The sequence below is a fragment of the Semicossyphus pulcher genome, unplaced genomic scaffold (genome assembly GCF_022749685.1).
Source record: "Semicossyphus pulcher isolate SPU_LCO1_2020_fin unplaced genomic scaffold, fSemPul1.0.p SCAF_23, whole genome shotgun sequence".
NCBI classification, from domain to species: domain Eukaryota; kingdom Metazoa; phylum Chordata; class Actinopteri; order Labriformes; family Labridae; genus Semicossyphus; species Semicossyphus pulcher.
In genome coordinates, this window is record NW_027211697.1 from 6,061,122 (window position 1) to 6,181,937 (window position 120,816).

At 39.8% G+C, this 120,816-nt stretch overlaps 4 protein-coding genes across 5 annotated transcripts; 3 read left to right on the forward strand and 1 right to left on the reverse strand.

Moving 5' to 3' along the window:
* Positions 1–480: 480 nt before the first annotated feature.
* LOC138602534 (voltage-gated potassium channel KCNC1-like) lies at positions 481–65,777 on the forward strand. 2 transcript variants are annotated; one of them, XM_069674021.1, is made up of 5 exons: positions 481–1,129; positions 40,198–40,329; positions 41,612–42,473; positions 45,196–45,402; positions 65,626–65,777. In XM_069674021.1, the coding sequence occupies exons 1-5, from the start codon at positions 587–589 to the stop codon at positions 65,775–65,777; spliced, it is 1,896 nt and encodes a 631-aa protein (XP_069530122.1). In that variant the 5' UTR covers positions 481–586. The 2 variants fall into 2 exon arrangements, with proteins under 2 accessions (XP_069530122.1, XP_069530123.1); XM_069674022.1 differs by lacking the exon at positions 65,626–65,777 and adding an exon at positions 48,545–48,652 and having other exon boundaries at positions 45,196–45,410.
* A 20,026-nt stretch (positions 65,778–85,803) lies between these two features.
* LOC138602908 (apoptosis regulator BAX-like) lies at positions 85,804–93,699 on the reverse strand. Its single transcript, XM_069674531.1, has 6 exons — positions 93,417–93,699; positions 92,849–92,879; positions 89,720–89,884; positions 89,475–89,613; positions 87,829–87,933; positions 85,804–87,079 (listed from the first exon to the last, which is right to left on the reverse strand). Exons 1-6 carry the CDS (start codon positions 93,442–93,444, stop codon positions 86,936–86,938), a joined length of 612 nt encoding a protein of 203 aa, XP_069530632.1. The 5' UTR covers positions 93,445–93,699; the 3' UTR covers positions 85,804–86,935.
* A 14,733-nt stretch (positions 93,700–108,432) lies between these two features.
* On the forward strand, positions 108,433–112,933 carry LOC138603211 (amine oxidase [copper-containing] 3-like). The gene is made up of 5 exons (XM_069674913.1): positions 108,433–110,002; positions 110,168–110,286; positions 112,100–112,266; positions 112,387–112,519; positions 112,637–112,933. The coding sequence occupies exons 1-5, from the start codon at positions 108,433–108,435 to the stop codon at positions 112,931–112,933; spliced, it is 2,286 nt and encodes a 761-aa protein (XP_069531014.1).
* A 1,251-nt stretch (positions 112,934–114,184) lies between these two features.
* On the forward strand, positions 114,185–119,476 carry LOC138602806 (amine oxidase [copper-containing] 3-like). The gene is made up of 5 exons (XM_069674381.1): positions 114,185–115,630; positions 115,811–115,929; positions 118,385–118,551; positions 118,706–118,838; positions 118,940–119,476. The coding sequence occupies exons 1-5, from the start codon at positions 114,277–114,279 to the stop codon at positions 119,201–119,203; spliced, it is 2,037 nt and encodes a 678-aa protein (XP_069530482.1). The 5' UTR covers positions 114,185–114,276; the 3' UTR covers positions 119,204–119,476.
* Positions 119,477–120,816: the final 1,340 nt, after the last annotated feature.

Sequence of the window (120,816 nt, forward strand, 5' to 3'; positions counted from 1 at the left end):
ATGCTGAGGTATTCATAATTTAAAGCCATATAGTCTGGCTTTCCCAATGCATTCGAATTTTCAGTGAAAAAACGGAAGCACCAAGTATCTGTCTGTCTCTTCGCTTCTCAGTTCCATAAATCTTCGTTCTTGGCAGTTCAAGCCAAGAATGCAGCAAATTCAACAGAACCAGAGAGACAACGAGCGAATGTTCAATTGATTTGTTCAGCAGAAAAAGCAGTATTAACCTTTATAACATCAAATTATCCACTAATGTGAATTCAGTCAGTAAGTAAATAAGGTAGTCAGTCATTCAACGGGAAAATCTATTGATTCATAAAATCCGCATCCCACATATTCCCTGTACGCTTCTCCGTCATACACACACTTGCAGATATACTCTATCTCCTTCTCTCTCTCACATACATACGCAGACTCCTCCTTCCTCTCTCCTCCTCCTCCTCCTCCTCATCAGTTGGTCCTGTGACTCCTTGCCGGGACGGTATAACAGTAGCCTACAGAGCGTGGACCGGCGGTGGAAGGGGACGGACAGTAGCCGCAGCAGCAGCAGTCGGGCGCACCGACCGAAGCATGCTCCAGCGCAGCCATGACTTGCTCGGCGTCAGATAGCGAGAAGATCGTGATCAACTGCGGTGGGATCCGACACGAGACCTACCGGAGCACCCTAAAGACGCTGCCGGGGACGCGCTTGTCTTGGCTAACCGAGCCCGACGCATACAGCAACTTCGACTACGACCCCAAGTCCGACGAGTTCTTTTTCGATCGCCACCCGGCCACCTTCGCCTTCATCCTCAACTACTACCGCACCGGCAAGCTCCACTGCCCCAACGATGTTTGCGGGCCGCTCTTCGAGGAGGAGCTTGCTTTCTGGGGCATCGATGAGACGGACGTGGAGGCGTGCTGCTGGATGAACTACCGACAGCATCGCGACGCCGAGGAAGCCCTGGACAGCTTCGAAACCCCCGAGCCGGACGCACCAGAAGATGACCCAGCTCTCACCGGCGGGGCGGACGGTGACCTGAAGCGGCTGTGCATGCAGGAGGATGGCCGCAGGGCGACGTGGTGGGAGGTGTGGCAGCCCAATATGTGGGCGCTATTCGAGGACCCCTACTCCTCCAAATACGCACGGGTGAGTGGCCAGATAAGTGCGAGCTATTTAAAAGTTGTTTTTTCTACTCTTTCTTTTTTTCCTTTCTTTCTTTCTTTTTGTCTGCATTTCTTTCTCTGGCGCGCGCTCACATACACCGGTTTGGCACGGTTTTGGCCACTATACGCATTGTTGTGCGTAAAGTTGTGAATGTCCTGGAAGAGTGGGGGGTGTAAAAATCCACTGCAGTGTTTTTCAACAAGTATCCCTTAATTACACGAGTTAGATAGATAGATAGATAGATAGATAGAGTAAGTGCGTCAGTATGTAGCTCATTTCTTTCTTTTTTCTTTCTTTCTATGATTTACATTCTGCACATCACTTTTCTCCTCTTCTCTCTGTTTCCTCTCCTGCACTTACTTACCCCGCCACTGCTCATTTTCTATTAATCAGTCACTTTGATATTGTGTGAAGTTCTGCCCACTGCTGATGCCCATTTTTCTTTCTCTCCCTCTTGTTCTGTCTTTCTCATCAGTATCTAAATATGTGCACCAAATTATCTCTATGGCGAATTACTGAACATGATTTAATTAGGAATCACCCTCCTTTAGAATCAAGTTCTCTCCACTATCAGTCCACATTTGTTGTAAATTGTTCTAAAGTCCACTAATCAACTTTATCATCAAATAACTGCTGCTGACAATGTTGGCGGACCGTCCAGCCTCCATTCATCTGTTCTCTATTATCTAATATGTTCCTGATGAATCAAAACTACACTCCCAGAAGCAGAAGCCACCATACCCTTTATCAGAAATGTTGCTGGATTTTTGTGTGTGTGTCTCTGTGCAGCGGCACACATGCACATTAATGCACTATGCTCGCAGGTCATGGTGAACATGTTTCTGTTTGTTCTTGAGTGTATGTTTGTGTGTTTCAGAACTGGTTGACTGGTTTCTGTCATTTTTTTTTGTTTGACTTTGCTGGTAAACACATCCTTCTGGTTCAGACTTAAGCACACCCTGCATGAAATTTTATAACAGGTTTACATTTTGCAGAAATACTTTCCCTACCTAAAAGTACAACGGTGAATTCTTTATGGCTCAAAAAAGAGAAGACGGAGAAAGAAAGGTTCTCTCAGCACAAAGAGCTTGGTGCAGTATCCTGAAGGCAACACGGGGAAAAGCTCTTTGGAAGAATGTCTTAAAGGATCCAATAAAGCAAAAACCTTAAGTGTACAGACCTGGGCTTTGAACACAACCATACCCCAAGAACGTATACACTTATATTTGACTATTCTGCGGACACAGTTTGCTGTTCATGTCGCAAAATGAAGAAAAGGCTGAGGAGGAGTTTGTGGATTTTAATGTGGTGCATACAACTTTCATGAAGAGACTAAATGCTGTATCCCATGGTCGTGTAATAATGAAAAAATTTGCAAAACTCTGATTTTTTTTATTTTTTTTTAAGAATTTTTATTTGTCTAAAAGATTAAACAAATGTGATAAGGATGGTGGGGGCGGGGAGTCCCTTCCAGTCTGACTTTAATCAGCCCAATTGGGTTTTGTAAGGTAGGCCAGCTGTCGTACCTGAATCAGGTTTTTATATAAAGATACAATAATGGATATTTTTGATTTCAATTTATACCTTGCAAAGCACATTTTGAGTGTTTGCCTGTGTTTGTGACCATGTTTTCTAATGTGTCTGTGACCATGTTAGCGATTCATTAAGCGGAGAGTGACATTTCAACATTTCACATTTTTAAACGTGTTATGGAATCACTTTGCCCAGCTACACTTGATAAGTTCAAGCGTAATTGTAGGTTTTTAAATTCGGTGAATCTATTTTTGGTAACTGAAATCAGCCTGCACGATCGCGCCTTATTAGCTTTTGTTTGAATCTGCAATAAATTTGCCTATTCATTGCCGAACTTTTCTTTTGCTTTGATCAACCATTGGAAATGTACATGAAATCGGTGCGTAATTTACTGCATTTCTTTATTTAAATCACGTTGAAACAGTGATAATTTGACAGCCTCTCTCTGTCCATGGTGCTGAAATACATGGCCCACCTTGGCTCTTGCTGCCTGCTGAGATCCAAGACCATGGCTGTCCTTGTAGTTCCAAGGTCCATGGAGGTCCAAGAGAAGATGAGGGATGTCAGTGAAAAGCTAATGTTAGCTAATGAAGGAGTTCCTAAGCTAAGCTGAATATAGAGAATTAGTCACCTAACCTGGTCAGAACATTGTGGGACTAGCTTCCTTGATAATTCTCACATTAATCTGTGGAAAAGAGAGAGTCAGCCAGCACTTGGTTTTTTAGACTTGCAGCTACCTTCGTTGTGGAAGTCAACAAAAGGGGTGTACCTGATAATGGCTTTAGGAGGGGTCACAAGCTTAAAAGGGATTCAGTCTCTCTTTGCTTTCCCATCTTTTCTCTCTTATCTCCACCTGTGAACTCAGGGTTCCTCTCTTTACCCTCTTCCTCTCCCCACTTTCATTACTCTTCTCCCCCTGTGCAGTCAGTCTTCCATCTCTCACCCATGTCTCCCTTTCCCTTCCTCTGCTTAATTGTCTCCGAAAATCCATGGCCATTTGCAGAGCCAGCGCTGACCTGGATCATTGCGAGTTAGGTGTATTTTTTTTTGTGGACTCTGCCATATGCAAAGAGACAGTTTATTGACTTGGTCAGTGTCTATGACTTAGAATGGAGACACACAATCAGAGGCAAATGTACTGCACACACTCAAACGCCCGCCCACACACACACTGACATGCCTGAAGTGCACATGTACTATAGGACGGCATGATTTCAGACAGATCACAGATCCCTTGTGCCTGTGCAGCAAGTCAATTTGAAAACTTTGAAATAAAACTGTATCTTGATTTTCTGGTTGGCTGATTAAATTTTTTCTCTTCTTCTTGTTGACTTGTTGTTTCAAAGATCTCCTGGGAGAAAGTCTTGCGTTGTGGCACCCATGCATCACCCCTAAACAACCTAAAGTGTACTTTATCTTTCTTCTACGTCACCTAACTTCCCACATGTTGAATGTCTCGAGTTGTTGCTCTGAGCAGCTAATATTTCCACGTGTTCAAAGTGGGGTCAGTTGACCTGATGTGTCTCATGTATAAGCACGTGTGAAAGATTTTCTCATTATTACATGGATTATATGTGAGCAATAGCCTTTCCGTGGTTAAAGTTCTGGTGAACGTAGAGTATCTGGTGTTTTAATTACCAAGATCAAGATAGTTGTCTGGGGAAAGTGCCGTCCAGACATTAGACTGATGACTGAAAAACACTGCAAACACACTGCACTGTATCTGCTCAGTAGTCCTGTCACACCTCCAAGGTGAACTGAGAGCAGCCTTACCTTAAAGCTTTTATACATTGTGTATGGGCTTCAAAAATGTCTCTTACCCGAAATAAATGACTCTACGGTGATTTTTCCCATAATTAGAAAGTCAAAGCGGAAAAGAGGCAGGAAAGGCAGGGGAAAGAGAGAGGGGAAGATATGCAGCAAAGGGCTTGGGTTGGAATTGCGTACGAGTGTGTGTTTGTACATATGCTTGTGCATGTACAGGTGAAGTCACAAATGTGCAGCACTGAAAAAAGATAGAAAACCACTGGCTTTACAACAAATGCTAAAGGAACAAGAGACAGAGAAATCGACCATTAAGTACAGATGGAGTGTGTGTCTACGGTATTTAGAAGGAATGGCCCTTTTTTTGCGGCTGCATCTTGTATTTAGGTCTTGCGGCTCTTTCATGGAGTCCCAAAATGACATGACAGCCAAACAAGTGATTGAAGAACCGGATGGGGAGGGGGGGTGACCGTAAAAAAGACAAAATTTAACACCAGGGTTGTGTCATGGTGGGGGATGGGGTGGAATCACTATGACAGCTGAGGTGACTTTGAAAGTGTTGCAGTCAATAGTTTCCGTGCCAGCGCGTTGACATAAAGATAGGTGGAAGGCATAGAGGGGGGAGGCCAGCGCAAAAGCAGCAGCAGCAGCAGCACTCAGGTTGGCCGAGGTCAGGCGGCGGGTTCGGTTTTAGCTGATTAGCTCGCTGGAGAACGACGAGGGCGAAGCTGCTCTTCCCTGCCAACGTCTCGATTGAAGAAGACGGAAAAGTCAGATGTTTAAAGACAGCGATGGAAAATTAATGACAGGGTCTTTGGTTCATTTCATGCGTCTTTCCATTAAGTATAGGCAACATCCTTGCAACGATAGCAAGGTTTTCAGTTTCTTCTTGTCTTTCTTTCCCTCCTGTCTTCTTCTCATCTACTCCAGTCTGTACAGTCCTCCCCCATTCCTTTTCTCCTCGTCATCACCACTGACAGCTTGCGCTGCTTTATTACCACGATTTCAGAGCTGAGTGCTGGATTGCTTATTATCGCTATTCAGCCCCCCCAACCCCCTCCACGTCCTCTCCCTCCCTCCCTCCCTCCTCTACTTCTACCCCTCCTCCGGTTCTCTCCAGCTCTCTGCTTGTGCTATAGCGTAACACTGCAGTCCCCGTAGTAGCTGACTGCGCTCTAGTCTGCTGCAGAGAAGGAGGGAGGGAGACACGGAGGGAGGGGAGGGGGGTGACAGAGGAGGTGTTTTTGGTGAGGGGGTGGTAAAATGAAATCAGAGTAAGAAGCAGAAGAGGAATAGGAAGAACAGGATGGGGGTCACTTTCCGCACCCCCTCGTTTTTATTCCCGCTGCCCCTCTTTTTTCTTTTCTGCTGAGCTCGGCAGGCTGGGATGCTCGTATCTGTTTATTGATCGGGCAGTGCGTCTCAGCTCGCCTCATTCAGGTGGACGTCTCAGCTGAATGGTGCTCCTTTGTAAGCAAAACCTTCCAACACACACATTCCTCATCTCTCTCTCCATTTTTTTCACACAATAGGGTGTGATGGCATTTCCTAGTCCCTTAAGGAAATAAATAAATACCAACACAGTGGCACACACACACACACACACACACACACACACACACCTACACTAAGTCACACTTACTGTACCGCCACACACAGTAATTGCAGCACTGATAATGTCATTTTGACCTCATTTTTAGAGCCTTGGTTGCGAGTGTGAGTTATCTATGTTCCTGATTATTACCCTGTGATGTCTGTTTAGCATATAGCTACATCAGTGCTATCCGCTGACGTGGCTTGTTATCAAAGAAAATTCTTCCTAGCAACACATTTGTGCACTGCGAAGGGTTAGGATAGTCGACGACGACAACATAAGCTATCATACTTAGCTCAAACTGGGGGCTGTTATTTCCTAATTTACTTTGAGATATTGTAATTATGGATCAGTCTGGAGCGTTCATGAAGCTGTTGCTGTAACACTTCACTTCAACTACAGTCAATAAAACTGGCTTCACACAGGTGCAAAATGTTGGCTCATACGCCCCATGGAGAGCAGATCCATAAAAAAATAGGCCTTTTTTTTTTTTAACTTACACAGACTTTTGTATTTTTACGCAGAAATTAAACTACCGCCTATAAAAACCCTATTCACTATATATTTATCTAGCTTATTGGCAGTATGGTTTTGAGTTTCCATTTTAAACAACACTTATTTTGCTTCTTCTGTTACTGTGTCTTTTACATAGCCGACTGTAGTCTGTGGATCTGGACTTAACTCGGATTCAAAGCTTTGTGCATGGTCCAAAATCTGAAGACACCATCCCAAAACAAGAGACGTCTTGCTTTGCCTGTGTCACACAACCCATACCGTATGTGCACTGCAGGTGAAGCCAGTAAAGCAAAAATACATTCCATGGCATGTCTACTCATTTAATAGTTTGCACGGATCTTTAGTTTAATGTAGCTAAAGAAAGGCATCAATAAAAATTGATTGATTGATTGAGTGTGCGGCGATGTATAACCACTTTCCCACTGGTCAAAAAACCTGCTAACACCCAGCTTTTTTTTGGGATAGGCTACAAACGGCATTTGACCCAGGTCTGCAATAGAGTAATTATCAGCTTGCCTGGTTTCAATACGCTAATCTCTGCCCCATTTTCAGCGCGATGCTATGCTCCGTCGGTAACTTCTGCGACTCCTCGTCATCTCAGCTACAAATTCCGCCCATCTCCGTCCGAACAGCGCTCGAACATCGTCCCGAAATTTGTCGTTGCTGAGTTTGATAAACAGACTGAATGAGTAGTAGACACAATAAAGACCTAGCCACCGTAACATCTTCGCTATTTACTAACCTTGTGTTCGGCGCGTTTGTGACATTAGGTAGTGACGCAGCAGAAAAGAGACCGAAAGGAGTATACTCCACTGGTGATAGGAAAAGAGACAATTAGCATCTATAAGCGGGTCTTCCTGGGTCTGAAAAACCTGTGTCAACGTGCTAATTTCGGTGGGAAAAAGGTATAATAAAGCTGAGACCTCACCAGATCGGTATACAAACACTTTACAAACAATTCAAATACAATTGCATAAAAATGGTTAAAATAGTTGGCTAAAAGTAATTAATAAAGAAGATGGCCAAAATATTAGTTTAATAATTGAAATATTTAAAGTAAGGGATAATATAGCTAGATTAATGCATACATTATATCCAGCTTCTGCCTCTCTCAGTGGTTGAACAATTGCATATTTCACCAAACTGACCCAATGAATTGTATGAAAAGATATTGTCACAATATTAACTTATATAATTGTTTGAGTCCTCACTAATATAATATTTTAAATACATTGAAACAAACACATTTGGGTCCTGATTTTTGGCACCTCTGCATGATAAAAATAATAGAGATGAGATTGGTATCCATATTTCACCTCAATCTTTTGAGCAAAGTGTATAACCAAAAATGTTGAACTACCCCTTTAAGAGCTTAGGTGAGACAGCTGGTCAGTGGGTGGAAACTGGCCCCACTTATTAACCGATTCACCCAAAAACAATGACTTAGCCAATGTTATTTATGGCGCAGGTACATTGCTTCTGACCTTCAGTATGAAACACTCTGCAAGATAGTAATGTCACTGCAAGACCTCAATGCATTTGCAGCACAAAAATGACAACCAGATAGTGATATTCAATCGCACATGCTCTCGCTGTGTTCAAAATCCTCCTGTTTTTTTTTCTCTCTTGACATTTGTCGACGTCTTTCCTCTTGTTTTAAAACCTTTAGCACCGCTCTGTCTCTCCCCCTCCCACTCCAGTGGTTTTGTTGCGCTATAGGCAATATATCCACCAGGGTCCCCCTTCCCCCTCTGTGCTTTTCAGGATAATGCTGCGACAGAGCTTTCTTCTCTATGTGGCGCCCATTGCAGGAGAGAGAGATGGAGGGAGAGAGGGAGGGAGGGAGGGAGAAGTGTGAATGTAAGAGGAGAGGGTAGAGAGAAAAAAAAGAGGGACACCATACTTTATTTGATGACATGTCAAGAAATAAAGCGTTTAACCTCTGTGTGATCTCCACTGTCCTATCTGCTGGCAGGGGTCAGCGAACGCATACACACACACACACACATACAAACACACATACACATACACACACAGGCTTAATGCAGAGGTACACACACAAAAGCAGCTAATTGAGCATAGAAAACAGCATGTGCAGTAAGCCCCTAGCCTTGCACAGCCTAATACACTCACACATGCTGCAGATTACTGCAGAATGATCTGCTGTGTGACGTGTATGTAAGTGTGTGTGTGTGTGTGTGGAAGTGTAGCTGATCTGATACCTCTCTTCTGGGTTTGAACACCCTTACCTCCTCACTGGTTTGATAACACTGTAAAGAGCAGATTGGGCTTAAAGAATGCTACAGTTAGCTGCCACGATTGCAACATGACATCTAACTGAAAGAACTTCCCAAACGCTAACAGTATCTTCAGACAGCTTCAGCATATGCACGCTTTGGTTCTCTTTGAAGGATTATTCCTTGTTATTCTTTATTTTTTAAATCCAATGAAAAGACAAAATACAACAGTTTAATGCTTCCTGACTTCTCCACCTTGTCTGTGACTCTCAACCCCGAGCTCATTGATAACTACAGTACACTATTTTTAAATCTAATCTAAAATAGCTCACTACGTCACTGTAGTTTTTCAAACTTACAGGAAGAAATAATCTAATGTTGGGGACTATTTTCAGCCATGTGTGTTCATTGTAATGAAGGAGCATGTCACCCAGTGTAACTGTGTTGCATTGGTGTGTTGTAATGGTTTTAAGATGGAGCTGTATGGCAAACGAGGATCTGGATACACAGAATCATTTTGTTGTTGAAAAATATACAATAATACCAGTCTCATCCTTGAAATCTCAGAGGAACATTGATTAGTCACTTTTGTTGGAGCTTATGAGATTTTATCAACATGCCATGAAATCCATCTCCATGCTTATGTCCTTGTAATAAATGTTTTTCTCATGTCACTGTAAAGCCTGCAAAGTTAAGTGGATTTTAGCCTTGCGTTACTGGTGCCAGTTTTACGATGGAGCCAGTAATGCATTTCGTTTGTGTTTTCTCATGTTGGTAAAACACAAGGTATGTCGGAAAACTAAACCCCGTCCTGTCTGGGTTCCTCGCATCACCTGGGTCACACAGCTTGGTAAAAGCAGGTCTCATGTGTGTCTGCAAGTCGATACCGGCCAACTACCTTTAAAATGCATTTTTTTTAGATGGAGTTTGGTTTAACTTTTTCTGATGCAACCATATTACCAATACAAAGCTAACCTTTAGTAGCTGCTAATAGCATATGGTCTGCTTAAGGTTCCTGTTAGCAAGTAACAACAACTCCCAGTGACACACCATTCACATACACATTCCTGGACACACTCACAAGCTCACACACACACACACACACACACACACTGTAATTTGCAATGGCTGAGCAGGTGCTTAATGCTCTTCAGCAGAATGGACCTGCCACCAACAACAGTAGCCCCAAGCATTAGCTCTGTTACAGGGTGCCCCGAGGTGCCAAAATTAAACCTCCTGTTCACACTTTCTTTTTGTTAACCTGTAAGACTAAACGCAGGGCAGCTATTGCCTCGTACATGAACACACACAGGTATCAGATGGTGCCCTCCAATTAAATACAAACCAATCATGTTTTTTTAAATGGCAAAACTGAATAAAATGTTGATTTCCCTCAGACTGTTTCATCTTGATAATGTTGTAGCATTGACATTCTTCAAAATACCCATAATTAGGTATGGCTCATTTTGTGTGGTGGTGTTTAATGAGTGTCAAAGGACCCTGGATGAATGCCTGATTGCTAGAGTGCTCACAGTGCATGAATCCTGTCAGTGTGCTGAGCCACTGAGCTGTCCACTGCTGAGAGTGCTGATACAGGGTGTGCGTTTCAGTTAACAGAGCTGTCCTATGAAAAAGGAAAAGCTTTACATGTACTTGTTTGTTCCCCTGTGGTGCTATCCAGCTCTGAAGTGGCTAATGTGGGTCGCCAGCACAAAGTAGCGACACGAAAATAGAAGCATTTCTGGAGGTAAAGAAGTGCTGAATCAACTTCAGAGCACAATTGTAATTTGGGAGTGCTTGTTTCGCTGGCAATTGTTTGTTGGCACTTTTGAGATGTTGAAGCAGCTGTTGAAACAGATGCGGTCCAGTGCTGAAGTGCTGAAATAGTGTGCAGATGGCACTTTCACTTTGAGGTTTGCAGATCCTCTTGGAAATTAAATGCAGCTCGCTTAAGTAGCAGTACATTATGCTGTGTACCTGTGCGTTTTAAAATTGATTTTAAGATTTTAATTATCACTTTTTAGGCTGGTATGCGACAAGCTCCTTTAAACAGCAATGATTGTTTAATCCCATATGAGCCTATAGTGAAGCCTGAGATCCTCCGTTGGGTCCCACTAAGGCGATCAGCCAATGCTTTGAAATGACCTGCTGAGGAGATCAGGCAAGCCACATCTCTTTTAAATCTCTTATAGAAACTCATTCTAAAATGTGATTTACTTAATTTACTCTGTGCTGTGTATGTCTAGTAATCTTATCATTCATTTTTAAAATATCTTTTCTTTTAGTTTATTCTTACTGTGATGTTTTTTTGTGTGATGTTTTTATCTTATTGCCACACTGCTGATTGCTGTTTAACTGCTGTTGTAAAGCACTGTTATACAAATAAAATAAAAAATAAAAAAACAATTTTTATTTTTTTGCATGCAGGTGTTGTATGAACAGTGCACCAACAGGACAACAACAAACAAACATTATCTTCTTTAAAGTTATAATCTCGAAGATCTCAGTTTTGTTCTCTTTGGCGGCACCCATACGATACGATAAATGGTAATTGCGGGAGCACACTTCCCAGATGGAGAAAGTGTTGCATGTGTGATGTCGGTGGCTTTCTTTTTTAGACTGTTTGCTTTCATCTGAGCGCGATCCTAATTTGTTTCTTTTTTTTGGGATTTTCACTTATTTTTGAAGTTGTATCTGTAGTCATCTATCTTTTCTTTGTTTGTTCAGCCATAGTAGATTACTGTATACTCGCAACACTTGCAGAGACCGGGTAAAGCAGCCACTTAGCTCCGCCTACCCTCTCTGGCAGACCAACCACTGGGTGATGGAAAACACGTCACTAATTGGGCGCCGCTTGTGAATTTTTCCGCGAAAGTCGCACCAGACACCCAGTCTGTATTACTGCAAATACAAAGGCTTTCATCAGTGGGCCATAGGCTCAATCACCATTGTGTTACCTCATTCAGCGATAGATAGTGACTTAACAGACTGTTATCTAAATGACAATCTTTGAGATTATTACTTTAACCAAATATTCAGGATGTAGGGAAATGCCGTTACACTTGAGAATCATTATGTTTTGTGATACTGCGCCGATTCTCAAAAACATAGTGCAAAGACAATACACAGCTCTATCAAAGAGACCTAAACAAGTGTATAACTTGTGATGAGCTGTAAGCAACTTGGAATGAACGAGTGGTAAACCTCCGCTTTACAGTCAGCCTGACCACAGCTGTGGCCTGTAACAGCTAAGAAGGTGTGATCAGAGATTTTAAATAAATCTCAGGCAAAGCTGTGCTTATGTCTCAATCACACTCTCTCTCACTCACTCAAACACGCAGACGCACACACATACTGTGGTCAGCACGACTTTATTTATTCATGACAAACATAACATTTGAAGAGCTTACTCAGGGGAGGTATTGACCTGAGGAAACCTTTCATAGTCATTTGACCAAACCAACGTATCATTTTAACACCCACTATACCAGTCCTCCGGCCGTGCACAGCACATCACAAAATTACAGTGAGGACAGTTCCCACTTCAATCCACAGTCTCCCATAGAGTTTCATTAAAGCATGATAAAGGCTTTTAAAAGATGGGTTGAAACAGAGCCAGTTGGCATTGACATCTGGAAAGACACAAAATAATTATTGGGCCTTATTTTTTTATATTTAGATACAAAAAGAGTTGAAACTGTCTCACTTTGTGCCAGGAGAGGCTGTGTAAGCTGAATTTAATTGGTGTAATCTTAGGATTTTCCAAACAATTCCTCCTTAGGGGGATTGTAGGAAAGCAGTAGTGCCACAGTCTCGGAACTGACATAAAAATAAAGCTTTTACCCTCCCTACATTGACGTACAACCCTTGAATGCACCAAACAGCAAAGTACCCAGCTTCTATCCGAAACTTCGTCCTCAGGTAGCCAAAAACCCATTAGAGGATCCCTTTCTCCCTTCCATCCTTCCCCCTCTGCTCCTTTCTTGCCCTCTAAATATAGCCTTCTTTCACTCTGTCATTTCACCTCGTCCCCCTGGTGGGGGTGGAAGTGTAACAGCGCCTCTAATGCACACTCATGGAGATGAGCCCCTGGTGCAGTCTCACACACACAAACATACACACCCTGCGACAGCGTGGAGGAGCTCTGCGGGGGGCGCTACAGCAGACAGCAGGCATGCATGGCTTTTGGAGGCACTTAAAAAAAAAGTGGTTTTAAGGAATATATAGAATGCATTTAGATACCTTAAATATCCCTTACTCGTCTCTTAAGAATGGAATTATTTTTAGAACAAAGGTAAAACTGCAGTGCAATCTAAAATTTAGCCTTAAAGCTGAAATGATGATTTACTAACAATGATGAACGGTGTTGCTTTTAGAGAAAAAGTCACAGAGATTCATCTCCAACTCTGCTTTGGTTCTACAGCCTGCGACTTTATTGTTTTGGTTCAGTCTCATTGCTCTCATGAACCTGGATTCCACCAGCAGCCGGCAGCAGGTTTCAGTGAGCCAAATATTTTTCTCATGAGTCTGAGGAGACAAAAACAGAGCTAAAAAATCGTAAATATTGTGTATATCAGGGGAACACAAACACTGATTTAATTTAAATAATAATTTGCTCTGTGTCTTCTGGGTGTTTAAAAGGACAATTGTATACTAATATGTTAGCCAAACCACATTTACAAGCTTTAGGTCAAACTAGTATATTTCAGCTAGTTGTGGGCAAACAATGGCAAAAAGTCAAGCACACAAACACAACAACCGAAAACAATAAGAATGCCACAAACTGATATTGTGAGCATGTTACCATGCAAGGCATCTTTAGGGCCTGTGTCCACTAATGACGTTTTTTGCGCTGACTAATCAAAAATCAAGAAGGGGCGGGACTTCAGATAACAACTTTGTCAATGACAATGACGAAAGAGAAGCTAATCCTTTTGTTTTTTTTGAGGCTACAGTTTCCAGGCTTAGAGCTGTTTGCTAATGCCAGGACACGATTCCTTTCCATTGTTTTATGTTTTCTTTGTAAAATTTAATTAAAAGCAAATTTTAAGCATACAGAGCAGTTTAAAACAGACTTAACGATCACTACCGAGGGAAGCGGAAGTGCCGCAAGACAACTTTCGTAACCTAGCAACAAGCGCTGGCGAGAAGCTCTGAAATTGAGATCGTGAAAAAAACGGCATTAGTAGACACAGACCCTTACTGATGGCAGCCTGGAGGGGAATTCTAGGATTCTAGGACAAGGATTTGTTAACTTTGGACAGATCTAGGCTTTCCTTGGTTAGATCTTTGAGCAGTAGTAAGTAGTAAGATTAGTAAGCTAATCTGCTGCTCATTAAATATAGCTTTAAACAAAATATATACCACAAGAGTTGTATAGTTTGCCTCACGTTCTTAACAAGACATTAGGTAAGCGTATCTCCCAAGAAATGGAAGTTAAACAACTGAAAAAAGATCCAGCAGTGAAGATCTTTTATTGACTCACGTGCTATGTGGGAATTCTCAGCCAACACACTATTCATCCCTTGATTATTAGACACCAGAGTAGACGCAGTCACATTCATAGGATCTAAGAGAAAGGAGTGAGTGCTTATTAACTGTATGTTTTGCTTACTCTCTAGAAGAGGAAACAACAAGAGAGGGAAGGAGAGAAAAAAGGTCAGTTTTAGCCAATTTTACCTCAACTCTCTTAACATTACTGCCGAGTCTGCTGTTTCTCTCTCTTTCTCACGCACGCACGCACACACACACACACACACACACACACACACACACACACACACACACACACACAGTCAAACCTCTCGGTCAGTCTTCACACTTTACATCAATAATACAATGATTTTCGGAAAGCCTTCGTGTGTGTGCTGTGTTCAATTCTTTCACGCCACACTCCTGATTGATTGTTTATGTGTTGTATCTGTACATTGTGGTACCAGATACAAGTGAAGGAAAGGAGAATCTCATGATGACAACAGCGCAATGCTGCAGCACACCGTTTAGAAAGTGACAGAAAAGAGAGGAGGGGAATCTGGAGGATGAGTACATGAAGAGGAGTAGGTGATGAGAGAGGGGGTAAAGGAGGGATTATTTCATGAGGAATTAAGATGGAGGGGGAAGCACTGACTGGAATTTTTCTATTTCTGTCTTTATGTTTTGCTCCACTTCCTTTGTCACAATATCTATTCTGCTAATATATTTCCCCTTTTACTTTCTCTCCTGATGTCCCATTTTGCACTGTATAAATTAATGCGCTTTAATGTTTCCACGGTGGTATTATGCAGAGATATCTCTGCAGGTGTTTGTGTGTGTACGTCTGTGTGTGTTAGTGTATGTGTGTGTTTAGGAGGCAGGGGAGTGCGTGTGTATGCGTGTGGGTTATTTGATGATTGAGATGAAATAGATTGCTGACCACAGCTTTGGAACACATGCATAATCAGATTGCGCTCAGCTGCTCTGTGAATGCCCAGAGTGTGTGTTTATGTGTGTACTTTGGTGTTGACAGAAGCAGGTTCAATTTTGAAATAGTTTACGTTAAATGTATTAAAACATCTCAAAGAGTAGCTGTGCGAGGAGCAGTGGAAGGCTGCAGAGTGGTGCTTTGAGCTAAATGCTAACATCAGCCTGCAAGCTTTTCCTGCAGTGACAAAGCCTTCATTTCAAAAATTGATGTGTTTCCTGCAAATAATTAAAGCTATGGTGTGACCTTTTGTGGATATTGATATTGATAGGCTTTAAAAGCGGCCAATAGTGCTGAAGGGGGTTACCATCCCCCGTAAATTGCAAACACAGAGCCAAAATTCAATTAGGTGGAGACGCTGTGGTACACCATGCTAACGCTACTGCTAGCATGTTGAGTCAAGCAAGTGTCTTTAAAAAAGAGATTCTGTTTTCCTGTGCGTGATTTGAAAAACACAATCGGAAACCCTGTGATAATGTGACTAATAAATAAAGTGGATGGACAAATTTTGAACTTTCATCATTTGAGTGTAAAAACTCAGATGAATTGAAACCACAGGACAGCAGCAGGGAGAGTGGCCAGAAAATCTAAAGACTTAGCAACCGTGGGAGGCTGATTTGACACTGTGCTCCACAGTAACTGCAGAATTTATAGTCATGGGGGAAACTACAATTTTAAGTGTTTCATTGGACAAAACATTAGTTTACACCCCGGGAGCAGGTGGAATAATCAACATTTTTTTATGTTTACCCAGGAATCATGCATACTAATGACTGTATACATAGATGGACGATGCCTCTGCCATCTTGCGATGGTGACGTCATTTGGAGCCAGAATCTACGCAGTAGAGATCAGCGGGTGAAGCAGCTGTAGCCTCTTCCGCTAACCAAAACACACGCTTAACTTATCGAAAATACAGCAAGGGTCTCGCTCGCCGGCATATTTAACAGCAGAACAGCTTCTTTGTGGTGGTCTGAGGTTAATGTACACGGGTATGGAAACTTCAATGACTGTTGCCATTGTTTTTGTTACGTTTCCTCTCGCTGATCGTCCTCCACTCTGCTAATCCGGAACTGATTAGCTGCAGGAGCCTAATTGGTCTACAGAGCTGTCAATCATCATTTTTACAGCATCAAATAACTAATTAAAAATACACTTGTCAGAAAAATGAACAATTGGACGTATATCAGTATGATAAGAACTAACTATGGAGAAAAAATGATCTGCCGTGTTTTTTGATTTTACAGTTTACACTAGAGGCAGGCTTTATGACCTAAACTGCAGCCAGTCAGCAGGGGGCGATCGAAATGTTTTGGCTTCACTTTTAGGGAGCTGTCCTGTCGTCCATCTTTTTATATAGTCGATGATGCATACCTACAAAGATGCTTTTTGTCATTGTTGATACTGGTGTAAGTGGCAATTGATGGAAGACATCTGTGCTAAAAACAAACTTGCTCGCTGTGCAGCGCTGCGTCTGAGTTCAGAGAGAGCCACTGTTGTCCTGGTAAGGACAGTCTCAAAATAAACCATTGACTATGACTGTTGAAGTGCTGACTTTCAGCTTTGGGGTGTTTGAGGTTGTTCATATCCATATTGGATGAAAGTGCAGTACTCGCTGCCCTTTTTTTAGGACATTGCAGCAGGACAATCATCCAAACTGTACTGACAAGGATATTTTTATGTCCGAACAGAGGAACTCACTCACCTTACCTCAGTCTGCATTTCACTGCTGAACCCCAGACTGATGAAACCCATTGTGACTCCCATGTTAGCCCCTGTAAACTGCAAAGAAAAATGTCATTAGCTCATTTGTAATATGTTCATAAACCATGAACTCTGTGTGTCTCTCTGGTCAGGATTCTCTTCTGTTAGAAATGTCTTCCTGCTGCTGATGCGATGGGGTTGGTTTGTGTTGAATTCCAGAAGTTGTGACTGTTAGAACAGAACTTGTATTTAGAAGAAAAGGAGATGAGAAGACAGTAAAGCCAAGGGTAGTAGAGGATGCAGCACCTCAGGGGAGGACAGGACGCAGCACCTTTCTGCAAGGACAAACGTGAACGGTACTGTCAAGCATTACAGCGATCACGGAGAAAAGGAGAACTAAGCAGAAAAGGTGAACTGCTTTCTTTTCGCCTGCCTCTCTTTAGTGGGCTGTGAGGGTAAAGGTGTGTGCCAGGGAGACGTGAGATAAGATGAAGCAGCACTGGTAGGAATATGTGAGTGACAGAAATGTAAAAGAGAATTCTATGTAGTTAGAGAAATGTCAGATACATACCATAAGAGAACATTCTTTTTTCCCTCGTCCCTCTGCATAATATCATATTCCATTTTCCTGCTCTCATTCTTGTCGTCCCTAAGGTCTTGTGCTTTTCTTAAATCACTCAAGGGACTTGAAGCTGCACACACGCACATGCGCACACACACACTAGACCCTATTTTTTATTCTACTACAGTATGTTGTTTTTGTGTTCCAATTTCATCATGTAGCCTTTAAAAAAGAAAAAAGAAAGAAAGGGATGAAGGAATGGGAAGGAAGCAAGACCAAGTCAAAGGCAGGATGTCTGCTACTTAATGTACCTCGAGGCATCTTTTTTACATCATTGTACGAAGCAGTTGTGCTACGTTAGATAGGCCAAGTCTACCAGAAAAATCGAGTACAAAAAGGCAGTGCAATCCATTTCCTCTTCTCTCACTAATGCAAATCACTGTTGTTGTCCAGAAACCTCAGGAAACTTTGCTTTTTGATGCTGTGGCAGACAACTGACATCTCTGTCCAGTTGTAAGAATTCATCCTAACTGCGGGGCAAAAGCAAAACAACCCTTCCCCCTACTATTTCCTTAGTGTGTATGTCCTTCTTCTGGCTTTCTTATTTTGTGTGTTTCCCGAAGAGAAGGAACATCTTTACAATGTTTTTTCAATATTTTCCCTGTCTGTGTGGTGAGTATTTTGCAAAATTTTTGGTGTCTTTTTGATAAGATGCACGGACAATTTAAAAACACAAGGAACTTTTTTTTTTAGGAACTCTAAAAATTACATAGTTATCCCAATGTAAATGGATATAGCATCTCACCCCTCTATGTGACGGCAGTATTCTAAACAACAAGCCTTCATATGTGGTTGGAATACAAGCTTTACAAGTTGTGTTTTAAGCTAACACGAGCATTTGGTCTATAACAACCTTCAGGGTTGAAAAAACTCAGCCAGCAAGGATGTGTCAAAAACTGCAGTGCCTTGAAGGCCACTTCAGGCTAGCTCCAAAAGCATCTCAATTCCCATTAGGCCTGTTCCTAACATGCACAATTTTACAGCAGTAATTAATAGCTTATTGTATAGGACATAGTTTATGGCTAGCCGTGCCTTTTTTTTTTTTTACTAACAGGCCGACCAAAATTTCTGTGCACCAGTAATTTGGTGAATAAAACTTGTATATCATTTTACTTGTATGATTTTACAAATTAGCCGGTATCAGTATCTGCCACCAACACACCTGGCTTGTTAGCCTGTTCTGCCTTTGTTCTTCATTGATTATTGTGTCACTACATGGGAGTCAGGACTACTGGCCTTCCTCGCACAGAGGCCACAGTGATGAGAACTATCTAATTAGACACCTTGTGAATTAGCCTTGGTCATAGACTGTAACAGTAAGTCAGACAATTTGGTTCCACGATGTCATCCGAACATGGTCACTTTTGGTGAAATGCTCACTTCTGACCAAGATACCGAACCTGAGGCTTCAAAATGCAAAGCAATGGATGAAGTCAAGGTGGCTAGGTATTCTGTTTGCACCATTGTCGTGGACTGGCCAACTTAATACTAGTAAAAAACATGGGAAGATCCAGAAACAAGATGGGGTGAATGAGAAAAGAGAAAAATATGAATATACAAACAGCCCTACGTAGTCCCTGATGTGTCTCGGTGTTGATGAAAAACCGTAAGCAGCATATTAGAGATGCTGTACTGAAAAGAGAAATAAAAAACTTGTTGAACTGGCCTGTGTCACTAACTCTAGCTTGTATATTCCCTTTTGTGTGCTTATGAACAAAAATGGATGCATCTGAATGTGTAATGTATACAAATCTTAAACCTGCCTGCAGCTGCAGGTACTTTTGGTGTCTACTTTTGGAGATAGCATGGCCACTGAGATGACAGACAAACAAGAGAAACAAGTTCTACAGAACCAGAAAATCTTCCTGCTTCCCTATGAATACATGCACAAACATTCTGTTTTTTGCCCTCATTTTGAAAATAAAAAAGTCCTACTAACGTGTTTACATAGCCAATGAAAATTAATATTCCACCAATATTTCCAATTACTTACACCTGTTCTGTACATACTGCGACATAACCCCAGTTCTTTAAACCAATGGCCTGTTGGTTTGTGTACAATGCATACAGCTGAATGTAAACATGCAAGAAGCTGTGTGTCGCTAACTGCTGTAAAAACCTCAGATGATATTCTGAATGTGCTGTATACATGTCCAAAGAGTGCTTCTAAAACCTATATAATATTAGCATATTCCACATGTCTTAACCAGTAAATGCTACTATTTTATCCCTTATTTGGGATATAGAAACAGAATAGAACAGTATAGTTCCCTGTAAACAAGCCCTCTGGCTTTTATCAAATTCAGAATATTCTGTGTCTTGAAAAATGTTTTTCTTGAATTCAATAGTGACCCTTAAATCGCAAGTCAAATCAAATCATGGGTTTGCAGAATCATGACACCTCTGTTGTCCAATAGGAAAGAAAAGGCAAAACTAATCTTTGCCTGATGGTGCAATTATTGTATTTCTTTGTAAAACATTACAGTGCATACAATTTTGGGCAATGATTGTGGTCATGATACCAAACTAGGTAAAGAAACAACATCCATTATTTAATGGACCAACAGGGGCTCTTTTCAACCTATGACCAATTCATTTTTTTTGGTGTGGTTTGCTGGATAGCTGCTCTCTATCCATTGCTTAGTCCACTTAGTCAAGAAACCCAACCAGCTGCTTGGTCACTGCAGTATTCTGTGTATGCCTGTGTGTGTGTGTTTGGGTCAGTGGGCTGATGGTTGAACTACATTTCCAGTTTTGTACCTGCGCCAGTTCTTTGCCGGAGTTACAAGACAAAAGGTCACCAGAGAGATTTCTACACTTTTAGTCCCACTCTGTTAGTTATATCACTATTAGTCACACACACATATACATAATTATTGTATACTTGTGCTCAAACCTGCAGGGTGCTGAGTTGTGTTCCTGCCCTATCGTTAATTCGACTGCTTCTGTTTTCACCATCTAAGAACGCCCACACCAATATACCAACACGCATAGAACGATAGGAGATCAATATATGACCTTAGCAGAGTGGTCTCCTCAGTTGATGACCTCATCTCACCGGCCAGTTAAAACGTCAATACCAGGCAGGGAGGCGGGGCCAAGCTGTCAATCATTAGAGTGGACAATGGTAGACTTCATCCAGTCATCCATGTCCTTTTCATTCAGCTTTGCTTAATCTACCCTGTATTGCTATGGATGATGCTGATACGTATCTCTTAAAAGTTAAAGTATGACAATTTGTCTGTGTCTGTAAGTCTAAATCCTGAAGTGTGAAATGTGTTTTTATGGGGCAATGACAGAAGCAAAAACCTATAGCCAATGAGCAGCCATGAGAAACAGGGCAAAGAAAACATCGGGGGATGTAACCTGCAAGACAACTTTCTATTATGTATTTTAAAAGACTTGTAATAACTTAACTGCTGATTTAGTTCCATGGTCTGGTCAAAATGACCGTTAGTTCAAATATTTGGTTAATGACTAAATACCTGGAAATTAATGACATTCCAATCAGCATCTGTTGAAGTGTTTTCTTTTTAATAAACCAATAATAAACTTATATGATGAGACTATGAGACTGCCATCTGAAAATTATTCATTTCATTGGGTTACTGAATTGTGATTTACAAAATGATTTGCTTTCTGTATAGTGAGAAGTTAGCATACACATTCAACGTTAGCTGAAATGCTAGTCATCAAAGATATGACTGCAATGCTAAACAATGGCTCTGTGCGATATTATTATAGAACTAAAGTCAGTGGGCTGAAACGAAACGCCTGAGGCCAAAAAATGACAATTAACCGCAATCAACATTCAGCACCTGCAGCCGTCAATAATCACCCAAGGTCGATGCTTATGCTAGGTATTCCAACATAGCGTTGCTATGTGATATTATTGTGATATTTTTTTATATTAATGTCTCATAATTTAATTCTAATTAAGTGATGGATGGATGGATGATGGACTGTATTGATCCCAAACTGGAAAATTATTGTGTTATAGCAGCAAAATCAAAGCAAAAATTTTGCACTGGAAAACACTGGAAGATAGAAATATGTTAATCGGAAATTTTACTCTACTAAATATTTACATGACAAATTATACTCTACTAAATATATCCTGATATATCTATAAATATATATCTCAAATTACACTTTAACTTGACAATAGCGGTCCTGCTTCTGCTATTTTTTCTAATTCTTTGTGATATTTCTAATTGTTATGTGCCTAAACAGCAAGACAAATTCCTAGTAAGTGCTAACCAACTTGTTAATGTATCCTGATGAAGGCTGAGTCCTTGTTACAGTGACTTGGGTTCAGTTACAAAAGGGCCCTTTGCTGCCTGATATTCTCTCTAACTCCCCTGCTCACCTGTTAGTATAATAGTATAATGAAAATGATTTATAATCCTTTTAAGATGCTTATTATTATGTACAGTAGAGCCTTTACTACATAGTTAGAAGGCCATTGTTTCCAGTGGCTTTAAGAGTGTAAAGTGTGGTGGTTTTGTGATGGCAGTGGGGCTCTCATTCAGTGGCCACCACAGTGTTGGACAGTGCCCCTACTGGCCTGTTCTATTCCCCAGCTAGGTGCAGTATCCACTTTCTGGCAGCAGCTACTTTTGGCCCTCACTCTGAGCCTTGGCAGACTGGGGCACTATTTGGCAGAGCTCCGTCCTTCCTACTAACTGTATTGGAGCTCACCCTGCACAGAGTGAAGCACTGCAGCAATCTGTGGCCTGCAGCAGCGCTGGCGCAGAGCAGGGGGGCAAGAAGGACAGCCGATCCATACTGGTTGCATTTTCAGGTTTCTTTCAGGGGTTTCCTGTTATTTTCTCTCATTACATTAGTTTGACTTTTTAATTAAATTTTGATTAGGAATCATTATATTTACTCCTGTTTTAAAAATGTCCTTGTTTGTCCCTTATACAATATCTACTCCCCTTTGATTTATTAAATGACACAGAGGACTCAGTCTAGATGTCCACACACTTGGACGGAGCAGGTTTTGCAGTGTGGCTCAGGGCTGTTAAGTACTGTAGCCAGAGAATGGATGGGTGGCTCTCACAGTGCTAGAGTCCTGTCGCTTTGTGACAGCACCTCTCCTCCTCCTCTTGCCTTCCTATGTCATTGTTCTACCTTGGTTATCCGTCGGCCCGTGTCATTATAGCGCAGTAGGGAGCTCCAGGCATTACATTAGCTTGTAACTTGTCTGCTTTCCCTGCACCTGTCCTTCTACCTCTCCCTCTGCACAATCTCTTTAAGCACAAACAGGCTTGCTTAGTAGATTAAATTAGCCAGGAAAATATCAGTTTTCCCCCATGAGCTCTGGCGTTAGCTAGCTATTCTACTAGCACATGGACATAATGAAACGCAGATGGAAACAGGACTCCAAGTCCGACTGTCTGTATTTATGACTTATGGTGATGTGATTAATGGGATTTAATCCATCGACTTATAATGAAAAGACATCCTCTTGTTTTTTATCCAAAAGAGTCCCATCGATCCTCTTCTCTCCACCAGCACCACCTCCCCCCCTTGCTGATTCAGTGCAGTCCAGCATTGCTTACGCATACGTCTGGTGAAGGCCGAATGGCAATTACAATCAGAGTGCTTTGGGAGGTTTATGCAAGGCTGAGGCTAGTTGGCTGTAGTGGGCAGCTCTGTGAGGGGAAGAAGGGAGAGAAGGTTGAAATAGAGAGGGAACTAGGGAAGGAGGGGAGGCATTAAAGAAGGGAACAGAAGTATCCAGCTAGGGTTCAGTTCAGTTCAGCTGTTGTACATTTCTTTAATGTACAATATCTAGTATTTATTGCAAAGACAACATGGTAGATATTTATGTTTAGTTACATCTGGTAATTTAGAGTCAGTCTATGATATAAAATGCACTCAACACCAAGTGGTAGCCACCCAGGGCTTGAAAATGAAGCCAACATGGCAGTGACAAAAACTATGGTTCCTCGAGTTGCCACCTGATGCTAACTCCAGAAGCTAGTCAATCTCCATAGACCCCAATTTTAAAATGCAACACACATTTACTCATGATGAAAATATTCATCAGGCCTTTCTCAGTATGCTTTAATCAAATGAGGTTGCATGACTTGTTGATCACCCACTTAAAAAACAAAAGTGTTTACTCACTGTTCTCAGTGGCCACACACAAACACGGGTTGTAAAGCCTGCAGTCACAGCCTCCTGCTGGATGCAGCCACCTGCCTCCTTAATCTTTTATAGAAAGAACTCAATGTCTTTTGCATTTCTTTGTTGTTTTGACACTAGTGGACGGTATCTTCTTGAAAGTACAGTATTTGTGGTGTTTCTCTCAGTTGAGAAGAGAAATGACGGAAGTAGTTGTGAATAGAAGAATATAGAAGAAGAGGAATAAAACAAACTAGGCCAACACTGACTGTTTCAAAGCCCCTCTAATTTTATCTGTTAAAATTTCCGTTACAATATCGCCAGACCTTTGTGCTTGTTTGTGTTAAAGTTGATCTTGGACACCTCCTGCATGTCGCCATCTGTCAGCAACAGGGAGAGAGGCAGAGAGGAAGGAATCAGACAGCAAACTGGCTGAGGGATGCAGAAAGCCATGAACTGCAGTGAGGACAAAGCCAGACTAGATACAGAAATAGAGGTAAATGAGTATGAAAGGGGAAAATGAAGTGGAACAAGAGGGGGAGAGAGTAGGAACTCCACAGAGGGAGGTACTGTAAGACATCCCAGCTGCTGTAGCACACTAATGCGCTACTGCACCACTTCTTCCTGTCTGAAACAAAGCACAGCTCCAAGACCACATACAGGCTGTCTCTCACCTGCAAGTCCACTGTTCTTTTATCACATATACACACATAGCCACACAGCCTGTCCAGTTAGATTCTTACTGACTTGGCAGAACTCACACTTCAACTCACACTTGTGTTCGTGTGTGTGTGCGTGCGTGTGCGTGTGTGTGTGCGTGCGTGTGCGTGTGTGTGTGTGCAGAGGGACCCCAGCCAACATACTGCTGTATCCTCCTCCTGGGGCAGCAAACAGTATGCAAATCTTCAGCCAGGCTATTTGTAGTGAAGTCACCTTTGCAAGGAAAACGGTGCGCGCGTTTGTGTGTATGTGTGTGTCTTTTCTGCAGTGTTAGAGAGGACATCCCGAATGCTGCGTCACTGCTACAGGAGAGAAAATGTGATGTCATTTAACAAGTATTTTGTATAATCTCTTGGCTGCAGTCGCAATCTCAACAGAAAGCTATGCTCTTAGTGGGCTGACATGTGAAATATTAGAGCTGATATAATACATTCAATTTACTTAGTTTACTTTAAGAACAATTCTTGGTTATGTTCTGTGATGCTCACATGTAAAACGAGTGCTCAGCAGCCTTTTCACTGTTTCAAGTCCTCCAAATGAAACATTACAATGCATCGTTTCTAACTGCCCTCCAGCACCAAACGTAGCAGTGTTTTGCTGCTATCAGCAGGATGACATCATCTGTCTGAGCCTTAAATCACTGGTGCAACATTTTGTGATCTTGCACCTTTATGCTTTAAGTGAGGCTTGGTTGAATTGAGGTTTATTGATACCTTGTTAAAGCAGTTATGAAGAACTTTTATCTTGTGTCATTTTTTACAGCAAGTCTGGTGAGGTAAAAATCTAGTGCATGCACCTTTTTATGAAAAATGTCTTTCTTACTATATTTCTTTTATAAACAGCTTATTGTGTCTATTCAAGATTAATAACTGTAGTTTTATTGTGAGGACTTTATAAGCTTATAGTACTGCCTATACATCTTGTTTAGCCTACAACCAACAGTTTCAGTTGCCTAGTAATAATTTTGTTCATGAAGCAAAATTTAAGACAAGACAAACAAAGAAAAGATGGATGACTACAGATGCAACTTCAAAAATCAGTGAAAATCCAAAGAAAAAGAAACAAACAGTCTAAAAAGGAAAGAGACCGTCAGTGAGGAAAATCAACCATGACAACCGGAGCCAACCGTGGACGTCACACATGCAGCAATGTCTGCACATCTGGCAAGTGTGCTCCCGCAATGACCGTTTAACGCCATAGTTGCACCAAAGAGAATGAAACTGGGATCTTCGAGATTATATCTTTAAAACAACATAAATCATCATGTAATCTCATGTCTTCAAAGGATGGTTGTTTTAGGTATTATTATAAAATATTATATTATATTATATTATATTATAATAATTATTATATTGAAAAAGTCAGCTATTCCCATCATCTGCTGCAAGTCAAACAGAAGAAACAAATTTACGTTCATTTGACGTTCGAGTGGTGTCAATGTTTTAATCTTACTCTCGGCAAGAGCGTGAATAGGCATTTTCCCCTACACTATGCCTGTCAAACTCTGAGCTTGCCAACCATTGTGATGATGGGATGGGACTTTCAAGGCTCGATGAGTTTATTTTATAATGCTCTCTCTCAATGATATTCCCCAAACTTTCCATCCTGATTCCTTTGGTGTGCAGGGCTTGGGATGTGAACCCCCTGCTCTCATTCTAACAAAATGTATTTGTCTACAAACTAGCTTTATACAGTATAAAGTAACTTATAGAACACAGTGTAAATGAGCTTCTGTGTCCAGCAGTGTGTTTGGCTCCAGCAGTCTGTTTGGCTCACGGTTGGGTTGTTTGCATTTAGCATATCACAGCTTTCTCTTTCTGTAGTTTTGCTAGTAGCCTTTCTACCTCATTTGCTTCTTCTTCTCTCCTCTAATATATAGGTCGGTGTGGGATCAGTGTGATGAGTTTGGGCACAGATCTCAGCCCTGGCCAGGCTAAGTGACTCTAATTAGAAGCTTTTGATCCTCCGTCCCAAGCTGAGAGCACTTTTTTTCTAGCTTCATCCCCGTTTTGCAATTGTCCTATCTTCCTTCATTTCCTCTATCATTCCTCTCTTCCCTCTCATCTTCCTTGCTGACTTGCACACTAGCTTTTTGTCTCTGGCTTCATCCCTCTTTCCCCTCCCCTTCTTTCTCTTAGTATTGACGTGATTAGCGAAGTGCTTAGGTAATAAGTACAGGATAGTGTTTTCTGAGTCACCGGATGATGTTTTAGTGTTATTTCTTCCGATATGCTGAACACAAGCACAAACCGGCAGAAGACCATGTAAATGCTTTTACGAGCTTGTGTCTTTGGTCAGAGTGATTAGCTGGTATTTGTTTACTTAAGCTAACATTCTAAGCTGTTAGCTTAAGTAATGTGTCAGCTTACGTCAGCAGAATGTTTGAGCAATGTAGCTGTATTCATTGATTTTTGAAAGAGAAAAAATAAATAAACATATATATACTACTGGCAAATATAAGTCTAATAAAAATTCGTCTCCGACGACCGAAAATGGTCTCTTTACCAGTTAGCCTCAAACTTCTGTCTTTCTTCTGTTTTGTACTAGGTGGGCATTTTATTTAACCTTTGGAACTCTGCAAATGGAGCGACGCCAGCGAGCTAGTTCAGGAATGCAGCTCAAGCTGCAATGATTTCACACTTCACATTTATCACTCTCTACAATCACCTGACAAACACTTGGCGGCCTATTTAAGCTGCAAGATTTCTGATCTCTTCCTCTGCTCTGTCAGTGCCACCACTGCCCTGCACCAATACTGCGCTCAAACTTCCGGCCCCACCACCACTCCAGCGTCCACCTGCAAGCTCCGACTAGTTAAAGATATCTCATCACTCCTCAAATATTTGCATGTAAAATAAATCTGCGAGGAGTGATGAGGTCCGAGCCTATAGACGCCAAACACAAGCTGGTGCAATAAACATTACATTTGTGAGCTGTGTGACTGAAATGTATTGCCTGCCAACTCCTATATTCATACTTTTGCCTACTGGGATGTCATTTCTTGAAGTATAAGTATATATAAGTAAGCAAGTAACAACCTGCATTATGCAAGTTATGTTTGTCAGAAAACCATAATGATTACAATTACAATTGTCTCACAAAAATCGTCAAAGTGAAAATAAGCAACACGAACATTCCAGTGTAAAAAACATTCCACCTCTCTGTATTACTCCGCTACACCAAACATGCACGTGCATTTTTTCAACTGGTGTGTGCCGCACAGCCGTTGTGCGGTGCGTGTCTCTGCAGCACCGAGGCAAGGAGAGTGAAAGAGAGAGGAGAGCTTCTGTTTATTCCAAAAAGTACACTTTATTTCTGGCAAAATGTTCAAATACTACTATAGTTATCTTTATAGTTATGATTCTTGGTGTGGACCACCTTTTTACCTCTAGGTGTTAGAGCTTAGTGCTACAGTTAGCTGTCACCGTTACCTGTCAAGAAGGAACAGGGCATCGCTCTTCAGCAGCTTAAACTCCCACTCGCCGGATCCCTTTTTTTTAATTTAGGGCTCTCTTTGTAGCTTTTTTCTCCTCCAAGGACTTCCTTCTTTTTGCTTCTTTAGCAGTTTATGCCGTTGTCAGCAAAGGAAGTACAGGAAATTTACCTCAAGTTGCCATAGCTCCTGACTGACACAACCTTTGCGTGCGCGCTGCTGTCACAAGTCACATAGAAACCGGATGAAGCTAGTTTGTACAGAGTCGCTGTGATTGGCTAGTTACGTGGGAAGCTAATTCTGATTGGTTGTTTGATTCAGACCGGACAAATTTTTTCAGAACTAAATAACAAGGGGCAGCAATCAACATCATTTCAATTTGATATTGTTAAGGAAATAGGATGATAAAAATTTAACTAAACTCTTATGAAATAATGTTGCCAACTGTAGCTTTAATGTTTTTTGTTAATGACAAAACGTATTAATGTTAAATCATTCGGAAAGTAGAAACATAATAATTGTGAAAACACTGCAATTCTTTTTTTTTTTAAAGATATTTTCATTTTTATAAGCGTAGCGCCACGGTTTTGATTGTTTCATCTGCAATAGAAATCCAATTACTATGCTGTTATTTTAGGTTTTTCATACTGTCATTTCTTTGGCCATCTATGCATCATATCCCGAACATCTGTACAACCTTAAAGTTGTGTAGGTTTTGTAGATCAGGCTTTAGCTATTTTGGTTCTAATTCCGGATTATATAAACAAGAATCTCCAGTGGCAAAATGGTGGCTGCCCCCTGCTGTCTGCCTGAGCTTTGTGTCTAAAAAAGAACCGGCTCGAGCTATTATGGGTCTAATTTTAGGCCAATTTAAAAAAGGATTATGCAAATGAAGATCTTTGTTTAAGGGGTTTTTATGTTGCTGCAATACTGGCAAAAATCACACGTGTCATACTGGATGGACTTGTTTTGACCAGGTTAAGGAACCAATTTATTTACACATCCAGCAGACACTACGTAAATCATGTTTCTGTTCTCCTGTCGGTTAAACATTTACTGTCCTTCAGCGCTTATTTTTTTTGTCTCTATCAACTCCTGAGAAAAATACTGCTAATTTAGTTTTGCAGCTTTTGGCGCAAGGCAGCTTGTTTTGCTGAAAATAGCTGTCTTGTGAACCTTGAATCTGTTGTGAGAGGTTGAAACAACCAAAGAAATAACTAAAGGTGAAGATACCTTAAGGGGGACTGCAGAGTTGGGTATTAGTTCTCTGGGTTTGTCACTACCAGTGGACCTTTCATATCACATACATAAAGAGTTAAAAGGCAGGAGGATTTGAGAAGGGAACAAAGACAAGAATTGAATAAGGAGACATCTAACAAAGCCAGGAAACGACAGACAGTGAAGAACACAAATGAAGGAGAAAGGTATAAAAAGAGTGACAGAAATAGAGGAGAAAATAGCAGCGGCAGGAGGGAGAAAAGGTAGTCTGATGAAGAAGATAAAGAGAGAATGCTAAAGAAAGAGCAGAGATTGTCCAGGGGAGGATGTAAGGAAAGAGATTTAGGTCATTCTGTATGACTGGCAGGAACAAGGGAGTGTTACAGAGAGGAAGAAGCAGAGACGAACGAGGCAAAGTAGGGAGAGGAAGAAGAGAGAGACCAGGATGAACTCCCGTGTATCTAATGTGATTAGGTACATATGGATGGTGTGACCTTTGTTATTATACTTATACTTTGTTTTGCATTTTTCTTGTTTTCTCATAAAATATGCAGAGGTAATTTTAGCTAAAAAAGCTATCTTGAAAAAAGGCATAAAAGGAGCGCTGAAATATTGAGGGTCGTATAGAATTATACAGACCATAAAAAAAAAAACTTGTTTACTTCAGTATGTGAAAGTTTCACATTCTTACATGTCATGTCATCTTACTCATTTTAATATCAATTATAATCAGATGGAAATGTGCTCTAAATTCTTATAACATGGCTTATTTGAATACTCAACTTTGATTGGTCAATTATTGCATTCTACTGTCTGTTATTTCTGAATAGAATACCGGTGCTGATGATTAGTGATTGTTGCAATGGACGCAGTTCTGATCTGCAGGACTATGTCCAAACATATTATCAGAAAGAAGTTGTGTACATTTAATGTCAGCCCATTTACAGAAAAATGTCTATGACCCTGAAAAAGGCAAATATAATAAAAAGAAAAGAGGAAAACAGTACATTAAAGAGAGAAGTTAAAAGATACAAAGAGCTGGTCGACAGAAATGACAACATAATTGAGGAGGACACATGAAGTAAACATTAAACGGAAAATGTATAGGGTATATTGTTTAAAATTGGGTATTGGAAAAGAAAATGTAACCTCAATAAGTTGCAGAGGTCATTCATCTTAATAGGATCATTATAAGTTCAATATTGCTTTTGACACAGTTCCAACCATATAATCTACTAACTATTTTCCAGTGGAAGTAAAAAGCAATTTTTTAAAACTCCATTTTACAATTGCACATTTTCAGTCAAATTATTCATTTCTGCAATAAGCAGCTGTGTAATAATCTTCACATTATTCTCTTGCATTGACCTGACCTGGTTTATTTTTGCAATAATGAACTACGCCTTTAATAAATCTAATATAAATGGACTGTACTTGTATAGCGCTTACAACCAAAGCTGCTTTTACGCTACGTGTCACATTCACTTATTTACACACCCATTCACACACTGATGGCAGACGCTGCTGTGTTAAGTGCCCAACTGTCAATCAGTCATCACATTCACACACTGTTGTCAATGCCACTGGGAGCAATTTGGGGTTCAGTGTATTGTCCAAGAACACTTCGACATGTAGACTGAGGGAGCTGGGGATTGAACCACCAACCTTATGATTGAAAGACGACCAACTCTAACACTAAGCCACAGTTGCCCCATTGTATAAAGACTTTATAAAACTTAATACCATGCATCATTGATATCAAGCATTAATATAAAACCTTATAAAAACATACTTGGAGGTTAAAGTTCTAATACTTTCTAAGATTTCAGTCCTGGTTGATTTGACCAGTGGCCGGTGTATCTGTTTAAGTGCAGCCATCAAAGTCAGATTGTTTTAATGATCATAAATCCACAATTTATTAATAATGATTGTTAACATCACTAATCACAGCAACAAATACCTAATATTGCATTTCCTGTGAGTGCTTCACAGTGAAAGCCAGCCAGATTTTTGCTGATTGGAAGTTTATGAAATGAAGCAGAAGCAGCAGGAAATACTGGGTTAGAATTTGTAAGGACTGCGCCAGAAAAGTTTGCATTATTAGGAGTTTATGGACAACCTGGAGGGCAGATCAGCAGCTTCCATAAAGTCCTGTATATAGACACCTCAAAGGGCATTACCCTGCTTGTGCCATGGTCACTTGCTTTAGAAAAAAAAGGTTTGATATCGAAATGAAAAGTTTTAAACAAGCTGTAACTCATTTTTGGATAAAGCCTGAAGGTTTGACTACCTGTAAAATTGTATTACAAGTAATTAGACCAAAGCTTAAATGCAACTTGGCAATGGAGGATTTTTCTAATCCACACAGCACATAGATCACTTTGGCTAAATGGGCTGTACTTATATAGCGCTTTTCTAGTCTTGCGACCACTCAAAGGTGCTTTTAGACTACATGTCATAGTCACCTATTCACACACTGATGGCAAAGGCTGCTACATAAAGTGCCCAAATGTCAATCAGTCATCACATTCACACACGGGAGCAATTTGGGGTTCAGTGTCTTTCCCAAGGACACTTCGACATGTAGACTGAGGGAGCTGGGGAGCAAACCACCAACCTTATGATTGAAAGACGACCAACTTTACAACTGAGCGACAGCCGCCCATGCTAGGCAATAAGACAGAAAGCTAATGGTATAGATTATCAAGATTTAAAGTCAAAAACATTGTGTATGGTTGAAGTAAAGGAAATGCAGTCTTCACAGTGCAACAAGGCTACCAAGCTAACCTGCCATGTTACTGTCCCCAAAATTATGTCAAGATTTTCTTCAACAAATTATGGACCATGTGTACTGTAGGTCGCAGCCTTAAGGAGCTACCTTAATAGCCAATGAGATATGAGATGATCCACAACATCAGTACATTCAGAGGGGCAGTGATCTTCTTGCAGGCATCCTTTAAGGGACAAGGCTAAAGGATTCAGAAACAACCTAATAGAAAAGCAAAATAGTTCACTTATATTGCTTTGTGATGAAGCAATATTAAATAGTATTAATGTTGCACCATCTTTACAGGGAAAATCTTTGTGCATTAGTCTTCATAGTAGGTTTATGGAAGTAAAAACTTTCTTTTAACCCTTAGGCTGCGACTAGTGACTTAAACCCTTACATTAACTAGTCAGACAAACAGATTATTTTACCAGTCATGCATGATGCCAAATGATGGCTGGTTAACTGCCAAAGTGTCTGGCAGTGCAGACAGACTCACCAGCCAGCAACCTTTGGGCAGCAGTTGGCTGGCAGACAGTGTTTCCCACTCAAAGATCTTGACCATTATCTGACTGACAATAGAAAAAAAGGCTATTTCACTGTATGTCAGGAGCAAACAGCTGTTAAGTTTCATATGCTATATTTAAAGACAAAACAAACAATTGCAGAAACAGACAGAGATCCCACAACCCAGATATGTTCAATATACAACTTAGACATATTCTACTGTAGGCTAATTTCCTTTCTAAATGTAATGTGTTGAATGTTTAAAGTAACAATCTCAAACTTTTTCATTTAAATAAATGTCTTGTGTTGATTGAGCCTATGGCCCACTGATGAAAGCCTTTGCATTTGCAGTATATCGTATTTTTACAACTTAAAAAATAAGTGAAAATTCCCCCCCAAAAGAAACTAATTCGAAGCCCAGATGAAGGCAAACAGTCTACAAATAAAAACAAGGAAAATCAAGAGTTAGAACCATAACAAAGGGAGCCAGCCATACGCGTCTGGTTAAATTGGGAAGAGTCCTCTATTAAGTACCAATTATCAATAGTGGGAAGTTCTCAAGAGCACAAACACTGAAACTTTTGAGATTGTATCTTTAAGTCCTGTTCTAGCAAATGTTAATCTCCCTGTAAACTAAGTTTCTGCTTACATTCAGTGTTACACACCATGAGGCCTAATGGACATGTTGACTGTTGACATGCCAACAACTTTAACACAGGAAAACATAATTGTTTCCTGTTTCTAACCACAAAGTTGTGTTTTAAAAGCATAACTATGCTGGTTTCAAAGCCCTAACCAAGGGTTTATCAAGGTAACCATGATGACGAAAGTACCCTAACAATCAAGTGGTCATTTTAGGTTATTTTAACGTAGAACATTTCTGTAACCTTAACTAGGCATTTATTTTTAACACTAACTACAATCTTTTCCATATGTTTTTTTATTTTTTTAATCTAAACCTAAGCAAGCCTTAACCAATATGTTGTCACATAGGAAATAGTTATTTCTTTGAAAATTATTTTAAGAAATTAACAGTTTTGAAGGGAGGAGACAACTGATAATCTTCTGTTGCTCAGGGTGTCAGATCAGAACACTATAGGGCTTGGATAATCGTATTGTTTGGTTAGAGAACTTGCATATGAAATGTGTATATTTTGTGTCCCACTATCACCTGTATTTTCACCCTTGTTGGTGTGCACAAGACATGACTGCACTTATACAGCGCTTTTCTAGTCTTCCAACCACTCAAAGCTGCTTTTACACTGCATGTCACATTCACCCATTCACACACTCATTGATGGCAATAAGCTAAGTGCCAATTTCCAATCAGGATGCATTCATAAGCAATTTGGGCACTTCAGCATGTGACTGTAGCAGTCAGGGATCGAAAGCCCAACCTTCCGATTGAGAGATGACCGACTCTGAGCCACAGCTGCCCCCACCCCAAATTAAGCCTGAACCTAGGTCCCTAGCAGTCTGGAAGCCAACATGGAACTAGCATTGTAAGTTAGCATGCTAACAAGCTATTGTTGAGCTCAAAGCTGTACCTTTAACCTTTCATAGTTTGCTAGTCTTAAACTTTTACTCACTTTGACCTAACCTGGTAAATTGTTTTGATTTTTTAGCCTTTCATCCTGCACGCCCTCCTGATATGCTGTCCACGGAAGACATGCAACGTAGAGACACTGATATTTAAAGGGAACCTGCTTTATTCAGTGGTTTACTGTGTTGGTTTTGGAAAGAGGAAAGAAAACCTCTGCGGATAATTTGGTACGAAACCCTTGTGGGCGATGAACACTGAAGGGTCACTTCGAGACTTGGGTTTGTAAAGTCTGCCATGCTGTTGCTCCTGCACAGCTCTGTGTACATTTATGTATCTGAATAACAAGGTGTAGATATTGGACTGACCAAATGCAACTTAAAGTAAAGCCTAAGCAGTTTCTTAAAGATGTTTTAATATATATTGCTATGTCGTATATTTATACAGCAGTATCAAATTATGTACCATTATATATCCATAACACCTCTGAGATCACAACTTCGAAGAAGGTGAACTATTATTAACAGAACTGTCAAGAAAAGAGCAGCACAGGCCTTTCCCCAGCTTCAATAAACTGCACATGAAGTTAAGCTGCCTGAAGTTCACATGTGCATAATGTAAAGTGATGACGATGTTTTAAAATTATGTTTTAAAATGGTGCAGTTTCCAGTAAAAGAATGAGCTCTCCGAGGCAAGTTGTAAAAACTAAATGAAAATATATTTAAGCTGTGTATCCATCTGTGTCTGCTTATAACTCCAACATGAAATGAAAGTGTGTGTGTGTGTGTGTGTGTGTGCGTGTGTGTGTGTGTGTGTGTGTGTATCCAGGGCAGCTCTAGATAGCAGTGTTAAATTAGACCATGATAATAAGCTGTGGGACTTGATGTGCTCCCTGAGGATTAGAAGAAGACTTCATCTGTCTGTCTTTATCACTGACCTGACACACAACCACACACACATTTGTACAAATACTTGAGAGCATACTTACACATGTTTTTACTCAAACAAACAGATGATTAAACACACAGACGTGACCATATACACATCATGCAAGCACTTAAACACACCAGGGGTCCGTTTCACAAAGAAGGTTCAACAAACTCTGAGTCTAACCCTGGACTCTGAGTTGATCTACTCTGAGATAGGAAACTCTGAGTTTTTGGTTCCAGAACAGCTGATCAGAGTTAGTTCAATCAACTCTGAGTAGGTTCACCCGGAGTTAAGTGCGTGCACGCTGACTGTAAAAAGCCAGCATTAATGGAGCCCCGACACCACGATTCACCATGGCAACGGTACACAAAAAGAGGTCCTCCTACGTCACACCAGCGGAGCTCGAAATCCTCATGCGGACGTTCAACGAATACGAGCATGTTTTTAGAAAAATAAAGTAACACGGCTGCAGCTGCAAAAGAGAGAGAAGCGGCGTGGGAAGAAACTGCTGCTCGAGTAAATTTGCAAGTTTGAACTGGTCTATTTATTTAATACTTAATCACGACCGGAAGCTAAAATTTATATTAATTTAGGAGCAATCCAGCGGGAGAAAAAAACTTGCATGGAAGCACTTCAATCATATTTTAAATATTAAACAGATTAAATATCATTCAGTGGCTGTTTTAATGTGCATCAGCTTTATCCCTAACATGATGCTGACTTCACATACATTATAATTCATGTTGATTAAACTGAATGTGTTAGTTTAAAAAAAAAAAAAATCCAATAACTAACGGCGTCTTATTTGAGCGCTCTCGGCAGTGGTGGTGGAAAATCTAAAAATGATGACTTTGACACAGATTTGTCTTTTGATTTTTTTTATCATAAATATAAAAGACTTTTGCAAAGCGGTCAGAGCAGCACAGAGACGCAACTTTTCTTCTTTTAATTCGGTAACCGCTCAAACACACGCGTGAGACGGGCTGAATGAATGAAGAAGTCGAATGAGGGTTTTATATTCTAGAGGGAGGAGACAGAGCGAAACTCTGAGTTTCCTGAAGAAAACCTGCTCACGACCAGGTTAGGTTCATAGAGTCTGTTACTACAGTAACTGACCGAGAGCTTAAGTTACCTCTCTCTGTGAAACAGGCTAGAGTTACCCCTCTTTCTCTGGTTTGAGTTACCTCCCTTTGTGAAACGGAAAACTCAGAGTTTCCCTCATTTCAGGGTTAACAGACTCAGAGTTTTCAATAAACCTGCTTTGTGAAACGGACCCCAGCACAACGCACTGCATGTGCACTTTGCAGACATGCACACACACACACACACACACACACACACACACACACACACACACACACACACACACACACACACACACTCACACATTAGGAAGTTGACCTTCATCGTTGACCTCACAGGACTGGATGGGCTGAAAAATGGGATACAGGGAGATGCAGGATAGAGACAGGCAGACAGGGCAACAACAAAATATGTTCTTATTACAGCAACAACAACAACAACAACAACAACAGACTATACATACAAATAATAGTGACAAAACCATATCAGGAGGGGCTGCAAGCAAAGCCCAGCTGCTGCTTGCATTAGCCCTGCTTGTATTTAAATGCAAGGATTGTTTTTTTATGTAGTGTTCCTGCAGTGTTCGTTGTTTTTTACCTTATCTGCATAGGTCTCCTCCTCTCCAAAACAACAGAAAAGTCTGATAATATTTTTATAATCATTTTTTACATTGATGTTGAGGGAAGTCTTGGTCATGTAGTCATGTTTCACATTGCCTCTTTGGCATAACATATGAGACATACTGGCTCTGCCTGTAAAGAACATGTGAGAGTCTGTCCATCCTTGATTAAAAGCTATTTTCTGCTGTATACGTTTTAGTTTTTAGCACATGCAATTGGGAAATTACTTCTCTAACGTGCTTATTTCTCCCACTGTTGTCTCTTGTCTCAATGCTTTAGCTGCAGATTTTTTTTGGCTCAGTAGCATCAAGCTGGATGATTTACAAAGTATGCAATTGGTCTGTGTGTTTTCGGATCTGCTAACACAGTACATTAAGTCTGGAAAAGCATAAATGCTCCGTCAAAGCTGCACAATATTAAGCTAAAAAAAGCAATGTGAACAAAAGAATAGCAATACTTTAGTGAACTGATTTTTTTCCCACCCCAAATGTCTACCAGTACCTCCATGTACAAATGTCCCACATTGCATTGACAAATCAAAGTCACTATCTAAACATTTCAAGTTCCCCCTAAAGAATAAGCTCATCCAGCATCCTTTTAACTGGTCATCATCCGATTCATTGCAAAACTTTGCTGTAAAAAATAAAAACAAAGTCTCTGAAATTGTGGGGAATCTGGGTAGGGGATGTTCACTTGGATAGAAAAATAAAAATAAGGATGAAACAATTTGAAAATGGGTCTTAAAATATGTTTTCACAGCTGTTAATATTCCTGTGCCCCCCTCAAGTAAAATCAGTATGGGAAACACTGCTTCAGTATTAAGTTCAAGCCAGAAGGATCTTAACAGGGTGCTACAGTTATTACATCTCAAGACTAATGTGACTGATTCCAAGCTTTGGAGGGACTCTTCACTTGAACAGGAGCATTGTGGGACAGTTTACAATTACGGGGGTGTGAAAATGCATCCATGTGTGTAATACGGATGAACAGGACTTGGCCTAAATCTAATGTGCCACAGCAATTTCATGTGATGGCTATAAGAAGTGTGGTTCTAAGAGATTTTTCAGTAAAAAGTCACTTCTAAAGCTGCAGGTATCAATGTTTTTAAGGAAAAAAGATTCAAATGATTGTGTGTAACAGGAAATGGGTCACCTGTTGTGACAAATCCGGAGAAAAATATCAACTGAATCTGCAGTTCCCCTCAGCTCTATAGGTTATTTAAGGACCTTCAGCAATCTCTTTTTAGCTAGTTTTGCTACCCTGGTTATGTTAACCAGCTGTTTTCAGTAAAAAAAAAGTTCTGATACACCCACTACACACTTCCAACACCAGAATAACACAGTTAGCAACTGTCTGGTGAAAACAGTAGAGCATCCAGCAATGAATAAGCCAGATCTTTTCTTGGAGAGTTAATTAAGACATTTAACCAATATCTGCATGCAAGTGCGGCTAACAGTCCACACTTAGATGCTGTCTCTCAACTTAAACACCATTCTCAAGTTGCCTGTCGGACCATAAACAATGACGAACCATTTGAACTCTGACCAATTTACCAGCTCGAAGAAAAGGAAGTCTTTGCCAAATTTCCTTTTTGGCAAACCGCTGTATACACCGAAGCCCCCTAAAAGCTGGCTGTCACTCCCAGAGGCTATATCGTCATCAGAAGATTGCCGATGGGTTCATAGATTGATGAACAACCAATCAAAGCTAAAAGGAGGTTGAACATTAACCTAAGGCCTTGTTTACCTGTGACCGACATGGGTGATTAGATAAGGATAAAAGTTCACACCTGGCAATAGAATGCATCTCCACATACAGTACGTCTCCAGCAACAACATCATTGTTGCCTTGGATACAAAGCTGGGTTCATTGTGGCCAAGGACACTTTCATATTCACACTGCTGAAAGAATGTGGCCCAGACTATATATAATGATGCATTTTTCCCACATTTATCACACACTGTCTTTGATTGATTGCTACTTGGAACCCTGTATCTCAACCTTTCCTTCAATGTTTTAGTTGGTTGCTTCTCAGCAGAAGATGCCAAATACTGTATATATTCTTTATTATGAGGGGGATGGGGTGGTAAAAAAAAAAAAAAAATCAGTCAGAGTCATTGGGTGCCAATGCATCCTCAATGTTTCTTGGGTGCGTTACACCTTAAAGTTTAAATAGGGCTCGACATTCATCAGGTGGACACAAACATCACTTAAAATAATTGCTAAAGTTGTTCCATTGCCCTTTGGATGTGTAAATATGCATTTGTTTGTGAGCATACATGTAGGCTTAGTTATCCATGTCAACTATATAATGGTATTTTATCTACATTATATATATCTACAAAATACAATACTTAATGCTGTACTAACTGCATTTTTTCAGGTCTCCAAATCTTCAAACCGGGCCCCTTTAGAGAACCTCATGTTCTTGATTATAATAGCACCATAGGCATCATTAGGAGGGGGGACTACTATATCAATGCAATCAGTGCAAAATCACCCAGCGCACGTCTCAACACAATGTACACCATGAATGCAGCAATTTTATTGCCCTTGTTTTTGTGGAAGTCTGTTTCCCCATCAATATGTGTACTCTACTTACCTCTAAAGGTCTTAAGAAAAGACCGACTTTCTCTGTGGTATGACAGCTAACAATTAGCAGAGACAATCTTTGCCGTTAGCATACTGTAAGATACTGTCAGACAGAGCAGCAAAGACTCTAACGACATTGATTGGTTGACACACACACACACACACAAAAAAGAACTGAATTCAGGACATTATACTATTTTACATATATTTGTCATGTCCAGGATGAACCTGGACAATCCCCAACAAACTAGGACGTCCTGTCACAGTAATATAACGATTCCAACATTGTATCACACACTGCCTTTGATTGATTGCTTCTTTGAACCCCATATCTTAACCTTTCCTTCAATGTTTCCGTTATTTGCTTATGAGCCGGAGATGCCAAATATATATTCTTTATTATGAGGGGGATGGGGGTGGTTAAAAAAAACTAGAGAGTCAGAATGATTTGCATACCTGTGAAATAAAGTCTTTTTCAGTATTTAGGAAGAGAGATTGCTCAGATAACGATGAGAAACGGTGCAGAACATGACTGATAATACCGAGTGATTTCATGACGTGTGCTTCCATAATGCTGCTCAAAGTAATGCATATGTCAACTTATTGCTCTTTTGTTCATGTACCTGCTTATATTCTTTCTACATACACTCTATTACGTCGTTTTACTCTGTGTACCTCATTACTCTCAGACTATCCATCCATCAGCCCCCCGCCTCCCTCCCTCGCTCCCTCTATCTCTCCGACTCTGCTGTTATCAATGAGATTGCAGCAGTCAGGACATTTGCACTGAATTAACAGCATTCCTCTGCTTTCCTCAGTGTTTTATTGGCGCCACCTATCTGCAGCCTGTTGGCATGACAACTGCTTTCCCACATACTGCAATGGCCCAAACCCCTCCTCCTCCACCAGCAGCCACATGAACACCAAAATACTAATGACACAGACCCAAACTGGCGAGACAAATGTTTGTGTGATGTTGTGACGGTTTCCTGTGATGTTGTTGAGTAAAAAGAGATTTTGTATTCTGCAAATAGTAACACTTCTCATTTCTCTGCTTCTCTCTCTCTCTGTGCAGTATGTGGCATTTGGGTCACTCTTCTTCATCCTCCTCTCCATCTCCACCTTCTGCTTGGAGACCCACGAAGCCTTCAACACCATCTACAACAAAACGGAGACAGTCACCATTGGCAACACGACACATGACGAGGTACAGTGAATTTTAAGTTAATTGTATGAGATGGCCAAATAACTGTTAAAGGGACACTCACATGGTCCAGTGTTGTTTCCCTTCTATTAAGGAAGGTTTGTGATACATAAAATATAAACTAAATAAAACAAGGCTGCAGAGTCAAAAGATTTGCAGTCCTAAGTATGTGTCACCACCAAAAATGCTCAGTTTCCCATGATGTAATCTGCATCTTCCTTTAAGTAGACACTGTTTCATTGTGGATCTTTTCCCGCACAATCACGTCCGCACATGCACCTATCGCCCCCCAAAAAATTGTACAGTACACAAAGAGAGTCTGTTTTGAAGCCCACGCCAAAATACACCTTTTGTCCCATCACTAGCCTTCTCCATATATTCAGAAGTCATTAGGCAGTTTGTTTAAACCTTATTTCTTCAGGATATTGGGGCGGGATTCAATGCTCCTGCTAGGCCTAGGTAGCTCAATTTAGAGGTGGTGCTGCAAGTTATCTGTGACAGAACTTTTTACTTCAAGTGAGAAAAGAGTGACATGATCCAGAGAGGGTTAGACCCAACCTTTGTTAGATTAGGTTTTCCTTTTTTCTGTGATTTTGGATCGGTAGAACCTGAAAAGTATAAAAAATTATAATGATAAATCAACTTTGAACAGAAAGTAGTTTTTGAAAAATATTCCCATATTGCACAATTTGATAACTTTCGGTATAACAGAACAAAATCATCAGCAGTGTGTGACAAATTATTAAACTTTTACACATCTAAAAGCTTTATGCTGGAAACGACCCTTATTTTTTGGATAAATCAATAGCTCGTTATATCCATAATTTTGGTCAAACAATGCCAATCATCACAGCCAAATACGGCATCTTCAAATAGCACGTTGAAGCTATAGAAGCTTGATACTACTGACAGAATTCATCACATTTTTTTGATATGTCAAACAACAAATTTTCAATCATAAAATCGGATAAGGTTTTGTAATATGACCCCTTTGGTCTCGGATCGACTGTGGAATGACGTGGTTAAGAAGACTGCCATCTTGTTTTCACACTGTTTAGTGTGTTGTGCTTTTGCGCTCCTAAGGACCAGGTGGCACAAAACGGTGTCTAGAATAAGGATGACAGGTGTTAGTTAAGCAGAAGTATAAAACCAAAATTTGAGTTCTCATATCGCACTATGTATTGTTACTACTACATCCCATTGCACCTCTATGCCTGTACAATTTAATGAATGAATCAAGTCTTGATAAAATCTGCTCACCCTATTTCTTTCTTCTGCCCTGCAGATCGTGTATGAGGTTGTCACCGATGGCTGGCTGACATACGTGGAAGGCGTCTGTGTCATTTGGTTCACCATTGAGGTGATGCTGCGTGTCATCTTCTGTCCCGACAAGGCAGAGTTCTTCCGCAGCGCCCTAAACATCATAGACTTTGTGGCCATCGTGCCCTTTTACCTGGAGGTGGCTCTGAGTGGCCTCTCCTCCAAAACAGCCAAAGACGTGCTGAGCTTCCTGCGTGTGGTGCGCTTTGTACGTATCCTGCGTATCTTCAAGCTGACCCGCCACTTTGTCGGTTTACGGGTTCTGGGCCACACTCTGCGGGCGAGCACCAACGAGTTCTTGCTGCTCATCATCTTCTTGGCGCTGGGCGTCCTCATCTTTGCTACCATGATCTACTACGCCGAACGCATTGGTGCTGACCCAGATGATCCAACAGCTGCAGCTCACACAAACTTCAAGAACATCCCCATCGGCTTCTGGTGGGCTGTGGTGACGATGACCACTCTGGGTTACGGGGATATGTACCCTGAGACATGGTCTGGAATGCTGGTGGGTGCCCTCTGCGCCTTGGCCGGTGTGCTAACCATTGCTATGCCTGTGCCCGTCATCGTCAACAACTTCGGCATGTACTACTCCCTGGCCATGGCCAAGCAGAAGCTCCCCAAGAAGAGGAACAAGCACATCCCCAGAGCGCCACAGCCAGGCAGTCCCAACTATTGCAAGCCAGATGCCCTGGCCATGGCAACTGCCTCACCGCACAGGCTGATGGGCAATGTGCTCGGGCCAGGCATGGTGGGATCTGGGAGCATGATGGGTACAGGAGACTGCCCACTGGCACAGGAGGAGATCATCGAGATAAACAGGGCAGGTAAGTGTTTAAACAGAATTGAGATCATTCTTGTATGTTTCAGTGGCACAGGTGTGTGGATGTGACGCAAGTGTTTCTGAATGAAAAGCAGTCTTAGAAGAACCACATTTTTATCAAACCCCATAAAGGTGCATTCACACAAGAACTTTAGGCAGATCTTTTAATTTTCCATGAATCATTCCAAGCACTGGTAATCAGAGGACATAACAAATCGGAGCAAGTCTTTTACATCAAGTCCTTTTTTTGCCCTCAGGTGTCTCTTTTTATCCCAGGATCAAAACTTGTAAGGGAGACTTCTGATTGTCTTTTAATATGTCTAATTTCTTCCAATTAATTGATGAATTTAATCTTTTAGTCCATAATTGTCTTAAAATAATATTAAACGCACAATATCAGGGCCTCTAAAGAAGACATCTTTTGCTTTGTTAAGTACTTGTTAAGAGCCATCCAATAAACAGTGATATGAAACAGAGAAAAGATACAAACAGAAAGGCTTGATATTGTTTGCTTTATAAGTGACTAACTTGAAATTATCAGTAATAAAGATTGGTTGCCTCCTCTCAATAAACACTAAATTAAATTTAAAAAAGCCTAAAAACATCTAATCAGAAGTTAAGCTTCCTTCAGTTTCACTGTAAAAGTCAGTATATCGTGCTTGAACGTGGTTGTGGTTGAGGAGTAGCGCACATTGGACTGTATTTCTATGTAGAAGCATGGACACTGTTTTGGACATGGTTTGGCCTGGTCGAAAAAATGATTTGCTGTTGTCAGACATGTGTCATCTCATCTTCTTTACTTTACTACTTATAAAGTTCCAAATACTTAAGTTAATCACTGGAGCAGCCTTAACAAATATGATTATATAAAAGTTTTTCACTTTCCCATCAAAGTGATGACCAGAGGTCAGATTTCAAGCACTGAACTATTGTGAGTCGAGTGTATCTAACAGTTTTTGATGCTGTAAATAACTTGCTGATGTCCTCGTTCCTCCTTGAGTGGAGTGCACTAAAACACATTTTAATTTACGATGAGATGAGGAAGCTTATTACTTTCCCTCTACAAATCCATCTTTTTTCTCTCAAAGCCAGATTGTGTACTGCCAGGGCTGACATGTTAAGATAATCCCGGATTGGGTCTATATAGATGTACAGTAATTTCTGCCTGTCTAAACATTGAACCAGGCCATCTCATCTCCTCTCTGCTCTGCTGCTGACATGTCCATCATCTGCACTGATACAACAGTGTGTGTGTGTGTGTGTGTGTGTGTGTGTGTGTGTGTGTGTGTGTGTGTGGGACTGATTATGTTTGTATGTGTGGTAGCTCGCTGCTTGTGGCGGAGTTGCAATGCGTGCCTTTTACAGGATTTAAGGTTTATAATAATGAATAGTCTTGAGTTTGCTTCGCCACCACAGTGTTTGATAGCAAGCTGACATGTAATGTCAAATGTGATAATATGATACCGATGCCGATATTTGAGGGAAAAATCCACTGTTTACACACAAATGTTAAGAATTTTGAGCTTAAAATAGACCTTTTGAACTCACATTGTGGGAGTTTATTAAGATAATGCACACATACTTCAAAACATATACAGTATGCCGCTACTAACATCTCTGTGATCTTTTATTGAGCCCGTCCAGACATCCTGTGGCTCCTGAAGATGAGATTTGGAGAAACACTACATTTTTTGGATGATAAAATGAATGACTGTATCTGTACCTGTTAAGCAGTAAATCATATCAGATTAGAATTGACAGCTGTGATGAAAGCGACAAACACTGCTCCCCTACAGCCATGTCCTCCTTGTGTTTGTGCGTGCGTGTGTGTGTGTGTGCGCACACCTTCCTTTGTTGAGTTCCTCTCATTCAGTGTCTTTAAATGCTGTGTCTTAGTACATGAAGTGTATGTGAGTGTGTTTTTGTGTGTACAGCTTGCTCTGCTGCAGTGTGTTGGTCATGTGATCAGGACAGCTATCACGAGGCACTAACGCTCCTTTACTACCCCCCTCACCCCCCCTCCTCCCGAACTCTCTCCTCTTCCCTTTCTTTCTTTCTATCAATTTTCCATCTTCTCTTTACCCCTTTTGATTTTATTTTTACCTTCCACTCGTTCTTCTCTCTCACTACTTCTCTTTCATCTCACGTTCCTCGGCTTCCGTTCCTCATCTCCAAATCCCTTCTCCTTGTCCTCCTCTGACTCGCTCCTCACTACTCCTGGTCTTATCTCCGTTTTCCATTTTTATTACTTTGATGCTCTCAACCACCCCCCCCCCTTCTGCCTGTCCCCCCATGCTCCTCCTCCTCTCCCATGACCATTAATCTTCTTTTTCTCTACCTCTCCTCCTCTTCACTCTGTCTCAACCCCCCCCATCTCCTCTTCATGTCTTCCCCCTCTCTCCTTTGCTTTCCCTTTTCCTCTCGTCTCCTCTCTATTTCCTTTCTCTCCCTCCTCTACTGTTTTCACTTCTCCCCTTTTCTCCTCTTCTCTTCATTCGTCGTCTCTTTTTTCTCATATTCATTTCCCAACTTTTCACTTTTTATTAAACTCTGCTCTCATTACCTTTTTTTTCCTTTCTTATCCTTTTCACATCCTAACCCTTTCTTATCCTTTACACATCCTAACCCTTTCCTCTCCTCTTCTCTCCTGTCTTCATCCTCATCCTTTCCTTTCCTCTCCTCTCCACCCCAAAACTACCCCCCAACTCCCCACTGCCCTCTCCCAGACTCCAAGCAAAATGGTGACGCGGCCAACGCGGCCTTGGCCAATGAGGACTGCCCCACCATTGACCAGGTCCTCGGGGACGAGCGTAGCCCGGCCACCGGGGGCCTTGGCTCCACCACCAGCCGTGAGCGCTACCCACATGACCGGGCCTGTTTCCTGCTTAGCACCGGGGAATTCCAGCGCACGACGGACGGGAACGTTCGGAAAGGTAGGAGGGTGGAGGGGGGGAGGCGGAGGATTGAGGGAGGAGGAGGAGGAGTGGGGGGAGGGCAGTACTTGAGTGACAGCAGTGGGCTGTCGCTCAATGCATGGTCCTGATTGATATGTGCTGACAGTGTGTGTTGTGTGCAAAAACGTCATAAAACACTCAAACACACTTGTTCAAACACACATATATTAAATTACATGCATATACAGGGGGTAAAAGGGGATTTTACAGGTGTACATGATACCCACCTGCACCCAACAGACACAGACACAGATGCAGCAAAAAGAAGATGCAAAAGAACATACACTACAATGACATAACAAATGTGTGCAACTGTATTTCAAAATAATAGTACTCAATAGAAGATTGCAATATGCTTAAAGTAAGAGTCAGTAACATAAAACACTAAACATAATACATTTTTTCCCCACTCCCCTCCATCACTTTGAGTCTGTGTCACCATAAATGTTCAACATGACCAGCTCTCTCCTGCAGCACAAACAACATATCAATGTCTAATGAACGGCATTGATATGTAATCCAATGATTCTTCTCATTTGCACCTTCAAACTACAGCTGTAGTAGAAGAAGTCCCCTTCACGCATCTATCCTGCATCTTTGCTGCAGAGGTACTGCAGAGGCTGCTGCTGCAGCACTGCCATCTGGGCTAATGTTGAAGTGGCTGGATTTACTCTTCTGTAACATTAAAGTATTTATGGCCAATTTCTTTATGAACTGTGGTCAAAGAATGCTTTATTCAGACTCTACAGATCATTCCCTATAAGGTGTGTCAACAATCAGTCCTCAACACTAAATGCAGGATAACATTGGTCTTCTGTGTGTGCTGTATCATGTGTGGTTATCATTTTTTTAAACTTGTGTACATACAGTTTCATTTCAAAACACTGTCCATTGATTGTGATTATAGTGTTATCTGTAATTTTTTATTGCGGAGTGTTATGAGGATACAGATAACAATGGTGTTATATTATTTTTTCTGCTACAAGAGAAAACATGTAACAAATCCCTTGAAAAGACCGAGGATTGTAAATTGTTGCAATGGTTCAAATTAAACAAACTTAACTTCTTAAAGTTCAGAAAGAAAGGTCAAGGGTGGATGGATGGATTAAAATAAGACAGCCCCGCCTATTCCCCCCGAACAAAGTATCCAGAGCAGTATAGACAGAGAGTCGCGTCAGTGGAGGTCCAATATGCTCCATGATCTGCCATTGCGATGTCGCAACTATCTCTCTCTACGGCTGTGAAGGTACCTAATGCACAATTCCTGTTCAAGCTAAACTTTTGTAAATGCAGTTTTTGTTTTTATACATACACCACTCATGTATGGTTTACATGATCTTAACTAACAGTCTACATGGACATGGACAACCACTTTTACACAATGTTGGTCTCCCAGAGGCTTACATACATCCACATCTCTTTTAATGATGAACTGTAATAAACATGTAGGAATAACTTCTGCATCCATCTTCAGGTCAAAATTAGTCAATACTTATACTTACTTATAACATAATACCCCTAATGACATTTAAATAATCTTCAGCTGTACTTGTTTAGCGCTAATGATTAAATGTTAGCATGCTTATTAGCATAGAAGCATTGTCATTGTGAGCAAGCACAGCATCAGAGAGCCTTCTCTCCGTCTTCTTTAGAAGCTCAATTTCTAAAAACAGCGGGTCAAATGTTACTCAAAACAGGACAGAATTGGGGACTATTATCGTTAAAGAATTATACACAATTGGATGCTCTTGAGTATTTCTAGTAGAAGACACTTTAGGTGATTGAGCTTTATGGCTCAGAGAAATAAGATACATCAGGCTTGTGATATAGTGAGCTTTCGTTAAAGCGCCTGGAAATTTGATATAAAAGTTGAGAGTCTCATTAAACGTCCACAGAAATCTGACAGAGCATAAACCTTCATAACTAACTCATTTTGCTATTTAGACAATCGTTCAATACATATGTCCATTGGCGTCTACCCGGCACCGCACACAACAATAGCACATTATTATTATGAAAATCATCATAACAGAATTTGTTGTTGAGCTGCCGTCTAAATCTGAGGAGAGAGCAGAAGCCCTTCTATCTGAATATACTCATTTCAATTGGTCACTTACTGGTGATTTCCAAAATGCTTTGCTATCCATATCCTAGTTAGCAGTTAGCATACACATTCAACGTTAGCTGAGTTGCAAATATCTTTGCTTTCTAAATGATGGCTCTGTCTAGCTAGTACTATAATATTACAAAGCTAAATTCCCCCTGCCAACGCTCAACACCTGTTGCCAAAATAGATCATCAATTCCCCGAACTAAACTCTAAAAAATATATATATACAGTATAATTAGATACTTTGACCCAGTTCTTTGGTGCATATGCACCACTTGTGCTCTGCCGTCATGCCCAGTGTAGCCGCTTCCATTGAAAGAACAGTGTTGGTCTTTTCTTGGGATTCGATTGATTGATAATAAGAAAAAAAAATCGAAATACCTCCAGCCTCATCCATGTAACGTACTAGCATAATGTTATACTTTCTTGTAACATATAATTGTTAAAATATGTTAAGGTCTGTTTACGGATGTCTTATTTTGAAATGAAACTCTTTATATGTAAATTAACAGTATTTTCAATCTGATCTGGCAGAACACCCAGATCAGATGAGTCACTTTGTCCTCAGTCATCACATCAGGCTTCGTCATTGTTCTGCTGTGTCTCTTTCTCACTCTCTCATGGAGTTGTTTTTTCATGCTTTAATTCACTAACTCTTCATCCTTTCTTTTTCCCTCTCCTCCCTCAATTTACTTTTGCTCACTTCTCTTGTTTGATTTTTACCCACCTTCTTTGTATCGCTGTTTTCCCTTCCTCTTTCATCTCCATTTAACTGTTTGCTGCCTGTCTTTTATTATACTTTATATTCATATTCCTTTTCATTTTTACATTTTTGCCACCATATTGTTTACTGCCACCATCAACTGCTAACACCTTTTGTTTTCAAATATAACCCCTGACTTGTAATCTGTAACACTCTACACATACCTCTATACACTCTCCACATGCTATTTCCTCTGACTCATACGTACAAACACACTCCAAAACACACACCCCAACAGATGGCTCAAAGTCCAGCAGTGTGACATCCTCCCTGGGAGAGGAGTGGTTCAAGCCAGAGGGGCTTCTGCTACAGCAGGAGCTCAGTGTTAACTCCACCTCCTCCTGGATCAAACCATAGAAACACAGAGGTAAAACTTTCACACAGCCCACTGAGTAGTGTGAAACATTTCAACAGTAAACGATACAACCGAACCAAATACTACAATAGATTAAAGCTGATTAGATTAGACTAGATCAGACTTGTTCGAGTATTTTAACATAGCATGTAAGAGATGAGATCAAACTACATTAGATTACATGAGACAGAAAATAGTTAAATTAAGACAAGACTAAACAGGACAATATTAGACTACACTATACTAGATGTAAAGAGATTAGACTCAGCAGGGCTACATTAAATTAGCAAAACTTGAAAAGTTTAAATACACTGGACAAACATATTCATATTTTATTTAATCCAGGTTAAATTAAGCCTAAAACTAAAAAACATCAGACAAGACTAGGGGGGTATTTAATTTCAAGCATCATATTTCACTCTGTGATACCTGTGGGGTAGCTTAGCATCATTTACACATTTTTCTCACACTGGTGCTCTGTACAGGCCCTCATACAGCCTCTGCCTGAAACGACTCAGTCAGCTCTGTCCCTTTAAGAAACCCCACCCCTACAAGCCCGCTTTCTTCTGATTGGTCAGCTCTCCGAGGCCTGCTGTTGAAAAACCTGTGTGAAACCTGGCGTTCACAGCAGCCTGCAGACTGAGCTGACAAGCCTGGGGATTACTCCAACATACTTTTACCTACAGATTTGAAACTTCACCCAAATTTACTTTGGACATCCAACATTGTAACATTATACATATGTCTTAAAACTTGAAACAGCATAATACCCCCTCTTTAAATAGACTAGAATGCACCACACTGGACTAGACTGGATTCGACAGATAAAACACCATTAGGCTGTATAAGGCTAAACTAGATTTTATTAGATATTTGCACAGTTTTATGTGTTTATTCCATATGTTAATTTGCATTTATGAGACTGCAGCAATGAGGGAAACATACAACAACAAATGTTTAATATGATAGGAGTGATAGCAAACAGCAAATGGAACATTTCCTCACAGTTAGATGGAGTGCATAAGATAAGAGAAGATTTCCCACGACCAGGTCACACAAGACAGAATAGGAAATGGACTGCACTTAAATTGCACCTGTCTAGTCTCTTGAGCACTTTATAGTACATGCCTATTCACAAATACATTCATACTCATTCACAATTTGTGGTTCATGACACTTTGACATGGACAGAAGGAGCCAAGGGTTAAACTGCGAGCTTCCAATTAGTGGATGACCCGCACTACCTCTTGAGCCAAAGTCTCCCTATATGAAACCTCGCAACACACAAAGACAAACACACACAGGCACACACACGCACAAACAGATCGAATGCATTACTGCATGCAGGGTGCTTGTTATTGTAAAGCTTTTAAGTGTGGTTTCAGCATCATACAGTGAATAATGGTGTTGTGTAGGGTGGGGGGCATATGCATGGTGTATGTACGTGTGTGTGTGTGTGTATGTGCGCGTGCCTGCGTGCGTAATGCCCAAACACTACAAAAACGAATTGACCTGTCCATTTTATTGGTTCACAAAGGATATATTTCAATCAACCATGATATTATTTTTTCTCTATTTAGTGAACACATTGTACACAATTGAAGAGTCTGGCTACTGTTAGCTTTATTTTCATTGCTTGTTTTTTTATCAACAGTGCTTATCAAGCCATTATGAGCACACTGCTACATATCGCTTGTTCTTTTAAGTGAATGTAGCATTAAGATAATTGCAAGCAGGTTAGCTCCCCTGGATGTGCTGTGGTATAGCCAACAGTACATCCCTTGGTGATGATAATACAAATTACATATAGCCTATATTCAGTTATGCATTATATTTGTGCCTCAATTTTGCATATGGAATGGACGGTTTTAAGAAAGTCAGGAGATTTCTTTGCAAGGAAATGTTTGTTTAAGAGAATTATTAGAGATATAAATAGATCTGCAAAACCTAGGCTTAAAGAGTGAGTGTGTAACCATAACACACATAACCACGGTTAGTGATAAAAGTAAAAGTAACTCTGTCATGCATTGTTTTTGATCAAATAATGCCTTTTATTCAACATTATTATATTAATCTTCATGTAGAATCATGAACAAAACAAAAACGTTATTTCAACTGTGTACATTTATTAGTTTTAGATATTTGCTTATTTTTATATGCAGAGTGCAAAGGCATTATATACATTTTATTTTCTCAAATTAAATTATTTTTGCTAATTGAATTTGATAATGTTCATTCAAAAAATCTATTGCTGTTGTGTCACAAATATAATACCATAGTTACACATGATATTTTAATTCAAAGGAACAATAAACTGTGAAATGTGAAAACTTCAATAGTTTAATTCTTGTGAGATAATGAAGTTTCATCATATTTTATTTAGAAAACAAAAAAACATGTTAACATCATGTAGACAAGTTGGACACACACACACACACACACACAAACACACACACACAGACACAGCACCACTTAACCAAATGAACACACTGTGTGAGTCTGACTGTGTGTGACATGACTGTGTGACTAATTGCATGCTTCTATGTACTGCTTATTAGCCCCATAGTGTGCGAGAGAGAGAGAGTGAGAGAGAGAGAGAGAGAGAGAGAGAGAGAGAGAGATGCAATCCCTCGTTCTATCTGCGGTATGTTGTAACCACCCGGGTGAACAGAGTGGGTCGAAAGGTTCAAGTTCAAAGGGCAGGTCCATGTCTGATGCGTGCTGTTGTTGTTGTTGTTATTTTGATGTGTTACTGTCTCCTTCTCCAGGTTGTGTCAGGTCATGCGTTTGTATGTTAGCTCTTGTTTGTCTGTGTCACACTATCCATCTGTCTGTCTGTTTGTTTGTCTGTCTGTCTGTTTCTCTATTTTTTCCTTGTTTCTGTCTGTGTGTCCGTCCTTTTTCTCTGTGTGTCTGTATCTGTGTGTGTAGCTGTCTTCCCCTCCTCCTGCTCCTCCTCTTCCTCCTCCTTCTCTTCCTCTCACCCAGTCTCTTCTCACTCTGGTACTTACAGATAGGGGGCGCCACGTACCAAATACTACCCCCCACCCCCACCCCCATTCAAAATGGGGTAGGGGGGTCCAAATGCCAGACTTCTTTTTGGGAAATGGTGTCTGGTCTTTCCATACTTTGATGATGTAACTGTTTTGTATGCTGATTTTAATATGCAGTACAGAATCACTATCTTTTTTAATTCAATCAAACATTATTTGGAGTCAACCAAAATGAAAACTACTTTGTACAATAATCAGATAATATAACTGAAGTATGACAGTAAAGGTATAAATGGGGATCCAATGAAACGTGTTTGTTTTGGGATGGATGCCAGAGTGGAAGCGACTGCTGCGCACTGGCTGGCTCATTGCCCCGCCACTGAGAGCAAGAGCTGGTTGCTGATTGGTTAGATGGTGGGTTTCCTCTGTCCTTTCCTCTGGAACTGAGCTCAGGTCAGTTTTTACAGTGCAGTCCACAGAGAGTACTGTTTTGTTTTATAGCAGACTTGGCTCCAACCATTGCATCAGCTGTAATTCGATCCTGGGGAACTATTTTATACATCTGATTAACAAAAAGGTTTTAAAAGGTTTTCATTGCACCTTCAAAAGAAATTAAAAAAACAATGTCTTTTTGTAGCTGAGCTGTGTCTGACTCTCTGTCAGGCTGCACTGCAACACTGACTACTGTAGTGCTTCGAAGGTTTGATGGCGAATGTTATTTTTCAAACATGATCTAACGGCTAGATGAGCAGGCAGGGAGAAAGAAAGACAGACAAAACTCCAATCCCAAAAAGACACACACACACACACACACACACGCACACACATTCAGGTAAGTGCTAGAACAACTTCGAAGGGCTGTGGTGACAAGTGGTGGCACTGTTAGCTATGCTGTGATGGGCTCTTAGCCTTTTTTCTCTGCTCTCTTAAAGCTTCTGGAAACACTATACAACGACTATCTCTTGAAAAAATGTTTGCTTTATTTATCTTTTAAGTTATCTTATTACATTTGTGACTGCTCAAGATTCTTGGGAAGATAAATCAAGCACACCATAAGAATTTCAAAATGGTCACTAGGCTAGCGCTTCAGACGTGCCGCCGGGGCTCTCTTCCAATCTCTCCTACGACACCGCAGTTTCCTTCCTCCCTCCCCTCACACTGACATCATCACAGATTGTGTTGGGTGGGATAAATTACACATGTTAAAGTTACTGCAGTAACTGAAATCCAACACTATCAGATCTGTGGTTGCGATGGGCGGGAAGAACGAAAACCTTGAGCTTCTCAGAGGCATTCAGAAAGGGCAGCATCGCATTGTAGTGCTCCTTTTCCCTTCTGTGCAACTACTCCTCTTCTTCTGCTTCTTTACCTGGCTCTCATGCCTTTGTATGCGCTAGCAAAAGGGCAGTGGCGCATGCAAGCTATGTACTGAACTAATACGGCCAAACAAAAAATCTGTAGCAGTAATGTAAAAACTCTCCAACATGCACTTTTGCCTCGTCCCTGCCCGAGGGAGTCCTCTTGGTTTGTAGCTTGGTCTTGGATCTATGTTATGAAATGCTTTGACCTTTTGGCGTTCGTGGCTCAAGGGCACAAGTCACAAGAGGTCAAACAATTGAGAGGAACGTTCTATCAATCTATCTATCTATCTATCTATCTATCTATCTATCTATCTATTTGTTTGTAAGTGCTGTTGTGTTATAAATTATTGTCACCTCATTGACGTCGTTATATTTTGGGTTTGTTGTTTTTGATCTTTTATGTTTGTATGTCATGTTTATTTTATCAGTGCTAATCGGTCTGTCTTACTTTCCCATCCTTTGATCGCTACCCCATCATCCCCTCTCTCTCTCTCTCTCTCTCTCTCTCTCTTCTCACTGCTTGACTTTATCCTTATCTCCCCACTGTTGCTACGGAAACAGTGGACAGGGGAATTCTGGGACTTGGTGCAACAAAGCATTTTGGGTCAAGGCTTCGTTTTTGATTGCATTATTGATTCATATCGATAAAGTGGGCTACATTTCACTAAGCATCCAGTGAGGCAGAAGGAACCAGCAGTGAGACAAATGAAACCTTTTGTGAGGTAAATGATGCCGACGACAAGGACATGATGTCAACCAAAAAGGAAAGCACCAACAAATAGTTTGTTGGCTTAAGTAAAAAATTATTTGATTAATCATTATTGGAAAGTCAAGCCGAAAAAGTTAAACTGTAGGTGATGTTTAACAACCTGTTAGATAAAGTAAATACATAGACAGGAAACCATTATTCTTACTGATACCAAAGAAGCCCTTTTACTTGTATTGTATTGGGCCATCTGAATCTTAGTAAACAACTATATATAAAAAACGATTGGTAGCACACTGAAGAAGACTTGAAACACATATAAGTAGCACTTATGTCATAAGCGCTCATCACTCAGGTTTATGTTTCGTGCTGTTCGTTCACGTGTTATGAGTAAAGTATGTATTTAACTCCATTTTGTTGACATTAGCCCCTAGAATTTTAGCTCATGGCAGCTTAAAGATAGAAAAAAAGATCCCTACACATGCTGCCATGCATGTCATCCAACATATCATTTAGAGATTTCACTCTTTTGATGGATTGGAGCTGTCACTTTCTGCAAGTGTGTCTCCATATTTTGAACAGAGCCTCTTGAGCGATAATGTAAACACTTTCTTTAATAATTGTCAAAGCAGCCTCTATAATTCGTCATCGGGAAAGAGAAATTATTTAAAATTACGAAAGGTCCCTGAAGTAATATTTGTCCTTTGCGGACTGTCCTTTAAACCTTTGTCTTTTTACTGACCATAACCCTGAATCATCCCTAACTGTAGCAAAGACTATACGTTGCTCAACCCTCATCATATCTAAAGCAGGATTTATTTGCTTTAGACAGGATTTCTCCCTTTCTTTGGGAGAAAGACATAACTCTCAATGTACAAAAACATTAAATGAATGTAATGTGTTTGCAGAATTGCACATATTAGCACTGTTGTCTGTTAATAGTGCAGGTCTTCGGTCTTCAGAACAGGTGTAAACCCCCTTGTCCTCTTGTGACATGACTGTCCTTATCTTACAAGGAAGAACACTAAAACTGTTTTTCTGTGACTCTGCAACATGCTAAGGTTTGTGTCAGTGCAAAACAGGATAAATGCTACGGTGCCTGCTGGAATGCAGAGAGGAGAACGCTGCCTGCTCTCCCTCAGAAAAGAAAAAAAAAACTGCAGAGAGGTACAGTCGCTCTGAAGTGAATGTTGGTGCAGTGCTGCTAGTGCCTCCGAAGGCCAAGACTGCACATTACACCCTCCTAACTGCATTACTTTCAAAGGCAGCAGGCATACTCCGCATTATGATACTGCACACGTCTATCTCCCCTTTGGTTGGGAAACCTAATCAGTGAGTGGGTGGAGGTCGAGTAAAGGAATGAAATGTTGCATTAATCACTCACTTGCTTTGTACTTCATGCTCTCTCTCTCTGACTGCCGTCCGGTCTCCCCTTCTTTTTTTTTTTTTTCTTCCATAATTCTCTCTCTCTGTCTTTTCTCCCTGTCCTCCTCCTCCTTGTTCTCTGTAGAAATAGTATTGATTCTCTTCATTGACAGACAGATACCAGTGGCATGAACTGACTCTTGAGTCTTACTTAGGGGCTCATTGATGTAAGTAGATATGCATAGCAGAGTGGAAAGCTCTCATCTCTCTTTCAGTCTTTCACTACGTCTCCCTTGAGTTCCAGCCTTAAGATGCAGTTTCATACCACCTTAAATATTCTCTCTTTTGGCTAGAATTTATTCTGTTTTTCTCTCATTAAGGTTCAGCTGTTTTTTATTTCACTTTCCTTTTCTTCAAGCAATGATCAATGGCCTTTAGGCCAGTATTTAATCATTATCGGAGGTCAGAATCCCCTGAGGCCTATTGTATTGCACTCACACTATTTTATTTCCTTAGTGTTTCTACAACAGTTGAGCCGCTGTGGTTTCAGGAGGGGAATCGTTTTGACCAATGAAAGAGTACACTTTTCGATTATGTGGATCATGTTATAGAGCAGACATTGTGGATTTAAACCACATAAGTAAGCCTGTGGTCAGGTTACATCAGAGAATTTTGCTCAGGAATATTGAGAATGTTTGTCTTTCTTTATAGCGACAATAGCATTCAGTAAGATTACCTCGAAGCGCAGGGTTAACTCGTTCTAAAAATCAATTTGAACAGGCTTCTCGAGACCGCCCTTTATAATCCCATCCCTGTCGGTGATGCTGTTTAAGCATATTAATCGAAATTCCATTGATGCGTCTTCCAAATAAAAGAGAAACATTACTTTATAATCAGAATTAGAATGGAAATCAGCTTTAAGTTTTCAATTCTCTCATAGCACAGACATGCAATATATTATGATAAATAATACTGTGATTTAGTATTGGTTTATTAAAACTAATTATCTCCCTCATGGCACTGAATAATGACAGTCAAAGAGTAGAACACAGCCATTTTGGGTTGGAAGCTGGTCACACAAGACCAACTTCCATGCAGAGATGTACAGTTTGATACTACTAGCACATCCACAGCACATAGTTGTCTAGTAGTGAGGCTTTATATAGCGCCACTACTAGACTACTAAACAGTTGAGGACATATTTACTGTTGGCCTCAGAAGTAGCACTCAGTTACTTTTATGAATAGTGAGGAAGTAAGTCAGACTTAATAATGCAATGACACACACACACACACACACACACCTACCTTAGTAATGTCATAACGTTGCTGTGTTTTTCATTAAGTAAAATGCCTTAAGATGCAATTTTGTTTGTCTGGGTAAACAGAATCTTCATAATTAGACCATTTATGTAACCATGGTCTCGTCTGCCCGCTTCACTCTGCTATGTGCATCTCTCTCTGCATAGTTTTCATTGTTTCGGTCTTCATCTGTAGTGTTATTTTTTACGTTTGTCACTGTGTCCATAAAACATAGCAAGGACTCTATCTATCTATCTACCTATCTATCTATCTATCTATCTATCTATCTATGCTATATATATATATGTATAATATATATATATATACACACACATACATGTTATTTGAATGTATGTGCATATTTTTTCAGCTGCAATTCAACGTTATAGTAAAATTGCATTTTTAAATGTCTGTATTTGCAAATATTATTTCTCGACAATCTTAAATCCACATGTGGTTTCAGGTGTTTATATCTGCATGACGACATTGATCAATTCTTAAATGAGACATTATCTGTAAACTGAAACACATGTTGATGTATCTTTTGCATGCAGATTGACAGTGTGATAATATTTGCCCTTGTTGTTCAATTCTGTGTACTCTTCCTCACCCCAAGCCTCCCCTTCCCCTTCCTAACCCTCGGCCTTTCTCATCTCTATCCATGGCCGCCCCACACTCCCCAGTAGTCACTCTCCATTTTCACATCTTCTTCAACTCTCAATTTCCCTGCAGGAGCTTCATTAATCCTTTACAGTGACCACGGAGATCATAGACAAAGCTCTGAACAACCAATCATTGTACTTCTGACTGAAAATTAAACACATTTATTTGTCGATCACAGAAATCTTTAGCATTTTTGGTCAGTTATACAAAATATATTAAAAGGTCAGATTTTTTTAAAAAGAGAAACAACGCATTGTTTTCTGAGCATTGGCTGACATCATGGCTTCAGTGGAAAGGAGCTTTAAAATATTTTCAAGACCTTCTCAACATTTTGCTCAGCTGCCCACAGTTAGTGCTCCACATACAAAACTGTGTGCGCCCCCAAATTTTAGGAGCATTTCTTAGGTGGCTCACATAGGAATTTGGATTCTGTGTTCAATTTTTTGGTTTTACAGACATGAAACCCACATCAACATTTTCATCAGACTCTCCTGGTTCAGGAAATATCAATTAGCCAAACAGCTGTTACATTTTGACCTAAAAAACTACTCAGTCCAACATCAATATTTGCTCTTTCTATAGGCTGCTGGTGGGCTGTTTTGTCCTCTTACTAGAGCAAAGACAACAGCTGATTGAGTTTACATGAAATATACATTCACACATTCTTTGAATAGTCTACAATAATTGACATCCTTTCTTTGAAGAATGGAAAAGAACAATTAGCTCATTCCATCCCATTCACTCTTGTAGCCTCTAATTTTTAATGTAGTAACTGCCATTAACTCTCCCATGTCCATATATTTCCTTTCCCCCTTCTCCTTCTCCTTTTCCTCTTTTCCCATCAAGTCTTGATCCTCCTTCCTTTCCCTTTCCTTCCCTCATGTTCCCACATTCCATATTAACACTGGTGTATCCATTCCATCCGTAGGCTATCCGCCTCAGTCTCTCCCCCTTCGTTGTGTTACTAAAGTCTGACTGAGTGGAGGTATGTACAACAAGTCCCCATCACAGCATAGCTAACAGAGACGCTGCTACACTGTGAACACTCGCTTAGCTTCTTGCTTTGGCTTTAACCTTTGATAGGCTTAGCTTAAAGTCGCTACATAAGTCAAACAACGAGCTAACCCACTAGCAGAGAATTACAGTTCAGTTACTGAATTGGTTATTGGATTTTAGAAATGTATTCCTTATTCGCTTAATAAAGAGACATTCTAACTCAACCAATGATGAGATTTCTGCCTTCAAAATCGTTACAACTATAAAGTGGAGTCCAAGAATGACTCTGAACAAGAGTAGTACTGTTAGCCTAAATTTGAGTGCTGTACTTACGTACTGGTATATCTTTTAACCCAAATCAGAGGAATCTGTACATAGCCTTTTCAAGGCAGACATGTTGCAGCTTTATTTCACCTTGTTGTTCTATATAAAACTGTACAAAGACAAATGTGGGTGGTTTTGGTCAGCCAGGAGCATCATATTTTTTGTGCAACCTGTCAACAGTTAGCAGCTTACTCAAAAAAGTAAAGAAAGAGGTTAGCAGCTAATCAGCAATTTAAAATGCTGGGAGACTACAAGATCTGGGAGTTTATTAGGCCTACCCTCTGAGCAGATTACAAGATCAGCTCAGATAATAGACTGTAAAAGAACATTATTATTGATGTCACTGCCCAACACATATGTTAACCGTTTAACTGGACACGACAATGTTGTGCTACACATCACCTTTGCTTGCAGAAGACCCAGATGCTGTGTAAATCACACACCTGGGCAGCAATATGGAGGCGTTGCTTGGATCAGTGCAAAAAAAACAGCATAATGTTGGGCCTGGATAAAAAGGGGCTAATGTATCGAAATGGAAAAAGCCAAATTCAGAAGGGAAACATTTTACCGCCTTCTGCAGTTTAGCTTGTTACATCTGGCCTAATAAGTGATGTCACAACAGGTGATTCTTATCAGAAATCAAAAGCTAAATGTCTGCAGCAATGATTGGTTTGTAAATCAAACTATAGAGTTTCACCCTGAGAATGAGATGATGATGCTTCAGCTGAAATCCTATTTTGACATCATACATCCAGATTTAGATGCTGTCCTTGCAGATTTGTGTAATGTAGAAGGCAGAACTTTTGGACTCAAAGTTAAGTTGCGGCCACTAAACCTGTGCAAATGACAGTTAGTGCACCGCAAACTGAGCTTCATTGCAAACAACCATCTATTCAAACACACCAGAAAGTCTTCAGAAAGTTGGTGGTAACTGCGGTGCAGTATTTATAAGGGATGTCATACTCAGACTTCCAAGTGATCACGACAGTAGTTCCACCTCTGTGTGACCTAAAATAAAACCATGATGTACCATATATAGATAATATTTTGACATAATTGTTGTTAGAATCAGAAGTTAAAATTGTCTGGGGCTGCCCGAGGCTGTACCCTGGGACCTATGGGCGCACTTTTCCAGATGTGTTAAGGCGTGCTGGAGCTGTTATGCCTGACAGGGATGAGTGTGTTTTTTAATTTGAACGAGCAGCTCTTGCTGTCTCGCTGCAGGGAGGAGGCTGAGTTACAGACAGTGAAACTGGTGTCACATGTGTCAAGTCTGAACTGCAAAACTTAATGGGTGTGTTTGTGCTGTAATATCATTAGTGTGAGATGATTTGTGAATCAGACCTTGAGATGGGGCTGGTAACAGTGGGAAAGTGATGCACAATTTATGATATCAGTGGCCGCAATCCATTTTTTATGAATTCTTCCCTGTGAATTCCATTCTACTTTATCCTTGCTGTCGTTGTTGTTAAGGTATTTAGTGTTGATAGTTGTTTAAGAAATATTTATATTAAACTAACTTAGTTTTAGCTTCTAAACAGGCATCTGTTTCCAACTTTCCAAAATTACAGAAACAATATTTCATGCTTTTTTAATCAAAGACACCAAACTACATTGTAATTAAACAGTGATTCTACCTCAGCAATCCTCTGTGGAAATTCCAAAAGTTTTTGTCACTTTAAGTAATTTAGACGCCAACATACAATAGATATGGCCCACATTTAAAAATACTGAATTTCTTTCATAGCTGAGACTGCACAATGCTGCATGTGCTGCAGAAAACTGCAGAGAGGCACTCATAGGTTCTAAGCACCTTTTAACTCCACTTTGAATAGGCTAGAGTGAGAGCCACACCAGAAGCAGTTTCTGCATTTGTACCTTTGAAGCACTAAGACATATACGTGCTGATGGAAAACATGTTTGGGCTCCTATAGGTTGTAAAGGGTCAGACAGATCTGTGGCCATAAACAGAATTATATTCATAAGATCTCTGATGATGGCAGTCAGATCAGGGATTACAGTACACTATAAATTCTGCTGTGTTGGAAACTGTAGGCTATTGATCCCAATCAATCTAAATCTGCAGCTGCTTTTATGTGTGTGTGAATGTGTTTGTGTGTGTGTCTGTGTGTGTGTATTTGTGTGTGGCTCCCAATCAGCTAAGAGCCGCAGTGCTGCTGATTTATTCCTGTGGATACAGGACTTGACGTTGCAAACACAGCTATTTAAACAGAGCGGAATGTGTGCTGTTACACAGTAAACATGCAGAAAAACACATACACATGCACACACAAACACACACAAAGCTTATATTAAGCTTACATGGCTCTGGTAATTCATTTAAGAGTGAAACTACAATTATAACACATGCATACCAGTATGCACACGCAGCTGAGCATTTGCACACAGTGCATTTACTACGCACACACACACACACGCACACATGAACTCATTTACAGTGCAATTAATAGACATGTTCTACATGATTACCCAGATCTGTAGCAGTGGTATCGAGTACCCAGAATGCCTCCTGAGGTGTAAGGGGTATCTCACAGTAAAATTTTCATAGGTCAATTCAGCTATAAGTTAGCTCCACATACTTCATAATATGAACCACTATGTAATTTTCCTCACTGCTTTATTATTAACTGAGACTATGGTGACACTGTCCTGTTATTTGGAAAGTTATTGTCAAAATGATCAACATCATTTAGATGATTTCCAGTGGTGCAAAATTGTGTCCCAGCATGACCTTCAGCAGGGTCTACGGGACTAGCTTGGTAAGCACGGTGCATCTGAGGTGGAATTAGCAAAGAATGGATTTAAATCACCACGAACTGCGCATGACTTTCCACCACTATCTGCACTGTCTCAAGGTCTTTTTCACAAAGGATATTGCCTCGTCATGCTAATGGAGTTAAATTCTGTCCACACATAGCTGATGTGCTAGAAGGGGGCAGTAACTTTTCCCGATGCCCAGACTCGACAGATGTGATACCAGTTTCAAGGTCTCTAAAGCAGCTTTTTTCTTGAAGCAAGCCAGCTAGAGCAGTCGCTCAGATAATATAGCACTCATCGCGGTGCACTAATGGCCACACATCCAGAATAAGTGTGCTCCTTTGTGTCAAGCATTAGCTGTGGACCGCTTTTTCTTCTGTTTATAGTAGTAATGTCAACCATATGATGTAGACATGCTCATGCTGTGCACACATTTTGTCTTTTAGGTCACTCAAGGTGGAATTGTTGCCATGATCGCTGGGAAGTCTTGGCATGACACTTCTTATAAACACTGCTTTGCAGCTTCCACCAACTTTCTGAAGACTCAAATAATTTCGCTCTGACTGTTAGTGCTGATGTTTGTGAATTTAACGGTTTTTGCAATGAGGCTCATTTGCATCGAAAGGGGCCAGGTTTGCCCCAAATGTATAGATAATTGCTGAAATGCATGCTAAAAATCACTGGCGCACTGAGACCCTATTTGTTCTGCAGGGCAGTTTGGGATGTGTTTTAACATGTGTTTGCTTTGCAAATCTTATTTCTCATTTGCGTAGGTTTAGTGGCCGTTAAATCTGTGCAATTTTTTTAATTCTTCCCCGACAATTTTAATGATTCAAGATATTTCAAGTATTTTGTTGTCGTCATCTGTAGATCTGACGTGCTACAACGAAAGAAACCTCACCAGTTAGCCTTGCTAGCTTTGCTTACATTGCTTGTCCTCTCAAAGTGTATATGGTCATTAAATGGAGACACAGACAGCACTCAGGTGGATCACAGACAATGGCATATTATGAAATATATTCAGCAACATTAATAAGCTCCTGTTAAATACTGACACCGCCCCCTACACTTTGACCTGCTAAGATGTCATATCAAAGTATTAATTAAAGTGGCACCTAACATCTGAATATCTTTTTGTTAGATAAATATTTTTTGACAGGCAGAAATCTTGAGCAGTACTGGAATCGTTCGTGAACGGGGGAGATACAAAGTTAGTTACATTTATTAATGAGACATAAATTCATATGCATGGAGAGAGAGAGGAGGAGGAGACCTATCAGGGCAACCTGATAATAGGGAATTGGAATAATCAAACCTAGAAGTACTTGGACTAGTTTTTCCGTTTTATTTTTTGTTTATTGTTGAAGCTGAAAAACATATCCTGATCAAATATAACTTCCAAAATACTTTTAGCGGTGATGGATGCCAGGATGAGGCCAGCTAGGGTAGCTAGGTCCTTAGATAATGTCTCTCTTAGGTGTTTAGGGCCAAGGCTAATAACTTGATGTGATGCTAAATTGTGAAATGCAGAGAACAGTGAGAAGTCCTCTGTTCAAAGCAATCATGAGACCACTTGTAACTTTCACTAGCGCTGTCTCAGAGCTTTTGAATCTAAATCTTGGCAGACAATCTTCAAATAAACTGTGAAGAAGTCACATCACTGATTGGCACCTGCTTCGACATCTTCGAGAGAAAGGGAAGGTCAGATATAGGTCTATAGTTAAAAGATGGATCCATCAAATCTCATAAAGTAGTGCTAACTCAGGGTAGGACTTCCTTAAGCAGACAAGTTGGAATGAGATTCAAGAGACCGGGTTGATGGATAGATGAAGAAATCAGTGATTTTAGTCTTGATTGGAGTGAGCATCCAGCATGCTGTTTGATAATTTTCCTAGCCTGTTGATTCTCTGCTAAACTTCAGTAGCCAGTGCAGTGTTCACCATGACCACATTGCCCATTCAAGCACAAAAAGTCAAGGGAGAAAATAAAACAGAACTGATTCATTTGTCCACGCTGGCAGTTGTCTGTCAACTAAAAAAACTGTCATGGCTTTTGGCACTTTCCCAGCCCTCTGCGTAGACTACTGTGTTAAACGTTGCACTTAAATGGACTAGGCACAAGCTGTCGTAAGAGAGCGGTTACACTTTTCAAAACTGGAACGTAGACGGTGCTCGCTGCAATATTTGTAATGCAAAATGCAAAGCTGGCCTGTTTTCCCAACCACCACTTAAATGAGCTCTGACCATGACTCTTAGATCTTGGGATGGATATCACATGTGCTTCTCAGACATGCTAGGCGGTGGTCACATAAGGTGACAGGCTGTAGGTTGCAGAGATGAGTGAGGGGAAAGAGAGGTAGTGAGGGATGGTGGCCGAAAAGAGCAACAGACTGCAATGGCCCAAACTATTTCCTTTAGGAGAAACAGGCGGAAAATCCTGAAATGATGCACATTAAGATACACGTGAAAAAGTCCAAAACAAAGGCAGCGACCGAAACACACTGAAAATGAAAAAGAAAAAAAAAACTGCAAGTGCTGAAACAAATTAACAAAAAACGCAAAAGCAAATACATAAACGATAAAAGCTCAACAACACATAAACCCAGAAAACTCTGATCCAGTCATCACAATAGAGTTGCTCCAGGCCTGTAGGCCAGTGGAACAGCTCTATTATTAATGTGAGAGAGAGAGGGTAACAAGGCACTGAATTTATTGATTATGAGAACACATAATGATAGTAGCTGCCTGAGCGGTATGTCTTGGAGGCATAAACCATTGACTACTGTGCCAGAACTTCATAACCTGTACCAAAAAACCCTCACAAATGGTTGTAGATGAGAAATGTTTTTTGATGTGCAGATAGCTTAGCTAAAATCACCTCGACAAAGTGTAGCTTCCATTAGCTATGGATCTCAGTTTGCCATGCAGCTTAGCTATTCTAATAGCTGACTTTGCCTGGTGAAAACGTGGGTGTGTTGGTGTTTACACCTGGAACTAGCACAGAAGCTCCGGACAGCCAGGAATTCGGGGTTTCAGGCCGGGTGGCTACCAATTCAGTCCCTGAGACCAGCTGAGGTCAGTTTGACGAAAGGGATCACGTTCTGTTTCACATTAGGCTTTTATCCTCAACGTTGTGATCTGACTTCAGTCAGGTCAAATTACATATGTAAGGTGTAACTTATTTTAGAATAAAATTTACATGTTGAAACATCACCTAACTCTGCCACTTCCTGCCCTGCCCGACAAAGAAACAAAATACATACATAAACAAATAAATATGTTCCATCAGTCTCATCCTCCAACTTTTTGTTTTGACTTAATTTGCAAATATATGCATGTTAAAGTGCTAAGTTGGTAAATATTGTAGTTGTTAAACATCAGCAATGTTAGCATGGTTAGCATGCTGATTTAAGCATTTAGGGTGAAGTGCTGCTATAGTCAAAAATAGCTTCACAGAGCTGCTAGCATGGCTGTAGCTTTAGAATTATCCACTTATTAAAGTTACTTTTTACCCTCAAAATGAAGAGAAACAAATACTCTAACCTGTCTTTGTGGAGGGGTTTTGTCTTCTGTCAGTTTGTCTGTCTGTCTTTCTGTCAGTCTAACTGACTGTTTTCCTGTTAACAGCCGCCTGTTGTCCCTACTGGTTAAAACACCTGGACTCTGAGATCATAATGTTTTCAGTGGAGAGACGTTTTTTACTATTGAAATGTATTCATGGAGCATTGTGTGTCTTTCTAACTGTGCTCAGCTCCAGATGATTTACCCACACGAGTTTCTCTGAGTTTCCCAAAAATCATTAAACCACCACATCCGGTTGGGTTTCTTGTTCCTGGACAAAGTGTACCAGCACTGATGTACTTTTGGGAATCTCAGAGCAGGTAGTCCAGTGGATGTACAAGTATAAAAATCTTGGGGGATATGTTCAGATCAATAAGGTTTGTGTACATCCACTGGACTAGTGCATCCTCCCTCCCTAATACAGTTCATGTTGGTGCTGAAGAGCACCATCCCTAGGTGTCTGAGGGCAATTGTGGCAACTAATAGCTTATTTTCATAACCAATATTCCTGTTTTGTCCTGTCTCTGTCTGTCTGTCCATCTGTTCGTCCCTCCGTCCATCTGTCTGTCTGTCTGTCTGTCTTTTTCTAACTTCCTCCTTTGGTCTTAAATATTTTATTTTGGGCTGGTTTTGTTTTGAGTTATTTATCTTTTTTCAACTTTGTTTCATTTACAAATGCTTGTAATTGTAACAAATGTTTTATATTTGCTATTTCTGATGTGCAATGCTGTCATAACATAACATAAATGAATCTATCATAACCTTTCTGCCATGAAACATTTGCATTTCCATCCATTCACACACCTACTTCAACTTTTTACCACAAAACAAAAACATTACTGCTGACTGTTTCATTTGCTTCAATGAATGACCCTTCATACTCCCGCTCTAACCTTTGCCCTCACCTGTGCTTGTCATCTTCATGTAGCCACGGGTTATGAGAAGTCACGCAGCCTCAATAATATCTCCGGGATGACGGGCGCCCCACTGCGCCTCACCCCCATCACCAACTCCACCTTTGAACCCTTCGAGCCACCTGGACTCAGGCGATGCCACTCCCCCATTCCCTCCATCTTGTAGCATAGCCGACAGGGAAACACAACTAAATGTCAACAACAACAGCAACAAAAAAATATAACATTTTTGTTTTCTCTTTTTTTTCCTGGGGAACATGCTAAAGAAACAAAAGTTTAAACTTGGAAGGAGTGTCTCATGGACATTTGATTCACCTTAGCTGCTTTTTCATCACCATTACTCACGGAAACAACAAAGAGTTAGAGTTATTCTAGCGTCTATTTTAAAACCACCTAATATGTAAACCTTACAAATGAAGCTGAGAAAGACGCTTTAGCAAATGTATTTTAAAAATACACAAACACACTAAAACACCTGCCTTACTAACAGGGATAGAGTCTACATTAGTCCAGACTGATATGATAGTTGAGTTAGATTACCCCTTGCTTTCCTTGTGCCACTTCTTGCTTGTATCTAGATGCACTTGCACTTCAATGCTTTAAGACTGATACTTAAGAGTAGCTATGAATACGAGACTTTTCTAATATGAAGCCTCAGAATGCACACATCCACACGCACATAGACACTAACATAATGCTGCAGCATGCATGTATTTACTTATGAGAATCTCCAGAATATGAACATAGACAATACCTTCAAGTAGATTGAAAAAAAACTGACATTTTTCTACACTTAAAGTCAAAAGCATATCTTTGAAGAGGAAAATACCCCAAAGCGTAGCACCTCTGCACCTTTAAAAAAAAAAGCTGTGTAGGCTGTAGATGTTCTGTTCTTTGTGTTACGTTTAGATGATACAAACTCTTTTACACACATGTGCAAACTGCATACATATCAGCAACATGCATAGACACATACTTTGTTCTGCATCCATTTAATACGAGAAGAAATTAAGTTTTTATCGCCTCCATAACATCTTATAAAAGTAGTAGTATCCCCTCCTTTTCTTTCTGCTGCTTCCTCCTCAAGTTTCAGCCCCTAAATGTTCATTCTTAGAGCACTCACAGGATAAACTGCAGAAGGACGAACTAACGAAATAAGTCTTTCAATAAATTTTTAACACCCTGGACAGTTAGGGAAGCAGTGTTATCTCTCTGTCAGCTTGGGGTGGAGGACATATGACAGTGGTTCCTAGCCTTCCTTCCAATGTTTTGCACATGATATCCAATTTCCATAAAATCAGCAAAAGAAATTGTGAATTCATGAGCATTTACATACACTAATATGATATATTTTAATTTTCTCATTTTTATATTTAATAAAATATGAATTTAAATGATTTAATATAATGAAAATATGTTGTTTGGGGGGACTGGCCTTTTTTTTTATTGTGTGACAGGAAATATTGAGGTCATTAGTTTAACACCCCAACTTCTTGCAAGAAATTATGACAAGACACCAAAAATGAACTGTTTTTATTTAATAAATTATTTATAGACTTGTATTATCGGAAAATGTAACCGTCCAACATGGAGAATTTTGTACAGACTTCTCTCATCTTCAGCGAACAAAATTCTCATGTGGAAATGCTGAACTCTATGGTTTGAAGGCCTACTGAGCTAAATAGGTTGGGAATCACTGTCAGAGAGGATTTTGGCGTGCTTGGGGGAGGTAGCCAATTAAAATTCGAGGTGGTATTGGCTCAGCTGCCACTCGACCCACACTGAAGAGCTGCTGCATGAAACATGTTTTGTTAAATAACTGACAAAATAAGCTACATAAAAACTAAAAGACATTTTATGTCGGTGAACGTTCATAATGAACTTTGGCCTCACCAAGACCTTCTGTCTAGATGTTGTGATGGAAACTGGAGCAGTAGGTCCTGGCCTTTGCCACACCTCATCACTCCACTAACATCACTCCTTACCTGCCATCCATGCTCTCTCACCATGGCTCTCAAAAAGGGCTGAGCTGCAAAGCCGAAAGAAAGAGAGGACCACTCTTATTTTCTTTTGTTGTGCTTTTATTCAATCATAAGTTAAGATTTAAAGGAACAGTACAAATGAGCTTATTTGCTTTAAGGACACTCTCTTGTCTGTGCACAAGTACACAGCTAGAGTCAGGTGAGGACTGGAAGCAGGGGGAAGCAGCTCTACTTGCTCTTGCTAAAATAAAACTGGAAGCGCTGATTTGTAAACATGGGCTATCCATTGTCTCTCCCGCCTCATCAAATACGGCAAAATTGACAGTGTTTCAAAATGTTTCAAAATATGACGCTTTAGGTATTCCTCCAGCACCATTTCTGGATGCTAGAGCTTGAAGAACACAAATATCTAGTTTGGGTGGCAGTCCGGGCTGATGGAAAAGTAAGCAAAAAACACCACACTTTCATCCAGTAGTCCATTCAGTCTTTTAATATGGCTGACTTGTTTGCTTTATTTTTAAAGTCTTAATGGATGTCGCAGCTGACTGAGGCCCCCCAAAAAGTGGGAAACTACTCTAGAGAGGTAGCTAGATCCTCATGTTTTGAAGCTTAGGGCCACTGATCAAGCTGCAATATTTGACTAGTTGGGAATGAGAACACTTTGCACTCAACTTCCAGTCTTTATGCTAAGCTAGGCTTACCATGTCCTGAGTCCAGCTCTGTACTCAATGCATCGATAAGAGACTGATATTCATCTTCAAACTAAGAAAGAAAGTGAAGATGTTTCCCAAACAGTGCTGAACTCTACCGTTTAGGTGGCAGAGTAATTTACTTTCTTTTTATCTAGAAAAGTTTCAGACATCAAAGCTCAGCCTGAGCGTGAAAAGCGTGGTTTTCCTCAAGTCTGAGTTCATCCGCCATCATCACCATCACCACTACCACCAACAGCGTTAATACTTGCACTGAATCCAGTGTGACTCAGCGGCCAATGGCAATATTTTTAGTTTTCTCCCTTTTTGGCTTCTCTTTCTTTCCCTTCTTTTTGCCCCTCTTGAACTCCCCCAACCACCCCCCTCCTCTTCTGTCCGTCCATCTCCTCTTTGTTTCGGCTACGGCTGCTCAGTAGGAGGCCCCATGAACGGCTACTGGAGTGACAGCCCATGGTAGAAGAAGAGCGGACGACAAACACCAAAATGGGAAGAAGAGAGAGAACATGACAACAGACAGCATACAAACCTAGAAATATGCAATGTAGATAAATGAGACAGTGGTGGTTGGATCTGCGTGTTTTTGTTCAGATATGTTGTATCTGCAGCACTCATGACGAGCGTGCTCGTGGATATTTGTGTGTGAATGTTTGTGTGTGTGTGTGAGTGTGTGTGTCAAGACCTGCATCTACCTTTGAACAAAGATACACAAATATAATTTTGGGACAAATTACTTTTCTTTTTCTTTTGCGTCTTGACAAAGAAATGTTTATTTCAGTTCTGTTTTGATGTTTACTATTAACAATCTGTGATCACATGATGATGATGTCATGCTTCTGTCAGTGAGCGTATTTTTGTTTTATTTATTTATTTATTTATTTTCTTTTAGCCTAAATATAAATGTTGTTTTCTTAGAAGACAAAAAAAAAATATTTTTTTTGGGCTGTTGCAGCAATGTCATGTGACAATGTCACACCTGTCCATTGTTGTAGACAGTGATGATTTGTCTGTTGGTTAAGTTTCATATCTGTAGAAATCCCTCGCTCTCACCTTCCTTTTCTCCCAGCAGAATGTGAAAGTCACAGAAAGAGAGCTTTCATTGGGCTTGAAATCATTCCTTTTGATTCGCAATAGATTCCTATCACTTTCCACTGAGTGAACACAGACTCAGTTTAGTCTAGAATATCCTTAAAGGTGCAAACACAGATTATAAAGTACTGTTTGTCTCGAAGAGTTCTTTTCTCAGATGAATGTTTCAGAGCTTTGACAGCATCTCTTGTCTGTTACTTTTTTACATTCAAACTGTTGGAAGGTGAGAGCACTAAATGAGGAGAATTATTTAAAAAAATAGTTTCACATTTTGGGAGAACACTTATTCACTTTAATCTAGAGAGTAAAATGAGAATATATATAAAGTTTTTGTCTTTGCAGTGTGTAATTGTAGCCAGAGAGCGATTTGGCTCGACTTGGCCCCAATTTAAGCCTGAAAAACAGGCAGCACAGCTGGCCTGGCTCTGTCCTAATGAAAAGATACTACACCAACACCTCCAAGGTTTGCTAATGTTCACTTTTATACCACCTTTGACTAATGTAGGATATAGGAAAATGAGCACGCTCACAGTGACTGCCGAAACCAAAATTATTATTTTTGTGTAAAGATTAAATAAAAGATACAAGAAGTGGACGTGGCCCCCTGATGTCAGTTAGTTAACTTGTATTTTTTGGCCATTTTTGCCGTTAGCGTAATTTTGAGCTAACTGTCACTAGCTTGATTAGCAAGGTACGTCTGACTCATCAATCGACTCATTATTGTATATTTACAATAAATGGAACCATAACATACAAAATGAACACCATGTTCCATTGAAAGAGATCCTAAACCAGCGATTGAGTCCTTAAACTCATTAGGAAAATGTTAAATGAGATAATAGATCAAGTAAGAAGACTTGTTGCTCAGACCTCTCTTTACAACTAGTGGAGTCTCCCCCTGCTGGCTCTGAGACAGAATGCAGGTTTAAGGCACTCCTGCATTGAAACCAAAATTCCAAGTCCACTTATCATGTACAGTTTATGGATAAAATTGAATTAGAACACTTTGGATGTGGTGGTGTTATGTTCACTTTAGTTTCTTTTTAAGTCAATGCTACACTGTCATACCTGCCTCATTTCACTCTTGAGTAGGGAGTGAATAAGCTTTTTGTCTGAAATGTTGAGCTATTCCTTTCACCTTATGTGAGCCTGATCAATGGTCATACAGGGTTTCCTGTTTCAACTCTTGCTTAAGCGGGGCATCAGACGTCCAACACAATCCTGTCTCATGTACGAATGACAGACTTGGAGGTTTTAAACTTAGCCGATGTTCAGGATTTGATTTTTCATCACAAATACAAACCAGACAGACACGTGCACACACCCACATACACAGATGTAAACACAAATGCCAGTCTCTCTTCTGATCCTGTCTATCGTTTCCTACCATATCATCCTCTACCTATCCTCCCCTCACTTCCAAACGTCCACTCGTTTTCAGTGCGTCTGTCATTTTCCTCCAGGCCGCTGAGATTGGTGTCTTTTGTCATGATGATGTACATATGTAAAGTTTGTGTTTTAGAAGAATCTGCATGGGGATTCCATCGCAAGCAATAATGATACTGATATGACTAATAATGTGAGGAGATTTGATAAGATTTTAGTCTTGAGCTTAACAAATGTGTATATAACACTTAGACTACTAAGAGTGTGTATGAATGTGTTTTAAGATGCATACATATGCACTAACAAAGCATGCAGGACAAAAGAGCTTCACCTCTTTGAATGCAAGAGGTGGGACGGGCTGACATTATGCATGCCAAAATGCTATGATGCTATTGGTCAGAAGAGACCATGTTAGGTACTGTAACGGGGCTGGGTGGGGGTGGGAAAGTTTATTTTTGCAGGACGGGTAGGGGCTATGTTTCTAGTAGGTCTTGTATAGCTGCTTTCTTATCGATCTTGAGAGACTTATGATAAGAGAAACATATTAACAATCGTAGCTTATGATTTTTTTCTTCTTTCTTTTGCTTCTCTTTTCACAGAGAACTGTTCTGAAAGCCCTGCGCTTATCAGATATATGCAAAAAGAAGCAGTTACTGTGAACTAATGCTTAAAAAAAAATCCAGCTGCTTCCATCATTGTCTCAACTCCTCTTCTGCAAGAGAGAGGAGAGACTCTTCTCCTCCCAAGACACCTCCTTACCAAAATTTTCCTGTCCATCCTTTCATTCGTCTCCTTCTTCATACTGCCCATGTCACGTTCCATTTCCTTTTGTCCTTTCCTGTTCTCTACACTTGCGTTGTGAGTTCAGAGGAAGGATGCCTCTGCAGTGTGAGAATGCAATGATTCAATGCAACCTCCCACAGAGGATGAGGATCAGGGGACCTTTGACAAAAGTGACTTGCAGGCCCCCTTTGATCAAACCCACCCTAACCTGGCTGACCATGTAAGTTTGATCAAACCTTGATTGAGTGCAAATGTATTTGAGAATACTCACCATGTAAGTAAATACAGTAATAGCCCAAGTGTCAGACCTCCCTGAAGTAAGACAACCACAGCCTCACCCCTGTAGCAGTAAACTTGTTTCACATGGTTTAACTGGGCCTCCTAAACAGTTTCACAGCTAACTTAAAAACATACAAACAACCTCCAATGCAACACCTTTCTGGAGGGCCCCACATACCCTAATCTGAAGTTGTCAATAAGCAAATGTCTATAAGGACCTAAAACTGTTAGTATTTTGTTCAGCCCAGTATCTCTTGAAATTGGTTCGGTCCTTTTTGTAGCAAGGGGCATAGTAAAGCCTGATTTATACTTGTGTTGAATCTACTCTGTATATAAGCTAAAGGTGCGGCATAGCAGCAGAGCTGATGCCGCATCTTGAAGTGCACTTTCTGAGAAATATAATTACACGCAACTGTGATCAGTCCGCAAAACTGCAGAGGAAATGAGTGTTTTGCGGTCTTATTCCCTAGCGACGCAGACACACCAGTGCACAGGTATAAAGGCTCATAACATTGTGTGGGGAAACATAGATTCAACGCACAACCATAAAATCAGGCCTAAAGGCGTGGGAGTCGGGTTGTGGGTGGGTGTGTCGCACTTCCTCTGCCTCGTCACAGACAGAGAGGCAATCAATGATGGTGATTGTAATAGGCGATGATTGTTCTTTAGTGGTGCATTAGACAAAACAAATTTGCAATCAATCAAATCATCACATTTTCATTATCATTAGAAGTTGCGTTGACTTCCTTGTGAGCCACAACACTGCTGAGGCGTCCCTCGAAACAAGTTCAAATTATTGCTTCCTCTTAAGCTTCTTCCCCTTGTTGCCAAATTTTATTTATTTTCCATCCATTCACAACTCAGGTATCTCTTTTTCGATCTCTCCTGTTCACCCATGTTTCCTCAAAGATGTACTGTATGTCTGCAAAAGGCAGGGAAAGAAAAAAAGAGCCTTTCCTCTCTTCTGTGCTCTGTTTTTGCTGTTGTTTTGTTTCTTCCAAAATGCTGTTTTGCTTTCCTTGTCCAACTGTGCTTCCTGTCTTCTCCTTGTGTAGTCCCCTTGTCTTTCCACCCTTTTTCTCAATAACTGTGTCCCTCTCCCTGTGAGACTTTACCCCCCAAACACACCATCCACCCCCCACACCCACCCCCAACCTCTCCCACCCTGAAGTATCTCATAGCAAAACCAAAAAAAGGAACACTGGATTTCACCAAGGAGGAAGACAGGAACGGACATTTAATGAATGAAAAATACTGTAGATTGGGGGTGGGGGTGGGTGGGCTGAAATGTGGTATGTAATGAGTGTTCTGAGTGGACTGTCAGCTGAGCTGCGTCAGAGGGAGGAAATTCAGGAGGAAAAGTTTTTGGGAAGACAGAAAAGTGTGGTGATGATGTGGAGGAGGAAAGAAAGAAAGAAGCGAAATCACTTCTCCATGTAAGAATGTGTACCTCACTGTTGTTCTTTGTGCACTGTTTTTTGCTCTTTGTGTTGTGTTTCCTCACCTATGTGTGGTTTTGTGTTGGTGTGACATTTTGTTTTATGTTTTGTGTTTTAGTGTTGCACTCTATTTCCTATCTTTTTCTTTTTCCTTTCCTTTGTGTGTACCACACCTGGGTCAAACAGCCTTCACAAACACCCCGGCTTGTTTAATCCCACACAGGTGCAGAAGGATTGTGGTTTGTCATTCAGGCAAACACAAACAGCACCAGAGTGAAATAAACTTGCAATAAATAAATGAATGACTTAGCAAACCACTCCTGTCTGAAGGAAGTGGAGTTAAAATCGTTGACATTTGACCAAGGTCTGGTCTGTAAATGTGCAGGACAGACCAGCTGAGATGTTCCACTCTCATCTCTTGGTCTGGATTTCAGCCTAATCCTGGTTGGCTGCAGTCCTCTGGTTTGACCTCTGACTTCTTTTGATTACAGTATGTTTGCGACCTCGACGTCTCTTGGTCTCATCAGCTTCTTAATTAGCATCCAAGATTTGTTAGATCAGAGGACTGAGCAGCCCTCCGAGGACTTCTGCAGAATGTATCTGTGTGTGTTTGTGTGTGAGACGGAGAGAAATGTTAGCGTGTCACATTTAAGCTCTGTGTTCTTGGTGTCCTTGCATGTCAGCTGTGCTGGGTGAGCTTTGTAGTGATTTGTCTTTTTTTTTTTTTTTTTTGCTTCAGTGATGGTTTGGCCTATCATTTCCTTGCCTTTGGGTACAGTTTTATGTTGTTCCATACTGAGCAAATCTGAAAGTACAGATCATTAGAAATGCTCAGTCTGCCATTGTAGAAGTCAAACAAATTTATCTTCTTGTTCCAGCCTGTCCGGGAAGTTTTGCAGCAGAATTTAAGATAGAAAGGTTTCTACAATGGCACTTCACACTTCATTTAGAACATGACGCGAAATCCCACGGCCTCTTTGCCAAAAGCATCTTTGGGATCAAATTTGTTTCATTCTTATATAAAAACCAACAGTCAATGTTGACTTCTATAAAGCAGTACTTAACTAATGTACGTGTGCTTGATATTTTTCCACGTCATAACTGCTTTTTTGTGCCTAAATCTAACAAAACTGCGACAGTTTCACAATATTAAGCAAATGTTAATTATTGTTGCACACACAACACTTTTTAAACTCTAACAGGACGTTGCTTCCACCAATACAACTTATGATGTACAACAAACAAGTGATCTTACAGCGTGTTGATGCTTTTGGGAAACAGGCCCATGTCCAAAGTGGTTCCACACTGGACCTCAGAAAACTCTAAATTCCAGTTCAGTTGAGGAAATGAAGATCAAAACACCTTGATGAAAGTTTTTTTTAATGTAATGGTGGGTAAAATAATCATGTTAAGTTATGATGTCAGTTTTGCTCATTTTGTTTCCTGGAATCGACAGATGGGCGGCCTTTGGTGGCACTGTAGGTAAAGTTGATTCTTTGTCAAAGACGTCTCAGAACCAGTAGATCCACATTTGGTTACACCAGCTATTATGAAAGTACCTATAAAGTTTCAAAATAAAGTCCTTTCTTAGCTCAATCAGGTTGCACTTAAAAAATGTAAAGACTCTAGGAATGTGTAGATCTATAAAATATCTGTAGCACTGACAAATCAAAAGCAAGTGGAGATCACTTTAGCATAAGAAGTTTAAATCTATTAAGTAGCATTAATGAAGTTTCAGGTCAGGTATGAACTATAGGCCTCTTCTTCACTCAGAATTTTGACAGTCAAATCAAATTTGACCGTTTTAATTAATCTCTTAGTAAGAAATCTGTTTGTTTTTTTGGATACAACTTCTGTTAGAACTTAGTGTGAACAGCTGCTGCATCCGACTCCAGGACTGTCTGTCTGAGCATTATGAAATCAAAGAAAACATTACTTTACCCACCAGTTTCATGAACTGAATTGACCATGATATGCACCAGACCTGGCTGTTAGCCAAAAAATAAAAAAACAGAATGACATTTTATGGTTACCAAATTCTGGATCTGAATTGTCTATAGCTTTTATCAACGACTACACATTTTTTTCTGTGAAGTAATGATGTTTGGGTGAACTTTTGTGCGTCAATAGATCAATCTCATGCCATGGTCTGGTGTCTGAGGGTCAAGAGTCATTACTTATTCACTTCAGATCCTCACTAAATTCTCTTTTCTTTTTCCTTTCAGTGCTAAGTTTCTAATCTCCCCCTTTCCCTAAAAGAAGAGGGAAACAATAAACTTTTAACCACTGCTCCTCCATCTCCCCTGACGGGATTCACTGTACAAAACAGGAGGGAGATAGAGAGAAAAGAGAAAGAATATGATACAAGTCATCACCGTTGCTGACACTCTGACCTGGACATTTCATCATCTGCGTGACACATTCATATGCAACCTCTCTGATGATCCCTGTGAAGAAAAGGCTTCTTCTGGGCTGATTTCCAGAGCAAATCACAGCATGGATGCTCCCAGCGTAGCAGCCAGAGGGCCGATGACCGACTTGGATTTGAAATCCATGCAACAAGAATGCCCTCTCCGTCCACAACTTCTGTAATTTAATTGTGTTTTTGCTTTTTATTTCAAGAAGCTGCATTCACAACTGTGGATTTCCAGTGTATGATCCATTATTTTGGCACTCAAAGCACTATGCAAGGTGAGGAGTGGTCCATTGTGATGTCTAACGGCTCCAGCAGAGTCTGATCAAGTGTTTCCACGTGGCTACGCAGGCCGGGCTGCCCTGCTAATCTCTGCTGAGCTACAGGACCTCTAACAGCAGGCTGAAATCTACTCATACATATCAGAACACATTAGCCATATCACACGGATATTTGACATGATCCTGTCTATTTGATAATATCTGGATCTTCCAGGAGACAGTTGACAGCTTGGGACTTCAAGTTTAACTGATCGCTTAAAATACAGGGATCTCAGCAAATGTCAAACAGCCAGTTGAATCCACCCTGTGATGGAACTAAACCCAAAGACAGACACACAGATGGATGTACCAGTTGGGGTGAAGAGAACCCCTCAGAGACACAAAACTGGCCCTTACATCTGCCAAAAAAAAAAGGATGTGTCACTGGAAACGAAGATGTGATTCTTTCTCTCTTTCTCACTCTCTCCTTCCCTCTCGGGTCTTCATGGTATCTTGACCTGTCCTTTCCTGCATCTCAGCATTGCTGCTGCTCCTCCTCTTTAGCAAAACTGCATGGCATGAATGAAACCAATAAAAACCCGAAGAAAGACAGTCAAAGCCACAATGGTTGGAAAAGGGGGGAAGAGAGAAGGGAAGGAGTCCATGAGAAAGGGGGAGAGAGAGACATTTTTTTTTCCTCCCAGCAATTTCAATGCAAAGTCGTCATCATCATCCAAGCTACGTTTAACCCCTCCCCACCCCTCCCCACCCCCCCAACTGGCTGCTTATATGTGTAAAACAGCATATCCTGCAGCAAACTGCTCTCTCAGAAGGCATAATGGATGAGGAGGAGCTCCGTCCCCCCCTGAAGGAAAAGAGGGAGGGGGGAGGAGGTTCTGCAGACCACCAAACTTGATAACCTCTTGGTATGTGTAGCAAGAAGATAGAGGCTTTTTAAAGAAAGCAGGAATTCAGCAGGAGCGCGAGAACATCTTTGAGAAACTATTCCAGGGACAAAAAAAAAATGGCAATGATTTCAAATTAGAAATGCATTTTTATGACATTGTTTACCAGCATGAATATTTTGCATGACTTCTGCAAGCCATTCTGACCCCCCCCCCCCCTCCCCCCCATGAATAACAGGGCTAGTAATTGAGATTTTAAACATGAAAATTCAACAAAAAATTATGTTATATGCAATAAATAAAAAAAAATGTAACATAGTGTTAAAAAATTGTTTTTAATGACAAAACCCAAATAATGAAGAAAAAAAGGGTCGCAACGTCTAAGAAATCTTAGAAGACCCTCCAACCCTCTAAATCCAAGAAGACTTATCCCAACTGCAAGTATTTATTCTGCTACTACAAGTTCATCTACTACTACTACTACTACTTCTACTTCTCACCTGGCTGATACTCTGCTTCTTCCTCCTCTTCTCTTTCTTCTTCCTCTTGTAGCCTTTTTACCAGAACCCTTATACGTAACTCTCTCCAACGGCAGCTGTGTATGTCTGTGTCATAATCTGGACCCAGAACTATCAAGATGATGTTGAACTGAACTGTGCTGTCAACTCTGAGATGTCCATTGTTTTTTGTTTTCTGTTCATGGAACTTTTTTTGACCCCTATATCTGAGGCAGTACCACACTCGAGGTTAGAATGGTCTTCTGAAATCTGGTGTGAAGGATAAGTGAGGGAAAGGTACAGGTAAAGTTATTTTCCCCACACACAGGGAGTGAGGAATGTTTGTGTACTGCTGGGAGAAAAGATGGCTGCCTCTTCATCTGCCCCTTCAGTGATATAAACTTAAATGGGTTTACATTAATTCCTGCCATATGGGGTCAGGGTTGATTTGTGATTTACCGTATGTACCTTGGAAGCATTACTAAACACAGGCAGAAGTTAAACTGAAATCCAATTTGGCCCAGATTTGCCCAAATGAACTAAAAATTTTATCATATTTTCAAAGCTTTCTAAAAAATAGATGAATCAAACATTTCATGTATTTACTTTACTCCTGAATTATAAATGTTCTCCCCCTGTGTTATGTGATTCAATAGATCCAAGGGCTTCATGGAAGCGTCATGTTTGTTTGCTCCAGTAGCCTTTCCATGGTGTAGCTTTGCCAAATCTGCCCTTTGACTCTGTCAGGTAAATATCCAATAATGAATGACAGTCCATGTAAGATTTTATTTTTGTCTTCATCTTCAATGATCCTTCTGAACTTCTGTTAAAGTCCACGTTGATTGATTACCCTACTTGTGATAGCTGCAATGTAGCCATGAAATCACTCAGTTAAAATGTGTTGTGCTTCAGTGTTTATTTACTGACAGAAGTTGGGAAATAAGACATTGCAATATTGAAATCTTACTGGCGGCTAAAGCCAGCTTTAATGATTAGCTTTATTAACGTGCATCACAAATAATGCCAGAGCATATCAGGGTCATGACTCCATTAAATTGGAACACACTGACATCATAAACACTGCTGAAGTCAACGTAATGCACTCATTCCAGTGGGAGTTAAACATTGAAACTTGTATAGTTCTGCAGACGTGACAACACTTTTTATTACCCTAAAAACAATATCATATGGTGAGCAAAAACATGTAACTATGGGATTAGCCTGTTAGTAAAGGGGAAAACTCATCAAAGAGAGGGAAAGGTTCAACCTGTAGCATGGAGACCCCATTTGAAAAACTGGTGAGGTTATCGCTACAACTCCAAAGAAAGTCTCATTTCAACACTGTGGTCAAACTATTACAACAGGGTGCTCTAACATTGAAATGGGTTGAGTCTGCTATTATAAGCTAGTGATTTCCCTAGGCGAGAAGAAAGACCTGTACAGATTTAGCATCAATGGATGAGAGGCAGCCATCTTGGCTCTATGTGTTCAGATAGGGTTGGCCTAGCACCCCTATTACCAGAAACAGCAGAGGGAAAAAGAATGTTTCACAATCTGTGGACAGATTCAGAGAAACTGGATAAACACGGAGTCACACAGGGAGATGATGATGCCTTTAAAGGTGTAGGAAGCACTTTGGGTGGACTGAAAGTGAGTAGGAACTGGATTAATGTGTTATTTTAAAAAAAATATATCTGGATTTGTATTGCACTGTTATTTGTTATAATTTGTCTTTTCATGCCTTTACTGTGCATCTCATGTGAGCATTAATGTTCGTTATTTATTTTTCTTGCTCTGTATTAATTGGTATTTGGTTTGTGAGAACATACAGCCCTACTACTTGGGCAAAATTATTTCAAACAGTTTGGACATGAATGGATAACTGAATCGGTCTCGGCTCAGTGGTTTAGTTTTAATCAATCAAGTACAAAAGAGACTTAAAAGACCTACAATAAGAAGCAAAAAGGTGACAAAGAGGGTCAAAAGGACAAAAAAGAGACACAAAATGACTGCAGAAATATTCAAAGCAACTATTTAGATGTGCAAAATGTCAGAAAGACAATTATAATGACATCTAAATTAATACAAACACACATAAAACCTTAACAAGAAGACTACAAAATAATGTCTCTGTGTGTGTGCAGTCATTTTGTGTCTTTTTCAGTCTTTGTGTCTCGCTCCATTGTAAGAGTGGTGAGGACCATTTTTTGGCCGAGGGGGCAAGTTGTGTCATAATCCATCCATAGTAGAAAAAATAAGTTAACAGTATTTTTCTTTCTTTCTTTTGACACACATTGTTGTCTGTATTATTCCGGAGGAGTTATAACAAAAAGCAAATAGCCAAAACTCAATTCGAAAACAGGGCGTATCTCAGGAATATACGGCATCATAAATCTTGAGGTAGATTGTCGAGATTTAATGATGCTGCAGTATGTATTTTCAGGAAAGTTGTTTCAATTTATTTCAAATGCTTATTTTATCATGTCAATGATAGATCTGGATCCCTACAAAGCTACCTGAAGCCTCAAAAAAGATTTCTGCTTCCAGTCATCCATCCTCACTGAAGGAAGCCTCCAGGGAGTTTGTTTTGTGAAACATGTAAGATAAGGAACCGGTTCTGATGTTATATTTCACTTGTCTTCCAAAGGGTATAAAGTACACCTACAGAAATGTCAAAAATAATAATCGCCTAGCATGTACTGTACTGTAACGATGCCATTTGAACGCAACTTAAGGTGTCATTGATTTTGCTGATTTATATTGCTTTATATTGCTTTTTTTTCATTTACTTTAACTGTAGTTTTTGGTTAACATATCATATATTTTGTATTTTTTTTACACATGCACTTATAATGAATTATGATCATGACGATTATAACAATGCATCGATAAATGCTTTTGTATTCAAGGATGCAATGAACATAAAGAGAGCCTATGCATGCACCAGTTGGGCTACAGGATTCATGTCATTGTCATATTAGATAGAGATTGGTCATGGGTGGTGGTTTTGGGGGGTTTTATTAGGGGGGATAAAGGTGACCATTGTAGAAATCTGAAAAAAAGAGCCTGATTCTTAACTGGTTATACACCTGACACAGCAGAATGTATGCACACAAGGGAACTTCTGCGCTGGCCCTAACCCCTCATCGTAGATGTGAAGCATGAACGTTTAAGTGTAGCAATAACTCTGTGTGTTTGAGCCAACAATGTTAAAACGTTAACAACACAAATGTCCCAAGTTTTTCTGCAATTGGCTACCAAATGGCTATAAAAGTCACTAGTTCAAATGTAATTTTGCATTAAAGGGGCACTTCATCAATTTATTAATTTACTATCTCCTCTGTGAAAAAAATTTTCAACATTCTAGAAGCTGAATCCAAGCATAGTTTAAGCTCCAAAAACTGTTCTTACAACTCCTAAAATTTAAACTGATAATGTTTGTCATTAGTTGCCAATTTTTCTGTTTTCAACATGTGCTCAGTTGACAGCAGCCATTGTCAAACATTTTGTAGCAAAGTGTAACAAAGAAGGATCCTGTTAAGAATAGGTTGATTAGTTAAGATCTGGCAGAAATCAATGGTCCAACCTGGTTCTTCGCCCCACAGGCTTTGTGCTTTCGCCATTCAAAACTCATTTATCCTCACGAAAGAAATACTGTACGCAAGCGCACAATTATATAGCTACGTTTTATAGAAGTGGAGATGACATCTTGTCTAGAGGCTGTATTACTATTACTCACAATTTAGCAACAAAGGAGCACCCAAATGCAAAAATTACAAAGTGGTTTATTTACACTGAAAGGCTGAAAAATATGTTCCATGTTTAATCCTCTGGTGTCCTGCTAAGATGACAATTGTCATAAGTTCACTTTGAGAACACTTAACTGTCAAAGCAAAGATAGTGGATGTCCCAAGTATCGGGGTCTGGGAATGTATGAAAAAGAAATGCCATGAATAACAATGTGATCGACCGTACCCAACCAATAACACCCCTCTCCCTCTACACTTAAGGCGTGTTGCTTGAGAAACCAACCTAAATATGACATAATTGATAGCATAGGTCAGTAAAAGAAGAAGAAGTGATTAAAATTGTAGAAAGATAAAAAGAAACATTGATTTTTCTGCTGCAGTGTAGTGGAGACAGCAATAATGGTACAAGCTCTTTTTAGGGACTCTGGCTTTTGTTATGTGTGTGCTGGTATGTCTGCGTGTCTGTATAAATGGCTTGTGTGTAAGACAGGAAGCATGCTTTGCAGCCTGAGCTAAGCCACGCCCCTTTGAAAAGACTGACAACTGAGTTAACCAATAGTGCAACTTAACCCAAACGACAACTAAACATATCAGGACATGATGCAGAGAAGCTGCTCTGCCCACTGTCACCTCCCATCCCCCACCCACCTTCTTAAATGCTGATTGGAGTTTTAAAGTTCTCTATACAATTATTTCAAGCAGCCAGAGGTAATCTCATTGGTTGGTCTACTTGGCTACACTGTCTAGTTAGCTAGCCTTAAATCAAATAACATATCAATATTATATCAAGACCATTGTATAGCTAGCTAATTAGGTTAAGCTAGTTTTTCCACAAAGCTCTACTAGCTTACGCTATCTGTATAAACTAGTTAGCTAGCCTAAATCATACCTAAAGTTTAGGCCTTAGATTAGCTAACAAGTGGACTTCCAGTTAAATTGACCAAGTCTATATAGTTTTTGCCCATCTCCATCAGCCAATATTCTCTAGATAGTCTTCTGAAAAGCTTATAAGTGTACTTTCAGTTAAATTAACCAAGGCTAGCTAGCTTTAGCCCAGTTTCCAAGCCTACATTATCTGGATAAACGAGTTAGCTATCCTAAACTCCCCAATGAAATATCACTGGTAAAGCAGGTCATCAGAACTGGAGTTAATAATACTATTACCTTCTATCACAAAGGTAAAGAATGACATTTTTATGATCAATCTAGACAAGCCCCGTTTGTTTCAATTTATAGCTAGCAAACTTAGCTCTAAAACTCCAGTCTGCGTTTTCTTGCAGCAACCTTTCCTCCATCCCATGTTCCTCTCCTCTCCTCTGCCCCTCTGTCCTCTCCTCCTCTTCCTCCACCCCCTCCTCCTCCTCCTTCAGTTATTTTGAGGAAGAAGCTTCTTTTTGCATCCCTTGTTCCAGTGTTTTTATATCCTATTTTTGAAGATGAATTCTAAATGCATGCATGGGAAACTTTAAAATGATGACTTACCTTATGTGAATGGCCATGTCAAGGGAAGCCTCTCCTCCGTCTAAAAAAGCAAAAGTTCTGATCTTCCACTCTTCCTTTCTCTGTCAAGAGTGGGACATAAACACAAATGAATTATTTATTCACTTCTTTTATGCTTTTTTCATACTAATACAGGCATGGGCATTTGTAACTTGCATAACCACTTCTCACAGAGCAGCAGAGTGTGATGTGGTCTCTCTCTTGAGTCAAAACAGGCTCAGTTTCATGAGTCTATAGCACCATTGTCAAGGGTTTGGTGCTTGTTTTGAAAGTCAAGCAGGGTCTTCATCTATCCGTCACTATTCAGAGCAAGTGCTAAGAATATTCTTGGGTCATCTTTTTCTTTACGTGTGACTCTGCTTTAACAACTATTTACTGAATCAATGATGCTGATGTCATGGAAATTTTCTCTTTTAACCATCTACCCATCACATGCCTCTCTACCTTTCTGTTAAGGCCTTTTTTACACAGTTTTTGTGTCAATCTTGTGCTAAGTTTTATGTGCCTTATCTCATTCACTTTTCTTATGCTGCAGACTTTCATTTAAAAAAAAAAGAAAAAAAGCATCATGCTCAAAGTCCAGATGCAGCTATTCATCATGATAGATGTTAAAGGATTCTGATATCACTGTTGATTGATAGATTTTTTCAGTTGACCAATTGATGGGTTGAAGATCCATCAATTGATTGGTTGCTTTATGTCCAACAGAAAGAGGCAGAGACTAAAAAAGGACGACAGAGACAGAAAGACGAGAGGCTTCCCTCAATTAATGAACGGGGTTTGTGCGGAAAAAGACGGATGCTGGATATAATTTTATTGTCACTACACTGGAGAGAGAAAAATTAAATAAAAAGAATCAAGAACTGTATAAAATATATTTCAATGGAATGTTTATTATTTACCTTTTCTATTTTTGAAACATGTAAAGAACAAAAGAGGTGAAACTGTAATAATTCAGCAGCATTTGTGAAAAAGAGACTTATAAAAAAAAAGTTATATTGTTAAAACTTATGAAGGTTTGACTGTGAATGCTGATTTACCTGAGCAACTCTTCTCCTTTACTGATAGGATAAATAAAAAAACAGATGAATAATAGTAAAAAAAAACAACAACAAAAAACTACTGGTAAAAAACAAAATAATTCAGTTGAAAGAGAAAACCTCAAAAACTTAATAAAAATATTAAAAGCTTATGCCAAAATTTCCCTTTTGTGTCTTGTGTCTTTTTTTTTTATAGCTGCTTGTTTGACAGTTTTCATAAACTCAGAAGCTGACATTCAGAGCATTGAGCACATCATTTTATAATGAGCAGCGTATCAATTTAATTGAAAAAAAAAAAGCTGTCAGTCCCTCAAAGTCGACCAAAATGACAAGATTGTTTATGACAGTTAAATGTTCATTATATCTGTCATTTTTGTCTTTAAAAGCCGAACTGCAGTATCTTCTCAGAGGGTAACAATGATAAAAATGACCTGACAGTGTTTTAACTAACCCAATAGGTGATATTTCACATAAACTGCATATTCATGAAGAATAGATCATTTTTAAGGAGTAATTTTTATCCCCCAAAACAATTTGACCTTTGACCTCAAAATTGTAGTTACTGCACATCGCTTTTGCACTACTTTAAAGAGTTGTAATGATGGAAAAAGCAAAGTGCAGTAACTACATTGTTGTTGTATTCTTCAGCTTAAATTGTGTTAATAGAAAAAAAAATGCTAATTTGACATTGATTTTGTTCAAATTTGTTTTTTTATTGATACACTTTTAATGAAGTCTGGTTCAATAATTCACCTACCTGGATATTGGTTTCCCTATCAGTTAACATCCTCTGCATTTGTATCAGTGTTATCACTGTTGTTGCATTGATGACAATCACATTAATTTAATCCCAAAGCTCTCAAGGCTTCAAACAATAAATAACTTCTGTAATTTGTAAAATTCTGTATACGCTGTCAAAATAATTTGATATGAATTTGTGACATTATTGGCATTTAAATAATAGTAAATGTGGGGCGCTGGTTTAGCGTAGTTTGTGGAGCAGGGGCTCCACGTACAGAGGCTGCAGTCCTAGACGCACTGATCGCAGGTTCGACTCTTGGTCTGCCAATAATGTGGGGCATGTCATCCCTCGATCTCTACTCCCCACATTTCCTCTCTTCAGCTGTCCTATAAATAAAGGCAAAAGTCAAAAAATGTCAGTAAATGTGTTGTGATACAGTTGCTTGAGCTAACCTCCATCAGTAGAGCCCTGAAACTGCTTGTACGCAGGCCATAGTTATTTCCTATGGTTGTCTGCTATGGTGTTTTTAGTCACATTTTGTACTTACTGCACTTTTTATATGTTTTTTTTATATGGATTCCCATTAACTTTGTTACAGATATCCTAGATTTCCAAAGGACTAAGCCTAATGACTTTGGTGATTTCATCTTTTCTTGTTGGGGGGGGGGTTCTTTAAATCTATTGGATTAATAGCCTCACAATTTATCATCTGACTTTTCATCTGGTGCCATTATAAGGTCAGAATTTATATTTGTGAAACTTAAGTTAGTGTTACTCAGTTTAGGGCTGGTTGGCAAATGTTGTATGTTCTTGGTTGGGTTTAAGTAAAGGTCATGGCTTGGGCTAACATAATCATTTATAGGCCTACCACATGGATATCAGAATACAGACCCCCCCAATCTCAGAAGATTTCTGTTCTTGTACATAATTGAGACCATCTAACTTTCAATAAATTGGAGCAATTTTCGGTTTTCTAGGTAAAAGTTATGACGGTCCATTTGCTGGGAAGTCCGGTCACTGTTGCAGCCGTGCCAGCAGAAGAGTTACGAGGAGCAAAACTCTCAACAAGTCTCAACATGCTTGGTTCTTAATCTTAAAACATTTCTGTCTTGTATTTTACAAATATGTAATAGGGTTACTCTTCCATTATTCCTTGTAATAATCCTTTAGAATCCTTTAAAAGTGAACATAAATAACACCTGTGGACAAATAGAAATACAAGCACAAACACAGGACCAAACACATGATCGATTTCAGGCTCACACCTGGTGTGATAATAAAAAAAATTAATGTCATGTATCAAAACTGATAGCACCAAGTACCAACTCAAAGATCAACACACTTTTTAATGACAATCCTAAATATAGCTGATTATTTATTTGAATCAAGCTATTTATAAAGAAAGGCAACTGCTCAAAGTAGAACTTTAAAACATGGCTTTAATATTCCTTTACTTTGTGTACAGTCTGAAACTTCATAAATGGAAAAATCACATTTACAGTGCAGAGATTCTTCAGAGAAGAAAACCTTACACAATCTTTCATGGTCATGTGTCAGAACTAATTTAACTTAGAGGGTGACAATGAATAAAGAAATGGGTTGTTTCTTCAGAATGAATTTTCAGGAACAGATGTAAGTAGGAATTCCTATTTTAACTGAATGTCACTTTAATGCCTATTTAACAGCAGTGGCAGCAAAATGTTTTTTAAACACATCAATTTTGTACATAATTTCTTTATATACTCTTTCTATATTCATTATTTAATCATAATTAATAATTTATATTTAGAATATTATTTTTTTATGCCTGCAAGTATGTCTTTATTCTCAACATTTAGACTTCATTCTGACTTTTTTTGGTGAAAGATGACCCGTTGCGGCTTTCATTATGAAACAAGGCACCCTTTAAAATTGTAGCCTGTGGCTTATGCCACTTCTACCGCAAAACTGCAAGTAAACAGCCAAGATGGCGAACCGATGTCCTTTCAAAATCAGCAAAACTTGAGGTGACACAAACAAACATCTTCACATTTTTTCAAAGGAAAATAATCTTCTCACTTTTTGGCCAATATATGTGATTAATTCCTCCAATAATTTTCCGTTAAATCCGGAAAAAGTTCATCCCTGAAAATAATATTAAATATTCTCTAATTAAGTAATTTGTCCAAGTAAGCAGGTTAATGGGTTCCTATAGCATAGTCAAATCCATGCATAATGCACTGACTCAGTTCATCTGGGACTTTTTCCCTTTAAATGGCTTCTAGTATTGGTCTCAAATATCACATATTGGTTCTGTCCTTTAAAAAGAAAATAGTGTGTCAATGGGTTGCACATATTTTACCATTCAACTACCTTGTGGAATTATGTGATCTGTATGTGAATTCAGATCTGACACGTTGTCAAAACATGACAAATTTGAAGAACATTTTAGGTTCAAGTCAAACACAAGCTAATTTGTAAATGCCTAGAAATATTTGCAAAGCCAATCGTGACCCAGGTCTGGAGTAAATGGGTGTGTGTTTGAGTGTGTGTATGTGTGAGTTTTTGTCTGCTTTAGAGCTGTCTTGTCATTCTCCAAGAAATGAAGCTTCCAATAGCCAGGCCGGCAGCGAAGACAAGGACAAATCCAAAGCGGTCTGAGCCCATTGATGACACGCGTTTCACTGACGCCACCGCCAGATCCGAGAAACTGTTGATCTGTGGAAAGACAGCTGTTATCACATGATTCAGCAGAAGTCACCTTGTTTATGCATCTTGCTTCTTTATATTGCTATGTTTATCCGTCTATATTTATCTTGTTTATTTAATCTGCTATATATACTCTTTTTTTGAATTACTTATCCTGGTATGTTTCTCTTATTTCTTCTTCTCCTTTTTTTAACCTATTTTTTTTATTACTTCTGGTCTCTTAGAGTTACAAAACATTATTTCATTTTATGACTACAATAAAAAATGTCTTTTACCATGTCTTCAATCATTGTTACCCATAGGAGATAATATTTCAGAAAATAGGTACATTACTTTTTTGAATTTTATTGGTTGGTTTATATTGTGACAGGTTGGGGTAGCTTTTCTATGGGTCAGTTTTGGATGGGGTACACATTTTGGACCCTTAAACACCTCTACTATGTCCATTAGATAAAATATATATAACTATTTTAAGTGGTTTAAGTGGTTAAACAGCTCCCCCTACTGCTCAAACTGACATCATTTCCCATCCTTCCCTACTGACTCCCCATGTCATCCAATGCCAACATCTGTGTTTACGTTATACCACGATCCATTATCCTGAAAACAGCTTGTTCCACACTGCTGTATATTTTGTTAAAGTGAGGCAAAATGTACAAAGTTCTTAGTGTTTCAACAATATACTTGGAACACAAAACTAACAGCGTAGATAAAAGTGCGCTGGAAAACAATGCAGACGAAATGACGGCTCAACATACCCATCCTCCATGTTCCTGAATCCAAGCCAGTAGATTGTTTTTGAAAAAATCCACGGTCCACCTCAGGACCTCCTTCACTGATTGAGGGAGATGAGCTTCAACCAACTGATGAACACACAAACACACAGAGATGAACAACAGAAACAGACAGATGTTAATTCCAATCACAATGCTCAGTCACTGGAAACAGTATGTATTCTACATAACAGCAGTGCTTAATCAACAGAACATTTCGTCGATCAGATGGGATTTGGCTGTTAAATATAAGGCGCAGACTATCTTTTCACATTTTTCACGTTCCGCGCCACAACAAACCTCTAAATTATCCTCCATGGATCCCACGTTTTACCTTCAAGACGCATGTTTGTCAGTTGCCTATAAGGACAATGAAACATTTGAGCAAACTACTTTATTCGGTCTAACAACCTGGTCTGTTTGTTTTCGAAAGGAGACCTCTGCGGATAATAGGGCTCTCGGTAGAAACCTTATTAATGGTGAACACTGAAGGAATCCTAGCCTAAAAAAGATGAGCAATATACACATAGCATAGAGGCAGCTTCGCTCACAGCCATGTTCTGATCTTGAGAAAGATGCTGTATGTAGATCAACCCAGGCAGATGATAAGTGACAAACCTAATGTACTCTCAGTGGAATAAAGCAAGATGGTAAATTAGATGAGGAAGGCAGAGAATACCAACATTCAAAATATTTTAACTTTGTGACTTGTTCCGTGACAAAATTTAGAATCAGATGTTACAGAGATCCCTCACACAAAGAAAAAACACGGGCAATCAACAAGAAGTTAAATGAGTTTGATTTTCCTATGCCGTCAAGAACAGGGGTTCTCAAACTTTTTGGGGCCAGGGACCCCTTACAGGGGAGAACATTTTCCAAGGACCACCTCATAATCATAACACCGATTAAGCATATGCTTTCTACCATTTGCACTCTTAGATGCCATTGGAACTGTTTGTATTGTAAAACGTATCAACCTAAATACTTCAGAGCTGTTCCATAGTGAGAAACAAAAACATTTCAATTTGAATCATGTTAATACCACTTATATACTTTAAAACAGAAGGTCATTTTATTCAAATTACTTGTGGACTCAAATTGACAGCATTTATACTCAGAATTAAGATTTTAGAAAATGAATAGTAGCAAGAAAGCCAGGAATGGCTCGTTGCGACATGTGTGATGATGTGTCACAATCATATAATTTCCTATTGGTCCAAAGCTAACGTGGGTGGGAGTAATGGACACATTATGCTTGTTTCATTGGTGCAAATGGTTGTCATCTGCACACATGCAGTTTGTAATGATACAGAACAATTTGATAATTTATCATAAATTTATTATAATTATTTCGTGGACCCCCAGGCTATGATTTGCGGACCCCCAGGGGTCCTAGGAGCCCACTTTGAGAACCACTGGTCTAGAAGGTGTTGTTTGTCTATCACAGACTATGAATGCATTTGGACAAGGACAAGCCAAAGCACACTGCAGTGAAGGAAAGTGGTGCACTCCATTTATAACACAAGTCAAAACAAGATCATCGTTGTGAAAACAGAATGTGGCGCAATAATTGTTAGAAGCTCAAATGGTAATTGAAAATAAAATTGGATTTATTTGGCCTAAGAACCCACCTTAAGAGCCATCTGTCCGGCAACATAGAAAAGCACAGCGATCCTCTCCCAGGTGATACCATGTTCGAACACTTTGTTTGCCACTTCCTTAAATCTGTCCCACTTAGAGCCGGAGCAACGCACCATCCCATCTATCGCACTGCAACAGAGACACAAGGGAGTTAAAACAAAACCCAAGTTTAAAAACGTAAGCACTTATAACACACAAGATACAAGCTCTGAGGTCAAATGGCTGGAAGACTCACTCTTGGAACTCCTTGTCATCTTTTACCCTGTCGCCAATGATGCGGACCATTTTGCCCAGCTGGCTCACCACCTTCTCCTCCTGCACGGTCTTTAGATCTACAGCCAGCAGGGTGAGGGGTGGGGCTTCTTCTGAGGGCACGTCCCTCAGTTTCTCCTGTATGACCCTAGAACAGAACAGCACTGTCAAACAAACTCTCCTTTCCCAAACTGACCACTGACACGATCCCTATACTGTGTCAAGAAACTACATTTGAAGACTGTCTATAGGAAGTGGACTTAGCCACTCTGACGTCACACACTGTGTTGTGGAATGTGGTTATGAAGCCTTGAGTTTTGTATGTTGGCCATTTAGTTTTTGTGGTTCTGCTCTTTCTGTATAGCATACTACTGCTATGAAGACGGACCGTTGCGAGGGACTCAGCCTTTGAACCTGTTCTCAGGACCCAATGTCATCATATCAATCTGACAAAGAAGTCCTGTACATTAAACATTAGCCTGTCGATAATAAAATATCTATGAGAACCATTGATAGTGGGGCCATAAAGACATAAACAGTTAAGGGAAGAAGAAAGCACCAAAAAGCTACACGATATATCACCAAAGTTGAAAAAGACAAGAGGAAACAACTTACAGCTGTTTTTAAGTATAAGTTAATGTAAAGGAAAAGGAAACAAACTTTGACAGTTACAGGCAGAAAACCTCATTCCTTTGAGGATTATGCTGATTCGCGGGAGAAATGTTTAGTTTAATGTGAGTTAAAACAGCTAAGACGGCTCATTTTAAGAAGGTTACAGAGTTTACTGTTGGACCCAGTTCCAACTGGATTTAAAACACTATATTTTTAGCAGAAATGAAATAATTCTTCAATCATTACATAATGCCCAAATTAATATTTTGTGTTAAATTGTTTAGGTTATAAGCAGGAGATTGTACAGTGCGGCTGTGGCTCAGTGGTAGAGTCGGTCGTCTTACAATCGGAAGGTTGGAGGTTCGATCCCCAGCTCCCTCAGGCTACATGTCGAAGTGTCCTTGGGCAAGACACTGAACCCCAAATTGCTCCCGGTGGCATAGCCAACGGGTATGAATGCGTTATCTGATTGACAGTTGGGCACTTTACGTAGCCTCTGCCATCAGTGTGTGAATGGGTGAATGTGATATGTAGTGTAAAAGCAGCTTTGAGTGGTCGCAAAGACTAGAAAAGCGCTCTTTAAGTACAGTCCATTTACCATTTACCATTTACAGTGAGCTGGTTATTATAGCAGAATTGAATGCGGTCCTGCGTCACCCTGTCAGGGTGTCACTATAACAACAGGATCATCTCTTACTTAGTGAAATAGATATTTTATCCTTTTTTTTTATAGAAAGGGTTATAATTGATGATCACTAGATAATTGATCTATGATAATTATTGAATCATAAATGGGGGGTGACAAAAACATAATCTTGGAAATCAAATGAAATGAATTGTTTACTTGAATAGAAATAGAAAAGAGGAAGCAGTGCTTACAAAAGCTAGCAAGTGATATAACAAAGACACTTTCATCAGCCAATGCGTGTTTTTCAATCATACTGCTGACAATATATCTGCTTAACCTGCCTTTTCTGCTGTGCAAACAAAGACTGCAAAAAGTTTTGTTGCAACTTTGTAAACCGTGATACTGAACTTAATTACAGACCATCCTACTATGTTTAAGATGGCTGGAAAGAATTAACATTCCGGAGGTAAACACACCCATTTCTAAAAAACATCACTCACTTTAGTGACCATAATTATTTACTGTCGTCCACAAATGAGTCATGGATACATAGGTGTGTACGTAATGTTTACAAGAGGTGTGATTTACTGTAAAAGAGCGCCAAGTGTTACTGTGAAATGAAACTGAAAGTTGCTTTATATGAGCAACCTCTGCAACCAAGGGTGGAGAAAAATCGATCTTTAAACTTTTTTAGTGAATTCTGGCATGTTTATATGCACTAACTTGTGGTAGAAATGTCTTTATTTATGTGAAGGAAAACACAAATGTGATCATTTACCAAACACATTATCAAATGAATGGTCCTTTAAACATTTAAATAGCGACTGTTTAGAAGGTCAGGAGAAGTGAAAATGTAACCCATGAATTCTGTTTACTGTGTTGCTCACTTTAACTGCACTCTCCTTGCCTCCTGAAGGAACGATGAATTAACCAGCAAAATAACTACCATTAGGTTAGTATTGGTTTATCACTGCTTAAGACTGAACTGTATATCTGCTTAGGTTTGGACCCAACTCATATACCTAACAGCCTAAATACATTTTCTATTCAGACATTTTAGAAGATCTGTTTTTTTTTATGTTTGCCAAAAAGCAAATGCAATTGGAAACACCTTCTTTATTCTGATGAGCTATGGACATATTTGTCTTTTTCAAGAACAACCCCTGACCTGGACAATACACTCTTCAAAATGTCAGCAGTTTCTAGGACTAGAGGAATCCTAAGTTTATGTATCGGAACTCTTACCTATTCCTGCCTCAATTACAGGTACTTCTTCCACTAAAGACCTTTTTGTTTAGTTCGATCGATATGTATGACGCTATAAAAATTGCCCATAAAGTTATGTGTCTCCTCATATCACATTTTAGACTCTGTGTGTAAGTGTCCAACTGTAACCAAGATGTCTGGGCACTGATAAACATTTTACAATATTTAAACGTAGCAGGTTGAAAGTGCAACAGTTTATCTGACAGATATTGGTAAGGTCAACTTGGTAGTACCTGTATAACGTCCCCACCCTATTCTACGCTCTTAAAAATGCAGATTATCGTTAACAAATGTTATTTTTTTGACAACAAACCTGAAAGAGGATAATAGTAAGTACCTTGCACCTGCAGTACCTGCATTAAATCGTGTGTTCAGCTTTGAGTTGGATGTATTGGTCAGAATAAAATATCCTATCCTATTTTAGGCAGCAAAAAGAGATTATAAGAAAATGGAAATATGTGTTGGCTGCAGCCCTGATATAAAGCATATTAAAGGTCATATTTTTAGCAACAGTAATAGACTTCTCCTACTTTTTTTCTTTTACTAAAACAATATCAGTGTGTGGAATAATTGATTTAAAAAAACAGGTAATAAAAGGAAACTTACTCTTTGATCAGGGCTTCTCCTATCCTTTCATCTGTGGAATAAAAGCAACGTTTAAAAAGTGTACATTTACGTAAATTACACCTTAAAGATGTTACAAGACTGGATTTATTATAAACTCTGGTAATCCCAATTATTATATTTCTGTTTATCTGTTTATGAGTGATATAACAGGCAGCAATGAAAAGTATAACTGTCAGCTTATGTAGCCTATCTTACCTTTTACTATACCACTAATTGAAAAGGCTGCTTTAATAATAATAATAATAATACATTTTATTTATATAGCGCTTTAAAAGGTACTCAAAGACACTTTACATGTAAAAACAACATAGCAAAGACAGTAAAAGCAAAATACAGTATAAAACAATCAATGGGCAGAAAAAGTTAAAATGTGTATAAATAAAAAAGAGAAAAAACACAGATGGTCACAGATTTAAAGCAGATTTGAAAAGGTGGGTTTTGAGACCAGTTTTGAAAGAGGAGTGTGAGGGAGAGTGTCTGAGGTGATGAAGGAGGGAGTTCCAGAGGGAGGGGGCAGCAACAGAGAAGGCTCTGTTAAAACGCTTACCTGACATACCGTTCCCTTCACAAGGCATGGCTAACAAAAACTAAAACAACTTATATAAAAAGAAAAAAAAACTCTACGGAAACTATCCTTCCTTCACTGCCGGATACAAAATAAACCTCACTTTAAAACTTCGGGCGACGATACATTAAATCCACAATATGAAATTCTTAGTGTATTTCAGTCGCAGTCTTTCTTTCAGAATGAAAAATCCTCCATAAATGAATAAAACATGTAAAGTTGGAGAAACACATCGGGACTGACGTTCTATCGAGCTCTGCTTAAGAGAAAAACTTATAAAGAGGCGGAGCAACATGTCCTCACTCAAATACATCCGTGGAGAAACATGTATCTTGTGCCATGTGTTGGATGGATAGATACACTGAACAAAAATATAAACGCAACGCTTTTGTTTTTGCTCCCATTGTTCATGAGATGAACTCAAAGATCTAAGACTTTTTCTATATACACAAATGGCCTATTTCTCTCAAATATTGTTCACAAATTTGTCTAACTCTGTGTAAGTGAGCACTTCTCCTTTGCCGAGATAATCCATCCACCTCACAGGTGTGGCGTAATAAGGTACTAGTACTAAGTACTAAGTTCAGCAGTATATGAATATTGGACTACTTATGGAAAATAAGGTTTTTATTCCACATCAAAGTTGGGTGAAGTATCCTTATTCTTGCTCTCTGTTAAGGATTTTGACACAGGATTACTCGAAAAGTACACAGTAAAAGTACTTCATAGTAGTTATACAAGTAGTCTAGGAAGTACTTAGTTCAGCAGTATATGTATCTTGAGCTACTTATGGAAACAATGTTTTTTTGTTTTTTTCTCACGTCGTCCTTTACTTTGAAATCCGGAAGGATACCTTCGTGATACCTTCAGTCTATTACCGGGAATAATTACTATAAAAGTATCGTATGTTTCATGGGTCTGATCATAGACGTGTATATATGTCTACGGGTCTGATCATGAGACCGCAGTCTGCCCCAAATTCACTACCAGCAGCTCTTCAGAGCGGTTTCATTACGATTACCGTAAACGTTAGATCATTTGCGCACTGGAAAAAAAGGTGCGGGTAAATTTGGGGGTCCAAGAAACTCGCAGACTAATGCATTCGTTGTAAATCATCACGCTACTCGTGTGACGCTACTGAGCCAATCAGATTAACATCGCGAGTGACCCAGTGGGTGTGTGAGAATACAGACTGCAGAGCCAGCTGACAGGAGTTACAGAGACACAGCGGGAGAAAATAAGTGAGTTAGGGAAACGTAGACATGGCATGTTCTAAAATGAGAGTAGTAGAGAAAACCGAGCTTTTAAGACTGGACATGCTCGTATATGTTCCGGGACTGTGCGATTATTAAAGCGGACATTGTCTGACACTGTCACTCCGTCTGTCTCTGTTAACAGAGACTCCAGGCTGCAGTTTAGTTCAAACACTTTATTGATAAACCTGAGAGTTACAGAGAGCTACATCAGGCTTCAACATCATGACTAGTTTTCCTCTTATTTCCGCAGTTCTGTTCTTATATGTACCGGTGCCCTCTCCCTCTCGCTCTCGCTCTCTCCAGCAGACCGTCAGTGTACAGTGCGTTTAAATATTTCATAGTCATTGCCTGTTTTAAAACTCACCATGAGAAAAAATCTAATGCAATAATTTGATCAGGATATGTCCTTCATCTCCCACATAAAACAAATATCAAGGACAGCCTTCTTTCACCTTTGCAACATAGCTAAAATCAGACACATCTTGTCTCAAAACGATGCAGAAAAACTAGTCCATGCATTCATTACATCCAGGCTGGATTATTGTAACTCGTTACTATCAGGCTGCTCTAATAAGTCACTAAAAACTCTACAGCTGGTACAAAATGCTGCAGCACGTGTGCTGACGAGAACTAGGAAGAGAGATCACATCTCTCCTGTATTAGCCTCTCTGCACTGGCTTCCTGTAAAATCTACAATAGAATTTAAAATCCTTCATCATTACTTACAAAGCTCTTAATGGTGAGGCACCATCATATCTTAAAGAGCTCATAGTGCCATATTACCCCTCTAGAACATTGCGCTCCCAGGATGCAGGCCTGCTTGTGGTACCTAAAGTCTCTAACAGTAGTGTGGGAGGTAGAGCCTTCAATTACCAGGCCCCCTCCTCTGGAACAATCTACCAGTCAAGGTCCGGGAGGCAGACACCCTCTCTTCTTTTAAGAGTAGACTTAAAACTTTCCTCTTTGATAAAGCTTATAGTTAGGGCTGGCTCAGGCTTGGACTAGCTCATAGTTATGCTGCTATAGGTTTAGACTGCCGGGGGGATCTGACACACCAAGCTCCTCTCTCTCTCTCTCTCTCTCTCTCTCTCTCTCTCTCTCTCTCTCTCTCTCTCTGTTTCTCTCCCTCTCTGTCATATTAATGCAGCTCAACTATGTATCTTCTGGTCCCATTAACATTACTAACCATATATCCCCTCCCTTGTCTTGTACTGTTCCTGGGGACCGTTGCTGCAGACCACCTGCTGCTGTGGACCTGTTGTTGTAACAAGAACATATGTTGTTGTTGCTCTCTTTGCCTGTCTCTATCCTGCATCTCCTTCTATCCCATTTTCGGCCCATCCAGTCGAGGCAGATGGCTGTTCAACATGAGTCTGGTTCTGCTCGAGGTTCGAGCCTGCAGGTGGATGCTGGAGTGGTGGTGGGCCAGAAAGTATGAGTGCAGTACTGGTGCAGGGCAGCAGTGGCATTGACAGAGCAGAGGGAGAGACTGGAAATCTTGCACCTTTAATAGACCACCAAACTGGGAGGAAGTGTTTGTCAGGTGATTATGACTGACCATGCTGTTCTTGCTAATCTTTACACTTTGTGTACCACTATTATTGGCATCATAACCATAAGTATGTCTTATCTGTTGTTGTTGATGTAGCAAGCACATATGTTGTTGTTGCTCTCTTTGCCTGTCTCTATCCTGCATCTCCTTCTATCCCATTTTCGGCCCATCCAGTCGAGGCAGATGGCTGTTCAACATGAGTCTGGTTCTGCTCGAGGTTTCTGCCCGTTAAAAGGACGTTTTTTCTTGCCAATGTGCCGAATGTTGCTTAGTGCTACTCATGGTGATTCATGTTGGGCCTCTCTTTAAATAACATAACAAAGAGTCGGTCTAGACCTGGGGTCCGTTTCACAAAGAAGGTTCAACAAACTCTGAGTCTAACACTGAACTCTGAGTCGATCTACTCTGAGATAGGAAACTCTGAGTTTTCGGTTCCATAACAGCTGATCAGAGTTAGTTCAATCAACTCTGAGTAGGTTCACCCGGAGTTAAGTGCGTGCACGCTGACTGTAAAAAGTCATCATTAATGGAGCCCAGACACCACGATTCACCATGGCAACTTTACACAAAAAGAGGTCCTCCTACGTCACACCAGTGGAGCTCGAAATCCTCATGTGGACGTTCAGAAAAATAAAGTAACATGGCTGCAGCTGCAAAAGAGAGAGAAGCGGCGTGGGAAGAAACTGCTGCTCGAGTTAATGCGCAAGTTTGAACTGGTCTATTTATTTAATACTTAATCACGACCGGAAGCTAAAATTTATATTAATTTAGGAGCAATGCAGCGGTAGAAAAAAACATACGTGGAAGCACTTCAATCATATTCTAAATATTAAACTAATGAAATATCATTCAGTGGCTGTTTTAATGTGCATTAGCTTTATCCCTAACATGATGCTGACTTCACATACATTATAATTCATGTTGATTAAACTGAATGTGTTAGTTTAAAAAAAAGAAATCCAATAACTTACGGTGTCTTATTTGAGTGCTCTTGGCAGTGGCGGTGGAAAATCTAAAAATGATGACTTTGACACAGATTTGTCTTTTGATTTTTTTTATCATAAATATAAAATACTTTTGCAACGCGGTCAGAGCACCACAGAGACGCAACGTTTCTTCTTTTAATTCAGTAACCGCTTAAACACACGCGTGCGACGGGCTGAATGAATGAGGAAGTCGAATTGATAGAATATAAGAGAATATAAGAGAATATAAGAGAATATAAAACCGAATTGGTTTTATATTCTAGAGGGAGGAGACAGAGCGAAACTCTGAGTTTCCTGAAGAAAACCTGCTCGCGACCAGGTTAGGTTCCTAGAGTCTGTTACTATGGTAACTGACCGAGAGCTTAAATTACCTCCCTTTGTGAAACGGAAAACTCAGAGTTTCCCTCATTTCAGGGTTAACAGACTCAGAGTTTTCAATAAACCTGCTTTGTGAAACAGACCCCTGCTCTTTTTGTAAAGTGTCTTGAGATAACTCTGGTTATGATTTGGCGCAATACAAATAAAATTTGATTGATTGATTGAAAATAAAATTTGGCAAACATGAAATAAAATATAAAGTGAATCCCCCTATTATGGTCAAATCTTGATATACTGTCAGGAGGCAGAGAGGTTTTGACACTCAAAATTTCCTGGGGGAGACCCCACCGGACCCCCCAACATACAAACACACACTATATTTTCTTACCAATATTGAAGTATTCACTATTATTACTGTTAAATTATGAGAGCTCTGTGTAAAAGGTAGAAGCGTTGTTGTAAAAACTATTGAGCCTAATTGTATTTTCTTTATTTGATTTGACAGAGGTTCAAAATGTATAAATGTATGGTACTGAATCATAACGGAGGTCTGATATTATGATGTTCCAGACCTTTGCTTGAGAAAAAAAATCTCTAACTGGAGTTTAATTGAGTACCCCTGCAGTATAGTGAGTTGTGGGCAGTCAGATGGTTGTTACTGAAATATAACTTTTTGTCAGATAAACAGAATGCTCCCCAGCTCACACAACTGATAACTAATGTGTGTAACTATCTGTATGTATCTTTCTAGCATCATTATTGATACATCAGTACAACAGTGATGTGTTCTCAAGTCATCCCTTAGTGATAAACCTTAGGGATGAATGATAGAGGGGATTAAGAGGTTTAATAAAAGAGGCCATAGAGTGCACACAAAAGATATCACTGTTGTTCATAGCAGACAAAAAGGTTTGTTAAATATACTGAAGTGTACGTACAGTTTGATATGTTTTATTAAGAATAGCTTGTCGTTTAGCCAGAAACTAATATATTTGTAAGATAACACTCTGTTAATAGGTCTTCTATTCAAAGTATAAATATTCATATTTAATAGGGCGACACCTGCAAGCTAGTTCAGGCAGGAAGCTTGAGCTTCACTGATTTCACACATGACATGCGCCATTCTCCACAATCAAAGAAAATCAATCAATCAATCAATCACATTTTATTTGTATAGCGCCAAATCATAACCAAAGTTATCTCAAGACACTTTACAAAAAGAGCGGGGCTAGACCGTATTCTCTGTTGCTTGGAGAAAGACCCAAGCGATACCTTAAATAACACTCATAAAAGACTGATGGCCATCAGCCTCAGCAACTTGTGTTCAACAACTGATATGATTTAACAAAACAATTACACATTTAAAAAAACAAAACAAATTCAGTGGATTCCACTGGATTCCACCATCTTCCAATTGGTGGAAGAGATGCTCTTTCTCCTGAGCTAAAGCTGCACTTTGAAGCTGCCGATTAATCAAACAGATTAATCAGACCAGTTACAGTCAGCACATCACTACAGGACTTCATTCTCATTGGCTCCCTTTACTAGTATTCCTATGTCAATGTGTTGGTGAATGGAGGAATTTGTACAGTTGCTGTTTTTGACACTGGGGGGCAGCACTGACCTGTCCTTTCACAGAATTGGGTCTGATAACACCAGACTTTAGTTGTGGGAAATCAGATCATGGTTGTTGTTGAAATATCTCTTATTGTCAGGAAAACAGAATGCTTCTCAGCTTACACTGCTGACAACTAATCAAAGTGCAACTGCTGTATATTGTGAGGCAATCATGTTTTTACTTTCCTAATTACACAAACTGAATTATAAACTTATCTGTAGGCAGGTGATTGTTAAGATTTATCATCTCCAGGCCAATAGATCATCGAAGGGCAATAAAGATATCCTTGTTGTTGTCGTTGGATTCTTGGTCTTAGATCATTGATCCAAAATCATGATTAAATGGGTCTATCAATTCTGTCTGTTAAATATCAAACTAGAAGCTGATTAGCGTGGCTTATCATCACTGAGACTTTAAAAAGAGAGTAACAGTTAGCCTGGTTAGTCCGTGTTTCATCCGTTCATTCTATGATTTAATTCAATATGTAAAACAAAATAGAAAAAATCAAGACTCTTTTTTCTGTTTTTTTCTGTAAACGGTAAATTGACAGTTTTACATTTTGTTTCCTTTTATTAACACGATCTGTTAACATGTTAAGTGAATAAGTTTATGAGTTTTTGAGGTGCTGGTAGGTGGATTATGTTACCTTTGTATGGAGCATAGCATCCCAGTTTAAAGTCTTTATGCTAAACTAAAATTACTGACTGCTTGCATTATTTTAACTGACAGGAGAGTGGTATCAATTTTCTAAAATAAATCATAGAAAAGAAAGCAAATGACTGTATATCACAGAATTCCAAACTTTAAAAAAAAAATCTGATATCAATGTCTCAAAGTGTGAGAGCCTGGAGGTGTCAGCAGCGTACGCAGCTCTGAACAGACTGGAGCCTCCATCAGATTTTTAAAGGTACAGACCACAGACATAAAGTGTCTGGCATATTTACAGCATATTTTTAAAGTTATGTTTAATACTATACAGAAATAAATAAACAAATAACATTTGAAAATAAATGTAATTGCATTTAATTCTTCTCTTACAATTAATCATTTGTTTATATTTGCACACATATTTTATCCATATTTTGTAATATTTCATGTATTTATTTATAAATAATGCTGATTCAATCTTCTCAGACATGACTCCACCCAGTTTTTAACTTTTTGTTACAGCCATGAAACAGGACTCCGTGTCATGTTGCCTTACCTTATATCTCACATTTGTTTTCTTATTCTTTTATAGAATTATTCTTTTTAATGGCACTCCTATAACCCTAACCCTAAAACATAGTTTTACAACCAGGATATTCCTGACTTGTCAAAAAGTCTGCTGTTGCATGCACATTTATTCAGTATTGAAAAAATGTAACATGTTCTATGTTCATGTCACTGTTCTATAAAGCCCCAATCATCCTGGTCTGTAGAAAAAGAGAAAAACTTAAATAAGGCATTTGACCCTTGGTCTTAAACAGATCAACACACACATTTCAGCTATTCCTCCGTCAGCTGTGTCTGTTGTAAGACTTCATTCTTGGTTTTGGCGTAACTCTGCAGTTCCTTTCTGTCACGTAACCGTATGTCTTGGCTTTCCACAGCTCTTGGACCTGACCTTTGGCTCTTTTCCCATCTCTGGCTCATTTCTTATCCTGACTACACCCTGCTGTTACAAGGAACGCCTATCGCCTGACTCCCATCTGCAGCTCCACTGGGACTGCAGCTCAGAGGTTCCTGCTGTTCTCTTCCGGTATGGGTTATCTGGAATTTTGGTCTTGTAGATGCTTGTACCTCTCACAGGATTTGTATTGTCTTCTACAAATTGTTTAGGTCTTCCTGGTTTTACTCCCTGTAGAAAGACCAACCCAGGAAAGTTTTCCTGTCTTTCATGTCTACCCCAGCGTCTGAAACAAAACTCCACTTACTTTTTCCCTGGTTAGAGTGAACTGTCATGGGACTTACTTCTAAACTAGGACTTTCTCAGTGTTTCAGAAAACAGCTGTTTGTCTTCAGATTTAGTTTCGCAGCCAGACTAATTATAGGTACTATAATTCTGTTGCAGAATCTAAACGCATTTGCACTGAGCTCATTTAAATAGAATGATAAGAAACATTTTGTTAATGTTTTTGCATTCAGGATGGTTTCTGTAATCAAAGAAACCTTGCCAGATTTGATATAAAATCCTTTTTGACATTTTTTTAAACCAATTGTTATTGACTTATATAACCTAATCACAACTGGATTCTGTCTTCTTAAGCTTAGGTTGTATAAATTCAATAGTTATGAAGCAATGAAAGTAGTAAAAAGATTTACAATAAACAATAATATCAATGTAGGCACTGCTGGACCATTTCTATTTCAGAGGGTAAATGTGATTTGACCTCGTCTCAGGCTAAGCTTAGCAAGCTTCTGTCAGACTATCAGTTTTGAGTTACACATTTATCACTCAAATTGTTTCATCACATTAGGTAATAGCCCTGCCTAATAAAGGGTCCACACACTTGGTGTTTATACTTTTAAAGGGGGAATTCAGGGACTTCGGATCTCATAGAAAATTAGCAAACTGGACTTTAGAGAGAAACTGGCACACTGTTACTGTGGACTGGTTGCACTTGAATATGCTACTGTTGCTTACCTGGAAAAAGTTTTAATTTATAAAACTTAAAAAAAAACTTAAAAAAAAAAAAGTTCAAAACTGGATGAAGTCATGGTTTAAAAGATTGAATCAACATGACCAATGTATCTGCTAGTGTGAGTTGTAGGTGAATTGGAAAAAAGTTTGAAAAGTAAGCAACATCCAGTTTGATAACACTTCCTGGTTAGCTCACCCTTATTGCTTTAGCTGGTTTCTAATCTCTGTTCCATTAGTGTTTTTTCTGACCACAGGATTTGGCGGTAATGCTGGAAATGAAGAATACCAAACAACCGACTGTCTTTGTGACCATTCAATAAGAGTCTCTCTTTAGTGTGCGTCATTATACATCTTAGTGATGAGAATAAAAAACTCCCAATAAAACACGAGTCCACACTCAGATAAGAACATTCTGCTAAAGTTACACATTACTGATAACAGTGAATCACATTTTGACAAGAGTTAGACAAAACACAGTCAAAAAAACACTCTTGGCCTTTTTAGGAACTCAAATTAACATGAGGAAATATATTATTTAAAGCTCCTGGTGGCAATCTCAAAGAATGCCATCTTGAAATCTCAATTGGCTGTGAGCATTTTCTGGTCAAGTGACCCATGTACATTGCGCATGCAAATTTTCATGTGTGTATCACCAACTGAATGATTACATCACTTAACTGCGCTACTAAGATGGCGGCCATCTTGAAAAATGGCTGCCATCTTGAAATTTCAAGTGGCTGGGACAATTTTCTTGTCAAGTGACTCATGGAGACTGCCCATGCCAATTGTCATGCCTATACCACCAACCAAACAATAACATCACTTAATTGTTCGACCAAGGTGGCGGCCATCTTGAAAAATGGCCACCAACTTGAAATTTCAAGTGGCTGGGACAATTTTCTTGTCAAGTGTCCCATGGAGACTGCTCATGCCAATTTTCATGCTTGTATCACCAAATGCACGATTATGTGACTTATCTGCTCAACTATTATGCTAGCTAACTTCAGTCTCTAGGCTAAATTTGTTGCTGCATCTCCATCTGCGTGTTGACGTCAGGGGCTATGTGTTGCTTCTCCTGCTCAAAATGCACTGACGTAATCATTTCGATTTTTAATCCGTTATATCAAACATGTTTGAAATTATTTCAGCACTCTGGATGAGTCTGCAGGCGGTTTGTGAGCTTTTTAAACTGGATTTGTCAAGCCCTCAGAATACCAGATAACCCAGGCCATACATCGCACCGACAAATATCTCAGACCAGATATCTCCTCCTTGTCAGGAGGAGTTAATCGTGTATAGATCAGCCTGATCCTGCTGTAGTCCGAGCCCAGCCTAACTTGAACCTAAGCAGAGGCCTAATAGGTTAGAATAAGTGAAATTACATGATTGGGTGTACGGACATCTGTGCATGTTGGAAGGCCAGTGCTTCATTACATTGAGGGTAACATCAGCCTGACATGACATGGTTAATCTTGAGTCTTTAAACAAGAGATCCCAGGGTACTTGTGACCCGCCAGAAACATGGGACTGACTGATGTTTTTGTATCTTAGGATAGGAACCAATATTGGGGACAGTGATTTGAAAACTTACTACATCGACAAAAGAAAACGGGGGTTATACGTGGGGTTTGTTTTTAACTGAAAAAAACAGAAGGATCAGACCTCTGTGCATGCATCAAGGTAACGGCTGTCACATTTTCAAAATAATTCCTACAAATAAAAAATCTGTCATGCAATCCATATAGCCTCCAGTTGTAACTGACTCCACCTCATTTGCTTTATTCAAAAATGAATTCTCTCCAGTGTACTTAGTAAAAGAGAAGGAACATGATAGATCTTTCAGGTAATGCTGCTTGTTATCTGCACCCTTGTGTTTTATGACAGCAAGGTACAAGGTGACATTCATAAAGTGAAAAGACAGAGTGGTTGATAAGACTGTATAATATTCAACTAGTGGAAAGTCATTTTAACTTGTTTATAATATAAAACGTACCACATTTCTCATCCCTCCTGATTTCTGGAAGTAACCAATAACTCTAATGTGCATGCTGGCATCTGATCAGAGCAATTTGATTTTAAATAGTGACAGCCCTAATAAAGTTTTCTACTATGTGTTAATGCACGTGTGTCTGACTGTAAACACTAGCAGTTCTGTGCCATATCTTTTGTTCCACAGTCCAGGCTCAGGACAAAAGGTGCCTTCTCTTTAAGGCTGCCTGTACTGTGAAAGGCTGCCAGAGGAAATCAAGCTAGCAAAATCTGTTAAGTTTTTTTAAAGATCTTTAAAAACACACTTTTATGAACAGGCTTTTATTTTTATTATCATCTTTTAATTTCCTGGACCCTGATCTTATGTAATTGTTTTTTTTAATTTGTGACTATTGATGTGATTTCACCGGTTTGATGATGTGGCCTCAGCCCACTCTCCCTCCAGCTCCTCTGAGGACTCCCCTCCCCCTGTGCACTCACCTCATAGCTTTCTGCCCATATGGGCACATGGGGGCACCACAGGGGATGGACCTGTTCACACTCTACACCTCGGACTTCAGGTTCCAGTCAGAGTCCTGTCACCTGCAGGAGTTTTTGGACGACTCTGCCATCGTGGGCTATATCAGCAGGGATCAGGAGGCCCAGTACAGGAGTGTGATGGACAGGTTCGTGGAGTGGTGTGGACTAAACCACCTACAACTCAACATCACAAAGACAAAAGAGTTGGTGATAAACATTAGGAGATGATGGACCACTCCAAATCCAGTCACCATCAACGGAGCAGAGGTGGACATTGTGGATGAGTACAAGTACCTGGGTGTCCACATACAAAAAAGGTCAGAGCCGCCTGTGTTTCCTTAGGAGGCTCAGATCTCTCAACGTCTGCAGAACCACGCTGCAGATGTTCTATCACAAGGTGGTGGCCAGTGTCATGTTCTACACTGTAGTGTGCTGGGGCAGCAGGCTAAAGACACAGGACGCTAACAGACTCGGTAAGCTCATCAGGAAGTCTTGCTCTGTCGTGGGAGTGGAACTAGAGTCTCTAGTGGAAGTGTGTGAGAGGAGGATGCTGAGGAAACTCGTCAGTATCATGGACAACACCTCTCACCCCCTGCACGCCACACAGGAGTCCTGCCAGAGCACCTTAAGCGGTAGACTGAGACCACAGAGGAGCACAACAGAGCACCACAGTAAGTCTTTTCTACCTGTAGCCAAGACTGTATAACTCCTCCCCGTTCAGCAGGAGGAAAGATGGAGCATAAAAGGGACTTTTTACTACCAATTGCAACTTCTGTTATCATGTGCAATAACACTTTCAATAACAGGTTATATGATGTTCACCATGTGCAATAATACTTTTCTATATCTGGCTATATTATATTTATCACCATGTGCAATAATATTTTTCTGGCCATATTTATATTTGTTTTCATGTTGATATTTATAGAATGCATAATCATGTGCAATACTTCCACTTATTTATTAGTACCATGTGCAGTATCAGGAGCAATATAATATTTTCTTAATAACTCATAATCTTGTGCAATAGAAGCTACAACTTCTGTTATCATGTGCAATAACACTTTCAATAACAGGTTATATGATGTTCACCATGTGCAATAATACTTTTCTAAATCTGGCTATATTATATTTATTAGGATGTGCAATAATACTTTTCTATGTCTGGCTATATTATTTTTATTACGATGTGCAAAAATGCTTTTCTATCCTGCTATACACTTTAAATATACACTTTATATTTATATTTTCACTTATATTTGAGTTGGTGTTTGCATTTTGTATTATTTGTATTTCACTGTATTTTCTGGAGTTATCTGGCACTGCAATTTCCTTCAGAAGTTTTATCTTATCTTATCTTTTAGTTGTACCTGTCCAACTCCTAATTTCTTTTATTTTTTTTATTTTCTTTTTGTTGTTGTAGTGTTGTTTTATGGAAAGCACTGTGTAAACTATAAAAATGTGCTATGGTAAATGGACTGTACTTAACTTTACTTTACTATGCTTTTGTAGTCTTCCGACCACTCAAAGCGCTCTTACTCTACATGTCACATTCACCCATTCACACACTCATTCACACAGACGGCAATGACCTAAGTGCCAATCTCCAATCAGGATCTATGCATTCATACCCAATGGCTATACCCTCAGGAGCAATTTGGGTTTCAGTTTCTTGCCCAAGGACACTTCGGCATGTTACTGTAACACAGGATTGAACCCCCAACCTTCCAATTGAGAGACAACCGACTGACCGACCACTGAGCCACAGTCGCTATACAAATAAAAATATTATTATTATATCATAAGCATCAAAAGTAATCTGACATGATTGTACATTAATGGTTCCAAACAAAAACTAATAGCTGATGCAGCATCAGTTCTTATGATGGACTAAAACTGACTGTTCACAGATATATGAAGAAACGTGTTTTATCTGAATTTCACAGATTTGTATTTTAAGACAAGGATGATCAACCTACTTGGAGGCCCTGGAGCAGAAATGTGGGAGCCCTTTTCAGCTTTCAGAAACTCTACAAGACAAGGCCTTATGATTGAGTACAAAATAGGGCTGCCCTCAACTTAAGATTTTCCTGGTTGAACTTTCAGTGCTGCCTATTTTGACCAAGACATAAACATGGGTGCTGATGCAGGGTGTGGAGCTTGGTTTGATTTCTGTGCTGCATCGAAACATTGTACTGGATTGTGCAGGACATGGTTCCTATCCAGGTGCACATTGCATTGGCTCTAGGTTAATGATTTTGACACAGACATAGAGTAGTAACATCCCTATAAACAAACTTACAGGTAAACTGAGTCAGGATGTTAAGCCTGCTCATCTTTGGTCCAGTCACTCATGCAACTCATGTGAAAGTGAAGTGGCACAAAAAAATGGAAATTGGGGCTAATTTTGATTAACTGTGTTCTGCAACTAACCAGTAGGGCAAGTGATCCATTAGATCTGGACTTGAGTTTGCGTCTTTCTTTTTTCAGTTTGTTTGGAGGGCGAAAGGGACCTGACTTTGTCTAATTTTGTTCCTTAGTTTAATAACTTATTCTTTTGTCAAAAGCTTTAAGTTATGTGTCTCTTCTTGTGGCTTCTTGAGATTGATAATAACATACAAGCCATTATGAGCAGTTTTTGAAACAACAGAACGACTTAAAAGGCTGTGAATTATATGACCACTCACCTTATAACACCTGCCCCAGCTAATCTAACACAGCATTGTGTCACAGCCCTTCAGCTTTTAAGATGCGGCTTATGACAAAACATCAGACAATAGACAATAAACATCTTGGATGTACACTTTTTTTTTTTTTTATCGTCAATAAAAGTCTACAGCCATGCTAGGTTTATGAGTCAGTAAGTCCAGTCAATGAGGCAGAGAGAGGGAGACGAACACGCAAGGGTGTAAATACTCCAGTCAGGAGTCAGTATTTTTCCAGGCCTGGAGATGATTTTTAAAGAGGCATGACCATTTGAATAATGGCAGTTCAAATACTGCTAGAATTTTAACTTCATCAAAAAGTAGAATTTATAGGGTGCCGGTTTAGCTCATTTGGTAGAGCAGGTGCCCCATGTACAGAGGCAAAGTCCTTGTGGCATAGGCCGCGGGTTTAGCTTCGACTCATGGCCTCTTGGTGCATGTCATCCTCACTTGCTCTCTTCCCCATTTCCTATCAATCTATATTGATAGGCAATCTAATCTAATAATATTGACACTTAACATTTCCTGGGAAAAGATTGTGCAGAATATTTTAAAAATAAATCCCAAACAATTACAATGGAAAACCCACTCATACAATGGGCAATGTGTATACCTTAACTCAAAATCAAATAACAGATAAATGGGAACTGTTTTTTAAGGTACAGTTCTCTGTGCTGGGTGAAGAGAAGCCTCATCCGTCGTACTCGTTACTACTCAATACAGTCTCTGACCAGACCATCATCATGGCTGCGCCTGTGTGAAGATAATACAGATACAATTCATTTTCATACTTTTTGAACAGGTTATATAAATTGGCCAATAATATCATTACTAGACGGGCTACTAATACCTTGTCTTTTCTCCTTATACAGACTAGATACTAGAGGTAAGAGTGCTGTATTTTGGGTGGGAAAAAAGTGACTTTACTTGGGACTTGACTTGCCTTAACTAAGGACTGGACTTGACTTGTCTTGACATAACCTGTGATTTGACTTGACTTGACTTGCCCAAGAAAAAATGACTCAAAACTTGCTTGAGACTTGGACCAAATGACTTGAGACTTACTTGGGACTTGAGCACAGATGACTTGGTCACAACACTGAGGTTAAAACTTTAAGGTGGCTCTTAGAAAAGGTGAGGTGTTCAAAGTAACAATTAAAGGTATTTACAATATTTTGTGTCTACGTATATATAAAATGTTGCTTCATAAAATGTTTGACCTGATGACGGCAGTAGAAGTCGAGTAATTATTTACTGGGGTTATCATCTGGGCACATTGCACAATGTATACATTAACTTTTTATATGAGATTTTATAGGGTTGCTGTTGCTCTTATCAAAGGAACACCTCTCAGGTTGTAAAAGCAGTCCTTAAAATGCACAGGCTCCTTTCCATTTCTTCTTTTTAACTGTGACTGTACATCTGCTGAAATATGAGTAAAACTATTTTCACCATTCTCAAATGCCTTCTGGTTCTTGCAGCTGTTGCTTTGCTGATAAGTACCTGTGTTTTGATATGGCTCAACACCCAACGCACTCCACAGTGCCCTGCTAAACGGGTAAACTCAGACCAACCTGCGGTGCACAATGAGCGCAGCATCGTCTTTGCTGACCTCTCAGTGGAAGAGTTTCTACAGGTGCGTGACTACATGTCCAAGATCCCAGGGATGAACATCACATTTGATCCAGCTTCACCTCTTTCAGCTGACTACCTGTATATGATCGACCTGTCACTGCCAAAAAAACAGGATGTTTTGCACTATCTGGACACCAACGGGGCAAAACCAGCAAGAGAGGCAACTGCAGTGGTTTTTCATGGCAGCAAGAACATCATAAAGGAATATGTAGTTGGCCCTCTACCCAACCCATCCTACCACCGAGATGTCACTTTTGAAAGATACAAAATGGAGATCCCTTTAACGGCGCGTCCAGTTACTTCCAGGGAATACATACTTATAGATGTATTTTTGATGCGTGTACTTGAATCAGTAAGTACACTGCTGAAGGAAAGCTTTGGTTTAAATCCATCATCGTACGATGCTTACTACGACGGCATGCCCAGAGGAGTCAAGTCAGGGGACAGACAGACCTGGATTTCGCTTTTTCGAGATGAAGAGGGCTACTACATCCATCCAGTGGGCTTTGAAATCTTACTAGACCATCAAAGCACCAATATTTCCTTCTGGCATGTGATGAAAGTGCTTTATAATGGTCAGTACTTTGACAGTTTAAACGAACTGAAGCAGGGATACGAATCAGGGACTGTGACGAAAGTAATTTACAAACCTGTGCCAAATTACGCGTCACTCAAACCCAGGAAGAAACCCACAGGCGTTGGACCCCAGCAGTTTTATGCACAAGGCAAGCGATTCAGTGTAAAGAACAACAACATTGTATACCTTGACTGGAGCTTTGCCTTTGGTCTGAGCCCACTTAGAGGCATGAGAATTTTTGATGTGCGTTTTAGAGGCGAGAGGATCATCTATGAGCTAAGCGTTCAAGAGGCCATGTCAGTCTATGCGTCTTTCACCCCAAATCTCATGCTCACAAAGTTCCTTGACGGCAGCTTGAGCATTGGTGCGTGTGCCTATGAGTTGGTCAGGGGGGTCGACTGCCCCTATTCAGCCACCTTTATAGACACTTTCCATTTCAAAGACACTGGTGCTCCACGCCAACTCAGAAACTCAATTTGTGTCTTTGAGCATGACATGGGCCAACCTCTACGGAGGCACTTCTCTGAGATTGTCTACAACAGTTATGGAGGACTATCCAACAGCGCCTTAGTGTTCAGGACAATCACTGCTATAGGAAACTATGACTACGTGTGGGATTTCATTTTCTACCAGAGTGGCTCAGTGGAGGCAAAAGTGCACGCTACCGGATACATCGCATCATCCTACAAATTTAATAATAGTTTTCAATTTGGTCACCAAGTGGCCGAGAACGTCACTGGAAATATCCACACCCATTTCCTTAACTTCAAGGTGGATCTGGATGTTGTAGGTGAGTGTAGTAAAAATCTTGAAGACCTTGAGAAAATCTAAATTTTATTTTCAAAATTGTGTACACGTATAATTGACATTAAAAACAGCCTTTTGAATTAAAAAAACACTTTAATAAATTGAAGAAGCTAAAGTGGAAATAACATGCAGTATGTCCCTTCCACAGGCGTAAAGAATGTATTCCAGACCAAAGACATGGAGTTTGTGAATGTCTCGCTGCCCTGGTTGCCTGAAAGACATGCCATGATCCCTCAGTTGGTGGAGACTCAGCTTCAAACAGAGCAGGTGGAATTTCCCTTCAGTATTAAGCATTGTAACAAGGACAATAAACCATATCTGTTTTTTTTGGTGACACACAAACTGTAGGACCCAATGTGTCCTAACAGAGGTTAAAGTTAAACTTAGAAATAATACTGATGACAGTATACCAAATGCATAAGGTAGATAAAAATGCTGTATGTCAGTGATTCAGTTGGCACATTTTAATTTGAAGGATATCAGAATCATTTAAATGTAATGTTAATCACATCATCACCTAGATAAATTAAGAAACTACGGAGCCCCGGAGTGGTCATTGAATGAGATAATAAATAAAATGAGTGAATTTACTATCTTGTGCGCATGAAATGCTATTATCAGTGCACAAGGCATGAATGAAAATGCTATTTCATGAGTTAGTGAATCGTTGCCTTGTTTTATGTTGTTTTTTTTTCAATGACCACTCTGGGGCTCCGTAAGAAACAGGTCCACTGCTTTGGAAAAAGATGGGACATTAGAGCCCACAACTTCCAGCTTGTAGTCAGGGGCTTATTGTAATTCAGGTAATATGCCATTATAGTATAAAAAAGGGTAGGGGGTATCTGATTGGCTGAGAGGTGAGAGGGCGATCAAATCAACACTGCTATAAAAAGTTATATTAAGAAATAAAAGTGTTTCTGGGTGTAATGCTATTATGAGCAGACTTTTAGTCTAATTAATAGAATACAATTAAAATCTCCATAATTGTATAATCATGAGTAAAGGTATCTTATTTCTTAAACAACATATTTCTGATTTCACATCATAGTTTGTATGCGTGCTGCAATGGACCAAATGATGTTTACTGGGAGAAATGGGCTGCAAATTCATAAACACTTACAGTAATCCTGAACAACTACAATAACAGAGATGTGCTGCAGATACAAAAATTGCTTCCAAAGCAAATGTACTTATATCAAACACGCTACAAATACATTCATCAATACATTCTCACTTTGGTGAAACTTAATATTATTTTGTGGAGAAATCTTTTTTTTGATGGACAGCTTTGCTATAGAAACCACCACTATTAGATGTCTGAATAGCTTTGAATGCCTGCTCTATGAGCTCTGAGCAGAGCATCAGGACAGTGTTGTTATTTAAGACTCTAACAGCACAGGAGCTTGGGATGGCAAGGAGGAGTCAGTGATGGTTTTTATCCAAAATCCAGTTTCCCTTAGCGCCCCCTACAGGCCTTGACCAATTCTGTTGGGATGACTCGATATGCATCGTTTTTCTGTTGCATTTGTTTTCTATGTTTGTGTGTTTCTCTGTTTGCATTGTTTATGATTTGCAGCTTGTTTGCTCTTAAATGTAGTTTTTTTTAGCTTCTGCAGCACATTTTTTTTCATTTGCTGTATTTTTCCATCTTTTTTGGACTGTGTTTTTTAATTTAAAACATTTCTGAATTCGCAGCCCATTTCTGTCATTTCTGTGGAGAGACTTGTCAAGTTTCCACACAATGCTTTTTTCTGAGATTTTTTTCAGGGCAGTTGTTTTGGTAGGTCAAGGCTCCTTTATGGGGTCCCTGTTATCTTTGAGAAAAACAACATAGTCATAAACCTCTCACAGGGCATAAGTACATTATGCTAAAAATAACTATAACATCAGGTGACAGGGGTTATTTCTTCTGGTGCATTCTCTCTCTCTCTCTTTCTCTCTGAGTATACAGTGTTTTTTGTGCCTGTGTGTAAATTAAAGCCCCGTTTCTAATGTAAATATGATCTTTGATAAGCCCTACCCCAAAATCTGTACACATAAAAGGACATTTCTGGAATAGATAGTGTTTGGCTTCTTGCAGGCAGCCGCGCTGCGTAACGACGCCAAGACTCCACGCTACCTCCACATCGCAAGCAACCAGACCAACCGGTGGGGTCACCAGCGCTCCTACAGGCTGCAGGTGTTCAGCTTCACAGGGGACCACCTTCCAGAGAGCCAGGCAGAGGAGAAGGCCATGTCCTGGGCGAGGTGAGAAGCAATGTGTCTCAGACCTGCTATGGCTTTTGTGTCTACATGTCTAAAAAAGGGTCTCTTCATCATCCAATCCCTTCCTCTCCCGGGAGTCTCATTTAACTTTACTTCCATCAGGTATAAGGTTGCGATAACTAAGCACAAGGACCTGGAACAGAGCAGCGGCAGCCTGTACAATCAGCATGACATTTGGAATCCAGCAGTCGACTTCAGCAAGTACATCAAAGATAATGAACCCATTGAAAATGAGGTGTGTGTGCATGTCAACACTTGGAAACCTCCCTAAAACATAGAAATGGAATGAAACTTAACACATAATGTATTATCACCAGTCCTTTCCCATCCTTACTTTAAACGTTTTTTTCAGGACCTGGTTGCCTGGGTGACCACTGGATTCCTCCACATCCCCCACGCCGAGGACATCCCCAACACTGTAACAGTGGGGAATGGGGGTGGGGTTCTGCTGCGGCCACATAACTACTTTGATGAGGACCCATCCATCCACTCTGCTGATGGGGTCTACATCAGCCCAGGCACTGAAGAAAGCTGTGACAACAACAGGGTGGCCTGCCTTGCTCAAGAGATCTGCAGCCCTGTGCTGGAACCTTTCACCTACCATGGCTTCAGTTATGACCTTCAGGGAATCAGAAGAAGGAAGACTTAAAAAGTGATTGTGTTTTTGGATTCTTTCTGTTTCTTTGATTCTGACTCTGATTTTACAAAATTCAACAATATCATGACTATAATTATACATATAATTAGAAGTCTCCTATATTGTGTTTCTGTGTGACTGTGTGAACGGTCTGTCAGTCGTTCCTTCACAACCTGACTCTAACAAAGGGTGTGCAATTTTAATGGCGTTACTTTTTGTTGTTTTTATAAGAAATTCTCCTCAAATACCCACAGTGATCAATAAATGAAATGCTCTGCAAAATCTACAAAAGTTGTGTTTAGAGTCGTTATTATCATTCTATCATTTAATTCGGACTGAGCTACCTAATGTTAGCTGCTCGCTCAGCCTGTAGTGGTGCTGCCAGTGCGCCCACAACTTCTCACTGCTCACTGACAGTTATGTTGAACAGGAATTGTTGGAGAAAGCTTCACTGAACAAATAAGCCTAAATTCAGTCTCATAAACTAGCTAAGATAGCTGTTGACTTTTATAGCAGGAAAAAAACAGCACATTGCAGTTGTAAATCTATTGACTATGTCCTGCAGGTAACATAAAAACATAACTTACTCACCCACAGCACTTACACCCCCACCCCTTTGTAAACATGTGCTTAGTTAAGTTATGACCTCATTAATATTATCTTATTACTTACATGCTCTGTTATTAATTGATCTAAATGATCGCATATATCAGTCATTTTCATTCGAAACATTTCATCACAGAGAGACATATTCAGTTTCTATAAAAATAATATGATTTGAAGTCATTTATGTTCTGTCTCAACAGATTATTTTTAATGTTTATTCACAACTACTTTAATGTGCTCAACTTGCCCCCCTTCAGTTCTCTTTTACACACGCACGCACACACACACACACGCACACACACACACACACACACACACACACACACACACACACACACACGTTTCTTTCCTGCACCCAGCAGCTTTCCGCCCTCTTCCTCTTTCTGTTTCCCTCTGCCTGTAAATCTTTGCTCTTATCAAACCAACCACACCTCTGTTGTAAAAGCTTTGAATTCCGTGGCCTCGCCCCTTTACACAGTCTCTCTAACATTTCGTCTCCATGACCATACCTGCTGCATGCATGCCGAGAAATGGTCTCTAAAACTAGTGGAACGGCCCTAAAGTGGCTTCTGGTTCTTGCAGCTGTTGCTTTGCTGATAAGTACCTGTGTTTTGATATGGCTCAACACCAAACGCACTCCACAGTGCCCTGCTCGGGGGATAAACCCAGACCAACCTGCGGTGCACAATGAGCGCAGCATCGTCTTCGCTGACCTCTCGTCGGAAGAGTTTCTACAGGTGCGTGACTACATGTCCAAGATCCCAGGGATGAACATCAAATTTGATCCAGCTTCACCTCTTTCAGCTGACTACCTGTATATGATCGACCTGTCACTGCCAAAAAAACAGGATGTTTTGCAATATCTGGACACCAACGGGGCAAAACCAGCAAGAGAGGCAACTGCAGTGGTTTTTCATGGCAGCAAGAACATCATAAAGGAATATGTAGTTGGCCCTCTACCCAACCCATCCTACCACCATGATGTCACTGTCGAGAGATATAAAAGAGAGATCCCTTTAACTGCACGTCCAACTACTTCCAGGGAATACATACTTATGGACATATTTTTGAACCGTGGACTTACACCATTAAGAACACTAATGAAGGAAAGCTTTGGTTTCCCACTATCATCATACGATATTTACTATGAGGCCATGCCCAAAGGAGTCGAGTCAGGAGACAGACAGACCTGGATTGGTCTCTGTCGAAATGAGGAGGGCTTCGACATCCATCCAGTGGGCTTTGAAATCTTAGTCAACCACAAAAGCACCAATTTTTCCTCCTGGCATGTGATGAAAATTCTTTATAATGGTCAGTACTTTGACAGTGTAAACGAACTGAAGCAGGGATATGAAGCAGGGACTGTGAGGAAAATCATTTACAAACCTGTGCCAAATTACGCATCACTCAAACCCAGGAAGAAACCGACAGGCGTTGGACCCCAGCAGTTTTATGCACAAGGCAAGCGATTCAGTGTAAAGAACAACAACATTGTATACCTTGACTGGAGCTTTGCCTTTGGTCTGAGCCCACTTAGAGGCATGAGAGTTTTTGATGTGCGTTTAAGAGGCGAGAGGATCATCTATGAGCTAAGCGTTCAAGAGGCCATGTCAGTCTATGCGTCTTTTACCCCAACTCTCATGTTCACCAAGTTCCTTGATGGCAGCCTTGGCATTGGTGTGTGTGCCTATGAGTTAGTCAGGGGGGTCGACTGCCCCTATTCAGCCACCTTTATAGACACTTTCCATTTCAAGGACACTGGTACTCCACGCCGGCTCAGAAACTCAATTTGTGTCTTTGAGCATGACATGGGCCAACCTCTACGGAGGCACTTCTCTGAGATTGTCTACAACAGTTATGGAGGACTATCCAACAGCGCCTTAGTGTTCAGGACAATCACTGCTATAGGAAACTATGACTACGTGTGGGATTTCATTTTCTACCAGAGTGGCTCAGTGGAGGCAAAAGTGCACGCCACCGGATACATCGCGTCGTCCTACAAATTTAATAATAGTTTTCAATTTGGTCACCAAGTGGCCGAGAACATCACTGGAAATATCCACACCCATTTCCTTAACTTCAAGGTGGATCTTGATGTGTTAGGTGAGTGTAGTAAGAATCTTGAAGACCTTGAGAGTATCATAATGTTTTGAAAAAATTGTATTTATCAAATTGATATTCATATATATTATATAGCTGACATTAAAAAGATAAATGGTTAAAAAGGCACAATATATTGCAGAAGCTAAAATGAAAATAACTTGCAGTATGCGCCTTCTACAGGAGTAAAGAATGTATTCCAGACCAAAGACATGGAGTTTGTGAATGTCTCGCTGCCCTGGATGCCTGAAAGACATGCCATGATCCCTCAGTTGGTGGAGGCTCAGCTTAAAACAGAGCAGGTTCAGTGTTCCTCTAGTATTTAGCATTGTAACAATAACATTGAATTATTAGCTGCATGTAGCTACAAGCAAAGGTATAGAACTGGATCCATTCTATTGAAATAGTCTATTGTTGTATTTTTTTCAAAAACCACAGTAAGAGTTGAATCTTAAGCTTTCACTTACAATATTGGCAACACACAAACAACAGGACGCAAACTGTCCAGCACCAACTGAAGTTAAATATCGGGAAAGAAAACAGTTGACAGCATACCAAATATATGAAGTAGGTACAATTGCAGTATGACAGTGTTGCAAATACATATTGATTAACCGTTAAAAAATAAAAGTAAACTTTTACAAACTGGGGCAAATACTATGCTACATATTTCTCTGAGGTGCAGGAAGAATCTCCAATGTTGTTAACTTATGAATTCTCCTGTTAGGACGGGTAGAAAGAGGATGAAACACCACATCTGACTGGTTGTTTTGTGGGATTGTCCGACATTGAAAATGTTAAATGGAGTGTACTTATATAGTGCTTTTCTAGTCTTTGCGACCACTCAAAGCTGCTTTCACATGTCACATTCACCAATTCACACGCAACAAACACTGATGGCAGAGGCTGCTACCAAAAGTGCCCAACTGTCAATCAGTAATCACATTCATACCTACAATTTGGGGTTCAGTGTCTTGCCCAAGGACACTTCGACATGTAGCCTGAGGGAGCTGGGGATCGAATACTTGGTTGATTTTTGTCATTTGCTAAATGGGTTAAATCTTGCCATTCTGTCATTGAACTGCTCTGAGTTAAAAAGCTTTTTAATTTAAGGTAAATAGTTTAATATCAGGTTCACTTCAACTAGAGCCACGCCCTGGGAAATGTGAAACATCTACACATCTGTTTTGTTCGGAGTAAATTAGTGAGTTTAAACAGGAATCCACTAGGAATCCTCTTTGTATAGTTGAATATACATTTTCATTTTAGTATACTTTATTGGGAAACTCCTGGTGATCATCATCCAACACATGATCCCCAGCTTGTTTGTCAGTTTAACAAAAAATGGCCAATGTTGTTGGCTGAAAAGCTTTCTAGAACCCCCCCCAAGTGAATGGCAAGCAAGACTACCAGAAGTCAAGAGGCAGAAAATACCAGAGCAGAGAACTCTGACCCTCAATTTCAACCTTTCAACCTTTATCTCTATCTTTTAAAGAGACTGAATCTTATATAACAAAGACTCTTTTATTTTGCCAGTCATACACCTCTCTGCCTATTTGAAGAGCAGTCAAAGGTAAATGCTGCAAGGGATTAAATGAATTCCACAGGCAAGTTTCTCAAGCAAGAGTAAACAGGTCCCTTTTTGTTAGCTTTAGTTTTTGAATCCAAAGGTCCGCCAACTTAAGTTCATGTGGGCACTGACTCCTCACAGCTTGCAAGCTGGGGAATATAGATATATTTTCGGCCTTTGGCACCTGACTGCCAAACTTTTAGACGATCTATTGGAATAACCCTTATTACAATTTCGATAGTGGAATGCAGAAACTTTATGAAACTACATTGCAAAGTGCTTCACAAAAAAATCAGACAGTTAAAAAAGGGAGCAAATAAAAACAACATGGATAAAAGACTAAAGAATTCAGTTATGCCCTCCTGTAAAATAATGTTTTAAAAGAGGACTTAAATGGAGCTATGGATGTGGTTCCACAGTCTGGGGGCTCTAACTGCAAAGGCCTGGTAACCTTTATATACGATCAGGGATACAACCAGTAGAGCTGCATCCTTTGATGTTAGAGAACACCTAAGCATATATGCAATCAAAAGATCTTTTATATAGTTTGGAACAAGAACATTAAAAGCTTTAAATTCAATCAATATAATTTTTAAATTAATATGATTAAAAAAAACAGGCAGCCAGTGTAGGCTGGGAGGCACAGGGGTTATGTGTTGGTTTTTCTGGGTACCTATTCAAATTTGAGCAGCAGCATTCTGAACCAGTTAGATACTGGTAAAAAGAGCATTACAGTAGTCTTAGCAGGAAAAAATAAAATCATGAAAAACATATTAGTCGGAGACCTAAATGATCTTATTTTGAAATTTTGTTTAAGAGCCAGATTTTTGGCTTTCAATTTGATGTTATTGTTCAATGAATCAAGCTTGCTGTTGAGGTTTCTGGATGGGGAATATAGAAGTTATGAAAGACACCAAGGTTCTGAATGATCCGGCTGAAAGGAAGCATGTAGATTAAAAACAATAGAGGGCTGAGAATAGATCCTTGAGGAACACCACAGTTAAATCAACAGCAGATGAACTGGAAATTGACAACTGAAAAGGTTTTGTTGTATGAATAGAGGAGTTGAAGGGCAGTTTCTTTGAGAACAACCCAATGTTTCAAGACGTAGTAGTAAGATGGTATGATCAATAGTGCCAAAAGCAGAACACAATAGAACTTTAGCTTCTGGGTTTGACTTCTTGCAGGAGGCTGCACTGCGTCATAACACCAAGACTCCGCGCTACCTCCACATCGCAAGCAACAAGACCAACCGGTGGGGTCACCAGCGCTCCTACAGGCTGCAAGTGTTCAGCAACACTGGGGATCACCTTCCAGAGAGCCAGGCAGAGGAGAAGGCCATTTCCTGGGCGAGGTGAGAAGCAGCTTTTAAATGTATCTCAGACCAGAATCATCATCACTTTTTGAACTTTCTGTGCTATGGCTCTTGCTCTATGTCTTAAAAAGGGTCTCATCATCATAAAATCCCTTCCTCTCCCGGGAGTCTCATTTAACTTTACTTCCACCAGGTATAAGGTTGCCATAACTAAGCACAAGGACCTGGAAGAGAGCAGCGGCAGTCTGTACAATCAAAATGACATTTGGAATCCAGCTGTTGACTTTAGCAAGTACATCGAAGATAATGAACCCATTGAAAATGAGGTGTGTTTACGTAAGAAAACCTCCCTAAAACATAGAAATGGAATGAAACTTAACATGTAATGTACTTTCCCCATTTCTCCTTATTTATTCATTTTTTCCAGGACCTGGTTGCCTGGGTGACCACTGGTTTCCTTCACATCCCCCACTCCGAGGACATCCCCAACACAGTGACAGTGGGCAATGGGGGTGGGGTTCTGCTGCGTCCACATAACTACTTTGATGAGGACCCATCCATCCACTCTGCTGATGGGGTCTACATCAGCCCAGGCACTGAAGAAAGCTGTGACAACAACAGGGTGGCCTGCCTTGCTCAAGAGACCTGCAGCCCTGTGCTGGAACCTTTCACCTACCATGGCTTCAGTTAAGACCTTCAGGGAATCAGAAGAATGAAGACTTAAAAAGTGATTGTGTTTTTGGATTCTTTCTGTTTCTTTGATTTTGACTCTGATTTTACAAAATTCAACAATATCATGACTATAATTATACATATAAATAGAAGTCTCCTATATTGTGTTTCTGTGTGACTGTGTGAACGGTCTGTCAGTCGTTCCTTCACAACCTGACTCTAACAAAGGGTGTGCAATTTTAATGGCGTTACTTTTTGTTGTTTTTATAAGAAATTCTCCTCAAATACCCACAGTGATCAATAAATGAAATGCTCTGCAAAATCTACAAAAGTTGTGTTTAGAGTCGTTATTATCATTCTATCATTTAATTCGGACTGAGCTACCTAATGTTAGCTGCTCGCTCAGCCTGTAGTGGTGCTGCCAGTGCGCCCACAACTTCTGACAGTTATGTTGAACAGGAATTGTTGGAGAAAGCTTCACTGAACAAATAAGCCTAAATTCAGTCTCATAAACTAGCTAAGATAGCTGTTGACTTTTATAGCAGAAAAAAACAGCACATTGCAGTTGTAAATCTATTGACTATGTCCTGCAGGTAACATAAAAACATAACTTACTCACCCACAGCACTTACACCCCCACCCCTTTGTAAACATGTGCTTAGTTAAGTTATGACCTCATTAATATTATCTTATTACTTACATGCTCTGTTATTAATTGATCTAAATGATCGCATATATCAGTCATTTTAATTCGAAACATTTCATCACAGAGAGACTTATTCAGTTTCTATAAAAATAATATGATTTGAAGTCATTTATGTTCTGTCTCAACAGATTATTTTTAATGTTTATTCACAACTACTTTAATGTGCTCAACTTGCCCCCCTTCAGTTCTCTTTTACACACGCACGCACACACACACACACACACACACACACACACACACACACACACACACTTACTGTTACAGCTTTTATTAGGGAAGCACTCCCAGGAATAACAACACTTGCCAAAAAGAAAGCCTCAGATGAACTCTAACTTGTTTTTGTCACACAAACAGAGACTGTAGCCTTACTTAAACGAGGACTCTTCTCTTTTACTAATGGCAGCATGTCTGTTACGTTTTGTTTTTGTTTGTTTTGGCCTGATACATCAATCTAGCTTATAGCCTCAAAGACATTTCAGTGTTTGCAGGGCTAATGGGAAACACAAACATTGCAACATTTTATATAAATCAAAATAACTAAATCAAGGTTTGAGGGAGGACAATTACGCTTGAGTTGGAACAATGATTAGGCTTTGCGTCGATTTTACATAGAAGACAATCACCCCTCAGTTCTTTAGCCATTATGCACATCACTGTAATTTTTATACTTTATACACTTTATGTCCATCCATCCTTCAATATATTATGCTTGCCTTTTGCCTTGTTTGCATTATTTTTTGATCAACCACAATGGTCCACACTGAAATTTGTCAACAACGACTGGATAAATTACCATACAATTTTGTACAGACCTTCATGATCTCAAATACTTAATCCCCTGACTTTTCCACTGGTGCCACCTTGAGGCCAACATTGGTGGTCCAGACTGAAATTTTCTGACAACGATTGGATCTATTGCTCTGACA

Coding starts and splice junctions, on each gene's coding strand:
- LOC138602534 (XM_069674021.1), top strand. CDS start 587: ATGACTTGCTCGGCGTCAGATAGCGAGAAGATCGTGATCAACTGCGGT. Junction 1,130..40,197: donor ACTCCTCCAAATACGCACGG/GTGAGTGGCCAG, acceptor CTCTCTGTGCAG/TATGTGGCATTTGGGTCACT. Junction 45,403..65,625: donor GGACGGGAACGTTCGGAAAG/GTAGGAGGGTGG, acceptor ATCTTCATGTAG/CCACGGGTTATGAGAAGTCA.
- LOC138602908 (XM_069674531.1), bottom strand. CDS start 93,444: ATGCCTTGTGAAGGGAACGGTATGTCAG. Junction 89,885..92,848: donor GGAGAAGCCCTGATCAAAGA/GTAAGTTTCCTT, acceptor GTTCTGTTCTAG/GGTCATACAGGAGAAACTGA. Junction 87,080..87,828: donor TTCAGGAACATGGAGGATGG/GTATGTTGAGCC, acceptor GTCTTTCCACAG/ATCAACAGTTTCTCGGATCT.
- LOC138603211 (XM_069674913.1), top strand. CDS start 108,433: ATGAGTAAAACTATTTTCACCATTCTCAAATGCCTTCTGGTTCTTGCA. Junction 110,287..112,099: donor CTCAGCTTCAAACAGAGCAG/GTGGAATTTCCC, acceptor GGCTTCTTGCAG/GCAGCCGCGCTGCGTAACGA. Junction 112,520..112,636: donor ATGAACCCATTGAAAATGAG/GTGTGTGTGCAT, acceptor CGTTTTTTTCAG/GACCTGGTTGCCTGGGTGAC.
- LOC138602806 (XM_069674381.1), top strand. CDS start 114,277: ATGTCCAAGATCCCAGGGATGAACATCAAATTTGATCCAGCTTCACCT. Junction 115,631..115,810: donor GGTGGATCTTGATGTGTTAG/GTGAGTGTAGTA, acceptor CGCCTTCTACAG/GAGTAAAGAATGTATTCCAG. Junction 115,930..118,384: donor CTCAGCTTAAAACAGAGCAG/GTTCAGTGTTCC, acceptor GACTTCTTGCAG/GAGGCTGCACTGCGTCATAA.